Source organism: Dama dama, chromosome 7 (assembly GCF_033118175.1).
Source record: "Dama dama isolate Ldn47 chromosome 7, ASM3311817v1, whole genome shotgun sequence".
NCBI classification, from domain to species: Eukaryota; Metazoa; Chordata; class Mammalia; order Artiodactyla; family Cervidae; genus Dama; species Dama dama.
In genome coordinates this window covers 9,782,099-9,907,251 of record NC_083687.1, presented here as the reverse complement: position 1 = coordinate 9,907,251, position 125,153 = coordinate 9,782,099, and the positions used below count along the sequence as shown (strand labels likewise).

Below are 125,153 nucleotides of genomic sequence, written 5' to 3'. Positions count from 1 at the left end.
GCCAAGGAAAAGAAAGAAGAAACCACATACATCTAGAAGAGAAAAAAAAGCACATGGCTTCCTTATGTTTCCTTAAAAAAAACTTGGGGTGGTGGGTTGTGGATCTCTTACTGAGGAAAAGCCACCTACTGCAACTGTGTTCTGTGTCATGTACTTAAACCCGGCTGGGTTGTTCTCAGGTCCCTCCATGGAGACACTCTCCAGCTCAGCCTCATTTCTCACAAAGAATCACTCACTTGGAATCAGATGAATTTAGAGCACAACCAACTTAGGAAAATGAATACTGGAACGTATGCTGGAATTACAGTTGTTTTTCTACTCCAGTCATTTTCAACATGTGGTCTTCGGACTAGAAGCTTCAGCATCACCGAGAAATGTACTTAAAATGAAAATTGTTATGTCTGAACTCAAACCTTCTGAATCAGACATTCTGGATACAGGACCCAGGAATCTGCATTTTAACACACTTTACAGAGGGTTTCTATGCACTGAAGTTTGGGAATGCCTGCTTGGATTCAACTAGTATACTCACAGATAAGATTCCACCTGGACCCATACCTGTGACATCTGGCAGAAATCTTTAGACAAAAATCAACAATGAAAGAAAGTCCTGTAATTTTATTACTTTCTAATAGCTCTGGATTTTTGGTACAAATGAGTCTTGAGTGACAAAGTTTTGAGATATCTGGGGAAAGATCACAGAACCAGGCAGACTCCCACTGAGGCCCAAACAAAGATTTGTCTTACTTGATTTTTTAGGATTAAAAACTTTCCTTCTTACTATTACTGTGGGCTCATTTTTAGGCTCAGTTTAGAATCACTCACATTATGGTTCTACTTTCTTCTTGGTTCAGTCATTCAACAGTCTTTCATTCTTTGTTTAATAAAAAGTCGAGTAGAGTCATTTTGTTCTATGTGTATGAGAAGAGAAAAATGCCAGTTATTCTTTTTTCTCCTTTGACAGAAAAAATTCTCAAGTAATTTTAGCTTCCTACAAATGGAGATGTTAACAATATCACTAGGGCTCTCTACATTGTTAAGAAAGATGAGTGCTCAAACTTACAGATGTTTTACAGGTTAAGGGGTATTTTATCTGGTCTTGTCCAAAGTGTTTAAGGTCTAAGGGTTTGACAAATTATCTTTGTTAGATATAGCATTTACAAAGACAGATTTATGTTAAAAATGCTTTCATTGTTTTCCCCAGCTTCCTGAGCAGAAAAGAACATCCTTTTCTTACTCTCTTACAGAGAATTTTGTCACCTGCGTCTTAAGGCTAAGAACTGAAATCCTATCATTGGCATTGAGTTAAAAAGAGGTAGACCCTTCTAGAGATTCAAATGTTATACTGTGAAATGGAAAATGGCATAGTGGAGTTCCTTAGACAGAGAATTGGGGAGTTTTAACAACAGCCAAAAGGAAAGAAAGAAAGGAAGGAAAGAAGGAAAAATATAGTTAGAAGGATAGGAAAGGAAGAAAACAAGTGTTCATTATTCATACGTGATATGATTGTCTACAGAAAAAAATACCCCAATATCTAAGACATAAGGATAAATAACAGTTTAGCCACGTGGTGGGATAAATACACACAAAAATCAATTGCACTTTCAAAACAAACAAGTGGGACATGTGATAAAATGGTCTCATTTAATATCAAACTTGCAGGAACTAGAAATAAATTTTCAGAAAGAACAGACATACAAGATTTAAATGGGGGAAGCTAAAAATATTGAAAGTCCCATGGAAATGGAGAGATATACCATAATCATGGTTGCTGCTGCTGCTGCTGCTAAGTCACTTCAGTTGTGTCCGACTCTATGTGACCCCATAGACGGCAGCCCACCAGGTTAGGAAGCCTCAATATTAGAAAATGTCAGTTTTCTCCTGTGTGATCTACAACTTCAATGCAATTCCTCAAAAAACACTCTCTATTGGGTATTTCATGGGTTGTGGGTGCTAAGTGGCTTCCGTTGTGTCTGACTCTTTGGGACCCTATGGACTAGAGCCTGCCAGGCTCCTCTGTCCATGAGATTCTCCAGACAAGAATGCTGGAGTGGGTTGCTATGCCCTCCTCCAGGAGATCTTCTGGACCCAGGGATCGAACTTACATCTCTTGCGGCTCCTGCATGGCAGGCAGACTCTTTACTGTCTGAGCCGCCAAGGAAGCCCCATGGAATGTAGACAAACTGATTCTAAATAAAGTAGAAAAAGGTTAAGAAGAGGCAAGATACTGCTGAAGACAAAGAGGAAGTTGAGGGGATTTCTCAACCATATAACAAGGTATTACAATGCCACTGTAGTTAAGAGCATGCACTACCAATGATGGTATGTGTGTAGCCAGCTGGACCCATAAAATAGAATAGAAAGACAGCATCAGTGTCCCTTGTACCAATATATGAAGAGTGGGCATTCAAGTGGGTAAAAGATGTACTCTTAAATAAAAGACACTGAAACAATTGAATATACATTCATCACACATAAAAATACATTCCAAAAGAACTAAGGTTTAAAAGGGTTTCCCAGGTGGTGCTAGTGGTAAAGAACCTGCCTGCCAATGCAGGAGACATAAGAGACGTGGGTTTGATCCCTGGGTCGGGAAGATCCACTGGAGAAGGGCACAGCAACCCACTCCAGTATTTCCTGCCTGGAGAATCCCATGGATAGAGGAGCCTGGCGGGCTACAGTCCATAGGGTCACAAAGAGTCGGACACGACTGAATCAATTTAGCATGCATGCAAGGGATAAAATGTTAGAGACAAGACATTAAAACTTTCAGATAAAAATGTAAAAAAATTAACTGTATGACTTCAAGATGGGAAAACAGTTATCAAATAAGACACACACAAATACTTGAAAACAGAAAAATAAAGGAAAGGTTAATAAATCTGGCCATATTAAAATTAGAAACTTTCATCAGAATACACTTTAAAGAAAGAAAACCAAAAGCTACAAACTAGATTTTCTTGCATCACACATAATTCACATAGGATTATATTCAGAATAGTTAATAGCAATCCAAGAGAAAATGGTCAAAAGATGGGAATAGGAATTTCACAAAAGAAGGAAATATGAATGAGCAATAAATATACAAAATTATGTACATCCTCAATAGTTATCAGAGAATTATGAATTAGAACGGCTTTTAAAAATTATTTATTTTTAACTGAAGGATAATTGCTCTATAGTATTTTGGTTTCTGCCATACATCAACATGAGTCAGCCGAGATATACACAGGTTCTCTCCTGAACTTGCCTCCCACCTCCCACCCCATCCCACTCTTCTAGGCTGTCACAGAGCCCTGGCTTGAGCTCTCTGAGTCACAGCAAATTCCCACTGACTATTTTACATAAGGTTCAGTTCAGTTCAGTCGCTCAGTCGTGTCTGACTCTTTGCGACCCCATGGACTGCAGCTCTCCAGGTCTCCCTGTCCATCACCAACTCCCGGAGTTTACTCAAACCCATGTCCATTGAGTCGGTGATGCCATCCAGCCATCTCATCTTCTGTCGTCCCCTTCTCCTGCCCCCAATCCCTCCCAGCATCAGGGTCTCTTCATGTATGTTTCTAAGCTCCTCTCCATTCTTCCCTCCCTCTCCTCCCTCCCATGTGTCCACAAGCCTGTTCTCTATGTCTGCATCTCCATTGCTGCCCTGCGGTAGAAATGCACTTGGAATCACATTTTATTTTATTCTTTTATTGAGTTGTATTAACATACAATATTACATTAGTTTCAGTTTACAACATAGTAATCCAAATCTTTGTATGTGACATGATCACTGCAATAAGACCAGTTACTATTTGTCACCATACATAGTTGTTCCAATATTATTTACTGTATTCCCTATGTGTACATTACATTCGGGTGACTTATTTATCTTATATCTGGCAGTTTGTACCTGTTAACCTCCTTCACTGATTTCATCCCCCCTCCCAGCCCCTCGGCCTCTCGGAACGGCCAGTTTGTTCTGTGTCTTTGAGTCTATTTCTATTTTTTATAGCTGTCCATATTTCTTTTGTTACTGCCCACGTAGATCCCTAAGTAAACTCACATGGCATTTGTTTTTCTCTGACATTTCATTTAGTGTAATACCCTCCAGGTCCATTCATGTCACTGCAAGTGGCAAGATTTCATCTTTCTTATGGCTGAGGAGTATTCTGCTGTGTATTTACATGCCTCATCTTTTTTCTTCATCTATCTATTGATCCACATTTAGGTGGATTCCAATCTTGGCTATTGTAAACAGTACTTCAATGAACATAGAAGTGTGTGTATATATATATATATATATATTAAAATTAGTGTTTCATATTCTTCAGATAAATACTCAGAATTGCTGGATCCTATGATAGTTCACTTTTAGGTTTTTGAGGGACCTCCATATGTTTTCCACAATAATGACACCAATATTTCTGCCAACTGTCCACGTGGGTTCCCTGTGCTCCACACCCTCATGAATGCTTGTTATTTCTTGTCCTCTTGATGACCATTCTGACAGGTATGAAGAGGTATTTCATCAAGGTTTTGTTTGCTTTTTCGTAATGACTAGTGATGTTGCACATCTTTTCATGTGCTTGTTGGTCATCTGTGTGTCTTTGAGGGAAAAGTGTTGATTTAATTAGGATGTGTTTTTCCGTTTAGTTGCATGAGTTCTTTACATATTTTGGATATCAACCCATTATTGGGTATGTCACTGACAAATATTGTCTTCAGTTCAGTAGGTTGCCTTTTCATGATGTTGGTGATGTCCTTTGCTGTACTTTTTAGTTTGGTGTAATCCCATTTCTTTATTTTTTCTTTTCTTTTGCCTAAGGAGACATATCCAAAATATATAAGGAACTAAGTGTTGATTGTTTACCTTTTCAAAGAGTTAATTCTTAGTCTCTTAATCTTCTCTTTTTAAAAAGTCTGTATTTCATGTATTTCTGCTTTAATCTTTACTTTCTTTCCTCTATGAACTTTGGGCTTTATTTGTTCTTCTCTTTCTAATTCCTTTAGGTGTAAAAGTAGGTTATTTATTTGAGATTTCTCTTGTTTCTTGGGATTAGGCCTGTATTGCTTTGAACTTCCCCCTTAGGATTGCTTTTCTGTGTCTCATAGATGTTGGACAGATGTGTTTCTATTTTCACTTGTCTCAAGGTATTTTTGACTTATTCCTTGATTTCTTCCTTGACCCATTGGTTGTTTAGGAGCATGTAGTTTAGTCTCCATGTGTTCATGTTTTTTGCAGCTTTTTTCTTGTAGTTGATTTCTAGTTTTATACTGTTGTGATCCCAAAAGATGCTTGATATGATTTCAACCTTCTTAAATTTCTTGAGACTTATTTTGTGGCGAAACATGTGATCTATTTTGGAAGATGTTCCATGTGCACTTGAAAAGAACGTGTGTCCTGCTGCTTTTGGATGGAGGGGGCCCTGCAACTGGGCAGAGACATGAGGGTCATTGATGCGATGGGTCAAGCATGTTGGAGCTTAGGTAAGGATGCTGCAGACCACCTGTGGGATGCTCCTCCAGAATACACATCCTCCCTCTATCCAGGGAGACTTAAGGAGAGGAGTGTGTGCAGAATCAATGTATATTTCTGCAGTTTCACTTCGGCTAAGGAAAAAATGTATATATTTGTTATCAGTATGTATCTCTTCTCAAGATTCCATTATTCCATAATGCATCTCAATTATTCAATTTTCTTTTTTCCCCCAGAAGTCCTTTTTTAGAAAAAAATTATTTTTTAAGCCCTGAGAGAAAGGTTGAATTAACAGATTAAAAAACCCCGCGTCTCTGAACCTCTATAGTTTCTCTGTTAGATCTTCCATGAAGAGACAATCAACAATCTAATTCTTTCCTTCAGGATGCAAAGTTGCTACATCTGAATTCCTCAACTCCTTAGAGTGAAAGTCACAAGAAATAGTATCACATAGTATCATAACAGTGAAATGTCAATAATTATTTAATTTTAAGAAATCCTTTCAGACTTATGCAACCAAAGAAAGCAAGCGTTTTATACTTTTTTTTTTTAATTGAAGGATAATTGCTTTACAATGTTGTGGTGGTTTTAGCTGTACATCAACACTAATCAGTCGTAATTGCATATTTATATCCCCTCCTTCTTGAGCTCCGCCCGACATTCCACCCGTCTAGGTCGTCACAGAGCTCCTGACTGGGCTCCCGGTGTTAGGACTGTTCAATTTCAGTAGAAGCACATCTCAGGCCAGTTTTCAGACAGGCAGGTAATGGGAGAACATGACCAGAAAAGCGTCGCTCAAACGCATGAGTCTGTTATCTAGTGTTCATGAAGCAATGAAAGCTCAGACTGAACTTCTAAATAAACATTTGAAGTTACAAATGAGCTTTTATTCTCAGCTTAGTAAGTATTCCCTTCTGCCCTATAGCTTCAGACTAATATTAATTGTAATTCTCCACTACCACCTAGTGGAAAATCCACCCATTTCTTATTTTTAAAATTCCACAGTAAATACCTGATTTCTTGTTCTAAAGTATCTTGTTATAAAAAGTTCAAACCCTATAGAAGAGTGCAAAAAGGGTAAAAGGTCTCCTTTTTTTTTACTTCCCCCTCCCCATATCACTCTGCTTCCCACAGGTAATTGTGCCCTATGGCCTGTGTCCTGCAAGGACATTTCCTGTATTTTTTATATATTCAGATGTACAGGAGAAAAATTCTAAGACTTCAGCTGAAGGTTGTTTTGTCTTTCTATTATAGAGACAGATAAAGCATCACCCCTGCATGCCTTGAATGGCCACAGGCAGACAAAGATATCAACAGGTTAAACTCTTGGTGGGATAGATTAGGAGTTAGAGATTAACATAAACACATCACTATATAAAACAGTTAGCTAAGATCCACCGTATAACACTGGGAACTGTACTCAATATTTTATAACCTGTAAGGGGAAAGAATCTGGAAAAAATGTATAACTGAATCACTTTACACCTGAAGCTAACACAATGCTATAAATCAACTAGACTTCGGTTTTTTAAAAAAAGATTAAAAATGATGGAGCTTTTGAACTTAAAGTTTACTTTTGAAAACTATGGTAGAAGAAAGAAGAGTGAAAGGCCTAAATTAGTAAATATCTGGTCAGTAAACGGTAGATTTGGGAAGGACTCCTGATGAAGTTAGAACCATTTTTCTTGCCTGGAGTTGATACAGGATCTATGCGCTGAGGAAAGTGTCAGGGACTGGACCAGGGGTCTTACACTCCAATCCTTCTAAACTGTGTCACAGATGTTTCTGTTTTCGTTTAGTTTAAATAATTTGAGTTTAAACATCTGATCTACTAAATTCGGGAGCAAAAAAGGAAATAGTATATTTGATGTGCTCTTCTTGACCTATAACCTATTTGATTTTGCTATTCCAATAACCAGAGTGACAATAAAACATTTAAAAATAAATGTAGGAAGGTAACATGATGATTATAAGAAGCTTTAGGTCTCTCATGACTCAAAGAGTTTTGTTATTTGTTTTTAAAATGATTAAGAACATGAAAAACTTTATTGAAGTGTAATTTACATAAAACCAGTGGAAACCATTTAAAGTATTCAGCTTGATGAGTTTTGACAAATGAATACACATGTAACCACCACCTCAACTGATACACAGAACATTTTTCTTGTCTCAAAAAGTTCTCTCTCTCCTGACATTTTGAAGTCACTTCCCACTCTAGACACTTACTAATTTGGTTTCTATCACTTTAAATTGATTTTGGGGAAAAAAAAAAAAACTAAAGGACTTCTGTCCTCAGATTCATTTTGCTGTCTCAATTCCTGGGAAGCAAACCTAAATGTAAACGTACATATTTAATCTAATTAACACAGGATATGCTTTTTTTTTTTAAACTATTGATTCTTGTGAACTTTAGACAATGTTGCAAATCATTTGACAGTTTCTCCACTTACTTTCTCCCTAAAAATTAAAAATTTCACCTCTAAGTGAAAACTTCTAAGATCAATAGTGATTATGTTAACTTTGTAGTCTCACCTAAATGATTTTATAACTTCAGGCAAATTTAAATTGAGCTAATTAAGAAATAACTTTTGACTACCTGCAACATGCTTAAAAGAAATAATAATTCATAGAGACAAAGGAAAAAAAATACTGACTCACTGAAAAAGACTGAATCAGCTTTTATGTATATACTCTTATCCATATTTACTCTTTGCAAAACTCAAATTAAGATAGACAACTTAATATGAATGGATCAAAAAGATGTGACATATGTGTGTGTGTGTGTGTATATATGTACATATATATAATGGAATATTTCTCAGTCATAAAAAAGCATGAAATGATGCCATTTGCAGCAACCGAGATGGGCCTAGAGATGATCATATTAAGTGAAGTAAGTCAGACAATGAAAGACAAATACCATGTATAACCCAGGGATCGAACCCAGGTCTCCTGCGTTGCAGGCAGATTCTTTATCATCTGAGTCACCAAGGAAGCCTCATGTATAACTTATATGTGGTAATTAATAAAATGATATAAGTGAACTTGTTTATAAAACAGATTCACAGACACAGGAAACAAACTTTTGGTTACCACAGGGGAAATGTTGGCGGGAGGGATAAATTAGGAATTTGGAAGTAACACACACACACAGACTATTACATGTGAAACAGATAACCAACAAGGACTGGCTGTGTAGTACTGGGAGCTATATCAATATTGTGTCCCAGCAGCTGCAGTCCGCGGGGTCGTGGAATCGGACACGTCTGAGCCACCGAGCTGAACTGATACAGGAAAACAATCTGAAAAAGAATATATGTGCTCAATCACATCTGATTCTTGGAAACCTTATGGACCATAGATCACCAGGCTCCTCTTTCCAAGGAATTTTTCAGGCAAGAATACTGGAGTGGGTTGCCATTTCCCACTCCAGGGGATCTTTCCGACCCAGGGATTGAACCTGCATCTCTTGCGTCTCCTGCATTGGCAGGCAGATTATTTACTACTGTGCCACCTGGGAAGCCCCCATACTACACTTGATCATAGCCAGAAGGCCGAGAAATGAAAAAAAGAATATATATATACGTATATATTTGCATGTGTGCATGCTCAGTCACTCCAGTCGGGTCTGACTCTTTGCGACCCCATGGACTGTAGGCTCCTCTGTTTATGGGAATTCTCCAGGCAAGGATGCTGGAGTGGGTTGCCATGCCCTCCTCCAGGGGATCTTCCTGACCCAGGGATGGTACCCACGTCTCTGTCTCCTGCATTGGGAGGCAGCTTCTTTACCACTAGCGCCACCTGGGAAGCCCACATATATGTAAACCTATACACTTGAAAGTAACACAACACTGTAAATCAACTATACTTCAATAAAAAAAGATGGTAAGCTCCATGTCACACACACATTACTGTATTGTATTAATAAGATTACTTTACATTTAAAGCTGAAGTTGAAAGCTTTAAATAATATTGTCATCTAACTATATTTCTGTATATTTAAAACACATACATAATGATGAATTAAAATTAATAAGCAAAAAAAGAGAGGATTTGTTCAAATTTGCTCTTGGAATATTCACTGCACTGTTAAAAAGAAAAAAAAAGTTTTTTTCCCCTTGAGTGTAATAAGCCCAGCCAACAGTTATTTCTTTTCCGAAGACTCTCACTCACTCAGTATCCTGATAATTTGAATATTTTGCTGATACTTCCATGTTCTTATACTGTTTTAAAAACAAATAAAAAAAGCCCTTTGAATCATGAGAGACCAAAAGCTTCTTATAATTATTATGCTAACTTCTTTATTTTAAAATGTTTTATTTTCACTCTGGTTATTGGGATAGCAAAAAGCTTTAACAATTGCTCACTCTTAGGTACCTGTCCATTTATATTAGTTAAGTGACCAGTTTCGTGTGAAAATTCTTTTTTTGGTCCCCTTCCTGAAGCCTAAAATTTGAATTGAAAAATCTAAAATTGTCCAGCTATTTTTTACCCTTTTCCCCCCACTAGCTAGCGACTACTTGTTTGACCACTAGGTGGCGCCAAAGGCTGAATCTGTCTCCACGTGGGCTGCAGAAGGACGTTTTCTGGTGCACTTGGCAAGCTTTACACACTTCCACTAAGGGTAGACTTAGCACACACCGTGACGGACAGCACAGCACATTCACTCTGAAGTCATTCTGTTCTCTCAAAAGAGCTCCCTTGTGTATCAGCCCCACAATGTAGAAAAAGCTGACAAAACACGGGCTGCTCAATCTTTCCTTGATTAATCTTGTCCAGATAAAAATATTGCAGAGTGTGTGTGTGTGTGTGCATTAGTCGCTCAGTCATGTCTAACTCTGTGATCCCGTGGACTGTAGCCCACCAGGCTCCTCTGTCCATGGGATTCTCCAGGCAACAACACTGGAGTGGGTTACCATTTCCCACTCCAGAGGATCTTCCCCACCCAGGGATTGAACCTGGGTCTTCTGCATTGCAGGCAGATTCTTTACCATCTGAGCCACTAGGGAAGTCCCACTGCAGACTGTAGGTATTTATTATGACTGCAGCCCTGGGGAAGGGCACGGCAACCCACTCCAGTGTTCTTGCCTGGAGAACCCCATGGACAGAGGAGCCTGGCGGGCTACAGTCCATAGATTTGCAGAGTTGGACACGACAGGAGTGACTTCGTATGCACGCACGTAGATGTTTCAGGAAGGGTTAAGCACACTCCGGTTCATATTGCAAGTCTGGCAGGCTTATTTTAATACATTCATTTTAAAGAAGGTTTGTTTCTGGGTTTAAAATATATTTGTCAATCAGTAGAAACCCTAGGCTGCAATTTACAGGCTGGATGAGAAGACCGTGGAAAGTTGCCAAAGCCCCTCACTGTCCAGAATGTGTACTTACCTTTGGGTAATGACTGGTAAGTCTTTGTGAACCTGTGAGATTTCTAGATTCTATTCCTCTATTCTGATATTGTTGGTTACTGCAATTAATTAAACCCCGCCAACCGGACCAAAGAGATGTGTTCTGTTTCTCTCTCATAATTGCTGAAGCCCTTTGCTAGAAGCTGTCATCAAAAATTGGGTCTTCTGGGATTTCCATGGTGGTCCGATGGCTAAGACCCTATGCTCCCGATGCAGGGGCCCCAGTTCCATCCTGGTGGAAGAACCAGGTCCCTGAATGCCTCCACTAAGACCTAGCACAGCCAAGTAAATAATAAAGAAAAACAAATGTTAGAAAATCTGGTCTTCTGAGACAAACAACAGAAAAGGACAATCCCAGGGCTCATTGAAATGATGACCATGATTTCTTGATCCTTGCTCTTGCAGAGAACAGAATTATGAGAACAAACTTGCCAGTTTAAGCTGCCATTGCCACCTATTGATACTTGTCAAAACTGTACCAGGGACTTAAAATTGTAAGACTTGTAAGACTGCTTTAGTACAGAAGTAGAGGCAGTCATTAACACAGTCTTTTAGCTCTTGTTGTTGTTGTTATTCAGTCACTCAGTCATGTCTGACTCTTTGCGACCCCATGGACTGCAGCACACCAGGCCTCCCTGCCCATCACCAACTCCCGGAGCTTGCTCAAACTCATGTACATTGAGTCGGTGATGCCATCCAACCATCTCATCCTCTTTCATCCCCTTCTCCTCTTGCCTTCATTCTTTCTCAGCATCAGGGTCTTTTCCAATGAGTTGGCTCTTCACATCAGGTGGCCAAAGTATTGGAGCTTCAGCTTCAGCATCAGTCCTTCCTTCCAGTGAACACTCAGGACTGATTTCCTTTAGGATGAACTGGTTGGATCTCCTTGCAGTCCAAGGGACTCTCAAGAGTCTTCTCCAACACCACAGTTCAAGAGCATCAATTCTTTGGTGCTCAGTCTTCTTTATGGTCCAATTCTCACATCCATACATGACAACTGGAAAAACCATAGCTTTGACTAGATGGTCCTTTGTTGGCAAAGTAATGTCTCTGCTTTTTAATATGTTGTCTAGGTTTGTCAGCCATGAAATTAAAAACCACTTTGCTCCTTGGAAGAAAAGCTATAGCTTTTTTAGCTTTTATAGCTTTTTTAGCTATAGCTTTTCTTCCAAGAGCAAAGTGGTTTTTAATTTCATGGCTGCAGTCACCATCTGCAGTGATTTTGGAGCCCAAGAAAATAAAGTCTGTCACTGTTTCCATTGTTGCCCCATCTATTTGCTGTGAAGTGATTGGACCAGATGCCATGATCTTAGTTTTTTGAATGTTGAGTTTTAAGCCAACTTTTTCACTCTCCTCTTTCACTTTCATCAAGAGGCTCTTTAGTTCCTCTTTGCTTTCTGCCATAAGGGTGGTGTCATCTGCATATCTGAGGTTATTGATATTTCTCTCAGCACTCTTGATTCCAGCCTGTGCTTCATCCAGCCCAGCATTTTGCATGATGTGTTCTGCATGTGAGTTAAATAAGCAGGGTGACAATATACAGCCTTGATGTACTCCTTTCCCAATTTGGAACCAGTCCTGTTCTGACTGTTGCTTTTTGACTTGCATACAGGTTTCTCAGGAGGCAGGTAAGGTGATTTGGTATTCTCATCTCTTTAAGAATTTCCCACAGTTTGTTGTGATCCATGCAGTCAAAGGCTTTAGCATAGTCAATGAAGCAGAAGTATGTTTTCCTGGAACTCTCTTGCTTTTTCTATGATCTAATGGATGTTGGCAATTTGATCTCTGGTTCCTCTGCCTTTTCTAAATCCAGGTTGAACATCTGGAAGTTCTCCATTCACATTCTGCTGAAGCCTGGCTTGGAGAATTTTGAGCATTACTTTGCTAATGTGTGAAATGACTGCAATTGGGTGGTAGTTTGAATATTCTTTGGCATTAACATAGTCTGGTAGCCCTAGATCAATGGAATAGGGAATAAGACTGAATGAAACTGTTAACCAATATTTAATGATGGTGATTTGTTTTAGAATATGGTCTTAAATGTTCTGTTTTCTGATAAGCTTCCCTGGTGGCTCAGATGGTAAAGCATCTGCCTGCAATGTGGGAGACCCGGGTTCAATCCCTGGGTCGGGAAGATCCCCTGGAGAAGGAAATGGCAACCCACTCCAGTACTCTTGCTTGGAGAATCCCATGGACGGAGGAGCCTGGTAGGCTACAGTCCACGGGGTCGCAAAGAGTCGGACGCCACTGAGAGACTTCACTTGACTTGACTTGACTCTGATAAGCATGTGAATAAGCCATTTCATTTTCTTCTTGTCTATCTATAATCCTCAACTTTAGTCTATGCCTGTGGAAAAAGAAACTCAGTGTTCTTTGAACCATGTCTTTCTTGTTTCAGTGAAACTTCAGAACTCAGGAAAAGTATTCTATCATAAATCTTAATATAGACTGAAAACTGTAACTACTCAGGAAAAATGAAAGATAATGATGACCCTAATGACTGGAATTCTGACAAATGCTTTTACAATTTTTAAGCTTAGAAAAATCCCAACTCTTCTTGGTTAAAGGATAGTGAGTCAAATTTTGCTTTTTAGAGCTAACATACCTCTAGAGACAATAAAATATTTTTGTGGCTAGCCTCACTGGTGGAATATGTGATGATTCTATAGAAAATCTGGTATATGGTTCTTCTCTGCAAATACTATGCAAAGTGCTTTTATGGGTATGGCAATGTAGTGATATGCAGTGGTTCACATCCCCTAATTCGGAATCCTGAGCAGGCCAGAAATGTCACATGTTAAGGAAAATCTCATTTAATTGGGTGTGACCAGTCATTAATAAGAGAAAGGACTGAAGTTTATATGTGGAAACAAGGCCTACGAAATCCTCTGAGCAAGTCAGTTCCTAGTTTATTAAGTCCCTGCGTGACAGGTGGAAAGGATGTTTTTTATTTTATTTTATTTAATATTTATTTACTTATTTGACTGCACCAGGTTTTAGTTGTGGCATAAGGCATCTAGTTCCCTGAACAGGGATGGAACCCAGGACCCCTGCATTGTGAGCATGGAGTCTCAGCCACTGGACCACCCGGGAAGTCCCAGAAAGGAAGTTAATTTCTTGTGAGCCAGGATCACTGATGAACTTCGGGTGTCTCAGAGAAAATGAGAGTTCATCCACACTGAAAGGCCCTATCAGCAAAGCTCTGAGAAGGTGAGTTGGGGGAGGGTTCTTGGAATCAGTAAGTTGATACATGGCAATAAAATTATTTCTGGTTATCAAAGGAGTAAATAAAACTATGACCTTATGGGCAAAAGTCTTCTAGACAGACGACAACTCTCTGGCCTTAATATCACCGAGACCTCCATTTGTTAGCCACACAGCAAGGCGATCGTCACACCTTATTCTAAAAACAGACCTTTTATTCTATAAAAGAGCCTGTCAAATTAAGGACATGGAGTTAGAACATTTCTGGACGATCTTATTTGGTCAACTCATTACCTTAAGGGTAGGAATCATCGAGGGAAAAATATTCCAAAAATTGGAAATAAGGCAAAAATCAGCTTTCTTAATTAATATTGTATGTGAACATTTTCTCATAATCCTGCCTGACCAAAATCTGAGTGTTTTCAAGGATTGTAACTTGACTGAAAAACCCAGCTGGCCCTGTACCATGAGAGGTTGATCTGTAGAAAGCTGATAAGGTCTGATGACTTTGCCTTTTCTCTGGTGAGGAAGATAAGCCCATGGTTATGATTTTATTGCTTGTAGTACATTAACCATTTTGAATCTCTTAACAGCCATTTCCCCAGATTATGTACATCTTTGGTTTGCAAATACTCTTTGAATGTAGCCTCTTGTATCCTTCCTGATTCCGATTAATGTTTGGTAACACTTTAAAAAGTCTAACAAATACCTTTCTGCAACATCTGGGAGGCTCATTATAAACAGATAAAGCACCCCCTGCAACCGCCAGCCAGAGCAGGTCTGATAAAACACTTTACTTCTGCTTCTAGGTGGTGCTGTTTGCTACGTCGTCAGGCATGAGACTTTATGGCAACCACCACTGAAACCACTTCGAAGCCACTTCTGTGTCAAGAACTTCACCTTTTTTTACGCTGCTTCTCCAAAGCCAGTTGCTTTTCTTGTCACCTTTGCCAGTGAAATGAATGGAGGGGAGATTCCCATTTCCTCCTGTTGCTTAACTGTGGATTGAAGTCTCAGGTGCATGAATTTGATTTATTAAAAAAAATTTTATTTATTTATTTTTGGCGGTGCTGGGTCTTTGTTATGGCGAGCGGGGGCTGCTCCTCATTGTGGTGTGGGGGCTTCTCTTGTTGCGGAGCCTGGGCTCTAGGGCACGCCAGCTTCAGTAGCTGCAGCATGTGGCCTCAGTCGCTGGGGCTCCTGGGTTCTAAAGCACAGACTCAGTAGCTGGGGCTCATGGGCTTAGCTGCTCCGAGACATGTGGGATCTTCCCGGACCAGGGATCGAACTATGTCTCCTGCATTGGCAGGTGGACTCTTCACCACTGAGTGACCAGGGAAACCCAAATTTGATTTTTTTTGGAAGTAGGACTTAGATCCTCTGTTGGTGCCCTGACTTCCAAGAGGGCCAGCAGAAGTGGGCTTTATGAACTGTCCTATGGAAAGGCAGGAACCAGAAAGTCAGGGAAAATTTTACGGTATTTTAAGGTGTTCAAGTCTGATGGGACATATAACCAGCGTCCTTACATGAATTGTGAGGGGCTATGTGGAGTGGTTGCTGTGATGAATGCTTTGGTTCATGGGCTACATCACTAGTTCTTCAAGTTCAGTTAACCCCCAGACTCACAAGAAATCATAAAATGATTATTTTTGTTTTAAGCCTCAAAGTTTAGGGGTGGTTTGTTCCACAGCAATAGATACACTGTTTTTCTTTTTCTTTCTCTAATTTTATTGAAGTATACTTGATTTGCAATGTTGTGTTAATTTCTGCGGCACAGCAAAATGACTCAGCTATACACATTTTTTTTTCATATTCTTTTCCACTATGGTTTATTTCAAGATATTGAATATAGTTCCCTGTGCTATACAGTAGGACCCTGTTGTTTCAAAACATACTGTATTGTGTAGTTTTGTGTATGTGTGGCTTTTTTACTCAATATTATTTCTATGAAATTCATTTATCTTGTTGCATTATCAGTAGTTCACTAATATGCATTGCTTATGTAGCATTCTATTGTATTAATAAGCTACATTTTCTTTATCTGTTTACTGTTGAGGAACTATTTTTTTTAGGCCATTTGAGAAAATCTGTGGACATCATGACATTTTACCCTGAAATAGTTTGGCATGTGTATTTTAAGAATAAGGATATTTCTCCTACAAAAACAGAATAACATCATCACCTCCAAGATACTTACTTTGGATATAACATTATCTAATACTCAGTCCACATTTAAATTTCCCCTGGGATCCTAGTAATGCCCACTTGTAAATGATTGTTACCTTAAGCTGCTCAATTTCAGTCTCATTTGTCACACAGCAACAGGTAACTAATGCCTGCAATTCAGGAGACGCAGGTTCGATCCCTGGGTCTGGAAAATCCCTGGAGAAGGAACTGGAAACCCACTCCAGTATTCTTGCCTGGGGCGGGCTACAGTCCATGGGCTTGCAGAGAGTCAGACATGACTGAGTGACTAACACACAAGGCATGCAGTGGGTATGATACCACTAGAGAAAATTAATTTCCTTCCTTCTTCTTTCTTTAGGTTTGCTCAATTGTTATTTTTTCAAAGTTTTAGGAGAATTTTTATGTCACTTATTTTAAACATTTTTTTGTTCTACTAAATGTATTTGAAGTTATAAAATTCCAAGTACTCCTTTAATTGTATCTCACAGAATTCGATAGCTAATAGTTTTATCAAATGCTTCTGAATGAGTTTCTTTTATGACTATCTTTTAAATCTGCTGTTTATCAAAACTTTCTTAGTTTGCAAACCATGAGAATTTTAGGTGTCCTTTTGTTATCAAGTTCTAATTTAACAGAGTATGGCTGCTGAGTGTGGTTTCAAAGATATTAATACTTTGGAGTTTATTGGAGTTTATGGCATCGTGCATATTCTAATTCAGTAAATGTTCTATGTGACTTGAAAAATTACATATATAGTTGCTTTTGGATGATTTTCTTTCTTCATTATTACTTTTAAAATACTCTTAGAAATTTTATTAATTTTTTTAGTTAAAAAAATTAAGAAAATTCTTTTTTGCCTGCACTGGGTCTTCAATGTGGCATGTGGGCTTAGCTCCCCGACCAGGAATTGAACCTGCATCCCCTGCATTGGAAGATGGATTCTTAGCCACTGGACCACCAAGAAAGTCCCTATAGGGTTTTTTAAAAAGCTGTCCTCCTTATATTCATTTTATTTATTTAATCTTTTGGCCACACCAGGCGGCACTGGGCCCTTGACAGTGCAGAGTGTTAACCCCTGAACTTCCAGGGAGCTCCCTGCTTTTTAAATGAATCTTTTGAATCCTGTACCTGATTGCATTTCCTTCTTTGCTTTCACTACCCTGTAGCTTAGAACCAGCTAAGCTCGTGGATAGCTGGCTGGTCAATACATGGCCTGGTAAACTGGCTTTCTGGGGAAAAAAAAACAAAACCCAAAGTTCTGACATGTAGCATTTCTGGTTTCAGTAGTATAAATATTTCTGCCATGGTCAATGTCAAACTACCAGTGGTTAACAACTGCCTTTCAAAACTCCTGAGTGTTTTACAATCTGCTCTTGTTAAGCTGTTCAAGACAGCACCAGTGCATCGCTTCTCTTTTTTAAAGAGGGATATTCATGTTGTATTTTAGTTTTACCTCTTGGCTTCATTTATTTCTTAACTTTGTCTTTTCTCTAATCATTTTCTTCTTTACCTCCTCCTCCTTTTTACATGGGAAGTGCTACAAGCCCTTTGTGGAATGAGGGGCACAGCAATGCAGCTTTTTTGGCCAATAAAGAAGCAGCCAGACTTCCAGTTTTTAAAGGTTTGTGTCCCCATTACGTCGTTCTCGAGGCCTCTGCTGTGTGGGCTCGTTGTGTGGCACGCATGTGCACTTCAGGCTGTCACAAGGATTCATTCCTAGAGGCAGGGCGTCCCCATCTCCAGCTCTCTCATCTGGGAGATTCCCCTGCGCCCTCCGGTCCACAGGGGCCCACGTTCTCACTTCCTCTGGCCAGAACCACAGTGTTTTTCTCGGAGGTGCCTCTCAGCAGTGCAGCTCTGCAGTTGATGTCAGAATTCAGGGCAGAGCCGTGAGAGGAAAGAGGAAAGACTGAGCCCTCCTCCCCCCAGAACACTGCCTCCCCCAGTTTTGAGTCTCTCCACAATCCACCTGTTGTTTATTTTTCAGAGTGATTTAGTGCTTGCTTTTGTCTATGCTCCAGTGTTCTGAGTTGTGATCAGCAGAAAAAATATACTCCAACTATTACACTGAATTTCAAAATAAGTTAAATCTCGTGGCTAGAAAGAACTCAAGGCGATAGTAATTTTAGATTCATTTTCTCAAAACCAAATACACACTACGAAGAACATAGGGATGTCTTAGGGTGCTTTGTATGTTTCGCCTGAGATCTGGAAAGAAAAGCAGACAGAAGTTTCCTAGGTGGCCCACTAGGATTCTGTTAAGTATACCTCTTAACTGCTCACTTGTGTGTGAAAAGGCATTGACTGTAAAGCTATAAAGCATCTCAGAAGTCACTCAACACCCCATCTGACAGAAGAGAAAACAAGGGCTCAGAGAAGGGGAGTAGTTTGTCCTGTCACTCAGGAAATGCCTGGCAAAGATAGGTCCAGAGCTCAGCCTGTTGAATACAGTTATTCAAACATCCAACAACGTCCTAAGTGTTAAATGTTGGGTTGGGCTAATTATTACAGATTTCAGGGAGGAGATGGTATATGAGTCTTAAGGGAACAGGTTTCATGTCAGTAGTACAGGAAGGGCATTTGGTAAACAAAATCCCACATCTTCTCTTTTGAATTGCCATGACTTACTCTTACTAACCTTCCATCTATTCTTACATAGAATTGTCAATAGTTGTAGTTCATACCCAAGGTTTTTTGGTTTGGGTTCTAAGAGATAAAATGTTTATAGGCATGTAGCCAATGCTCAGTTCAATAAATTTCGCTTTTTGGGTTATTGTTACTATTCTTTGAAATCACAAGTCCCCCCCTCCCCAAATATTTAAGTATTTATCATGTTTTGGCCTCTAATGTGAATGAACACGTTATGAGAGGAATCCTTTTCCATGCGAGCTGGCTCCTAGCTAATTCTCAGGCGTGTAGCTGTCTTGGCTACCTGAGATCTGTCACATACACCTGACTCTCATCTGCTCCTCCACCCCTCCTCTGGGAAAGACGTTTTAGAGGTGGGGACAAAATAATACAAAAGATACACTAGCATTTGGGTGGGCAGCAGCCCCCTTCCCAAGCTTCACCTCTCTGAGTGCACATGGACCATACCAGCTTCTGGTTCCAGAAAGTTTATTACAAAATAAAGAAGGAGAGTCCGAGGAAGGAGATTCACTCGTCATGGAATTTCGGCAGCTCGTCACCCAGGATGACGCGATGGTCCACCCCAGCGCCTGTGATGGTGACCAGGTAGATGACGCCCCCGCTGGAGCCGTCTCGGTTCATGGCCAGGGCGATCGCTGCGGAGGGTGCCGGGTGGAGAGAAGGAGTGAGAGCGGCTTAGCTGCAGAAGTCGCGTCCCGTGGGACCTCCCTGGTGGTCTGGGGCCAAGACCCTGCGCGTCCACTACAGGGGGCCTGGGATCCAGTCCTGGTAAAGCAACTAGATCCCGCATGCTGCAACTAAGGCCCTGTGCAGCCAGATAAATAACTATTTTTAAAAAATGGTTTCCCTTCCCTTCTGTCCATATGCCTACTACTACATGCAGACTTCAGAACACATCTCCTAGAGATGCGTATTTAGGCGTGGTCAACCAACTTAAAAAAATACAAAGGTCTTCATGCAAGGTTCATGGTCTCAACACTCCCACCATGATTGATTTTGTAACAAGTAGATAGGCAAGCGCTCCCAAATCCTTGAATATGTAACAATCGGCTCTTATGGGCTGGCCCAAGCGCCCAACTGGTTTCCTGTGGTCACCCTAGATCTTCCTTTGGTGTGCACAGAACAGTCTTGGGTTATGCCTTTTGTCCTGAAGTCCATTAGTTCCTCAGTCGTGTCTGACTCTTTGAAACCCCATGGACTGTAGCCCGCCAGGCTTCTCTGTCCATGGAATTCTCCAGGCAAGAATACTGGAGTGGGTAGCCATTCCCTTCTCCAGGGGATCTTTCCAACCTAGGGATCGAACCCAAGTCGTCTGCATTGCAGGCGGACTCTTGACCGTCTGCGCTTTGTCCTGAAAGCCCATCTAGTTCAGCCTTTGCCCCATCACTCTCAAAGGCGTCCCATCTGGACATTTCATCAGATGGGCATCCACGTCTTTCTCGTCCTCACGCTCGACGTCCTCACCACGTGTAACCCCTGCCCCAGACGCCTCCCACCTGCATATTACCGTTCGTGGTGAAGCATCTGCACTCCTCTGGGGACATGCCTGGTTTATACGCCGCATCCACGTAACCGTAGATGTAGGTGCTGCCAGAGCCGCCAATGGCGAAGGGCTGTCGAATCAGCATCCCGCTCAAGGTCCCGTACACCTGCGGAGGCACCCTCCGCTCAGACTCCGGGAGCCTGCATCCTCTGCTCTGCCCTGAGACGGGCAGGTGGTCTCCACGCCCTGCAGCGAAGCCCCAGCACCTCATACCCTTCTCCTTTGAGACCTTCCTATGCTTTCAGGGGCAGTGTCTTTGGAACTCGAGGCTGGAATGCCATATGACCTCCATCTCCCTCTCTGGGGGAGAGAGGAACTCCGAGGAAGGGGGGGACACTGCGAGAGACTCACCTGGCCCCCTTCGCGTTGGTCCCAGCCAGCTACCATGAGATGTGCGGACAGGTCTTCTCGATATTTATAGGTGATGTTCCTCACCACGTTCGCAGCAGCCAGAACAAGCGGCGGTTCCTCCAGTTCCATCCTGAAGGAAGGGTTAGGAATAGATGGTGATATGCTTTCCTGGAGGTCCACCCTCCTAGACCATCACCCTCATCTCTGCCAGGTGACCCCTAAAAACTAGCTGCAAGGATTCAGACTCCAGCTCCCCTCCCACTGGTGCAGGGGAACCAGAGTCTCACATTACCCACCAGGAAGAAGCTTTCAATTCTTAATTGTTCTCCCTCCTTTATTCTGTCACCCCCAGCCCCCCGGTCCCCAGTGACAAAAGTCTCCTGGCTGCCAGAGCCTTGCCCATATGGGTTTAGCAGATAAGTGTCACTTCCGCCCCGTGACCTTAGCTCCCACATGGTCCCCACCTGATACCATGGTGGGCTGTGTCCTCATCTTCTTCCTCACTATTGATATTAGGAGAGTGATTTGCAGTGTTCAGATCACTTTTACTCATATTTTTTGGTTTTGGAAATAACTATCTGGTGAGGTAGGGGAGGTACTATTAGTTATCTCTGCTTTACAGATGCAGAAACCAGCTTTGAGGGATTCAAGTGCCAGTTCAAAGAGAAATGAAAGCTGAAGGCAAAGCAAGAAGTTATCCTATTCCACGGTAGCGCCCCTGGAATAGGACACGGTGTTGGCGTTCACTGAGTTGGGGTGCTCTAGGTGACCTGGACTGGGGACCCCACCGTTTCATACCCGTGCAGCTCCAGCTGGTAGGCGGCCATGTCCGCTATGGCCTGAGCATCAGCAGCTGAGCCGGAGAGAGCGCAGTAGATGCGCTGGTGCAGGGGGGAGAGCTTGTCAAACACTCGGTTCACCACCGCCTCTCTGTCAGCAAGGAGTGCAAAGTCATCAGCGTCAGAGTTGCCAATTTTTCAGAAAAAAAAAAATTTAAGTATAGCTGATTTGCAGTGTTGTGTTAATTTCTACTGTACGGCAAAGTGATTCAGTTATACGTATATACTCTTTTTTTTTTTCCCATATTCTTTTCCATTACGGTTTATCACAGGAGTTTGAATGAGTTCCCTGTGCTATATGGTAGGATCTTGTTTATCCCATCTGTATATAACTGCATCTGCCGATCCCCGACTCCCAACCCTTCTCCCTGCCCCCACCTCGCCCAGCACAGGTCATTCTCTGTCTGTGAGTCTGTTTCTGTCATGCAGCTATGTTCATTTGTCGTATTTTAGATTCCACATATAAGTGATATCATATGGTATCTGTCTTCCTATTTCTGACTATGCCTAATTTGATCATCTCCAGGTCCATCCACACTGCTGCAAATGGCATTATTTCATTCTTTTTTAGGACTGAGTAATAGCCCACTGTGATATATCTTTCTATATATACACACACATAATATACATATATATCACATCTTTAAAATTTTTTATTGGAGTATAGTTGATTTACACTGTTGTGTTACTTTCAGGTGTATGGCAAAGTGCATATATAAAGATGTCCACTCCTTTTTTTAAATTTAGTATAAAGACAATCCTCAGAGTGAGAGAAAATATTTGCAAATGAAGCAACCAACAAGGGATTAATTTCCAAAATATACAAACAGCTCATTCAGCGGAATATCAAAAAACAAATAATCCAATCAAAAATGGGTACAAGATCTAAATAGACATTTCTCCAAAGAAGACATACAGATGGCCAAAGAGCACAGGAAAAGATACTCAGCCACTAATTATTAGAGAAATGCTTTATCCATTCTGTATATAGCAGTTTGCACCTGCTAATCCCAGACTCCCAATCCTTCTCCTTTCCCCCATCTTTGCAACCACAGGTCTGTTCTCTATGTCTGTGAGTCTGTTTGTGTTTTTGTTCATAAAAATAAAACCTATAATGAAGTATCACCTCACACTGGTCAGAATGGCCATCATAAAAAAAAAATCTACAAACAATAAATGCTGGTGAAGCTATGGAGAGAAGGGAACCCTGCTATTGTTGATAAGAAGGTAAACTGGTGCAGTCATGATGGAGAACAGTATGGAGGTTCCTTAAAAATCTAAACATAGAACCACCATATCACCCAGAAATCCCACTCCTGGGCATACATCTGGAGAGAACCATAATTCAAAAAGATACATGCACCCAAGTGTTCACTGCAGCACTATTTACAATAGCCAGGACACAGAAGCAGCCTAAATGTCCACCAACAGAGCAATGGATAAAGAACATGTGCACTGCTACGAACAGAAGGGTGCAGGCATCTTTTTGAATTACAGTTTTGACTGGATAGATGCCCAGGAATGGGATTGCAGGATCCTACAGCGAGTTGCTAAAATTTCTGAGGTTCTTTTGACAATAGAATGGCTTCAGAGTACATGAAATTTAATGCCTGGATTAAAGCAGGAAGGAAAAAATTGTCTCAGACAAATGAAACACTGCAAGTAATGATCAAAATCAGACTTAGATTTTATAATAAAACAAAAATACTACATTAAATTAAGAATAATCTTCCCCTTACTAATCTTTCTGTTATTAACCATCTTGAGGAAGTTATGTGTTCTATGGCACATTAAGTAAGTGATGTTGATCTAAGCCTGTACACTTTTCTTGTATGTGGGGAAACTGGCCAAAAGGGAGAAAGACAAACTTAGTTCACACAATGGATCAGAAACCAGGATATCTGCTCAGCAGAACCATCTTTTCTATCTTTAAACCCAGATGGAAGGAAGGCCTCTGAAAACTATTTCTTAAACTCTTTTCAGACCCAATTCGATGACCCCCTGGGACAGGCCATGTTAGCATTCAGGCCCCAGATTTTCCCCTGGAGTTCAGAGACCACCCCCCCCCCCCCCAATATCTTATTATAGTGGCCTTTCTGAAAGGTTCACTCAGTTTCTCCAGAGCTTCAGTTTGCCAGTCTCTTTATGAATGACTAAAAATGTGCATTGGGCGCCATGAGCTTCCTTCCAGAAGTACCCAGGGTCACTGGCACTCACCCTGCAGACACCCGGGAATCCGATCCCACCACGACGCCCCCATCAAACTCCACTGCCATGATGGTTGTCTGCGGAGACACAGGATAGAACGTCAGAGCAGGAAGAGCCTTGACCCCTTCACGTTAGATAAGGAAACATTCTCAGAGAGGGGAGGCGACTGGCTCAAGGTTATCTGGTAATTTAGGCCAGAGTCGACTCCCAGGATGGGATTTTTTTGTTTGTTTCCATTTTGTCTATTGTCTTTCCTGGCTGCAAGGGAATGTCAGAGTCTAGCCGGGGATATCACACAGAAAGAATGGCATCCCTAAAATTCTTTCTGCTGTAAAGGGGGGGGGGTTGTGGTAGTGAAGCTCCCAGGGGCATAAATGCTCCCTCTGAGTGAAGGGCTCAGGGGGGCACTTCCAGGCCCTGGTGACGCAGCCCCACAAATGAATGACCTCTGCATGCGCTTGTTGTGTGCACAGATGCGCTGCAGATCTTGCCACAGAGCAAGTGACCGTGACCTTGGGAAACAAGCTCAAGCCTTTTTATTAGCCCAGAATCGTCCACCCCACTCTCCCCTTAATCAGTTTACTGAACAAGGGAAAACATCTCAGAGGTCAGTGGTTACCATGGCCACGTGTCAAGGAAGGAGGAAAGTATCAAGAAACACATGGGACAGTTTAAAATAAAGGTCTCATTTAAGGATTTCTGATCAAGAGGTAAACAGCCAGGGGACTTCCCTGGTGGTCCAGTAGTTAAGACTGCGCTTCCTTTGCAGGGGGCATGGGTTTGATCCCTGGTCAAGGAACTAAGATCCCACATGCCATGTGGCGTGGCTAAAAAATAATGTTTTTTTCTTTAAAAGAGTAAATAGCCAGGGGAAGAGATCTGTACCAAGAGAGGATTTGATTGGGGAGTTTCAGCTGCCTTTTCCAAGTCAAGAACAGAATTAAGGAAGAGTGAAGGAGAACAAAGCCGCAGTTTTTAACTTTAAAGATCCTACAAAGGAGGAAACTGCATCACACAGAAGGCAAGTGACTCGCCCAAGGTCACGCAGGACTAAACCCCCGTCCAGCTCCCAGGGTTTGGTCTGACTTGTACTTCGTACTTTCGGCTGTTCATCTGGTGGTGAGGGGAAGAGTTTCTACTTTATGAATGGTTTCACAGCTATATTCCTCAGGGCTTCATAAGTCGCTCTGGCCTCCGGGGCTATTGGCCGGAGTGCTCATTTTGACACATTGATTCATCGTGAAGAGCGGACCAGAGATCAGCGGTAACCCCACCCGAGAGGTTACTCCGTTATTACAGGCTGCCCGAAGCTGAGAGCAGTGGCGGTCACTTGAAAGCAGAAGCCAGCCAGCCAAGGGTTGCCACCAGCCCCCGGGGGCACAGCCTGGGCAAAAGTCCTCCAGCAGGTTGTGGAGGTGGGTGCGGAAGACACGGGGAGGGGAGCACGCTGCACCCGGGCCAAGTAGCTGCCTTCCTGGACCAGGCTGGCACTGGCAGCGCCAGTTCACAGGGAACCCGCGTTATCAGTGGCGGGACCGTGAGTTCCCCGGAGCGAGCCCATCAAAGGTCTGTGGGGCGCGTTCCTTCCCGGTCAGCGCCCACACGCTCCCAAGTGCCGTCCTGTCCACTCGGGGCACCGTGTCCTCATTTCTGCGCACCTTCCCCAGCTCCCCCGCTTCATTTAAGCAGCCCCTGTCTCTAGTTCAGAGTGAAAGCGAAAGCGCTCTAGAGCAGCTTCCCCTCAACGCTTCCAGCTCGGAGCCCAAGCACCCCTTCCCCGCCGGCCCCCCGCGCCCAGCCCCTTGGCGGACCCCCGAGCACTCCGCTTCTGTACGGAGACGCCCGTGTTCCTTTTGGGATGCGCGCCCTGGCCGCTGCAAGCGGTCTCCTCCCTCTTGAGAGTCTCCGAGTTCACCCTGTGGCGCTTCCAGGGTCCGCCCGTCCCTCCGTCCCTCCGCTGACACTCCAGACTCATTACCCCGGTGTGGACTTCTCCTGCCCGGGGCAAATCCCCGGTGGGGGCTCCGGACCGCAGCATCCCGGCTCCGCTAGGCTCGCCGCTCGGGGCTCTGGTTTCCGACCTGGGACCGCGCGCCGCACGCTGCCCGAGGCTCCGCCCCCGGGCTGCGCCCGCCAGGGGGCGCCCGACTCCGCGCCGCCGCGCGGGGCGGCCCGGCGCTAACCTGCGCGGGGAGGGTCTGCCCGGAGACACATGACGCAGGAGACCGGGGCCAGCGGATCTGCCCGGAGACAGATGACGCAGGAGCCCCGCCCGCAGACCCGGGGCTAGAAGTCCCGGGCAGCGCTGCCACAGCAGGAGGCGGCGGCACGCGAGGCGGGGCGCGGGTGGGCGATGGAGGAGGTCAGCCTCGGATCTGAGGTCAGCGCGCTCCTCCTGGGTGCTCTGGGCCGGCCGCCTCCTCAGGGGCCGGGCCTGGCAAGCCGGGCCGCTTTCGTTTTCTCTTTCCCCTAAACCGCCTGCTTCTGGGCAGCGCCGCGGGCTCGGCAGGCTCCCGGTACTTTCCGAGGCCCCGCCCCGGCCCGCCCCGGCCCGCCCCGGCCCCTCCCCGCGGCGGTCCCGGCTCCGGCCCGGGGCTCGGACTCCGACAGCACCCCGTCGGGGACAGCGAGAGCCGGGACCGCGCGCGCCCATGGCCTGCCCGGGGTCCCCCGCTCCCCGCGGCCGTCCGCGCCTCCCCCGCGCCGCCGTCGCGTGGCTGGGGACGGCGCTGCTGCTTCTCGCCGACTGGATGCTGCTCCGGCCGGCGCTGCCCCGAGTGGCGTCGCGGCTGGTGCCCCCTGCGCTGCCGCTGCTCCGGGTCTGGGTGGCCGGTCTGAGCCGCTGGGCGCTGCTGTGGCTGGGGGCCCGCGGCGTCGTCGGAGCCGCGCTGGGCTTCCGGAGGGAAAGCACGCGAGTCCCGGGGTGGCTGGCTGTTTTAGAGCCGCTGGCGGCGGCGCTGGGCTTGGCCCTGCCGGGACTCGCCTTGTTCCGAGAGCTGGTCTCCTGGGCAGCCCCCGGGGACGCGGACAGCGCCGGGCCCCTGAACTGGGGAAGTCGCCTGGACGCCTTCGCTCTCAGCTACGGGGCGGCACTGCCCGCGGCCACCCTGTGGTATAAGATCAGGAGCCTCTGGGTGCAAGGAACTCGCGGGGCTTTTGGCCTGGCGATGAGTCGGCTTCTAGTCTTCCTGGGTCCGGAGAAAAGCCACGTGCAGCTCATTCTGGCCCTGGTGTTTCTCTCCTGTTTGGGTAAGGGGGCTGCAACGGGAAGGGGGATGGAACTGGAGGACTGGGTAGGAATCGAGGGGCATGGCCAGTGAGATGGATTGGTGTGGGTTCTCGGGAATGTGGGTGAGGGGACGGGGACCCAGCTCAGGTCCTGATCACCCCAGTGGAGCGGGAAGGTCCTGACTGGGTAATTGTCAGGGGTCCTGGACTCTAGGGTGGTCCTGCGTGTTGTTGCTTCACTGGCCACTGAGGACAAGGGCTTTTCCCGGGCAGCCCATCCTATGACCGCTAGGCTTCCTCCTTAAACCTCTAAAGGTCTGGTGGGGCCCTGTGTAGGTGGAGATGGTATCTTTCTGCCACTGCTCTGCAGGAGAATGAATAAATGTGAAAGGCCAGTGGGCCAGGGTCTGGTGAGAGTTGACCTGCTTAGATTTGCTATTTCTTCCCCTCCCCAGGGGAGATGGCCATTCCGTTCTTCACTGGCCGGCTTACCGACTGGATTGTACAGGATGAGACAGGCACTGCCTTCACTCGGAACGTAACTCTGATGTCGGTCCTCGCCATAGCCAGGTCTGGGCACTGAAGTTGGAAGGTTGGGGGACAGGGGATTCGGAGAAAGTGGGAGTTGGAAGTTGGGGCAGCCGTCCAGGGTGGACTACTGGGGGACCTCCTGACCACAGCGGGCCCCCCTTCTCTTGTCTCCCTGTAGCGCAGTGCTGGAGTTCACAGCTGATGGAATCTACAACAGCACCATGGGCCGCATGCACAGCCACCTGCAGGGAGAGGTGTTTCAGGCTGTCCTGCGCCAGGAGACAGAGTTTTTTCAAAAGAACCAAACAGGTTTCTCATGAAACTCTTTTCACTATCCATTCACTTACTGTTTATATACCCATAAGGTATTAAATTATTAGTTTCTCAGTTATGTCCATCTCTTTGGGACCTCATGGACTGTGGTCCACCAGGCTCTCTGTCCATGGAATTCTCTAGGCTAGAATACTGGAGTGGGTAGCCATTCCCTTCTCCAGGGGATCTTCCCGACCCAGAGATCGTACCCAGGTCTCCTGCATTGCAGGGAGATTCTTTACCATCCGAGCCACCAGGGAAGCCCATACCTCCTCTTTTACTTATAATCTTGATTTGTCTCACACATAAACATTGTCATGTCTTATTCTCAACATGCCTCAAGAGCAAAACATACTCCTTTTATTTAAGAAAAGCCTAGTGTTTCCACCCAAGCCTCACAGACTTATCCCTCTGTGTGTGTTTAGATAGAAATGACTGGAATTTAAAACCGTGACATTTTGAGATCACAGAGTGCAACCACCTTGCTTTGCAGAGAAGGGAACTGAGGCCTGCCCCCAAACGCTGACACTCGCATAGATGCGTACGGATGGAGATGAACTCGGAGCAGAACCCCTCTCTTGATTCCCAGTCCAGTGCTTGCTACAGTTTCCTGGACTGCTGTCTAACAGAAGCTTTCTCTCCAGCTATGTTAGATGATCTGCTTAAGTTTTTCCTGCCCCTGTACCTGGGATATAAAAATTCTTAGAGAACAGAAATCTGTCAGAGAAAAGGAAATTCACAAGGGCATCATTGTTTTTTTTTTTTTAAACTGGAAGGTCTTTAGCCAGTCTTTTCCTCTGGAACACTTTCTCCTTGTGTTGAGGTTCCAGGTCCCAGGTCTCCCTAACCACTGACCTTGTCTTCTCAGCCTTCTTAGAACCCTTCCCCTGGCACCCTGGCTCACCTGTCCCTCCCATCACTCTGAGATCCTCATTCACACCACCCTCTTCTCCCCAACCCTTGACAGGTGAAATCACATCTCGGGTCACAGACGACACGTCCACTGTGAGTGAGTCTCTGAGCTCGGATCTCAGCCTGCTGCTGTGGTACTTCATGCGGGGCCTGTGTCTCCTGGGGCTTATGCTCTGGGCGTCCCCGCCCCTCACTGTGGTCACCCTGGTCACCCTGCCCCTGCTTTTCATTCTGCCTGAGAAGCTGGGGAAATGGCACAAGGTATGTCTGGGGAGTTGCCTCAACCTACGCTGACTCCTACCGCCCAGACGTGGTGGGCTCGCTTCCTGTCATGTTTCTTTCCTGGCCCCTTCACTGATTCTTCATCTCTGTGGGTCTGTTTGTCCACATTCTTGGGTTGCTCAGGGTCAGTTTTCATGTTCTCTGTGTCTGCTAACGTCTGCCCACAACCTGTCTTTAAGAGTACGATCACTGAGGTTAGGATTAACATATAGACACTACTATATATATATTAATAAAATAGATAATCAGTAACGACCGACTGGATAGCACAGGGAACTCTACTCAATACTCTGTAATGATATATAGGGAAAGAATCTGAAAAAGAACAGATATTGGGTTGCCATTTCCTTCTCCAGGGGATCTTCCCAACCCAGGGATGGAACCCAGATCTCTTGTATTGGCAGGCGGATTCTTTATCACTGAGCCACATGGGAAGTCATGTATATATATATGTATACATATACATACACTTTGCTGTACTATTGAAGCTAGTACAGTATTGTAAATCAGCTATATTGTTGTTTAGTTGCTAGAAAGAAAGAAAGTGAAGTCACTCAGTCATGTCCAACTCTTTGCAACCCCATGGACTGTAGCCTACCAGGCTCCTCCATCCACAGGATTTTCCAGGCAAGAGTAATGGAGTGGGTTGCCATTTCCTTCTCCATGTTTAGTTGCTAAGTCATGTCCAACTCTTTGCAACCCCCGCCCTGCACTGTAGCCCACCAGGCTCCTCTGTCCATGAGGTTTCCCAGGCAAAATACTGAAGTGGGTTGCCATTTCCTTCTCCTGAGGATTTTCCCGACCCAGGGATCAAACCCATATCTCTTGAATTGGCAGGTAGATTCTCTACCACTGAGCCACCACAGAAGCCCCCAAATAAACTGTACTCTAATATAAAAGAAAATAAAAGAATATGACACCGATCTCAGGAATATGACCCCCATGGCCCTTCTGAAGCATTTCCCTCTTTACTGTTTCTCTTTGGTATGGGGGGTGGTGGTGAGTGGTACAAGCTGTGTCTTTTTCTCTCTTGTCCCTCTGCTGCCTCTCAGCTGTAATCTCTGATTGGATAATTCAGGTCCTAGCAGCCCTCGTGGTTTGCCAACCGCGTATGGTATCTCTGGTTCATATCTCCACAGGCGCTGGCAGAGCAGATGCAAAAATCTCTGGCAAAGTCCAGCCAGGTGGCCATCGAGGTGCTGTCAGCCATGCCTACAGTTCGGAGCTTTGCCAACGAAGAGGGTGAGGCCCAGAAGTTCAGGCAGAAGCTGCATGAGATGATGGCGCTCAGCCGGAAGGAGGCCCTGGCCTACGCGGTCGACCACTGGACCAGCACTGTGAGTACCTGGGCGTGAATGCCTATCCCCTGGTCCTTGAAATGTTTCTTCACCATTCCCTTTCCCCTGACCCTGCTCCGCACTCTTCCTTCACTGGGCAGGGGTGGGTTCAGTGTCTGTATCCTAGCAACCAGAGGCTGGGTGACCTAGTGCTCCGAACCCCCTCCCTCTTTCTAGGCATGCTACACAGCTTCTTTTCCCCATGGTGCACAGACTCTCCATGACCCCCTTTGTAGGAAAGCACCATGTCTTCAGTCCCAGGACTTTTCCTTGCGTCATGGGGCAGCGTGGGGAATGGCAGGTAGCTTTTGTTGGGCTGTTTCATGCTGGGACTATGCAGATATACTCGTGAGAGAAAAGGGACTAGCAGAAGCCAAGGATGAGGGGCATCTTGTGATGTAATTGACAGAGAATTAGACCAGCAATCAGAAGTTTCTGCCTTGATGCTACCACTTATTAGCTCTGTAGCCATGGGCTACTAGTAATAACTTACCTTCTCTGAGACTATTTCCTTATTGTAAAAGATGAGAGTGATATAACCTTGTTTATAAGATTCTTGATATGAATATTAGATGACATTACATTCATGAAAGCCTCTTGTGAAGAGCAGAATGCTCCCCAAACAAGGCATTCCTGGTGATGGTGATGATGGTAGTTGACTTGTGCACCTGAGTGATCACACCACGGGATGCTGTGATTCATTCTTTAATCCCTGTTGAGCCCCATGTGTCACTTGGCGCAAATGGACTTTATCTCTCCTTGATAATAACCATTCTGGTTCTTGACTTTCCTGCTTCAGCTCCTTGTTCTCTGTGGTCCCTCCACAGTTCTCAGGGATGCTGCTGAAGGTGGGAATCCTGTATTTTGGTGGGCAACTGGTGACAAGTGGGTCTGTCAGCAGTGGGCGCCTGGTCACCTTTATTCTGTACGAGATCCAGTTCACCATAGCTGTTCAGGTGAGGTCCCTCCGTGGCCGCTTCCCAAGTGCTACCACCATCCAAGTCACTGCCCTCCCCTCCTTTGCCCTCCTCATATCCTGTAACCCTGGCAATAGACTGGGTTGCCCTCCCACATCCCACCTCACTATTCATACCTCCCCTCCAGGTGCTGCTGTCCAGCTATCCCAGGGTGCAGAAGGCTGTGGGCTCTTCAGAGAAAATATTTGAATACCTGGACCGGGTCCCTAACTGCCCAAAGAGTGGATCATTGGCTTCCTTAACGTTGCGTGGCCTCGTCCAGTTCCAGGGTGTCTCCTTTGCCTACCCAAACCATCCGGATGCCCCCGTGCTGCAGGTACAACCTACAGATCCCCCTGTTCCTCCAGCCTCCCTCTCAACTCGGTCATCCTAAATGGTTTTCCTGCCTTCAGCCTGCTTAGCACCAGGTATAGATAGAATCTCCCTCACCCTTCAGAGGCAAAGATGAGCAGCATTCTTCCCCTAAAACTGCCCCAGGGATTTCTTTGGGTGGTCCGCTGGTTAAGAATCCGTCTGCCAATGCTGGGGGCATGGGTTTGACCCCTGGTCCGGGAGGATCGCACACATCATGGGGCAACTAAGACCGTGTGCCCTAGAGCCTGTGCCCTGTAACGAGATGCCACTGCAATGAGAAGTCCACGCACCACAAATAGAGTAGCCCCTGCTTGTTGCGACTAGAGAAAGTCCGCACGTAGGAGTAAAGACACAGCATAGCCATACATAAACAGACAAATAAAAAGCTGCCCCAAGCTCAAGAATAGTCCGGATTTCCAAGGAGAATGTCTGTGGACGCTCTTAGGGAGAAGGTTCTCCTGTAAGGCATCACCGAAGCAGAGGCTGTGTCTCCAGTCTTCCATAGTTCCTTTTTCTTTCCAACTGTGCTTTTGAATATAATTTTTTCTTCTCCCCTCACAGTGTCTGAGATCCATCATGTGGCTCTTGGTGCTTAAGTTCTGCCTCTGTCTTTGTTTCATCTTTCATCTCTACTCCACGGGGAGGGGTCTGTGTGTGCAGGAGGGGAGGAGTTGCTGTATTTCCTCCCGTTTTTCTCCTTTCTTCTCTGGGGGAAGACATAGACGAGACAACATAATGAGTGGATGATACCTGGTCTTAAGGTTAGGGGCCTCTGGCTGTCTCTTAGTGTCTTGTTCTCCGGCTTGCAGGGGCTGACCTTCACCCTTCGTCCCGGGGAGGTGACGGCGCTGGTGGGGCCCAACGGGTCTGGGAAGAGCACGGTGGCCGCGCTGCTGCAGAACCTGTACCAGCCCACCGAGGGCCAGGTGCTGCTGGATGGGGCGCCCCTTCCCGAATACGAGCACCGCTACCTGCACAGACAGGTGAGCAAGAAGATGGCATGGGGGAGGGCAGGGAGCCTCAAGTCAGGAGAGCCTTCTCCGCGAGCACTCTGAGCGGAAGTCAGGAGGCCTTGGGTGGAGGTGGGCGTGTGGTCAGCAGAGAGGCCGTGTCACTGTGACAGGCTCTCAGTGGAGATGCTCAGTCTTCAGTCTCTAGATGACCACACTCCTGTGTTCCTCGTTCTATGACTCTGCATTGTATTTTGTCCTAGGTGGCTGCTGTGGGCCAAGAGCCTCTGCTGTTTGGAAGAAGCTTTAAAGAAAATATTGCCTATGGCCTGGTCCAGGAGCCGACCATGGAGGAAATCACAGCTGCTGCAGTGGAGTCCGGAGCCCACGGTTTTATCTCTGAGCTCCCTAAAGGTTACGACACAGGTGCTTGCTCCCATCGACCCCCAGACATCTTTACCTTCACTGAAACCTCGATTCTTGCCTCCATTCCTTAGCTCCTCCGTCAGTTTGAAGTCGTAAGGTCCTGTTCTGGTGTCTCTTCCATCCTCATATCCTCAGAACTCCTTTACCTTCCCAGAACCTTTCTTGCCCTGCTGCATCCATCAGTCCTTGTGTGTGCATGCAGGAATGCACACATGGGTGCACGTGTGCTTACCCAGCCCTTGCCTTGGCCCTTGTCTCTGCAGAGGTGGGTGAGGCTGGGAGCCAGCTGTCAGGGGGTCAGCGACAGGCAGTGGCCTTGGCTCGAGCCCTGATCCGAAAACCACGCGTACTCATTCTGGATGATGCTACCAGCGCCCTGGATGCAAACAGCCAATCCCTGGTGAGACAATCATCTTCTTACTGCCTATTTCCCACCCAAGGTGCCTTCCTTCACTCGTCCTTTGTCATTATACTAACGTGGACATTTCCCAAACCAGTCCTTGCAGTTCTCAGTTCCCACGAGCTTGTCTCCAAGGTGCCCTAGTGTCTAGGGCCATATGACTGAGCTCAGTCATGTCTGACTCTGCAACCCCCTGGACTGTAGCCCGCCAGGCTCCTCTGTCCATGGAATTTCCCAGGCAAGAATACTGGAGTGGATTGCCATTTCCTCCTCCAGAGGATCCTCCCGACCCAGGGATGGAATCTGAGTCTCCTGTGTCTCCTGCATTGTGGGTGGATTCTTTACCCACTGAGCCATCAGGGAAGCCCAAGATGCCTAAAATTGGTTAGAGGAGATGATCTACAATCCTGAATCAGTGAAGCCAAACATGAGCAAAAGGCCATCCTTGTAATGTTAATGTGAATTGAACTTTTACTATGTGCCAGCCATGCTGGATGGCCCTTCACATGTACTCTCTTGCTCACTCATCACGAGCCTTTGTGAGCTGGGTGTTGTCATCCTCATTCAGCAGATGAGCACATGGACACTAAGAGAGGTGGAATTACCTGCTCAGTGTTAAACCTGGACTCCAGTTAAAGTCTGCTTGACTTGAATGCTCATGCTCTTTACTCAGTTTTATTTCCTTAAAAGAATATAAAAATTAGGGTGGAGAGACTTTCCAGTACCCTCCCCTCTTTTGTTTTGGGTTTCACCCTAGGACTCTTTCCTTTTATTCTACTGTTGCCACCTCATGTAAACAGCCCTTCACGAATCATAAGTTTGACAGAGAAGCACTCAGAAGGAGACTCTTCACTCTCTTTGGGGTTACTGGCAGAGGTGGCATTGATTGAGGCAAGGTCTATCCCAGCTCTGGAAACACAGGTGTCTTCCTGAGCGAGGAGGAGTCCTCAGCTCTGACAGAGTCTGCCTCTTTCCTCAGGTGGAGCAGCTGCTCTATGAAAGCCCTGAGCGGGGTTCCCGGTCAGTGCTGTTCATCACCCAGCGCCTCAGTTCGGTGGAGCAGGCTGACCACATCCTCTTTCTGGAAGGAGGCACGATCATTGAGGCAGGAACCCACCGGCAGCTCATGACGAATAAAGGACGCTATTGGGCCATGGTGCAGGCTCCTGGTGGGCCAGGTGCTCCAGAATGAAACACTCCTCAGACCCGCAGACCCTGTCTCCCTCCCTCCCTCCTCTCTATAGTGGAGAGTTTGAGAACAGAGGTCTTACTGCATCATGGGTAGCTGCTTCTGAAATGTAACCCCCTAGGTGATGCCTGAAATTTTGCCATGAGTGTTACCTGCTCTCCAAGCGCCTCTTGGTGATGGAGATTTCAGGGTTGAAAACAGGGGTGCTAACTCCTTGTGTAACTGGGTTTGGAGCCAGGGTTGCTGTGGCTAGCACCCAGACAATGAAGAGAAATATTTAGAATACACAGAATACACAGAAAGGGAAGGTCGGCTTCTTTCCAGTCCGACCCCAGGCAGATGCTGGCCCATAGATACATTGTAGTTTCTTGATATTTATAATAAAATTGGTGTTTTGTACCCTGGTTTCTCATGTTTTCAATGGCCCAAGTGGCCCGCGAACTTTGCAGCGCCCTTTTCGGAAGCTGGGTCTTTCCCTCTTTCGGCATCTTCAGTGATCCCCAGCCCGAAGCGTGGCATCTTCTCCCTTAAGTTTTCCTGTTCCCACGGTGCTCTCTCCACCTCTCCAGCCCCCTGTGCCCGCCCCCCCAAGAGTGAGCCAGACAGGGATGCAGCGTCCTCCAAGGCGCCAGCAGCAGCAGTGCCTCAGAGCCTGGAGGAGGAGGCTGCAGGGTGAGCACGCCTGAAAGCAGCCCATCCCTCTCGCCAGCGCCGGCCCTTTGCAGCCGGGCTCACCGCGCTTTGCGGTGGAACCTGCGGGGGTCATCAGCGAAGTGGGCGGGGCGCTCTAGTACACCTCCTCCATTCAGAGCGCGCCGTGCTCTTGTGACGTCAACGGTTGCTGAGCAGATGAGGCCGAATCAGGTTGCAAGGCGAGGCGGGGTTTAAAAAGGCGAGCTCGGGAGTGCTCGGTCCAGCAAGAATTACGCGAGGAGCTGGGGGCGGAAAGCGCAGTTCTTGTGGGTGGCTACAGGTTGGGGAGACCGTTGAACTGGGAGAGGCCTTAGGAGGCACCAGGTGGAAGTCTGGGGCTGGGCCTTCCCCTAGGCTCTCCGTTCCCCCACTCGTGCAGGTATATTCGGCGGGCGGTCGCCCCGGGACCTGTCCTGGGTCTCAGGGCCGCCACGCACTCCTAGCCCTCCCCTACTTTTTATAAAACGAGGCTGCTAGGCGCCCCTCCCCCGTTTCCGCTGAAACTGCTCCCAGGTTTTCGCTGAGGTTGAGCCCGTTCGGGGGTGAGGCTGCACTTTTGATGCTGTGACCCCCATCCCGCCCCGTAACTGTCCCCGGAGGATGCCGCAGGCTGGCCGTGTCTTTCGCTGAAACCTCATCGCCGGCGGGGTGGGGGTGGGGGGTGGCTTTCGAAGCCGCTCTGTCTTTCTTCCTTTCTTCCAACGGCCCGGCACCGTCGTTTCCCCAATTTCCACGAAGGCGGAGCAGAGAAGCCTCTTCCCAACCTAACGCTCCCGGTGCCCGGACTCGCACGGGACGCCTCCTCGGAAAGGGCAGGGGGATGTGGAAAACATTCTGGTTCCCTCCCCTTAAGGCTTCGGGCTTTCGCTTTCACTTCCTCCTCCGCGAGCCGCCAGATCTCTGGGTGCTGGGCAGCGATGGCGCTGCTGGACGTGTGCGGAGCCCCCCGAGGGCAGCGGGGGGACTGGGCGGTGCCCTTCGCGGGAAGCCGGCAGCGCTCGGACCCCAGCCACTACGGCTTCTCCCTGCGATCTCCGGAGCTCGCCCTCCCCCGGGGCATGCAGGTCAGGGCTCTAACACAATCCCGTGGGAGGCGGGCGGGCTGGGGTGGGGGTGTGCGCAGAGTAACGGAGGGGCTGCATGGAGGCTGTTCCGAGGCGGGGAAACGCGCAGGGGGCATCCTTTAGGAGAGCTTCGTCTGGGGTCCAGGGCCGGAGCTGGGAAAGAGGCCACGTGGGACCTGGGGGCTGGCCGCTTGCGGGCTAGGAAGTGCAGATTAGGACAAAGAGTTGGGGGTGGGATCCCCGTTCTCCATCACACACAGATCACGGAGTCTTCCTTATTGGGTGACCCTATGATACAGGGGACTCTTGGGAAACCCATGACCTTGAGCGGTGGGCCTGGCCTCCGCCATTGTGTGCCTCCTCAAGTCCCCTAGGACTTGGTCTAGGTCTCCTGGGCCTCTCTTCTGTAAAATGGGATACGATTCATGAAACGTGTTTCCTGAGGATTAAATGACCTATGAATGGAAAATCATCATAGTTACCCTTAAAATGTTTAGTTATGGTAACTTAAAATTTTTTTATTTTCATTTCTGGTTGTGCTGGTAAATGGAAAAGGTCGGTGTCGTGGCCTCTTCTTTTTCTTCTCCCCAGTCATTTCCTTGTAGAACTGGGTTGTTAACTGCTTCATTTATTCATGGTATGGCTATCTTCACCTTCCCATGCCCTGTAAATTTGCTTTCCTGGAGCATCCAGCTTCAGAAGTTTGCAGTGGTCCTTTCTCTGCCTCTTCTGTCTGATTAGCCCACTGAATTCTTCCGGTCCCTGGGTGGGAATGGAGAAAGTAACGTGCAGATCGAGATGGCTCATGGCACGACCACGCTGGCCTTCAAGTTCCAGCATGGGGTGATTGTGGCTGTGGATTCTCGGGCCTCAGCTGGGAATTACATTGGTGAGTGTGTGGGTTCCGGCTGGCGGAATCTGGGGAGCTGGGCCCTCCTCTCAGCAGGAGTCCAGTAATCTGCACCAAAGTGGCACCAGGTGTTGACTCAGGACATTTAGGGAAACCTGTGTGCTCATTCCCCCTCTCCCCAAACTCCATCTTCTTCCAGCCACATTAAAGGTGAACAAGGTGATTGAGATTAACCCTTACCTGCTCGGCACCATGTCCGGCTGTGCGGCTGACTGCCAGTACTGGGAGCGCCTGCTGGCCAAGGAGTGCAGGTAGGCCAGGCCTCTTGCTCTCTTCTCAGCCCGGGTTCTGCATCTTGCAGATCCCTGCTCCTCCCCCAGTCTCCCTACACTCACAGAGCATCTTAGTGCTAATGTCCTATCTCACAAAGCTGCCTTTTGGTGATTAAAAAACCTTCTCTCTAATCTCAAGCCTGTGCTGCTGCCAAGAAGCCAGATTGAAAGTGAAAGTGTTAGTAGCTCAGTCCTGTCCTATTCTTTGCAACCTCATGAACTGTATAGTCCGCCAGGCTCCTCTGTCCATGGGATTCTCCAGGCAACAATACTGGAGTGGGTTGCCAGCCCCTTCTCCAGGGAGCGGATCTTCCCAACCCAGGGATCGAACCTGAGTCTCCTACATTGCGGGCAGATTCTTTACCATCTGAGCCACCGGGGAAGCCCAGGTTATTTGTCAATTATTTAGCAATGACCATCAACCCTGGGGGGATATCATTTACTGGGATTTCTCTAGGTGATTTTGATGACTTCCCTGGCAGTCCAGTGGTTAAGACTCTGCACACCAACATGGGGAGCATGGGTTTGATCCCTGGTTCAAGAACTAAATCCCACATGTTCCACCAAGAGCCCAAAGAATTAAAAAAAGAAAAGAATTCTATATAAGTTCCAGATCTTTGCCCATCCTTAGATCCTGCAGAACCATTCCTTTTAGATGCTTATCTCTTCAGCCATTTTCTGCCCATCAAGTAACCTGCCCAGAGGGCTGCCCTTCTGCCCCTTGTAAATTCTTTCCCTGGACTGTCCTGTCCTCACCCAGGCTGTACTATCTGCGGAATGGGGAGCGTATCTCTGTGTCGGCTGCCTCCAAGCTGCTCTCCAACATGATGTGCCAGTACCGGGGCATGGGCCTCTCCATGGGCAGCATGATCTGTGGCTGGGACAAGAAGGTGAGTCCCCTCCCTGCTCTGTATTCCAACATGTAGATGAGAGGTAAGTGCCCCCACCTCACACTCCCCGCCCCTCCCCTACAGGATGCAGGGCACAGAGAATGCTTAGTTTCAGAACTGTTACTCAACAGCAATTTCTGGGGCTGGATGTGTGGACCATTGTTTCATAAACTCATCCCTTTGGGTCAAATAGCTGATTTGAAGTTTGCTTTTCCTCCTCAAAGTTCTACGATTGTTTCCGAAGTGCTTTCCTAGTTCCCATGTTCCTGGGCTCATCTGTAGTCTTTGGTCCACTTCTTGTGGCTCACACTTGAATCTGGGTGTTACCAGCAACTTCCAACCTGGAACTTTCTTGCTTCCTCTAGGGTCCTGGACTCTACTATGTGGATGACGATGGGACTCGACTCTCAGGAAATATGTTTTCCACCGGTAGTGGGAACTCCCATGCCTATGGGGTCATGGATAGTGGCTATCGACCTGACCTTAGTATTGAAGAGGCCTATGACCTGGGCCGAAGGGCAATTGTTCATGCCACCCACCGAGACAGCCATTCTGGAGGCTTTGTCAATAGTAAGAGATCAAAGTGCCCCCCTCTGTCCCTGGGGTGGGGGGAAGGGGGTTGAGATCGGGAGATATGGGGGAGACAGGGTGGCAGAGAGCAGATTTCCGGAGCCGGAAGAGGGGCACTGAAGTCCCCGTCATAAGGGCTTCGAGAGTGTGTGTTGCTGTCATTGCCTTTGACGTAACAGCGTTAGCAGGACCTCGCTGAGGGGAGCCTGACTCCGTGTTCTTTCCCGTCTGCCTGCAGTGTACCACATGAAGGAGGACGGCTGGGTGAAAGTGGAAAGCACAGACGTCAGTGAACTGATGCACCAGTACCGGGAGGCCAGCCAGTAATGGTGGTGATGACCCGCAGGCCTCCTCGGGGGAAGCCTGGCTGACTCAGGGACCTGGCCGGATCCCACTCTGGGAGGAGGAGGCCTGACCTGGCCCAGAGACGGAGAACCAGGGGCCACTGGAAGGCAGCACAGAGTCCATCCCTTTGTGTATTCTCTGTCTCAACGAACGTCACCCCCACCCCAACCTAAGCACAATAAAGGAAAACGGTTATAAAAGCTGTGTGTTGTGGCTGTGGGCTCAGGGCTGGGGTGGCTGGGGGGAGGGGACAGGAAATGGAGGCAGATTTTTCCTGAGAAGAGAGAAACCCCTGCCTAAGAAACGGGGCCTCACCAAACATTTCTCCTGGGCTTCCGCTCTCACTTCTCCAGGACCTCTGGAAGGCTCCATGCTGTCTATGGACGCCTGCGTGCAGTGTAACCTAGGTTAGGGTCCTTTCTGCGGGCTCACAACCGGGAGGCTCCTGTGTGGTCTCTTGTTAATGGTTTGGATATGTTGGAGTAGGGCACTTGGAACACCTGTTTTTGACTTCGTTCGAATAGGAGGAACAAGTTTCCTCCTCACGCGTGTGTGGGAATTGTAAACATAGCCCCATTTACTTCAGATAGCCCCGAGGAGATGAAACCGTTCATCTCAGACTGGGACTCGAACCCACGTGGCCAGAGTGTGAATCCAGACAAAGCTCAGGATCTTCCAGCTGAGATCACACACCTGGTTTAAGGACTTCACGAAGCTCAGGTTCTTGATGTCTCATTGGAGAATGAATTCAGTGAGAGACAAAGTGATAGGTAAGAAGTGGATTTATTTAGAGAGAAACACTCCACAGACTGAGTGTGGGCCATCTCAGAAGGCAAGAATGGGCTTGAAATGTAGTATGGTTAGCTTTTATGGGCTAGGTAACTTCATAGGCTAATGAGTGGGAGGATTATTCCAACTATTTTGGGGAAGGGGTGGAGATTTCCAGGAACTGGGCTCCCGCCCACTTTGGGGTTTTTGATGGTTGATCTTAAAACTGTCATGGCACCTTGTGGGTGGGTCATTTAGCTCGTTGATGTGTTACAGTGAGCACACACCTACGATCAAGATCTAGGGTGAGTCGACTTGTCCACCATCTTGGACCTGTTTGGTTCAGCCAGTTTATGTTGTGTCCTTGGGCTCTGTCATTCTTTTAAAGGCTGGGCCCTGCCCTCTTCCCTCCTGTTTCAGAGTGGAGATTACACGGAAAGATGGACGTTAGCCATTCGGTTTCATGATGGGTCATGCTTATTCCAAGATGACAAGACTGTGATTGAAGTGGAAGAGGAGATAAGGAGGCTTCGCTGAAGTTGCGAAAAAATGAGGGAAAAGTAACCAGGTTAGAAAGATGAGACAGGCAGAGTGAGATTTTCTTTTTCTTTTGGCTGTGCTGCATGGTATGTGGGATCTTAGTCCCCTGACTTGTTAGGGAAATTAAAAAGGAGGAAGTCTTGTTCAGGCTTCAGAAGCAGGAGTGCGGGCCTCTGACCTGCTTCTGACCTGCCTGGACACTGCCCGATTCTGTGGCTGTCTGCAAGCAGAGCAAGCAGGTGGCACTTGAGATAAGAAAGATAGTGGTGGGCCTTCCCTGGTGGCTTAGTGGTGAAGAATCCACCTGCCAATGCAGGGGATATGGGTTTGATCCCCGATATAGGGAAGATCTCACATGTCTCGGAGCAACTAAGCCCAAGCGCTGCAGCCACTGAGCCTGGAGCTTAGAGCCCGGAGCCAAACTGCTGAGCCCGAGAGCCACAAATACCGAAGCCCTCCTGTCCTAGAGCCTGTGCCTGGCAACAAGAGAAGCCACTGCAACGAGAAGCCCACGCAAGCAACTAGAGAGTACCCCCACTCACCACAACTAGAGAGAAACCTGAGCAGCAACAAAGACCCAGCACAGCAACAAATAAACAAAAAATAAAATTATATTAAAAAAAGAGAAAGGGGTGGACCTTGGAACTCTTGAGCCCCTGGAGGTCTGGCCAACCCCCCAACATGTAATGACATTCTATGACTCGCAAGGTAAAAGAAATAGCATTATAAAAAGGTTAAAGTAAAACCAGAGCTGTATTTTTGCACACAAACTCATGTTGATATCAGTCTGTGGCTTGGAATTATAATCAGGAGCCCCTGAAACTGCAATTTGAAGTCTCACTCGTGGGGTGGATGCACCACTTGGGAACTTTTCCTAACTAGGACTCCAGATTTGCTGTTAACGAGGGACTTCCCAGCTGTTTAAGTTGGAATGTTGGTTAACCCAATTTGGTGATGTATGTGCTGTTCACTTTTCTCAATTGTTTCTATTTCTCTTCTTTTAATGACTATCTATTGAAATCAGGCCAGTTAATCCTCTATTAAATATTAAAATCATTTCACCAGGGATTGAACCATGTCTCCTGGATTAGAAGCATCCCACTTGACAGCTAGGGAGGTCCCCATTGTGAGATTCTCTGAATTATGTTGGGAGTCTCTTGAACTGCACAGTGTCACTTTCCCAGGAGAGTTAATCAAGAGAAAAGCCTGTAAGTAGAAAACAGCTGAGTGTGGAGTTTTTTTTGTTTGTTTTTTTTTTTTGTTTTTTTTTTTAGAGAGAGATCCTTAAAATTCCAGAGTGAACAGGGTTGGAGAAGTTTAAATAATTTCCTAACTTCAAATCTAAATTTGAAGTGACTCATGGTAATTGTGCCAATAACATTTCAAGAGGGTGGTTTGGAATTCAAGTGGTCCTCCCTTGGGGGACATTTTGAGTCTGGGAGGTAGTTTCAACCAGAAGAGTTATTTCTGGAATAAACCCAGCTGCATGTTCCACAGATGGGATCTGGGTCTGGTCAGACCTATAGAAACCTGATTACTGAAACTAATCAGTGTTAGAGTAGACCAAGAAACAAAGTCCACTTTCCTCATATGATGCAGGCGTTCCTCACATAACTGGAGCACAAATTTAAAGGTTTCTGAGCACGTGCTTGCTCAGGCGCTCTGCTGAGGGAGACATGAAGACGTGGGGTGAGCGCCTTCTCAGAGAAGAATCTGAGGTGGAAACTCACACAGGTCCTGGTGAGAGTGGAGGAGTCTCCTGTTTCGCAGAAGTCCTGCTTGTTTCTCACTTGGTCTCTGCTCTGCTGTTTTTTTTTAACCCCGAGATCCCACAACTGGAACTTGGATGTGGGAAAGAGGGCTGTTCTCAAAATAGGCTCAGTTCAGCTCAGTTCAGTTCAGTCACCCAGTCATGTCTGATTCTTTGCAACCCATGGACTGCAGCACGCCAGGCCTCCCTGTCCATCATCAACTCCCCGAGTTTACTCAAAACCATGTCCATTGAGTCAGTGATGCCATCCAATCATCTCATCCTCTGTCATCCCCTTCTCCTCCCGCCTTCAATCTTTCCCAACATCAGGGTCTTTTCTAATAAGTCAGCTCTTCACATCAGGTGGCCAAAGTATTGGAGTTTCAGCTTCAGCATCAGTCCTTCCAATGAACACCCAGGACTGATCTTCTTTAGGATGGACTGGTTGGATCTCCTTGCAGTCCAAGGGACTCTCAAGAGTCTTCTCCAACACCACAGTTCAAAAGCATCAATTCTTCTGCGCTCAGCTTTCTTTATAGTCCAACTCTCAGATTCATACATGACTACTGGAAAAACCATATTTTTGATTAGGCGGACCTTTGTTGGCAAAGTAATGTCTCTGTTTTTTAATATGCTGTTAGGTTGGTCATAGCTTTTCTTCCAAGGAGCAAGGGTCTTTTAATTTCATGGCTGCAGTCACCTCAGAGCGGAGGTAAGAAAATCCAGCGATTCTTCAATTGCGAAGCGGCCTAATCCTTGAAACAGCGTCATCTTATTTAATGGCAGTTTTAAGAAGTGCAGTAGTTTCCTACGACAGAGTACTTGTCGCTGAAGGTGGCAGACTCGCCCTGGCACGCGGAGCCGGCCTCGGGCACCGGTCCCGCGGCCCGCGGTGTCGCGCGCCCCCGGCCGGCCGCCAGGCGCGCAACCAGGCAGCTGCTGCCGAGGCGGAAGCGAAAGCAAAAGCGAAAGCCCAGGAGCCTGGCCGCCCCGGGCTGGCGGAGCCTCGCCCGCCGGCAGAGGCGAGACGGAGCGGAGGCCGCGCGAGGGGACCTCAGAGCTCAGCCCTCGGCACGCCAGCAAAGAGCCCGGGAGCCGCCACTGGTGAGCTCGTGCGCGTGGAAACCCGGAACGCTGACACTGGCACAGCCCGCCCGGCGCGCGCGCTGCGCCCCCGCCTCCCGCCCCTTTGGACCGGGGGCCTCGGGAGTGCGGCGGGCATCGTCTGGCCCCTGGGAACTCGGCGACGGCTGGTGGGGCCGGGGTGTGCGGAGGGGGTCTCGGGACGTGTTTTAGAGGACGAGATGGTCAGGTGCAGATGGTCAGGCTTCCCAGCTGCCTCTGTCAGGCCAAATGCCTTGGGTCCTAGGATGGGGGGTGCTCGTGAGACGGGGTACCCAGGGCATCTTTCAGGGCAGCACAGGGTTAAAAAAAAAAAAAAAAAGGAAGCCAGCGGATGCTTGGGCAGAGTGGGAGTGGGGACAGGGACTGGAAGCCACCTCTGTCCTTCTCTTCTACCCCTAGATCTCGCCATGTGGCGCCCGGACCTGAGACCCTGGGCCTCCCTGCTGCTGGCGGACTTGGCCTTGCTCTGGCTGCTGCAGGGGCCCCTGGGGGCCCTGCTTCCCCGCGGGCTTCCCGGCCTGTGGCTGGAGGGCGCCTTGCGGCTCAGTGGACTTTGGGGGCTGCTGAGGCTGGGGGCGCTGCTGGGGTGTGTGGAAGCGCTGCTGCCCGCCATCTGCCTGGTGATCCCCCTGTTTCTCTCCTTGCGGGCTCTGGTCCCCGGGGCCTTGAGCGCCCCTCCGGTCAGAGTGGCTGCAGCGCCCTGGGCCTGGCTGCTGCTGGGCTATGGGGCGGTGGGGCTGAGCAGCGCCCTGTGGGCCGTGCTGAGCCCTCCAGGAGCCAAGGCCGAGGGGCAGGGCCAGAACAGAGTCTTGATGTGGCGGCTGCTGAAGCTCTCCTGGCCTGACCTGCCTTTCCTGGTGGCCGCCTTCTCCTTCCTCTCTCTGGCGGTGTTGGGTGAGTGGGGAGAGGGCGTGGGGACTCGGGGGTTGGGAGGAGGCCCTTTAGCAGGTGCACTCTGACTGTGGTCCTCCTGCCTGTTGCAGGTGAGACCCTGATCCCTTACTATTCTGGCCGTGTGATTGACATCCTGGGGGGCGACTTTGATCCCGATGCCTTTGCCAGTGCCATCTTTTCCATGTGTCTCTTCTCTTTTGGGAGGTAGGTGATGAGCCATTTGTTAGCCCCCAGTTTTTACAGGGGACCTCACTTTCTTATTTTCAATCCCCTTTGTGCACAAAGCACAAAATTCTTAAAGGAAGAAAAGCCTGAATTTGTTCATTCACTGTTCTATGTCAAGCATCCATCCATTTACTCCTTCATTCGTCACCTGGCTCCGACATCTTCAAAGTTTATATTGCTTATTACAGTTCAGATACAAGTGAATGTAGTACAATAGGTGTTTTTGTGCTGAATGGAATGTCTCTCAGTTGCCTCTGAGCATTTTTATCTCCATGAAGTTCCATTTCTCTTTTCTGACTCTGATCTCTCAGCTTGTGTTTGTTTCCACAGTTAGCCTATTGTCAGGGGGGGCATGTTTGTTCATCCTGACCCTTCTTCCCTAACTCATCTTGTCAGTCTTGAAAGCTCTTACTCTGAGCCTTGTCATCTTTCTTTCCAGCATCTTTACTCTTTTCCACTGTATTTACTTTCCCTTTTGTTTTTCAACACAGCCAGGAATCTGCTGTCTACAAACGAACTAACTAACTACTTGGTAGGGTTGGGACTAGGATGAGGCTCACCGGGTCCTCTTTTTTCCTTCCTCTGTTGATTCCTGCCCCTCATGTCTCATATTTCTCTTCTGCTCTCTTGATATACTGCCCCCAACTTTGTACTTCTTTTCCTTCTGTGCTTTTTCTTCTCCTTCCCTCCCCCTTCCTCTTTGCATCTCTCTCCCCTTCATCCTCCAACCCTCTCTCCTCACAGCTCACTGTGTGCAGGCTGCCGAGGAAGCATCTTCCTCTTCACCATGTCCAGAATCAACCTGCGGATCCGGGAGATGCTTTTCTCCTCCCTCCTGCGCCAGGACCTCCCTTTCTTCCAAGAGACTAAGACAGGTAAGGCCTGGGGTGCAGGTCTGGGGTCCCCCTGCATGTTCCTTGCCCATCTGCTGCCGCCTACCTGCACCCAGCCGGTTCTGCCTGCATCCTTGGTGCCAGGTCTGGGAGCTGTTTTTCTCTCTTTGGGGACCTGTCTCTCTGCAAGGAGGGAGGGCTCTGTGAGATCGGGAGGTCAGGAGGGAGTTTCTGGGGGTTCTGCATTACAACACGTGGTTTCCTTTCCTGCTCTGTCCTGCCCAGGGGAGCTGAATTCCCGGCTGAGCTCAGATACCAAACTGATGAGTTCTTGGCTTCCTTTGAACGCCAATGTGATGTCTCGAAGCCTGGTGAAAGTGCTGGGACTTTACAGCTTCATGCTCAAGCTGTCACCTCGACTCACCTTCCTCTCTCTGTTCGAGGTGCCTCTCATGATAGTGGCTGAAAAGGTGTACAATGCCCGCCGTCAGGTATGTGCGGATGCTGGGGAATCCCCAGGGAAGATCACACCCCAGGGACTTTATGCGAACGTGTGTGTTTTTGGGAGAAGGAGAGATTTTCAGATGTTGAATGTGGTTCCCTGTGCTATACAGTAAATCCTTGTTGCTTATCTACTTTGTGTCAGTGATTTATATCTGTTAACTTCAAACTCCAAATGTATTCCCTCCTCCATGTTTGGTAACCATAAGATTTTTTTTTTTAATGTCTACGAGTCTGTTTCTGTTTTGTGTATAGATTCACTTGTATTTTTTTTAGATTGCACATAGAAACAATATCATATAATATTTGTTTTTCTCTGTCTTACTTCACTTAGCATGAAGGGACTGGAGTAGGGTGTGTGGGTTGGCTATCTTCTGCCAAATCAGCCCACTCCATCCTTGGCCCCACTGTTCCAGGCAGTCCTTTGGGAGATCCAGGATGCTATGGCGAAAGCTGGGCAGGTGGTACGGGAGTCTGTTGGAGGGCTGCAGACCGTGCGCAGTTTTGGAGCCGAGGAGCAAGAGGTCCGTCGCTATAAGGAGACCCTTGAACGATGCCGGCAGCTGTGGTGGCGACGGGACCTGGAACAGGCCCTCTATCTGCTCTTAAGGAGGGTGAGGAAGCTGAGGGCGGGAGGAAGGGTGCACGTGGGGGCTGGTCTTGGGGGTCCTTGGGGTTCCTGATGCCTTTGCCAGTGCCATCTTTTTCATATGTCTCTTCTCTGTTGGGAGGTAGGTGATGAGCCATTTGTTAGCCCCCAGTTTTTCCAGGGGACCTCACTCTCCTGTTTTCAATCCCCTTTGTGCACGAAGCACAAAATACTTAAACGAAGAAAAGTCTGCATTTGTTCCTTCACCATTCTGTGTCAAGCATCCATCCATTTACTCCTTCATTCGCCACCTGGCTCCAACATCTTCACAGTTTATATTACTTATTGTAGTTACAGAGTCGAGTGAATGTAGTGTAATAGGTGTTTTTGTGTCGGATGGAATGTCTCGTCGTAGGGGCAGGGAGGCCAAAGAGTGGAAGGTCCTCAGGCTCCCCTTTCTGCTCCCTCCAGATGCTGCACTTGGCGATGCAGGTGCTCTTGCTGAACTGTGCGCTGCAGCAGATCCTGGCCGGGGACCTCACCCGCGGCGGGCTCCTCTCCTTCCTGTTCTACCAGGAGGACGTGGGCAACTACATGCAAGTGAGTCAGGAGCTGTGCGTGCTCTCATTTTCCTCCTTTGGCTTCTATTTGTTCCCCTTAAAAAAACAAACGGAAATAACCCCAACTCATTGTCATTTAATATTTCAAACGTGGGTTAAAATGAGAGGAAAATGATAAATCTATAAACGTGAACCTCCTTGTACTCAGCATCTGTTTTTTCTTTTTTTTTTTTACTTTTTGTTTAACTTTTTAAAGACAACTTTTTACTTTATATTGGTATCTAGCTGATTAACAACGTTATGACAATTTCAGATGTCCAGCAAAGTGAATCAGTTATACATATATATATATATATATATATATCCCCTTTTTTTTAGATTCTTTTCGCATGTAGGTCATTACAGAGTTTTAAGTACAATTCCCTGTGCTCTACAGTAGGTCCTTATTAGTTATCTATTTTATATGTAATTGTGTGTGTATATCAGAGGATATAGACTATAGTTCTCTGTGCTGTACAATGGGACCTTGTTTTTTATCTCCCCGCATCTAACAGTTTTCAACTCATGGCCAATCTTATTTCATCTGTACCACTCACCGACTTCTCCCCACCCATATTACTTTGAATCAAAGCCAAGATATGGTTTCATCTGTAAATATGTATCTCTACATGTAAACATTACAAATACATAACTACAAAGCCATGATCATACCAAAAAAATTAACAATAACCTCACCAAATACAGAGGTCAAATTTCCACATGTTTCATAGAGGTATGTATTATATTGATGTCTTTTTTTCTCTCTCATATACACCTGTGGTGGCAACAATCAATAAAGCTTAGTGTCACGATCTATTAAATTATTCAGGGTTGCAAAAATGGTGACACTCTGCCATTCCTTCATTTATTAGCCAGGATGCATCTCTCGGGGGAGATCTTTTCTCATGTACTGATAAGCTGCTGGGTGGTATAGTTTGATTAGGAAAGGCAGAATGAGCGTTTAGTTCTTTCCCTATAGATGTGTGCTCAGTTGCTCAGTCCTATCTGATTCTTTGCAACCTCGTGGACTGTAGCCCACCAGGCTCCTCTGTCCATGGGATATTAAGGCAAGAATACTGGAGTGGGTTGCCTTGCCCTCCTCCAGGGATTCTTCCAGACCAGGAATTGAACCTTTGCCTCCTGCATTGGCAGGCAGATTCTTTATCACTGAGCCTCCTGGGACACCCTCCTTATATATACCAGTTTTGAAAAGTAATTAGTTACTGCATCTCGGGCTTTAGTTTATAATTTTTGTAAACATCTCTTACGTGTGGAGAGCTGTGTGAGGCAGTCTGGTGGCTGCAAAGATGAGGCGGGCACAGTGCTTGCATTTAAGGAGTCCCTGTCTCACCAGGCTAGACAGCTGTGTACAAGTAACAGCACAGTAGCTGGAAAGGTCTAGAGATGAAGGTGACGCTGGATGGGAGGAGTAAAGATGTCTCCATCCTTTACGTTACAAATTGGAATAATGGGGTATTGGTGCCCATTTTAAGTTTAGTCAAATTGCACATTTATTCCGGATTGTCCAGTGGTTAGGACTCTGTGCTTCTACTGCAGGGTGCATGGGTTTGATCCCTGGTGGGGCAACTAGCATCCCACTTGCCACCTGGGGCAGCCAAAATTTTTGTAAAAATCTTTTTTTTTTTTTTTAATACTCATACTAGTTATCTCATATGGAAGCCATCTGCCTCATTATTCAGGAAAGTGAAAGTGTTAGTTGCTCAGTTGCATCCCAGTCTTCAACCTCTTGGACTATAGCCTGCCAGGCTCCTCTGTCCATGGAATTCTCCAGGCAAGAATACTGGAGTGGGTTGCCATTCCTTTCTCCAGTAAAAAAATCTTTTCTAAGAAAGTTTTTTTTTTTAAATCCTTAAAAATTAAAGGTGGTGATCTTTTGGGGACAAGGGGAGAAGCCCAGCTGGGGTGGAGTGTGGCGGGCCTGTGTGACGAGCTGGGAAACTGGTTCGTGGTGCAGCTGCCTTTGCTTAGCTGAGCCCTGCCCTCCTGTTTTGCAGACCCTGGTGTTCATATTTGGGGACATGCTGAGCAACGTGGGGGCAGCCGAGAAGGTGTTCCGCTACCTGGACCGAAAGCCAGATCTGCCTCCACCGGGGACTCTGGCCCCATCGACTCTGCAGGGCTTGGTGAATTTCCAGAACGTCTCCTTTGTGTATCCCAGTCGCCCTGACCAGCCTGCGCTCCAGGTGCCCGATGGGGGGAGACTGGGCCCCTGACTCCCTGCTCGGATGATCGGCCTCGAGGAGAGGGGAAGCCAGGAGAAGGGGCAGGCCTCTGACTCTTCCCCGGCTGTTCTAGGATCTGACGTTCACCCTGAGTCCTGGGCAGATGACGGCGCTGGTGGGGCCCAACGGGTCTGGGAAGAGCACGGTGGCCGCGCTGCTGCAGAATCTGTACCAGCCCACCGAGGGCCAGGTGCTGCTGGACGGGGCGCCGGTCTCCGAGTATGAGCACCACTACCTGCACCGTCAGGTGGGGAGGACGGCCGGGGCGGGCAGAGGGCAGGGGAGGGGCGTGGGGCGGGGACCCAAGGGGAGAAGGAAGGGCGGGTCCCTGCCGCGGCGGTTTCCGCAAGCCCTCTGCTCCTGTCGCCTCCGCCCAGGTGGTCTTGGTCGGGCAGGAGCCCGTGCTGTTCTCCGGCTCGGTGAGGGACAACATCACCTACGGCCTGAAGGGCTGCAGCGACGAGAAGGTGCTGGCGGCGGCCCGCGCGGCCCGCGCGGAGGAGTTCATCCGCGAGCTGGAGCTCGGGCTCGATACAGGTACCCGCGGCCCCGGCGCTCGCCCCCGGCGCCCGCGAACTGGGCGCTGTGGCCGCCTGAGCCCCTCGGGAGCCCGTGTTCCCGGAGAACCGGCCGCCGCGGAGGTCCCCCACCCCGACCCTCGTCCACGGGCGCTCGTCCTCCGCAGCGGGGCCTGGGGAAGTCCCAGCCGCGCTTGTGAAGCGGCCGTTGTCTGGGCCCCTGTCTCTGAGGAGAGGGGGTTTCTCGGTCTCCTCAGAGGTGGGGGAGAAAGGCAGCCAGCTGGCGGTGGGGCAGAAGCAACGTCTGGCCATCGCCCGGGCCCTCGTGCGGGACCCCCGCGTCCTCATCCTGGATGAAGCCACCAGTGCCCTGGACGTGGAGTGTGAGCAGGCGGTAGGTGCGCGGCGGCGGGACCCCTCGTGGGGCCGGGGCGCGCGGGGACCTCCCCGATCCTCTGAGGCTGCCTGACCCCGCGGAGGGAGGAGGGCAGCGGACCTTGCCCTTCTGCCCTGTGCTACCTTCCCGTGGCTCGCGCCTCCTGCCCCTAAGCCGTGGGCCCCGGGCGTCCCGCCCCTTCTTATCTGGCGCCCGGGGCATCGCGATCCTCCCCCTTCAGCTGCAGGACTGGAGAGCGCACCGGGCCCGCACCGTGCTGGTGATCGCCCACAGGCTGCAGACGGTTCAGAGCGCCGACCAGGTCCTGGTGCTGAGGCAGGGCCGGCTGCAGGGCCCCGAGCAGCTCGTGGACGGGCAGGACCTCTACTCCTGGCTGGCGCAGCAGAACCAGAGCGTGGGGACCCCAGACACGCCCGGCCCTGCCCAGGGCCACCTCGGCGCCCCGGAGTAGCTCCTGCCTTGGGTTTTCCTGGCTGGTTGTTTTTGGAGCTGGATTTAGACCGTGGGTACTACTGCCGGGGCCGTGGGAGGGTGGGGGTTGGGAGATGTGGTATCTGTCTGCATCCACGAACCTTGTTAGTTACTTGACGAACAGAGCCTTGCCTGGTGCGGAGTACTGTATTGTGGCATCTTGAATATATTTAAAACTATTTTTTCTTACATAAATAGCATACATTTGTATAGTAAATTTAGACAAGAGCCAGGTAAGAAGGGGAAAAGTAAAATTATGCACTGTTCCATGTCCCAGAGATAATCACCATGACTATTTTGCTGGCTGTCTGATCAGTCTTTGGATTGTTCTTTGAGATACATAAATATTCATGAGTTTCCCCTTCCCTGTATTTTTCTCAGTTCCCACCAGGGTCTGATATTTTGGGGACCACTAGGATATGGAGGGGCAGAGCACTGTTCCCTAATTAACAATATTAATAAAACTTTGATAACAGCTACTGTGTACAGTGTTTTAATATGTGTAGGAAATATGTCAAATCTTTTCTGTGTATTATCATTTTTAATCCTTATCTAAAACCTTTTGAGGTTGTTTACCTTTATTCCCATTGTGTTATGAGAAAACTGAGTCTCAAAGAGATTAAAGGACTTTCCCAAGGTTGCACAGTGGTGGAATTGGACTCGGAATCCAGGTGTGACCCCAGAGTCCACACTCTCAACCAATTATATTGGTTGTATATATATTGGTTGTATAGATATATAACACAAGATATATTGTATCTTGTGTTATAGTCTACTGTATAATCAGATCTCATAAAGCTCTTTCACTTCTAGTTGTGAACAGTTCTGAATCCCTTATCTTCTCTCTAATCCCATTGTTACAACTTTCATTCATTGTGTTGTGAAAGTGAAAGTGTTAGTCATTCAGTCCTGACTGCATGGACTGTAGCCCACCAGGCTCATCTGTCCATGGGATTCTCCAGGCAAGAATACTGGAGTGGGTGGCCATTCCCTTCTCCAGGGGTTTTTCCTGATCCAGGGATTGAACCTGGGTCTCCTGCATCACAGGCAGATTTTTTGCCATCTGAGCCACCAGGGAATGAACTCATGTCCAAAGATGTTCCCCTACCATTGGTTCATCTCTTCCAGACATTGTTAATGAAGTCATTTTTCTTTCTAGGGGACAAGTAAAAGCAGTATCACTCTTTCCTGTGTCCCTTCTCTTTTCTGCGTTGATATTTCTTCCCCAGAAACACAGCTTATTTGGCCCATTTCTCTCTGCTTTTCCTTTTGGAAAGGATGTTCCATCCATGACAAACTTCCTGCCCTCCTGATACCTTTGTGCCTCTGTATATGGCGCGCCCTGCCATTCCCTAAAGGGCTCTCCCCGTTAGGCCCTAGTTCTTTAAGATTCACCCCAGGGTTTAAATCTCTCAGGAATCCTTCTCTTATCGTCTCAGTGCTCCTTTCCACGCGCTCCTGCTGCTCTGCTCCAGGGGCTCACCTCTCTCACTGTCCCTATTAAATTCTCCACCCCCACCATCAGTCTCTGTCCTGAAACTAGACCGTGAGCCCCTGCAGGGGAGGCCATCTGTCTTATTAAGCTTTATGTCTACTGTCTGGCAGAGGGCTCCATTCACACTGAATAATAAATAACTGTTTTGGGTAAGTGAATAAATCTCCTTCCTCTACTGTTTTCCATCTCAATATTCCTTAGACCCACAAATCACTGACATTCCAAAGCTGTACAGTCACTGGTTCCTGGAAGGTCTTACATTTGCTCTTTTTTAGAAAACTGAAACTTTCACTTTCCCAGAAGCAGCAGGTACTTCCCAGACTAGCACTGAACTCACCAGAACTTTTGTTGTTTTGGATTTGTTTCTGCCTGGCAACTGTTGGGATCAGGGTGAGGCCAGAGTAAATAACTTCCTATGCATGTGAACCTTTACCTCATCTGCGGTAGTCCTGCTGCTCCACACCTGTTTATTGTTCAAATTTCACTGGGGGCAAAACAAGCATTGGGAGAGAGAGAAAGTGAAAGTGAAAGTCGCTCAGTTGTATCTGAGACTCTCTGCGACCCCATGGACTGTATAGTCCATGAAATTCTCCAGGCCAGAATACTGGAGTGGGTAGCCTTTCAAATTTCACCGAAGGCAAAATAAGCATCCGGAGAGAGAGAAGCCTGGCCTGATTCTTTCCCCTCCCCACCAAAGTGTTCTTCCTCCATCTGTAAAATAGGAATAATAAGTTCTGTATCCTCTACCTTGTGGGAACTATAGTCTTCACGGAGAAAACGATCTATTAAAATTCTTTTGTAACCTCAGTATAATTACACCCATGGATTCATAATACCTAAAACTTGAAAGACATCTTAAAAATAGCATAGCTGTCAAATCTTTTATAGATAGGGAAAGGGGCCTGAAATCACAGAGCCCATCAGTCAGAGAGCTGGGAGGGAAACTCAGGCATCTGGATGGGCAGAACAGGAAGGTGCAGCAGACCCTAGGATCACAGGGGATCATGAAAATGTGTTATCCTTGAGGGACAGTCCTGGGTAAGACTTGTTTCAGAGGCACAGAAAAACACTCCCCAACAGTGTATTCAACAAACTCCTACAAGTGTGGTCTGCCTGGTAACCACAGGCATTAGTAATTCTGATTTGTCCAGAGTTCCAGTTATTATTTTGTTAAATTACTTATTTTTTGGCTGTGCTGGGTTTTGGTTGATGCTTGAGGGCTTCCTCTAGTTGTGGTGAGTCAGGACCACTCTAGTTGTGGTGCAAGGGCTTCTGATGCGGTGGTTTCTCTTGTTGCAGCACACAGCCTTTAGGGCACTTGGTTTCAGTAGCTGTGGTGTGCAGTTGCCCCACAGCATGCGGGAATCTTCCCAAACCAGGGATCGAACCCGCAACCCCGCAGTGGCAGGTGGATTCTTAACCACTGGACCACCAGGGCAGTCCAGTTCTAGTTCTTTTCATTTTCCCCTCCCACTGCCCATCACCGTTTGACTCCCACCCCTTAAATTCCCCATCTTCTCGTCACTTACCTTCAGAGTCTTTCCACTCAGCCATGTGCTGCTCTTTCCGAAGCAAGATATGAATGGCAAAGAGGAAACAGGAAACTCTCAGATTACTGTGGGCCCCCAAACAATCTCCCACCCTGCCTGCCCTGCCCAACGTGGGAACAACACTGACCTTCAAGTCTTTCACGCCCCAGCTGAGTGGGGCAGCCACTTGCCTCTGAATGGCAGTGGGGCCTCAGAAGGAAGTGTGGAACTGTCAGAATCTGCAGAGGAAGGACTAGGGGGAAGGGAAAACAAAGATCTTCCCTGTTTTGGGTGCTGAGTGAGAGGAGCATCCATTTACTTGAATCCAGTGCCATCTGTTGGTCCTGGGAAGTACTGAGTTTCAAAAACTTTTATGAATTACAATATTCAGTATCAATAATAAGCATTCATGGAGTGCTTTCTCTGTGCTCCTGCTGTGCTAAGAACCTGCTGTATCTTACTCCACCTTCAAGGTGATCTTCTGCAGCATGTGTTGCTTTCCCAATTGTAAGAATGAGAAATGGAGACTGAGAAACATTTGCTCACTTGCCTGGGACGCAGAGCTAGGTCAAGGTGGACTTTGCCCAACTTCACATGTTTAGAACATATTTAAGAATACAAAGGTATACACAAAGACAACTGAAGAGGAAGGGAGAGAATATAAGCTAGTTTTCGGATGTTTATAGTAGAAAACTAATAGGAAGGGAGAAACTAACTGCATTATATAAAGATAAAATCAAGATAATGCCAACATAAACAGCTTCCCCAAAATCTGAAAGACTGCAATTTAGAAAAACACTAAAAGATATAGTGAAAGATTTTAAAAATGCAATACTCATATAAACATATTTAATAGAAAATAATAATCTCCAAATTGTACTGAATCCATCTGCCATATTAATAATTATAAAAGGACTTAACTCATTAAAATATTAAAATATTTTCAGATTAGATTAAAAGAAAAACTCTGCTGTTTGCAATATACAAAAGATATGCTTAAAAATACAATGACTCAAAAAGATTCATTTTTTTTTCACTTTTAAATTTTAATTTTTTGGCCACTTCATGTAGCATGTGGTTCTTAGTTCCCTGGCCAGAGATCAAACCCACTCCTCTTGCAGTGAAAGCATGGAATCTTAACTACTGGATTGATAGGGAAGTCCTGAAAGATTCATTCATTTATTCAACAAATCAAATGATAGACAAAGGCATAAAAAAAGAGAATGTAAACCTAAAGAAAGCAGAGGTCAATCTTATTATTAAACAAGGTGACATTCAGATCCATCTCTCCAAATTGATTGAGATAAGAAGGCACTTTATAATGGAAAGTGTAAAATTAAAACTGGATATCTAAGAGATACGTAAGTTCCAAATAGCATATAAATAACCATCACGGAGCAGAAATTAAGGAAGATACTAGGGAACTATTCAGAAAGGTAGTAGTAGGTGATTTTAGTTCACTTTTCTTAGGACTAGAGAAATCAAGTAGATAAAAGTTATGAACACAGAAGATGCTACTAACTTAGTCAAAAGTTAGATCTGATGGATCTATATTGACATCTTCTCACTGAAAACTGGGAACACAAATTTTCAAGTTTCAACAAAGTATTAATGAAAAGGGACCACACATTCTGGCACAATAAACTTCAGTAATTTCCCCCCAAAAGTAGGAATGATATAGATACAATTCTCCGACTATAGTGGAACAAACTAGATAATAATAATAAGGTCAGAAAAGATAAATGCCCTTCCACATGGAAACTTAAAGAAACAGTCTTTCTCTTGGGCCAGAGAGTGAGAAAGCAACAACTGAAAAATTTCTAGAAAAATGACGATTGAAAATCACACATCAAAACTTTTAGGATATGGCTAAAGCAGTGTTCAGAGGAGAATTCATCACCTTAATTACTTACATCAATAAAAGGAAAGAATGAAACAAAGTGAATTAAGTGAAAAGGAAACAAATGGAAACAATCAAAGTGTCTACCAGTAGATGAATGGATCAAGGAGATGTGGTACATACATACGATGGAAAATTACTCAGTCATAAAAAAATAAAATCATGCCATTAGCAACAACATAGATTGGCCTAGTAGGTATCACACTAAGGCAAAATAAGTCAGAGAAAGACATACACTGTATGGTTTCACTTACATGTGGAATCTGAAAAACAAGTGAACAAGCAAAAAGCAGAAAGACAGGTAGTACAGAGTGGCTGCCACAGGGGACTGGACGGGGGAGAATGAATGAAATAGCTGAGTGAGATTCAGAGGCGTACACTTCCAGTTACAAAAGAAATGTGATGTGTCACAAGAATGAAATCCACAGGGTGGCTAAAACAGTGAATACTATGGTAATAACTTGGTATGATGACAAATGGCATCTAGATTTATCATGTTGATTACTTTGTAATGTATAGAGGTATCCAATCACTATGTTGTACACTTGGAACTAACATAGTGTTGTAACCTAATTATATCTCAATAAAAAATAATAAAGTCACCAAGATAGCAGTTGAAGAGATGTTTTTGCCAGGTAATAGAGAGAATGATTTTTTTTTTTAACACCCTCAACGAACAGCTGCATCTACCACGCCCAACTTCTCTCACTCCCTAGAGAACAGGGAGGGAAAGCGGAAGAGGGGTGCAAAATGAGGGGTGAGTTTTGGGGGAAAATCACAGAAAAGCCCGTATCTCTATGAAGTAGAGCTCTTGGTTGAAGTCAGGCAGGAAGGGAAAAATAAAAACCCCCCATCTTAGTTTTCAAACTCAAGTAGAACAAAAAACAAGAATGTGGGAGAAGGCAACCAGGCATGACCGCTCTCTTTATCAGCTGTCTCCCCGAAACCTCTGGTTTCTCTGAAGACCTCAGGAAACCCAGATCTCCCACTGGGGACACTGATGGGCAGCACAGAAAACTCAGCAAAACTTCTGATTGGACCACCCAGCGGCTTCGATTTACATAAGTTGCATCAGCGGCCACTGGCCAGGGAGATTGCCGGCTGGTATCGCCTTCTCTCTTTGGTTGACTTGCTACCTTTTCCCACAGATGTCATTCCTGTTCCCGATCCATGAGACCACTGCCTTCTTTTTAAGAGACGGGGATGGAGGTCTATCTTGGCACCAGAATTATAATACGATTCTTCAGTCATTTTGACCTTTTGTGCATCTTATTGCGGGGATGTTAAAGATGTAGAAATGAGGTCTTCCTGGGTTCCCAATAAGAAATACAGTGCAATGAAAACAGCATAGCCCGCGGACTAACTTCCTGTGAACTTTGGTTCATGCTCTCATTACTTCACCTGCAGAAGGGAAGTCATGATAGTATCACAGTGAAGGGTTGTTCTGCTGAGTCTCTCTCTCCCTCCTCCTGCCCCCCATATTCACACTGTGCCTAGAAAAATGATTCGTAACAAGCAGCTGACAGATTTAACTCTTGCTGTTATGATGCAGTCAAGTTAGATTTCAGAACGTACGCGCGGTGGACACATTCACACCGGAAGTAAGAAAGAACGGCGTTGCTAACTTCCGGTTCAGCATCCGTATCCTCCAGTCTTCCGGGTCTAAGGACGCCTTCTCCTCCCTGCAGATGCGCGCACAAGCCCCATTTACTGTGTGTTCTCTGGGCCCCACGGTCCTCTTCTCCCCGCGGGCTCTTGTTTGTCTCTGAGAGAAGGTGCAGGAGCCCGGCCAGGGGGCCGGCCGCGGAGGAGGGAAGACAGGCTGAGACCTTTGTGGCCTTCTCATCTCCGGCTCTTACTGCTTCTGGTGCCCCCAGGTCACGTCCTCAGTCACTCAGCCTCGAGCAAAACAGTTTTCTTCTTTTTCAGATGGGGTGAGATACATGGGAAAGATACATAGGTATCTGTGTGAAGAAAGAAGGAAATTAAAATTCAGCAGCTCGAGCTCCTTCGGATGGCTCCCCCCGCCCTTTTTTTTTTACTCAGCACCACACACCCCCTTCCAACTGGGAGCAACACCCCCACCCGGCTCTAGAGCACTCACAACCATAACACTCACACTCACAACGGGTGACACATCCCCACACTTGGTCAGTTTCTGGCCTGTAGTCAGGCTCCTAATTCATAAACATTCTAATCTACCTGAGGACTCTGGGCGACATTCTGGTTCCTGTCCTAGCAAGTTAAGTGAGGCTGTAGTAACAAGGACGCTGGTGCCTTTTTTTTTTTGGCCGCACTGCACGGCCTATGGGATTTTAGTTCCCTGACCGGGGACTGAACCCGAGTCCCTTGCGGTGGAGTCCCAATCACTGAACCTCCAGGGAGGACCATTATCAAATGCCTTAATTAAGCAAGTTATTTCTGATTCACATAGCATCTGTTGTAGGTTCAGGTGATTCTCCAGGGACCTTCTTTCCCCGATGACTCATCTAATTAGACTGCTTTTATATACTGATTCCAACATTTGGATACAAGCCTGTTTTGGTTGACTTGGTGATGTTGCCAAAATTGGACCTCTTTACATCGGTGCCAGATTACATCTTGGAGACAGAGTTTTGGTGAGGTATAAGGAAATAACTGTATTCCTTTGCCAGGCTGGGGAGGGGGGGGGGGGCATAGGAGAAGGAGGTAGTGAGGAGTCTCACAGTGTTCAAGGCGCAGGGAGTGGGGTGGTCAGCTCGTGGACATTCTTCTGATTGGTTGGTGATGAGGTTATCTGGAATTAGCATCATCTACCTTCTGGTTCCGGGGATCTGGGGTCTACATGCTTTTGGGCAGCCTACAGTTAATGACTTCCACCAGGGAGCGCTTTCAGTATCTGCAAAACAGCTCACAGGATATGACTCAGAATATTATCTATAGTCCTTGAGGAAGAACTAAAGGTGTTTGCCTTTGTATAACGGCTCAGCTATTATTGTTTTGTCTTGTTTCTTTCTTTCTTTCTTTTTTTTTTTTTTTTTTGTTGCATTTTCTCATTTCTTCGATTGAGCTTTTTCTACAGAGGAAAGGCAGGTGGAGGACATGGGTGTGGGGTCTATTCTGGGAAGACTTCATAGGGTCCTGGTCGTTTACAGTAGAGGAAGAGGAAAGTCCTCCAGAATTTAAGGATCAGTGCGGAGGATTCTTCTCTCGGGGCGTGGGGGGTGGGGGGGTGGTGCCAGAACTAGTCTCTAGCAGCTATAGGAGAGTAGGAGCTGCAGTTTTCTGCATGCTTAAGGAATAGAGAAAGTTGGTGAACACTAGTAATGTCTTCCATACTGCCCCATCTCTTTCTTTCTTTCTTTTAAATTTTTTATTTTATTTTTGTTTCCTATGGCTTGTGGAATCTAAGCTCCCCAACCAGGGATCAAACCCAGGCCCATGGTAGTGAGAGCACAGTCTTAACCACTGGACCACCAGAGAACTACCCCCATCTTTCTCTTATTCTTCCTGTCATGACCTTTCAGGGGAAGAAATATTTATTCTGACACCTCAGATCCCTGGGCAGGGCATGTTTACTAACAGTAAAGGGGGAGGGATGTCACAGGACACTAAAGATTACAAAGTTGCGTTTTACCTCCCCCGCCTTCATACTTATTTAATCTATAAATCTGAGGTTGAGCTGCCTCTCCTATTTTGTGTGTGTGCATGCTTAACCGTGTCTCTTTGTGATCCTCATGGATTGTAGCCGCCAGGCTCTTCTGTCTATGGGATTTTTCAGGCAAGAATACTGGACTGGGTTGCCATTTCTTACTCCAGGGGATCTTCCCAACCCAGGGATGGACCCCATGTTTCTTTTGTCTCCTGTACTGACAGGCAGATTCTTTACCACTAGTGCCCCCCTGAGAAGAATAAATCTTTAAAAAGATAATTTACCTCTTGTTACACTTTTCCAGTATTTGAACTGAATTGTATTTAAAAGTTTATGCTCTTTGCAGTCAGTTCATTATTTATTCAAAATTTTTGCTATAGGCTTTATCTTGAATGTGCAAAACCGTTCGCCCTGCATAGAAGTCCCTATATTCCTCTGGCAATTCTGCAAGGGTTTTTAAGACTCTGTCCAAAATTTGTGCAGCTCTTGATGCTGCTGTAGGATCTTTGTCTCCATAGGTATCCATTTTAGCATAGCATTCAGAGGGAAGGTGCTTCCAAAAGACATTCACTCCCACTCCAAACTCTTCAGAAATTATATTATGGAATCATAAAGCAGGAATGAATAATACATATCCAGCTTTAAGGGAACATTCATACCATCTAGCCTTGGAAAACAGTAGATATTTAGATAAGTCTGGGTTATCTATGTTCAGCACTTCTGATTTAATACCCAATAATTATAAATATTGGGCATCTTGAGGACTGAATAGTATAATGCATTTTTTTTCCTGTCACTTGTATTGAGAAGTTATCTGTTATATTATAGTGGATCCAAAGTTGTAACTTTGGTGAGCTTAATTTGAAAAACACTGGAAAAGAACCATTCTTTGAAGAATTTTGGAAACTTGATATCTCCTTCCGATAAAGGAAACTGCTTTCTGATATTTGCAAGATCCTTTCTAGGCTCTTCCCCAAGTGATTCTAGGTCATCCTTCTCAGTCTTTCCTATTAATGCTCTCCGGTGGCCTTAGGAAGAAATGTCTCTATATATCCTTGTAGTAAAAACTGGATCCACAAAGCATGAAGTACAGTAGATCTTCTGCTATAAAGAATTCCTTATGGTTTTCTTCAGTTGTGCTCTGTACCAACTTGTTAAAAGTTTAAGGAAGTCCATGGGGCAACTGCAGCAACGTGAATCTTCACTTCTTTCCTCCTTCTGATTTGGCTTAGGTGATCCACTGTCCATCTGCTTGTGAAAGTGAAGTCGCTCAGTTGTGTCTGACTCTTTGTGACCCCATGGACTGCAGCCCCCCAGGCTCCTCCATCCATGGTATTCTCCAGGCAAGAATACTGGAGTGGGTTGCCATTCCCTTCTCGAGGGGGTCGTCCTGACCCAGTGATAGAACCTGGGTCTCCCACACTGTAGGCAGACACTTTACCGTCTGAGCCACCAGGGAATTCCTCTGTCCATTTGCTTGTACCTGCTCCCAAGTCAATTCCTTTCAACACCAGAGGTTTTCTCTGCGGATCCAGGTGTCCTATGAACGGCTCCTGCGAATCACCCTCGAGCTGGGGTACTGGGACGCACTGCCCATTCTCTTTCAACTCTGGGGAACCTCTGCGTTTTGCCTTTCTTTTCCAGAATTTATTTCTGCCATCTTCAACAGAGTTCCTTTGTGACCCGTCATCTGTCTTCCTCCTACACTTCATGTGCTTGGAAGTCCCAGGCCTTCAGGATTTACAGCTGGTTAGCGGTAAACGTGGAAACATGAGGACCTTGCCTGGGGTGTCATGCTTCATAGAAGCTTCACCGTAAAACCCTCTATTAGAGCATCAGGGATTTGACTGGCCTTTTATTTACAATTTGCTATTACATTTATGAATAAGAGTATTACATTTATTACATTATGGACAGAGTATTGCATTTGTGGGTAGCTGAGGGCATCTCTCGGAGAAGGCAATGGCACCCCACTCCAGTACTCTTGCCTGGAAAATCCCATGGATGGAGGAGCCTGGTGGGCTGCAGTCCATGGGGTCGCTAAGAGTCGGACACCACTGAGCGACTTCACTTTCACTTTTCACTTTTATGCATTGGAGAAGGAAATGGCAACCCACTCCAGTGTTCTTGCCTGGAGAATCTCAGGGATGGGGTTGCACAGAGTCGGACACGACTGAAGTGACTTAGCAGTAGCAGCAGAGGGCATCTCGGCATGTTCGGTAAGACATAGCTCAAGTATTCCAGACTCTCTGGGTCTACTACCATTACAGTCCCACCTTACACACCCATCAAAACGTGTGTTCTCTTAGGGAAGTGAAGAAGAAAAAAATTTACTGTATTCTTCTCCCATGCAGTGAAGTAGTGTGCATACATGTATTTATTGTGGCCAAACACTAACTTGTAAGGAATTCCTGACACATTTTTTGTTTCACTGTTTATTCCTTCTCTCTTGTCCCCATGTACTGGGTAGTCCGAATTATAACATTTCCTGTTAGCCACTTGTGTCAAATATCAACTTTATCAGCTTCATCAACTCTTTCTAGATGGCTTGAATTTTCTCTTGTGTGCCCAAGCTTTAAAGATGATTTGATTCTTCCTGACACTACAGTGGATTGTTCCTCTGTCACTCCACCCAAATTTTACATTTCTTCTGGACCAGAAACATGTCTGTTTCATCTTGTAGGATTCACAATATTGGGCCATGGATCAAGAGGCAAATTGAATAATAATACACTTATAGATTACTTTGGAGAAAAAGAAGTCTTGCTCTCCTTACTTATCAAATATTTTTTCCAGTTTCTTTTCAGCAGAAGACCTCCCCTTGTTCTAAAATAAGTTTGTTGAAGCCCCACACAGCTTGAACTCCCTCATACCCCTGTTTTTCAAATCTTCCTATTTTAATCATGTGTCTGAAAAAGGGTTTTTTCTTTTTTTTTTTTTTGAAGCAATGCATTTTATTCTTTTTGCCTTCCATTTATATGTACAAATCTAGCTTGAAATTACACTCAGATTCATACATTCCTGATACATATCAAATTAGCCAATTTCACAGAAAAAAATAATTGTAAACCACTGTCACTCACTGCTCACTTTCATCACCGCAGAAGGTAGCTATAAAAACAAGTACTAACATTATAGGTGACTGACCCTCAGCATAGAGACATATCACTTTTAAGCCCCCAGAAAGTATTAGGTTGGTCCAAAATACATTTGGATCAATAGAATTTTTCGGCCAACCCAATAATATCATTAACTGAGAAGGTTATGGGGTTTCTCTGGTGGCTCAGAAGGTAAAGAATCTTCTTACAATGTGGCAGATTCTTGAGAGTCCCTTGGACTGCACGGAGACCAAACCAGTCAATCTTAAAGGAAATCAGTCTTTAATATTCATTGGAAAGACTGATGCTGAAGCTGAAGCTCCAATAATTTGGCCACCTGATGCAAAGGGCCAACTCATTGAAAGCTCCAATAATTTGGCCACCTGATGCAAAGGGCCAACTCATTGAAAAAGACCCTAATGCTGGGAAAGATTGAAGGCAGGAGGAGAAGGGGACGAGAGAGGATGAGATGGTTGGATGGCATCACCGACTCAATGGACATGAGTTTGAGCAAGCTCCAGGAGATGGTGAAGGACAGGGAGGCCTGGCGTGCTGCAGTCCATGGGGTCGCAAAGAATCGGACATAACTGAGTGACTGAACAAACAACAAAACAGTGCACAAAGGTCAGCTTCCAAAATTCCCGAAGGACTGGTACGTCTACTACCGTCATTTTCTCATTTAATTCACTCTTTACCTTTTTGAAATATTGCCTCTTCTTTTAATACTCTGTTCCATTGAAGGCTACTGGTGCCCCATTAATTATAAAACATAATGCTTTTTTTCTCTTTTATCCTCTTTAAACATTGTTTCAAATCTACCTTTATTAGCTTAAGAAGTTTAACATTTAGATTCACTATCCATGCTTATGTGTTATTTTCATCAAGTTATTATAAATGTAAATCCATGAGAGCTATTGTCTCCCGGATATACACCAAACTCTTTTCATATTTTAAAATTTTTATTGGAGCATAGTTGATTTACAGTGTTGTGTTAGTTACTGTTGTACAGCAAAGTGAATCATATACACATATCCACACTCTCTCTTTTTATCCTTTTAAACATTTTTTTTTTTTGCAGCATTTTATTTTTTCAAGAAGCTTCTCTCCAAGTTTGTTTTTTCTTCGCTCTCTTGGTTTATAGGAAATCCTCCTCTCCAGATAATTCTCAGTCTCTTCCATTTTTTCTCTAATAACCCTTTCCCTGAGTCCCCATAAGGCCCAGGCCTTGGAATGTGTCCGCTGTTGTCTTCATTTACATGCTCTCTGTTGGCAGTGTCAGTCACTGCATCATCATGGAGATCTTCTGGCCACAGCAGGCCAGGGACCATGCTGGATAATGATACAAAGATCCGTGGAAGACGATCTGCCTAGTCCTTCTGAGACCACATACTCTGTAGAGCAGTTTTTCTTTTTTCTCCTAGTCCAGTTTCCAAGTACCTGAACTGCAGTCCGTGATTCTGCAGGTGATCAGTTATTGAGTGGTATCACATGACTTTATGAAGGCATCCTACCCAGCACCTAATGACTCTAAGCTCCTCTAGCTTGATTGGTTATCTGGATGAGGAGTTTCCAATCCCGGGGTAGACAGAAAGACGTCTCTGCTCTGCATGAATATTTGACTGAGTGTGTGTGGCCAAGCCCCGTTCTAAAGAGGTGAAGATGTTCCTGTCTCGTTTGTTTTCTTCCAGAATGAGTCCCAGCTGGGTTCCCTGGGTGGTGGCCTTCTTATCCACGGTTCTCAGGCTGGATGCTTCTGTGACTCAGGACAGAGATACTCCAGGTAAGAACACGGTGATTTCTTTCAGGTATACACACTGACATGGGGAGAGAGGCCTTCCCCTTACAGGTGCAGCCTCCAGTCCAGACAGGAAGCAGCTCTGGCTTCAGTGAGTCTTCTTTCTCACAGAAAAGCTTTCCCTCCCGCTTTACCACATGAAATGGACCGGCGGGGAAAGGACTTCCTGTCCCAGAGCCACTGATTCAGCGAAAGGGAAACAGATTGCTTGCTCAGGGTCCTTATGGTATTGATGGCCATCTGGAGAACTGTGAAAAATTGAGGCAGGCTGAAAATAGCCACTGTCTTTCAGCCAGGATTTTGATGATTGTGACTGCTTCTATTTGTGACCATTTCTTTATGCATATAAGGACTTGACTGCTTCATTTGACATTTTTAAGCCTCTGTAACATGGTCAGATTTTACCAAGTGATTTGACAAACAGGAGAAATTGAATGTGTGATGCCCGTCCTCAGGTTACCAGGTACATATGCTTACTGGTATTTGTCTAGCTGAGAAGTTAAGCTTTGCAAACATGAAGTGACAGTACATTCCAAAAACATATTTATCAGAAGAAAACAGGATACAACATTCTAAAAACAGAACCTCTTTGAACGTCAGTCTCGTTAAACACAAAAGAGGAACAAAACCTAGGGGTGGGGAGGGTGGGCATGAGGAGATCATTGTTCTTGGAGAACAGAAACCTCTCTGAACTTATAATTTCTATTAAACAACAACAACAACAACACACACACACACACACACATGATCAGTAAGATCTAAACTCTGACACAGATCTGACTGAAAAATAATTTTTTTTCTAATTTAGACTGTAAGATGAAAGAGGCAATTGGAGATTAGAGACTCATCTGAGCTTGAGATCAGTCTGGCTGACCCAGGAAGGATGTTGCCCTCCTAATCACTACCAGCAGTTGCCCTCCTAATCACTACCAGCAGTTCCTCTGCACTTAGACATGAAAGCAGATCTGCATCTGAGATCAGGAACGGTCACCCGTCACATCTCAGCCGAAGTGCCATTTCTTCAGGAAGATCGTTCCTGGTTGATTGGCACTATGAACCCATTTGAATGTCCTTTTACGTTGTTCTCAAGTGCGCAGAGTGGGCTTCCCTCTCCCAACGAGCTCACAGCGCTTGTCATCACTCGCTTCTCTCTATCCTCTCCCCCTCCCTTCCATTCCAACGTGTCTTCTGTGGCTTTCAGTATCAGGGTGGCTTTAGAAAAGATGGAGCTGTTTTCTGTGTGTATTTAAAATATTAGTAAATGTCATCATGTGATGAATTACATTACTTTTTTAAAACGTTTAATTTTTAATTTTTTTAAAATTAATTTTTGTTGGCGTATAGTTGCTTTTCAACGTTGTGTCAGTTTCTCCTGTAGAGCACGGTGGGTCAGCTGTGCACACACATGTACCCCCTCTTTTTTGGATTTCCTCCCCATGTAGGTCCCCGCAGAGCTCTGGGTACAGTTCCCTGTGCTCCACACTAGGTTCTCATTAGTCATCTGTTTTATACATTGTCTCAGTGGTGTAGATCCATCAGTCCCAAGCTCCCAGTTTCATCCCCCCACCTCCCATTCCCCACTTGGTGTCCATACGTTTCTTCTCTACGTCTGTGTCTTTATTTCCGTTTTGCAAATAAGGTCATTTATACCACTTTTTCTAGATTCCACATACATGCATCAATATTTGATATTTGTTTTTCTCTTTCGAACTTGCTTCACAGTATGACAGTCTCTAGGTCCAGCCGCATCTCTACAAACGACCCCATATTGTTCCTTTCTGTGGCTGAGTAGTATTCCATTGTACGTGTGTACCACGTCTGCTTTCTCACATTCTGCTTCTTTTCTTACCTGACCCAAATGCTTTTGAGTTCTACCTTGGTGGTGGTGTGTGTGAACTGAAGCCCTGTCCTTACTGATGGGGAAGCAGGTCAGGAGGGGAAGTGTCTGTTTCTACGTGAAACCAGTAGATGCAGAACTAAAACTCCAGTCAACTGAGACCTAGCCCACGGCCATTTACCAGTTTCTCTCTTAAAATTGTCCATATCTTCAAATTTAAGACAACTATCATTATCCTAGTCTGTTTAGACTGCTATGACAAATACCACAGATTGGGTGGCTTATAAACAACACACATTTATTTCTCAAAGTTCTGGAGGCTGAGGCGTCCAGGACAAGTCTCCAGCCTGGTTGTGTCCTGGGAAGGACTGTCATCCTGCTTCAGAGCTGGTGGTGCCTTCTATCTGTGTCCTGACGTGGTGGAAGGGGCTGGGGCGCTCTCTGGAGCCTCTTCTCTAGGGGTGCCAATTCCATTCATCAGGAGCCCACGCTCCCAACACCACCAACTAATACCATCACCCTTGGGATTTGAGATGTCAACATATGAATTTACCATAGTAAACAATCACACTTTTTCTCACCTATGAAGATTGATTAAATAACTTTGGAAAATTAAAACTGTTTTGGAGAACCTGAACCATCTAGAAATGAGGTACAGTGTATGAAAGTTAATATAGAGCTCAAACTAATCACTACCAATACTAGCAAGGTACTTTGAAAGTAGAAAATCCAAAAGTCTACAAGCAATAAATGCTGGAGAGAGTGTGGAGAAAAGGGAACCCTCATACACTGTTGGTGGGAATGCAAACTAGTACAGCCGCTATGGAGAACAGTGTGGAGATTCCTTAAAAATCTGGAAATAGAACTGCCACATGACCCAGCAATCCCACTCCTGGGCATACACAACGAGGAAACCAGATCTGAAAGAGACACGTGCACCCCAGTGTTCATCGCAGCACTGTTTATAATAGCCAGGACATGGAAGCAACCTAGATGCCCATCAGCAGACGAATGGATAAGGAAGCTATGGTACATATACACAATGGAATATTGCTCAGCCATTAAAAAGAATTCATTTGAACCAGTCCTAATGAGATGGATGAAACTGGAGCCCATTATACAGAGTGAAGTAAGCCAGAAAGATAAAGACCAATATAGTATACTAACGCATATATATGGAATTTAAAAAGATGGTAATGATAACCCCATATGCAAAATAGTAAAAGAGACAGAGATGTACAGAATAGACTTTTGGACTCTGTGGGAGAAGGCGAGGGTGGGATGTTCTGAGAGAATAGCAGTGAAACAAGTATACCATCAAGGGTGAAACAGATCGCCAGCCCAGGTTGGATGCATGAGACAAGTGCTTGGGGCTGGTGCACTGGGAAGACCCAGAGGGATGGGATGGGGAGGGAGGCGGGAGGGGAGATCAGGATGGGGAACACATGTAAATCCATGGCTGATTCATGTTAATGTATGGCAAAAACCACCACAATATTGTAAAGTAATTAGCCTCCAACTAATAAAAATAAATGAAAAAAAAAAGAAAGTAGAAAATCATAATGGAGAATGGGTGTGATTTTTATTTATTTACTTATTTACTTTAAATTTATTTTTATTGAAGTATGGTTGAATTACATGTTGTGTTAATTACCGCTCTATGGCAAAGGGACTCAGTTATACATGTATATATGTATATATATAAATATATACATTCTGTTTCATATTCTTTTCCATTGTGGTTTATCACAGAATATTGAAGGATTTGGATTTTGTTTTTGATTTGGAGTTTTAAAAATAATTTAAAAAAATGTATTTCATTACTTTAAAGTGCTTGGTCTTCCTTGCTGCCTGGGCTCTTCTCTAGCTGGGACAAGCAGGGGGCTTCTCTCTGGTTGCGGTGCATGGGCTTCTCTCTCGGCGCCGGCTTCTTTTACCGCAGAGCGCGGGCTCTGGGGCGTGCAGGCTGCCGTAGTTGTGGCTCCGGGGCGCTAGAGCACAGGCTCAGTGGGTGTGGCCCATGGACTTAGTTGCTCTGTGGCAGGTGGGATCTTCCTGTATGCAGGTGTCCCCCGCCTTGGCAGGAGGATTTTTTTTTTTAAAAAACCACTGAACCACTAGGGAATCCCTGGATTTGGATTTTAAAAAATTTACTCTTCAGTGGAAGTGTTTACTTTTAAAGGCTCCAGAGAAGGTTTAAGTTAAGCTTATATTCCTTATCACCATGTTATTACAACCACTAGAACTGTACATATAGGGCCAATGATGGTGATGATGATGATAAAGGCATATTCAAACTAGGAGTTAATATTATTTTGCTCAAAGTTGATAGAGGGGGTGAGGTCTCTGAGTAATCGCGCACAGGAAAATATACAGGAGAAAATTCTTGAGAAAACCCAGATGAGTTGGGGAGTAGAGGGGAAATTTACTCCACATTACTGTGAGTCTCCTCTGCATCTTTTTTTTTTTTTTTTTACCCCACCTCCATCTTCCTTTCATTTTGCTCCAGAAGGAATATATAAAATGAACCTGCTGATGGCAAGAAAATTGAACTATTCCATTCAGGGTTGGTTGGTTTTGACTTTGATAATAAGGAGAATTAAAAGTCTGGGCTTCTGAAAGCCTGGGTTGGAGACACTTAGCACATAGTCTGGCAGAACACAAACAGTCTATAAATATTGGTCAAATAAATGTATATTTGTTGAATGAATGTTCATGTCTCTGGACTCATTTTGAGTTGCTTCTTTGGGTGACATGTCTCCTATTTGGCTGGCCTGATAGGCTGGACCTCAGGCTTCTTTCAAAGAAGAAAGGGTGTTCTTTTTTAAAAAAATTTATTGGAGTATAGTTAATTTATAATGTTATGTTAGTTTCAGGCATACAGCAAAGTGAATAAGTTATACATATACATACATCCACTCTTTTCATTATTTTTTCCCCCATATAGGCCATTACAGAGTATTGAGTAGAGTTCTGTATGCTATACAGTAGGTCCTTCTGTTAGCTATTTTATATACAGTGGTATGTATATGTCATTCCTGATCTCCCAGTTTATTCCTCCTCTTCTTACCCCTGGTGGCCATAAGTTTGTTTTCTATATCTGTACTCTATTTCTGTTTTGTAGGTAAGTTCATTTGTACCCTTTTTATTTTCTGATTCCACATTTAAACAATACCATATGATATTTGCCTTTAACTTACTTCACTTAATATGATAATCTCTAGGTCCATCCATGTTGCTGCAAATGGCATTATTTTGTTCTTTTTTATGACTAAGTAATCTTCCAGATGTTCAAGCTGGTTTTAGAAAAGGCAGAGGAACCAGAGATCAAATTACCAACATCCGCTGGATCACTGAAAAAGCAAGAGAGTTCCAGAAAAACATATATTTCTACTTTATTGACTATGCCAAAGCCTTTGACTGTGTGGATCACAATAAATTGTGGAAAATTCTGAAGGAGATGGGAATACCAGACCACCTGACCTGCTTCTTGAGAAACCTGTATGCAGGTCAGGAAGCAACAGTTAGAACTGGACATGGAACAACAGCCTGGTTCCAAATAGGAAAAGGAGTACGTCAAGGCTGTATATTGTCACCCTGCTTATTTAACTTATATGCAGAGTACATCATGCAAAATGCTGGGCTGAATGAAGCACAAGCTGGAATCAAGATTGCCAAGAGAAATATCAATAACCTCAGATATGAAGATGACACCACCCTTATGGCAGAAAGTGAAGAAGAACTAAAGAGCCTCTTGATGAAAGTGAAAGAGGAGAGTGAAAAAGTTGGCTTAAATCTCAACATTCAGAAAACTAAGATCATGGCATTTGGTCCCATTACTTCATGGCAAATAGATGAGGAAACAGTGGAAACAGTGGCTGACTTTATTTTTGGGGGCTCCAAAATCACTGCAGATGGTGATTGCAGCCATGAAATTAAAAGATGCTTACTCCTTCAAAGGAAAGTTATGACCAACCTAGATAGCATATTAAAAAGCAGAGACATTACTTTGTCACAAAGGTCTGTCTAGTCAAGGCTATGGTTTTTCCAGTGGTCACGTATGGATGTGAGAGTTGAACTATAAAGAAAGCTGAGTGCCGAAGAATTGATGCTTTTGAACTGTGGTGTTGGAGAAGACTCTTGAGAGTCCTTTGGACAGCAAGGAGATCCAACCAGTCCATCCTAAAGGAGATCAGTCCTGGGTGTTCATTGGCAGGACTGATGTTGAAGCTGAAACCCCAATACTTTGGCCACCTGATACAAAGAGCTGACTCATTTGAAAAGACCCTGATGCTGGGAAAGGTTGAAGACAGGAGGAGAAGGGGATGACAGAGGATGAGATGGTTGGATGGCATCACCGACTCAATGGACATGGGTTTGGGTGGACTCCGGGAGTTGGTGATGGACAGGGAGGCCTGGCATGCTGCGGTTCATGGGGTCACAAAGAGTCGGACACGACTGAGCTGAACTGAACTGAATATTCCATTGTATATGTGTACCACTTCTTTTTTAAAGAATGGATGTCTCTTTGCTAAGAGGAACCAGGGTGGGGCCCAGAGGAGCAGAGGCTACTTCGTCAGATTTACTGAGGTCAAAGCCCTCCTCTCCAATCCACATGGTCCATTGTAATATGTGTTCTAAAGATGGGGGCTGGTTCATAGTCTTTTTTTGGTTTTCCAGAAGATTTTGTGACCCAGGCAAAGGCTGACTGTTACTTCACCAATGGGACAGAGAAGGTGCGGTTTGTGGTCAGATTCATCTTTAACCTGGAGGAGTATGCACGTTTTGACAGCGACTTGGGGATGTTTGTGGCCTTGACGGAGCTGGGGAAGCCTGACGCTGAGCTGTGGAACAGTCGGCCGGATATACTGGCGAGGAGCAGAGCCTCTGTGGACATGCTGTGCAGACGCAACTACAAGCTAGGCGCACCCTTCACCGTGGGGAGGAGAGGTGAGGCGGAAGTTGGGGTCTCCTTGGTGGGAGCCTGGGCGTGGCTCTTCTTCCTTGTCCTGGGCAGTTTCCTGCTTCAGGATATCTATCCATCAGGGTCAGGTGCAGGGGAGACTTTATATGATCTGTCCCCGGTTATGACTCACTTACTGTCCTCAGGGGTCAGGTCACTGTGGTCTTGGTCCCAGATACCAGGGCTAGTGTCTTCCCGAACACAAGGAAAATTGTGGGTGTGGCTGATAAAGCCTGCATCCTCCTTGGGGACACTGACATTTCCACTGTCTGAGTCCTGGGGGTGAGCTTTCCCCACATTTCCGGTTGCCACATGGGTGATCTGGGAAAGAGATTCAGGGCAGAGACAGCCCCTGAAGGCACTGTGGTGTTGGCCCTGTGGACTCCCTTCACCGCCTCTCGTTTTTTCTCTCCGCTCCTAGTACAGCCAGAGGTAGCAGTGTATCCGGAGAAGGCCCCAGCCCTGCGGCACCACAATCTGCTGCTTTGCTTGGTGACGGGTTTCTACCCAGGGGACATCGAGGTCACCTGGTTCCGGAATGGGCAGGAACAGAGAGAGGGGGTCATGTCCACTGGCCTCATCAGGAATGGAGACTGGACCTTTCAGACGACGGTGATGCTGGCCATGACGCCTGAGCTTGGGGAGGTCTACACCTGCCGTGTTGACCATCCCAGCTTGCCGAGCCCTGTTTCTGTGGAGTGGAGTGAGAACCAGCTTGTACTTTCTGGACCCAACTCGAGTCTATCTGACTCGGAATGGGGCGTGTGTTACCTCTGCATTCATCTCGGCCACAGCACTAGTTCCTTGCTCTGACCTGAAGGAGTCCTAGAGATTGGGGTCGTTGGGTGGGGTTGTTGGGTGGGGAAAAACCATGGCAGATAGCTATCCTTGGATCTTCCAGTAAATAAGGAGGTCTAATCACCTTGTCACTCACTTCCGGTTTTGGGAACTTGCATCCTTTGGTACTTTGACCTTGGCATTTAGGGGGGCATTCTTCTTGGCCATCAGAATCATTAACAGAAACTCCATGAGTACAAACCTTGGACCCAAAGATGTATTCTTTCTCTGGACAGCACTTATTGCCGTCCAGCACAGGCCCTGGGATTTCAGGAGAAAATGTTAGTCGCTCAGTCATGTTCTACTCTTTGGGACCCCAAGGACTGTAGAAGCCAGGCTCCTCCGTCCATGGGATTTCCCAGGCAAGATTACTGGAGTGGGTCACCATGCTCTCCTCCAGTGGATTTTCCTGACTCAGGGATTGAACTGGGGTCTTCTGCATTGCAGGCGGATGGAGTTTCAGGAGGGAGCACCAAATATTGGGAGCTTTTGGCCAACTTTGAGACCTGTTTCTCTTAGGAGCTCAGTCTGAATATTCTTGGAGAAGGATACTGGGTGGAGCTGCAGCCTTCCTGGTCGGGCTAGTCTTCTTTCTGGTGGGAATTGTCATCCACATCAGAGCCCGGAAAGGTAATAAGTTTTGAGGAGCACCCTGCCACCTATCCCCCAGCTTCCCCCACTTTCCACTTTTCCTGACGTCTAAGATGTGTGACAGAGGAAGGCTGACCATACTTCTCAGGGATCACTGGGATAGTCATTTATGAAGCCAGAAACATTCTCCAGGGGGTAATTAGAGATGGAGTTCTGATATTGTTGGTCATCTCCTACCACTCAGTATAATCACTTTTGATCCTAATTGATGCATTCTATTTCTTCCTTCTTTTTTTTTTTTTTATTCCAGGACGTGTGGTGACTCCGTTGCTTGGCAATGAGGTAATGTCTCCTTCCTTATCTTTGGGTCCCAGATCAGTCACCCAGCCTTTGGCAGAGGAAGGGATAAGATATAAGTGTCTCTGGCTGGGTGCGCTGTCGGCTGAGTCCTTGCCCAGGAGGGTGGGGACCTCACGAGACTTTATCGCTGTCCCTGCAGGTCCCAAGAGCAGTGCTTCCACCACAGCCGCACTAGGTTCTAATTGATGCTTCTCCCCCGAGGGCCTGAAGAGCGATAAGGTGGCCCTGGACCAAGTGAGGGACGCTGTGAGGTCAATGTTTGGGGTGACTCATTCTGTGAGACCTTGGAGGAGTCCTTAACTAACTCTGGAGGGCTGCCTTCTGAGATCACGCATCTCTCACCCTCCTGCCCTTCGTCCTCCTCCTTGTCTACACGAGTCCTTATTTCCAAGGACTGTGCCCAGAAATTCCCCCAAGACCTAGCTCCTTCCAGCCCTAGATGGTCCAGCCCTAACCATCCGAGTCGTGGTCTTCAACTTTCTCTCCTCCAAACGCAGCCCCGCAATCTTCAGAACTCAAGTGTTCAGATAGTCACTGCTCCCTTTTCACTGTTTTTTGTTTGTTTTTGGCCGCACTGTGAGGCCTGCAGGATCTCAAGCGCTGTGACCAGAGATCAAACCTGTGCCCCCTGCAGTGGGAGTGAAGAATCATAACCCTGGACCACCAGAGAAGTCCCATTTTCATTGATTTTTAAAGTCTTTTTTTTTCCTTTAAAATAAAACCGAGATACCAACAACCACATAAAATGTGTAATTTAATACATGACTTAAGACAAAACTCTTGTAATCAACACCCAGTTCAAGAACTAGACCTTTTCCAGCTGCTGCAGAAGTCTCTCTGCTGTGGGCCCATCAAAGCTCCCCCTCCTTCCTCTCAAAAGGAATTACATGTTTGCCAACTATTGTACACAGGATGGAGGAACAAAAAGGTCTTACTCTTTAGCACAGGGAACTATATTCAGTATCCTGGGATAAACGATGATGGAAAAGAATACGAAAAAGTGTGTGACACACACATACAGGTTAATCACTTGGCTGTGTGGTAGAAATTAACACAACGTTATACATCAACTATAACTCAATAAAATTTGGAAAAGTAATCATGGGACTTCCCTGCTGGTCCAGTCTCTAAGACTCGTGTGCTCCCAGTGCAGGGGCCTGGATTCAAGCCCTGGTCAGGGAACTGGATCCCACATGCCGCAACTAAGAGTTTGCATGCCACAGCTGAACAAGATCCTGTGAACCACAGCTAAGACCCATTGCAGTCAAATGAATAAATATTTTAAAAGAGCAAATTAAATCTTTTTTAAAAAATAAAAAGTAATCATATCTGGACCATTATATCAACTATTTTAAAAAATTTCTTTGTGGTCTATTTACTCAAGTGTAAATTATTGGACACTCTAGCTTAGGAGTCTTTTAAAAAATTTAAATGTCTTTATTTTTAACTGGATAATTGCTTTATAATATTGTGTTGGTTTCTGCCATATGTCAGCATGAATCAGCCATGAGTATAGGTATGTCCCCTCCCTCATGAACCTCCCTCCCAGCCCCCACTCCATCCCACCTCCCTAGGTCATCACAGAGCCCTGATTTGAGCTCCCGGGTCAAACAGCAAATTCCCCCGGCTCTCTGATTTTCCACATGGTGATGCACATATTTCAGTGGTCTCAGCTCATCCCACCCTCTCCTTCCCCTGTTGTGTCTGTGTCTGCATTGCTGCCCTGCAAATAGGCTTCATCAGTACATGAGAACCGATGGTTCTGGATTCCATATATGTACGTTAATATATGATATTTGTCTTTCTCTTTCTGACTTACTTCATTTTGTATAATAAGCTCTAGGTTCATCCACCTTATTAGAACTGAGTCAAATGTATTCCTTTTTATTTGGTTGTCATTTATGTTTATTCACATTTACAGTTTTGTCCTCCATCCCTTTTTGTTCCTTATGATTAGTACAGTGACATTCCTGAGCTATTGGCCTGCACAGTTCTCTGCAGTCCGGATTTACTGACTGAATCATCCGGTGTGGATTGCCATGTTCCTCTGTCCTCTGCAGGTCTCGCAAATAGACAGCTGCTTGAAGCGATTGGATTAGACTTAGATGTCATTCCTATGAAACGTCCATAGGTGGCGCTGTGATCTCACCATGAGACACACACACTGCTTGTCTCTCGGTAATGTTAGGAACCATTGCCTGGGTCAGTTAAATCCCTGGGAAATGTAGAAATGAGCAAGCTCCTGGAGTTGGTGATGGACAGGGAGGCCTGGCGTGCTCCAGTCCATGGGGTCGCAAAGAGTCAGACACAACTGAGCGACTGAACTGACTGAACTGATTGTAGATAGGGAATGCACTAATTCTATCATCCCTTCTTCATTTACATGCACTGTTGCTTCTGTAAAGAGATCCTTCCCTTCACTGAGGAGTGTTTTGCCACATGGTACTGGTGGAAAGAAAATATCAAAGTTGAATAATTTCCCTTGATTTACTAGTGTCCAAGTTAAAGTATTTTTTGTAGTCTCATAAACTCGAGGATTTTAATGGTGACCTGTTAGGATTGGGCTCCAGAGTGTGCTTGGGAGGGGAAGGTAAGGTGAGAGAGGCAGTCACAGGTCTTATGTGGCTGGGCTTTTGGGGACAGAACAATCTCAACTGTAGCATCCTTGGCAAGCCAGGGATGAGCTGAAAGAAGCCTAGGTTTCACGTCCAGGTGAGGGAAATGGTCACAATGCTAGATTAGCCATCAGATAAAATTTCTGTTGAGAAAAGTTCAGAAATGTAATCATCTTAAACCCGAGTTGTCTTTGCTTAGGCAACCATGGGTCACTGCTCTGAAATGTGATGTGGTATAGCCAGATGGTGATCGCGGTGGACTTTAAGTTGGTTTTCTCCAAGTTCAAGAAATGCAAAAAGGTAAAATGGTTGTCTGAGGAGGCCTTACAAATAGCTGTGAATAGAAGAGAAGAGAAAGGCAAAGGAGAAAAGGAAAGATATACCCATCTGAATGCAGAGTTCCAAAGAAGAGCAAGGAGAGAAAGCAAGAAGAAAGCCTTCCTCAGTGATCAATGCAAAGAAATAGAGGAGAATGGGAAAGACTAGAGGTCTTTTCAAGGAAATTAGAGATACCAAGGGAACATTTTATGCAAAGATGGGCAATAAAGGACAGAAATGGTATGAACCTAACAGAAGCAAAAGATATTAAGAGGAGGTGGCAAGAATATACAGAAGAACTATACAAAAAAGATCTTCGTGACCCAGATAATCATGATGGTGTGATCACTAACCTAGAGCCAGACATTTTGCAACAAGAATTCAAGTGGGCCTTAGGAAGCATCACTATGAACAAAGCTAGTGGAGGCGATGGAATTCCAGTTGCGCTATTTCAAATCCAAAAGATGATGGTGTGAAAGTGCTGCACTCAATATGCCAACAAATTTGGAAAACTCAGCAGTGACCACAGGACTGGAAAAGGTCAGTTTTCATTCCAATCCCAAGGAAAGGCAGTGCCAAGGAATGCTCAAACTACCACACAATTGCACTCACCTCACACGTTAGTAAAGTAATACTCAAAATTCTCCAAGACAGGCTTCAACAGTACACGAACCGTGAACTTCCAGATGTTCAAACTGGATTGAGAAAAGGCAGAGGGACCAGAGATCAAATTACCAACATCCACTGGATCATCGAAAAAGCAACAGAGTTCCAGAAAAACATCTACTTCTGCTTTATTGACTATGCCAAAGCCTTTGTCTGTGTGGATCACAATAAACTGTGGAAAATTCTGAAAGAGATGGGAATACCAGACCACCTGACCTGCTTCTTGAGAAACCTGTATGCAGGTCAGGAAGCAACAGTTAGAACTGGACATGGAACAGCAGACTAGTTCCAGATAGGAAAAGGAGTACATCAAGGCTGTATATTGTCACCCTGCTTATTTAACTTATATGCAGAGTACATCATGAGAAACGCTGGGCTGAATGAAGCACAAACTGGAATCAAGATTACCAAGAGAAATATCAACAACCTCAGATATGCAGATGGCAGAAAATAGCAGAAGAACTAAAAAGCCTCTTGATGAAAGTGAAAGAGGAGAGTGAAAAAGTCGGCTTAAAGCTCAACATTCAGAAAACTAAGATCATGGCATCCGGTCCCATCACTTCATGGCAGATAGATGGGGAAACAGTGGAAACAGTGGCTGACTTTATTTTTCTGTGCTCCAAAATCACTGCAGATGGTGACTGCAGCCAAGAAATTAAAAGACACTTGCTCCTTGGAAGAAAAGTTATGGCCAAGCTAGACAGTATATTAAAAAGCAGAGCCATTACTTTGCCAACAAAGGTCTGTCTAGTCAAGGCTGTGGTTTTTCCAGTAGTCATGTATGGATGTGAGAGTTGGACTATAAAGAAAGCTGAGCACTGAAGAATTGATGCTTTTGAACTGTGGTGTTGGAGAAGACTCTTGAGAGTCCTTTGGACTGCAAGGAGATCCAACCAGTCCATCCTAAAGGAAATCAGTCTTACATATTCATTGGAAGGACTGATGCTGAAGCTGAAGCTCCAATACTTTGGCCACCTGATATGAAGAACTGACTCATTGGAAAAGACCCTGATGCTGGGAAAGATTAAAGGCAGGAGGAGAAGGGGATGACAGAGGATGAGATGTTTGGATGGCATCACCAACTCGATGGACATGAGTTTGAGCAAGCTCTGGCAGTTGGTGATGGACAGGGAGGCCTGATGTGCTGCAGTCCATGGGGTCACAAAGAGTCAGACACAACTGAGTGACTGAACTGAACTGAACTCTCCAAGTTCTTGGAGGGAATCCCCGTGGAAATCTGACATTTTCTAAGGGGATTTCCACACTAGCCTCCACATCTCCTTTTTCTCATATTACCTCGGTCTGCAAGGCTCTGAACGAAGCAATGGGGGACATGGAAACTCAGGGGAGGGAGCAGAGGTGATGAGGCGCTTTCCAGTCCAGCCAGAGAAGCCCTGTGCTTCTGTCCCCTCACTGCCTGTATCCGTCCTTCCCTCCTTAGGCCTCTGTTCTTAGTTATTGCTGTCACCGACCTTACAGAGGAAGTCTGCAGCTCTATCGATACAGATCTGGGTGAAAGACACATTGAATTTAATATTCTATAAAAGGATCATGTAGATACAAACCCAAATCTGATTTATTATAACTTGAGTCAACAAAAGCAAGTCCATTTGGCAAACTGACTGTTCTGTGGCCTCAGGGCACTGACCAGCTCCCCAGTCACCACAAGATGTCACCTCATCACAGGCTCTAAGGCCTAGAAGAGACAGTAGAGATGATCTAGTTCAATCCACGCATTTTTCAGAGTATAATGCACGCAGTCCTGCTAGAACTGAGCTTCAGGAGACTAGGAATTCTTTCTTCTTCCCCACCACTGATGGATTCCCAGTGCCTAGAACAGAGCAACTCAATAAATGTTGATTCAGTGAAAGTAGGAAGTCAAAAAATTCAGGCACACAGACGAGATTAGAAAAAGAAACACATTTCTCTTTTTGATAGTCATATAAAAAATAGAAACCATATCTATTCTAGTAGAAGTAACACATGCAGTTCTCTAGTACATAGCCTGTCCATTGCTATTCATAACAACTGGCCTCTAGGGCATATATCAATTTTTACAAATTTGGAAACATCACACATATACTGATTCAGTTTCTTCATTAGTTTCTGCAAAGTGAAAAAGAGAATACCCCATTTTACTTTCACTTTACAATTTGAAAGAGAGAATGTATGACAGAAGAGTTCTTTAGATGTCACTAGAAAATTAATGCAACTGGTTGCCCAAAGATGGTGAGAAATGTGCAAAAAATATTGATTCAAAAAATTAATCAAAAATTGATTAATTAGTTACTAATGAAGGAGATCATGACTTAATGACTAAATCACCAATAAAGGAGATAGTGCATTGGAGAATATTTAAGATTGCTGAGGTTGGCATAAATAAAATCACAGAACAATTTCATCATAATTCTTGGTTTCCAGATTAGATACAAAATAAGAAATTGGGTTCTCTGATAGGAGAAGATTCTGATGTTGACACTGTAAGTCTATCCATAGAGCAAAGATTCTGAGATGCTGGCAAAAGAAGTTAGTGTTTGTCCTCAACAAACTTCTGAAACCGAGAGAACTGGCCTTTCACAGATGTGCTCACCAGAGAAATCTCTGTTGACTGTTCTCCAGTCCTCCAGTCCAGATCCACTGCTTTTCCTTCTCAGTCTTTATTTCCAGGTCTACATCTGTCTATGAAAGTGTGTTAGTCGCTCAGTCGTGTCCGACTCTTTGCAACCCCATGGACTGTGGCCCACCAGGCTCCTCTGTCCATGGAACTCGCCAGACAAGAGCACTGGAGTGGGTAGCCAATCCCTCCTCCAGGGGATCTTCCTGACCTGGGTCTCCCGAATGGTAGATTCTTTATCATCTGAATCATCAGGAAAGCCCCTCTGTCTATACTTGTTGCCCAACAGGATCATTACAAGGACTTCACCCAGAATCAAAATATTTTCTTGCTCCAAAGAGGACATAAGGATGGCCAAAAAGCACATGACAAGATGCTCAGCATCGCTAATTATTAGAGAATTGCAAATCGAGACTACAATGAAGTATCGCCTCACACTGATCAGTGTGGCCATCATCAAAAAGTGTACGAACAAAGGCTGGGGATGTCCCTGGTGATGCAGTGAGCGAGACTCTGCCTCCAGTGTAGAGGGGACCATACAGGTCCCCAAGGACACGCAGCGTTCGGGTGTCTCTGCCTCCTCAGTGGGCTGTGCGGTGAGTGGTGCTGGGTCTGTGGGTGGGGTTTAGGCGAGAACTTACATAATGCTAGCAACCAATATTACTTCAAAAAAAATCTCCACTAGAGATTATGTAATTTGTTGAAGGCCACAGAGTATTTTTTGTAAAATGATTTCTTTTACTCTACAGCATGTCAAATAACTCTACATTATAATTTCCAGTGGTGGCACAATGCTTCTTGTATGAAATTATGTTATAATTCACTTGCAAGTCCTTATTAGATAGTTTGTCTCCTTTTTGGTTTTTAAAAATGTAATTTAATTTATGTTTAGATCACCACAGAGCGTCGAGTAAAATTTCCCTGAGCCATGTGGTTACAGAGTTCATCAGTTCCTTCTGACACAAGTACATTTTCCTCAAAATCTGTTGTTTTACATCATATCTCATGGTGTCTCATAAGTCAAGGAAGGTAGTGAACAGCTTTTGGACAATTATCTTCTTTCCCAAGGAATATCATTTCATTTCTTTCTACCTCCGTACAGTCAAACCCTGAATATGAGAACCAGAAAAACTGAAAAATATCCCAAGGAGAAATACGCCAATTCACTTTCCTTTTCTGGTTCCTGAACTCTCCAAACACGTTATCAGCGACTCAGTTCAGTAGGTTTTGGTGATGACCTAGTGATGGGTGCCTATCAATGGTCCATGGGTAATTTTTGAATGGAGAACTTTCTTTGAAGGTGTTTACCCAGAGACAAATGAGATCCCAAGTCATCGGATTGATTGGCCTTTCCCCTAGGTACTGTCCAATCCTAAAGTTCACAGGTTTCCTCATTTTCCTGCTCTGCACAGTGAAGCGTTGTGTCCCTTGGTGGCAGCTGCGGTGACTGCCAGAGCTTCTCTTCCACCATTCCTGTTTCAAGGCTGCAAAGATGAGGGTGACCGTCCCCAGGAACCCCAGGACTGTGGCTGGAGTGGCGATGGCTGTGTTCCTGGCGCTGAGGATCCCTGGGGCTCACTGCAGAGATGCTCCGAGTAAGTGCTCGACGGCTGCTTTTCAGAGCTCTCCAATCTGGGAATTAACCTCCGACGTCTCTTTGGTTTAGGGTTGGATGCAGTGTGCTCTGGCCAAATCACAGGGAGAATTTAGAAGGGCTTCTATCATGGTCCAGGTTTTTCCTCTTCAGAAAGAAGAATGTTGCTAGATTCCTTTTTTTCCACCTCTGCATTTGGAGGGAAGGCTAGTGTCTCTCGGGGAAAAGACTTTGGGATCGCAGCGTTCTGGCAGAAAAAGAGAAAGTCCATTTCTACCCCAGAGGCCAGGCAAAATGAGAAGTGTTAAGACTGCTCAGAGAGTCAGTGGCAAGGATTTACTGTTCTAGGCACTCTTCGGGGCGAGGGGTATTTATGTCTGCTTGGACTGAAGGTTGGAGTAATTCAAGACAGCTTTAGTCTCCACAGCTTCACTCTCTGAGGAGGATGAGCTCCTTAAGCGTGAGTTGCAGGTCCGCAGGCCCTTTGTCGGGTCTGAGAGGAGAAATGGGATGGGTCCAGGCAACAATTGTCACTAATTCTGAGTTTATGCACAACCCTGAATCCATATCGCTGCGGAATAGGGCTGTGAGACTAGTGAAAAAAGAAGAGAATTAATATTTACTGTGCACGCACAAATTTCCAAATCCTGTAGTAATACCTTATACACATCTTTCCAAAACACAAGCACATGCACACAGATGACTCTAGGGTAGGTGTTATTAGCTGCCGTTTATTTTTAAAAACATCAGTTATTTTGGAATACAACATTATTTGTATAACGCAGGCATTATGCAAAACGTATATGGAAAGTTTAATAAAAGTGATACAGAAATATCCAAAAAACCAATAACCAGATCTGAAATGACTGTGCCCAGCACCCCAAAAGACCCCCATGTCCGTCTTCCTAATCACACCCACTTCTAATTTCCAGAAGTCAGCTCTATTATGACTCTTATAATCTTAATATTACTGCTTTTCTTCACGGTTTGGACATATATGAACATATCCTTAAACAACATAGAGTAGTCATTTCCCTCTTTAAATGTTCTGCACATGTATTTTGTTACCAAACTGTTTTTTATTGAAGAATAGTTGGCTTACAGCGTTGTGCCGATTTCCTCTGTACAGCAAAGTGACTCCTTTGCTGAGTCACATTTACACACATTCTTTTTTTGTTCTTTTCCATTATAGTTTATCACAGGATATTGAATAGAGTTCCATGTGCTCTACAGTAGGACCCTGTTTATCCATTCTAAATGTAGTAGTTTACATCCCCAAACTCCCAGTCCATTCCTCTCCTTCCCCGTAAGCTGCTAGAAACCACAAACCTGTTCTCCATGTCCGTGATTCTGTTTCTGTTTTGGAGATAGGCTTGTTTGTGCCATATTTTAGATTTCACATTTAAGGGATATCATATGATATTTGTCTTTCTCTTTTGGACTCACTTCACTTAGTATGCTAAGCTCTAGTTGCATCTGTTCTATGAATGTATTGTCTCACTTCTGCTCAAAATAATGTTTGAAATCTGTCGTAGATCTTTCATGTAACAATCATCAATCCATTTTCATTGTTGTGTAGGAGATTCCATGTTATGAGTGTGCTACAATGTACTTACCCATTCTTTTTTTTTCTTTTATAAGAGTTTCAAAGGTAGCACACATTCATTGTAACAATTTCAAACCTTATTAATATTCAGTTCAGTTCAGTTCAGTCGCTCAGTGGTGTCCGACTCTTTTCGACCCCATGAATCACAGCATGCCAGGCCTCCCTGTCCATCACCAACTCCCGGAGTTTACTCAAACTTATGTCCATCGAGTCGGTGATGCCATCCGGCCATCTCATCCTCTGTTGTCCCCTTCTCCTCCTGCCCCCAATCCTTCCCAGCATCAGGGTCTTTTCCAATGAGTCAACTGTTCGCATGAGGTAGCCAAAATATTGAAATTTCAGCTTCAGCATCAGTCCTGCCAATGAACACCCACGACTAATCGCCTTTAGGATGGACTGGTTGGATCTCCTTGCAGTCCAAGGGACTCTCAAGAGTCTTCTCCAACACCACAGTTCAAAAGCATCAATTTTTTGGTGCTCAGCTTTCTTCACAGTCCAACTCTCACAACCATACATGACCACTGGAAAAACCATGGCCTTGACTAGACAGACCTTTGTTGGCAAAGTAATGGCTCTGCTTTTTAATATGTTATCTAGGTTGGTCATAACTTTCCTTTGAAGGAGTAAGCGTCTTTTAATTTCATGGCTGCAATCACCATCTGCAGGGATTTTGGAGCCCCCCAAAATAAAGTCTGACACTGTTTCCACTGTCTCCCCATCTATTTCCCTTGAAGTGATGGGACCAGATGCCATGATCTTAGTTTTCTGAATGTTGAGCTTTAAGCCAACTTTTTCACTCTCCTCTTTCACTTTCATCAAGAGGCTTTTTAGTTCCTCTTCACTTTCTGCCATAAGGGTGGTGTCATCTGCATATCTGAGGTTATTGATATTTCTCCCGGCAATCTTGATTCCAGCTTATGCTTCTTCCAGCCCAGCGTTTCTCATGATGCACTCTGCATTCAAGTTAAATAAGCAGGGTGACAATATACAGCCTTGATGTACTCCTTTTCCTATTTGGAACCAGGCTGTTGTTCCATGTCCAGTTCTAACTGTTGTTTCCTGACCTGCATACAGGTTTCTCAAGAGGCAGGTCAGGTGGTCTGGTAATCCCATCTCTTTCAGCATTTTCCAGAGTTTATTGTGATCCACACAGTGAAAGCCTTTGGCATAGTCAATAAAGCAGAAGTAGATGTTTTTCTGGAACTCTGTTGCTTTTTCGATGATCCAGTGGATGTTGGCAATTTGATCTCTGGTTCCTCTGCCTTTTCTCAATCCAGCTTGAACATCTGGAAGTTCACAGTTCTTGTATTGCTGAAGCCTGGCTTGGAGAATTTTGAGCATTACTTTACTAGTGTGTGAGATGAGTACAATTGTGCAGTAGTTTGAGCATTCTTTGGGATTGCCTTTCTTTGGGATTGGAATGAAAACTGACCTTTTCCAGTCCTGTGGCCACTGCTGAGTTTTCCAAATGTGCTGGCATATTGAGTGCAGCACTTTCACAGCATCATCTTTCAGGATTTGAAATAGCTCAACTGCAATTCCATCACCTCTGCTAGCTTTGTTCATAGTGATGCTTCCTAAGGCCCACTTGACTTCACTTTCCAGGATGTCTGGCTCTAGGTGAGTGATCACACCATCGTGATTATCTGGGTCATGAAGATCTTTTTTGTACAGTTCTTCTGTGTATTCTTGCCACCTCTTCTTAATATCTTCTGCTTCTGTTAGGTCCATACCATCTCTGTCCTAAATGAAGTCAAAAGTAGAAGTAACTTCTTTCCCCCTCGTCTCCCCTTACCCCACCCCCAATTCCACTTCCTGGGGAGAATCCCTTTATCAGTTAGGTGATAACCGTCCAGATTTTTCTCTGTGTAATGGCAAATATATATGTTAACTGACAAGTTTATCTCTGCTTGCTGTCTCATAGGACACGCAAGCTTAACAAGGACAAATGGACTGTGGACTTTCTCCACTAAACTTCTTTCTCTCCCAGATTTTCTCCTCTTTGTAAATACCACCACCGTCCCACCCAGACATTCTGGCCCTGAGGCTGGGAGACATTCTTGAGTCTTTCTTCACTGTAGGATCCCAAGCCCAATGTGCTAGCTCTACCTCCAAAATGTGGCCCTGTCCAGACACTTGTCACACCCTCCACTGCCAACAACCTGGTCTAAGCCTTCATGTACTGACCCATTTTGATATGCACTTTTGGATTGCTTCCACTTTTCCCCCTATGTATCCTGAAGCATATGAGCCTGCTTTTTCTTCGACAATATATTTAGAATGGAATTGGAGGTTCAAAATGGAATATGTATCTTTACAACAGAATATCCAAGAATTATTCAAATTGATTGCTTCTTATAAGAAGAACCCAGTTCTTGGCACCTTTGATATTTTAGATGTTATGTTTTCTTATCTGGTGGATATAGAGTGGTATTTCACTGTATTTTTCTTTTGAAGTATAGTTGATTTACAATGTTGTCTTAATTTCTGCTGTATAGCAAAATGATTTAGTTATGCACTTACATACATTCTTTTAAAAAATTACTCTGTTCCACTGTGGTTTATCACAGGATATTGAATGCAGTTCCCTGAGCAGTACAGTAGGAACTTACTGTCTGTCCATTCTTATCTAAGAGTTTGCATCTGCTCATCCCAAACTCCCACTCCATTCATCCCCTCCCACAAGCCTGTTCTCTGTGTCTATATTTCACTGTATTTTAAACTTGAATTTCTTTGATTTTAATGAGGATGGGCAACTCTGCCTATGTTTATTGTCTACTTGTGTTTAGTCTTTTTTGTAGTACCTATTTTGACATTTCTCCCCTTTTTTTTCTATTATAGTATCTGTCTTATTTATTTTTAGAAATAAAAAAATACTCCAAACCAAGCACATGGTCACCACCTGCTTTGCCAATATTTGTTGGTACTTCCTGCCTTGTCTTTTTATTCTCTTATGATATCTTGATGAGCGTAAGCTGTTATCCTAATGAAGTTGATCAATCATTTCTCCTTTATGGCTTGTCATTTTCATGATTTGCTTAAGAAATCCTTTATGCTTCCAGAGTCATGAAGATGTTCTCAGATTTCATCTCTAATGTAATAGTAGGATTGCATTTCATACTCAGAGCTTTAATTCATCCAGGTTTAGTTTGTACAGGGTGTGAAGAATGGTCTAGCTTCATCTAAATTTTTCCCGGGTATACAACTCTAAGGGTTGAGAGCAGATTTTATTTAATCCTTTGGTATTTTCCTTCTGTCGTCCATGCCTCCCTAAGACAAGTGGTTGGTTGGTTGGGATGCAAGGCTGAACTAAATCTCACTTGATGGGCTCTCCCACAGAGAATTTCGTGTACCAGTTTAAAGGCATGTGCTACTTCACCAATGGGACGGAGCGTGTGAGGCTTGTAGCCAGACAGATCTATAACAAGGAAGAAATTCTGCACTTTGACAGTGACCTGGGCAAGTTTGTGGCTGTTACAGAGCTGGGCCGGGTGTGTGCTGAGACCTGGAACACCCAGAAGGACCTCCTGGCAGAGTTTCGGGCCTATGTGGAGACGCTGTGTAGACACAACTACAAGGAGACGGCCAGCTTCACCGTCCAGCGGAGAGGTGGGTTTAGGATGGGCCAAGATGCCTTCACACAGAGCCTCGTGGGGAAGGACGCAGGAAAGTGATCTTTTGTGGTTTCCCAGCATCTTAGGGGGACCAGGAGGGGTGTCAATCTCTAAGCGGAAAAAATGTTGGAAGATCTGGCAGGGCAGAGCTGGGAGGGTGTGAAAATCACTGGGGGCTTCCTTGGTGGCGCTAGTGGTATAGAACCTGCCGATGCAGGAGATGTGAGATGCTTTGAGAACAGTGACTGGCAACTCCAGTCCTTCGAATGTCCCGAGCCCTGGCCGTATCTGCTGCGGTTTCTGAGTCCCTGTCATCTCCTAGACCCCACACCTTCCTACAACATCTGACTCTTCTGTACTTCCTTCATCCTTACCCTTGCAGAAGCAATTCTTCCTCCTTAAAATGCTCTCTTCCCTTTCTTTTTCTATTGAAATCTCTCATCCTTTTAGTCCCAACCTCAAGAGCAGTGCTTCTGTCAGCTTCACTGGGGCAGCTTGGTGGAGCTGGCTTTGGTCCTCCAACTGCGTGCCCAGCACACTTGGCATATATGTACACATGCACATATATGGGTGTGTAAATATAGCTTAAAAGTTACCCCGTCTATTAGTAGATGCAAGCTATTATATATCGGATGGATAAACAACAAAGTCCTTCTGTAGAGCACAGGGAACTATGTTCAATATCCTGTGATAAAGCATAATGGAAAAGAATATGGAAAAGAATATATATGCATATACATATATAATTGAGTCACTTAGCTGCACAGCAGAAATGAACACACTGTAAATCAACTATGTCGTGGTTTAGTTGCTAAATTGTGTCTGACTCTTGCGACCCTATGGACTGTAGCCCGCCAGGCTCCTCTGTCCACGGAAATCTCCAAGCAAAAATACTGGAGTTGGAATATTGGCAAAAACACTGGAAGTGGTTTCCACTTCCTTCTCCAAAAAATCAACTATATGTCAATTAAAAAAATCACCTAAACATCAGTAAAATTAACCATACTTCAGCAAAAAATTATCCAGTCTGTGTCACAAAGGGCTTTCACATAAATGATCTTGTTCAAGAAAACAGTGATTGCTAAATAAAGGTCTTCTCTTACAAAGTAGGCTAGCATATAAACTAAATAAACCCAGAGCTAGAATTCTAATAGATGACAAATGTTTGTTATCTTTGTGTGTGTGTGTGTGTGTGTGTGTGTGCACGCATGCAAGCATGTTAAGAGAGCATTATTTATAACAAAGCCTGAAAACAACCCAACTTTTCATCAAGAAACAAATTGAGGCATAACTATATAATAGACTACTACTCAGCAATAAAAAGAAATAAACAGGGACTTGCCCAGTGGTCCAGCGGTCCAGTTATCCATGCCTTCCAATGCAGGGGTAGTGGGGTTCTTGGCCAGAGAACTAAAATTCCACATGCTGTGTAGCAAGTAAGCCCGTGTGCCACAACAAAATATCCGTGCTGTAATGAAGACTCTCCTGCCACAGCTAAGACTCAACGCAGCCAAATACACAAATAAAATGTTAAAAAGAGAAACAAGCAAATGGACAAATGAATTGAGTTATAACCATACAACAGAATACTATATAGCAATGAAAGGAACAGGAAACCATTACATGAATGCATCTCAGAGAGATTATGTTGAGATACAGAAGCCAGAAACAAAATAGCACATATGGTAACATTGCATTTACATGAAAATTACAAACATGTAAGATCAATCTATGGTGTTAGAAATTAGAATAGTAATTGCCTCTGGTTAGAGGTGGCGGTAATACCTGTTATCTGGTCTACTTTAGTTTCTAAGGACAGACTGCAGCCCCTGGTAAGAATTTCTTTGCTGCCTCATTCTCTAATTTTGTCTCTTTTCCTCCTAGTGGAGCCTACAGTGACTGTCTCTCCAGCCAGTACAGAAGCCCTGAACCACCATAATCTGCTGGTCTGTTCAGTGACAAATTTCTATCCTCGCCAAGTTAAAGTCAAATGGTTCCGGAATCAACAGGAGGAGACAGCGGGAGTTGGGTTCACACCTCTTACTCAGAATGGGGATTGGACCTACCAGATTCACGTGATGCTAGAGACAATACCGCAGCTTGGAGATGTCTACGTGTGCCTCGTGGACCACCCCAGCCTCCAGAGCCCCATCACAGTAGAATGGCGTAAGGGCCGTTTCATTGACCCTATGGACTCGACAGGAAAGGAAAAGTTCAGGGAGTGTGCTGCGTCTGGTGGGGTGGGGTCCGTCTTCATCCCTCGTGTCCTACATAACTCCCTGACACAGATTCTGGGCTAGAAGTGACCGAGGACTAGATCCCAGCATCTCAAGTTGAAAGGCATCTGTTGAGTCCTTACCTCATTTCCCCCCCAAGATGTGATGGTGGTCCCTTCACACGACCGACCCCTCTCCCCTCTCTTCCAGGCTGCAGTTCAGCCTGAGTAATGTGCCTTCTGAAGTGCTCAGGCTCTGGGCTTTGACGTAGAGGCTGGTATCCGAAGGTGACCCGTGGAGGACGGACAAACAGATGGACATGCCTCCTTGGGGCCACCATCCTGCCCCCGTCATCCATCAGAGCCCCCTGGGGTCTTTGCCTGCCCTCCCCTCTTCTGTCTGGTTTCTGAGCCCCTCTGTCTCTCATACATACGACCAGACCCCAGGCTTCCAGACAAGGATGCTGTGGGCCGTGGGGATGCTGACGTGAGGGCTTTGACTTCCAGGGGCACAGTCTGAATCTGCCCAGAGCAAGATGCGGAGCGGAATTGGAGGTTTTGTGCTGGGGCTGATCTTCCTTGGTGTGGGCCTTTTTGTCCACTTTTGGGATAAGAGAGGTAAGGCACGTTGGGAGAAAAAGGGGAAGGCAGGTGCTGGGCTGAAAAGCCTCTGTTGATCCTTCTCTAGCGACTGTCTCAGTGAAGTTGGGGTGATCTTCTTTTGTGGCAGTTGAATCTTTATTGTATGTGGGTGGGAGAAGAGAAAAGAACGTTCTGGAACTGCCCCTTCCTTTCCTTTCGGAGGCTGAGATAAAGAGAGATGCCATTTTCTCACTTCACAGGTGAATGAGTTTTTGTTTCCCTTCCTTTTCATTCTTCTGATGCCAGCCGATCCTGAGGCTCCATCCACAGGTAAGACCCCTCTCCTTCTGGTCTGGAACAATGACACTCACAAGACAGACAGAGCTGTGGAGTGGGCTGGTCTGGACTCTCTCACCTGCCTCTGTTATTCCGTTCTTGGTTCACACCACATTCACTCATGTGAGTTGGGGTCAGGGAAAAGTCTGGAACCTTCTATGCAGTCTCTGCAGGAAACCTCAGAGGTGGTTTCTCTAGAAGAGGACCCAGCCTTTGCTATCAGCCATTCAGGAGTGTCTGAATGGTGCCCCAGACTCCACCGTGACAGGAAGTGCTCCTGAACTTGCTGGTAGGAGAAAGGGCAGGACCCACAGTTCTCACCCATCCAGTTAGTCCATGACCTGGGCTCAGAAGCTGGCCACGCGGCCCTTCAAGCTGAAGATGTGTGTTCACTTTCGTGGAGTATGGTCCTTCCTTAGTTCCAGGAGACGTAGTGAAGAGCAGGTGTTAGACGAGAATAATCTCAGTGTCCCCAAGGGACCCAGAGCGGGTAGAGCTGAATCTGCTTCAGGGGTGGGTGTGACTTATGAGTCCTGCGTCTCTCCTCCAGGGTTCCTGCACTGACCCCAGCGTTCTTCTTCCTGGGATCTGTCATGACCCTTTCCTGATCTTGTCCTGCTGTTCCTCTCCGTGGTTCCTGCCTCCCTTCTCTCAGGAACTGTGAATAAGCCAGCTCTGCCCGCATCATCCATCAGAACCTGACTCCCGGTGACCCAGAAGCAGTTGTCACATCCTCTTTTTGTTTCGATTTTTTCCTGAATTTCTGCCCATGACTCAGCTTTCCTCATTGGCTCTCTGAGCCGCCCGCTGAGTCTGTTTGAACCATAAATGCCCTCAACAGGCATTTCTGATCTCGTTCTCTTTTGAAGACTGCCCGTGAATTCAGTGTCAAACTCTTTTATGTTTCCATTAAATAGTTTTCAAAATTAAATAGATTTGTGAATCCCTTGTGTTCCTAATTCTTATTGAGTGTGATGGTGGTGGTCCTGGGGAAACACTAACAAAGAAAAGGTCAGATTCTCAAGTTCAGTTATGTCCCAAAGAAGGTCAGATCCAGGCTAGGCGACTAGAAGGTCTTGGGTCCCCGTCCTTGGTATAATTCAGGTATCATGTAACAACATGAAGTGAGGTGTGAAGTAAATTCAATTTTCCATTGTCTGTGGGTCCTGGAAGCTGGGACTGTGTGCAGCAGACTTTTCTGGCTTCTACTACAGTCTGATGAGTTTTTATATATTTGTGCAAGTGAAATGATTTGGTCCCTTCATGGACCCAATGCCTGATGTGATGAATGAAATGGATAGCACAAATATCTTCTGTCAAATGCCCTGTCTCACTGGGGCAAAATATCAATAAAATTATTGCTCATTGAATCCAAACTACCGGAATGTATAATTAACAGTGGAAGCTTTTATTAGCAAGTATTTTTTCCAGTGCATATGATGAAAACTTTCCTAAAATCAGCCTAAAGGAAAACATTCATTTGGAGGTTTCACGTAATTGGAAAGTTCGTGTTCGGATTTGACTTCAGAAAAATGCCTAGATCCCAGGACATCAGTGAGACCGTCTCCCCTCTCTCTTAGCCCCTTCTCTGGGCCTTCTCCCCTCCTGCCTCATTCTCTCCTCTCAATGTACTTCTCTCTGTATCTCTCTCCATCTATATCTCTGTTTTCTTCTTTTTGTCTCTCTCTCCCTTTCTCTTTTGTTGTCTCTGTCTGAAGGACCCTTTCTCTCTCTGTTAATCTCTTCATTGGTTTTCCTGTCTTTCTGTCTCTGACTGTGCTTTCCTTTCTATATCCATGTTCAGCTTGTGAGTGCTTCTCTTTCTCTGTATTTTGCCACCTCTTCTCCCTCTATGCCTCTCCCGTGCATTCCTGCACTTACTCAGCCTGCCTCTCAGAGTGTCTCCCGTCCACCTCTTCACGCCTCCGTCTACTGGCTCACGTGCCTGTCACTGCTGCGCTTTCTGTCATTCTCTCTGCCCGTTATCTCTCTGTGTACATTCTCTCTTGATATTGTTCGTCTCGCTGCTTCTCTCTGTCTCCACTTCTCTTTTGGGATACAGGTTTCCGGCTTTCTCTGGCTCGTGCTCTGTGTATGTCTCTTGACTTCTGTTCATCCCTGTTTCTGTCTCTTATTTTCTCCTTTGGGAATCAAGCATTTTCCACATGGCTAGTAATATGGCCATCTCAAATTCTCAGCCCATCACCCAAATGACAAAAGACCATTATGTTGAGTTCAATTTACTAATCTAGATGAAGTCTGATTGAGTTACACTCCAGGCTTTCACTTGGACAGTCACAGGACAGTCACTTTATCCGTAGGAATGAGGGACTCTGATTGACCAGGGTTTGGGCTTGAACACAATTCTCTGTCATAGATGGGGACTTTTTTCCTTTCCCAAAACAAGGGTGGAAAAGAGTAAGACTGGATGGATAATCAACATTGTCACCACCATCATCCATTATGCAAAACTTTGATACCTGAAGTTTCTCTGTCTCTGCTTTTCTGTTTGAAAAAAAATTCAGATGTTTCCTCTATGTAGAATTTATGTAGTCTATATATAACCAATGCTTCACTCTCCTATTCTAAAGGGATAAATACTAGATCACATTGACCTCCAAATCTAGGACTTCTGATGATGTAAATTTCTTTTTTTACCATGGATATGGCTCTTAGTGGTCCAAAAATTATGGTGAAATGATAAGTTCACCCCCCATTAATACAGGAGGAAATGATAGCATAACCACAACAAAACTATAATCATCAAATGAGTGAAAGGTTCAGAGTGCGTCCAACTTACTGAGCTGGCAGAGGAGCGTCATAGGTCACAGAATCTGGCTGAACCTTGGCTCTGCTCCCGAGGAGGGTCTACACTGCCCTGGTCTTACCTGACCCCTCTGTGAGATGGCCCAGGACGGGGCTCTCCTGTGTCACACAATTTAGAAGTCCTCTTCATTTTGGTGGGTTTCAAGGGGCACGTGGCTTTGTGTGGGCACTCTGGATGCTGAGGAATATCTTAGGCATGTAAAATTCTTTTTTTTTTGTTTAAATTTACCCAAGGCATTTTTTAAAAAAATGATTTGGAAATAAATTAAGGATACCACCTCAGTCTACCATTCTGAAGAATTATTCTTCTACACTACATAGTAATCTTTCATTGACATTCTTCTGCTATGAAATGAACAATCTTTAGACAAATTTGACATAACATTTAGAAAATTTTAACTTTTAAGTTTATGTGTGTGTTTTTAATAGTGCATTAGAAAAGATGCAGAATTTCATAGAAGACAACTTCATATTCAAACCTATGCAGTTATTCCACTCAGTGCTGAATGTAAAATCCTTAATTCTTTTTTTTCCTGGAATTTTTTTTCTCTTACTTCTTTCTTGTTTTTTCATAACCTTTCTTTATTTTTTAAAAAATATGAATTTATCTATTTTAATTGGAGGCTAATTACTTTACAATATTGTATTGGTTTTGCCATACATTGACATGAATCTGCCACGGGTGTACATGTGTTCCCCATCCTGATCTCCCCTCCCACCTCCCTCCTCATCCCATCCCTCAGGGTCATCCCAGTGCACCAGGCCTGAGCACCCTGTTCCATTCATTGAGCCTGGACTGGCAATTCATTTCACATATGACAATATACATGTTACAATGCCATTCTCCCAAATCATCCCACCCTCTCCCTCTCCCACAGAGTCCAAAAGTCTGTTCTATACATCTCTGTCTCTTTTGCTGTCTCGCATATAGGGTTATCATTATCATCTTTCTAAATTCCATATATATGCGTTAATATACTGTATTGGTATTTTTCTTTCTGGCTTACTTCACTCTGTATAATAGGCTCCAGTTTCATCCACCTCATTAGAACTGATTCAAATGAATTCTTTTTAATGGCTGAGTAATATTCCATGGTGTATATGTACCACAGCTTTCTTATCCATTCGTCTGCTGATGGGCATCTAGGTTGCTTCCATGTCCCGGCTATTATAAACAGTGCTGCGATGAACACTGGGGTACACGTGTCTCTTTCAATTCTGGTTTTCTTGGTGTGTATGCCCAGGAGTGGGATTGCTGGGTCATGTGGCAGTTCTATTTCCAGTTTTTTAAGGAATCTCCACACTGTTCTCCATAGTGGCTGTACTAGTTTGCATTCCCACCAACAGTGTAAGAGGGTTCCCTTTTCTCTACACCCTCTCCAGCATTTATTGCTTGTAGACTTTTGGATAGCAGCCATCCTGACTGGCGTGTAATGGTACCTCATTGTGGTTTTGATTTGCATTTCTCTGATAATGAGTGATGTTGAGCATCTTTTCATGTGTTTGTTAGCCATTGTATGTCTTCTTTGGAGTAATGTCTGTTTAGTTCTTTGGCCCATTTTTTGATTGGGTCATTTATTTTTCTGGAATTGAGCTGCAGGAGTTGCTTGTAAATTTTTGAGATTAATTCTTTGTCAGTTGCTTAATTTGCTATTATTTTCTCCCATTCTGAAGGCTGTCTTTTCACCTTGCTTATAGTTTCCTTCATTGTGCAAAAGCTCTTAAGTTTAATCAGGTCCCATTTGTTTACTTTTGCTTTTATTTCCATTACTCTGGGAGGTGGGTCATAGAGGATCCTGCTGTGATTTACATCAGAGAGTGTTTTGCCTATGTTTTCCTCTAGGAGTTCTATACTTTCTGGTCTTACTTTTAGATCTTTAATCCATTTTGAGTTTATTTTTGTGTAACATTTAGATCTTTAATCCATTTTGAGTTTATTTTTGTGTATGGTGTTAGAAAGTGTTCTAATTTCATTCTTTTACAAGTGGTTGCCCAGTTTTCTGAGCAGCACTTATTAAAGAGATTGTCTTTTCTCCATTGTATATTTTTGCCTCCTTTTTCAAAGATAAGGTGTCCATAGGTATGTGGATTTATCTCTGGGCTTTCTATTTTGTTCCATTGATCTATATTTCTGTCTTTGTGCCAGTATCATACTGTCTTGATGGCTGTGGCTTTGTAGTTTTTCTGGGAATTTTTGCAATAATTCATAATTTTGTGTGGTATATTATGAAACCCTAATGGGGGAATCTGTTAGGCAGTAACAACTGATAAAACTAAATTCTTGATGAATTGAGATCCTGAAATGCAGGCTCAATTACTGTAGCTTCTCTCTCTTTTTGCTATGACTTGAAGTATTTCAACTGCAGCCCCAGGTCCTCAGCTTTTCTATTCTTTTCTCCTGTGAATGAGCAGGAAAGGATGACAAAGAGACAGATTCCTCTGATCCATCTTCTCAGGTTACATTCTAGTGAAAAACTTTTCAAATGAGAGGCATTTAGACCTTTATTAGGAAAGAATTGCATCACATTTGTAAGGTTCCTAAATGGTCATTCTACCCCCTCACACAGATTTTTCCTGGCCCCTCCTAGGTAGCAGACACCTACCCTAAGTGTTTCCTTTTTGTCTAACTTTACTTCTAACAATGTATTTACGGAGCAGATATCTTAATTTTTATACTATTTGAGTCAGTTATGTTGGATTTTTGGCCATGAGCAGAAAGTATGCCTCTTAAACATGATTTATATTTATGCTTTTGATGGACTGGATTGAAGAGATTTGATTCTTTCCTGTTGTTTAAGACACTGCCATTTCTTTTCTGAATTATTGAAGCAGCCTCTCACTCATTTCTCTACTCCTTTCTCAATTCCTACACTTTACTTTCCACAGAGCAATAAGAAGTATTCTGAAAACCTAAATCACATCACATCTATATAAGGCTTAAATATCTTAAGTGTTTTCCTACAGTACTTAAAATTAAATCTAGATTCTTCAGTTGGCTAACAAAATCTTCTGTGACTTGGTCTTTGTTCATATTTCTGAGTTCATCATATGCCTTTCTACTGTTCCACTTCATCTGTTTGGGTTATACTGGGTGCTCTAAGAAATCAATCTTAAAAATTCAGAAGACTAGCAAGGCTGCTGAAGAAAGTGAAATTCCCAACTTTTAGTCTGTGCATACTTTCCCGTCAACACCAGTATAGTCCCTGATATAGAATAGGAACTTGGTACATATTTGTGGTTGGCTTCATGGAGATCTCTGCTTCAGGGCTTCATCTGTCTGGAATCTTTTCTGTTTTGGTGCATATTTGTACTCTTGTGCCAATACCACACTTCCAATGATTATAATTTTATCATGTGCTCTGATATCTGGAGTGTCTTCCCTCTTCCACTCTAGATTTTCTTTCCAGAATTGTCTTGGCTACTTTTGCACACCGACACACATAGAGGCCTTCATACACCAGGATTACATCATTATCATCCCGTGTTAATTTTGGTGTTTCCCATATTTCTCTTTGGTGAATAGGAAATGGTACTATTTGAGTGGGATTTAAAAGTTGTCTCCATACTGTGCTCTCTACAGGAACAGAATTGCTTCATCATATAAGATCTTAAAGTCAGCAATCTTGCTAAATTCTTATAAACCTCAAAAGTGATTTTTTTTTTTTTGATTCCCTAGCAGCATGCAGAACTTCCCCAACCAGGGGCTGAACCCACGCCCTTTACTGTGAAAGCCCCTAGACCACTGGTCCACTGTACTGCTCTGGGGGGGCCCTCTCGTAAGTGATCTTGAAAAATTTTTTGATCGCCCCCAAACACAGTTTCTGTACACATGTATAATGTATTAAAAATAATAGGTTTGCTTCTCCCTTTCTGACCTTTTTAGCTTCTTTCTTTCTCTACTTCTTTGAAAGAGATATCCAGTAAACTAGTGAATAGACGTCATAACAAGCTGCTATACTTGTTTTGTTCCGGAACCCATATCATCCATCTGTTTTGAAGTTCTCATTCAAAGTATCTCTTTTGGGGCTGTTAGTACCTGCGACAAGAGGCAATGGTGTTTATCTAATTTCTGTTAACCGCAGAAAACATGTTAAAAAGTGATGGCTTCTCCAAGAGAAACTTTTCAGTACTCAAAAGTTGACATTTTTATATGATTCAGACTACATCTAACTCTTCAGTGTTCTGGCTTTCTATAAATGAATAAGCAGTCAATATGTCATCCATTGGGACTTGGTACCCTGAAAGAAAATGCCCATGAAGATGATAAATTGGTGGAAAGACTTAGAAGCAGGGTCTTGGCCCTTGGGTGGAGATGCCAAGGTCTACTTCTGATGGAGGTAATAAATTAGCAGTGACACAGACAGCAATTGTGAATACACATTCCTAAACGTAAGGCTCCACTATAGTAGGCATTCAGCACTATTATTTATTTATGGCAGAAGAGGGCATTGATTTGGCCTAAGGAGTTTCCCTCCCCACACCCCCGGCTGTTCAAGTGGTAAACATGGCCTGTTTATATAAGAGCCAGAAGAACAAAATTTACTTTAAATGCTTTTAAGCAGAAAGGAGTTTACTGGACGGCTTACTATGGCTTAGAGAATCAGCAGGTCACGGGGTGGAACCAAATCAGGCAATCCGGGAAGCTAGCCTGAGTCAGAAGCATCACATTACAGAAGGTCCTGACGACAGGAAGCCACTGTTACACCTGTCTCTTTACACCACAAAGTGACAATATCTCCTAATTCTGTGGCCAAAAAACAAAGCGCATCCACACTGGTGTCTTCTCAGGAAAGAAAACCATCAGCATGTCCAAGCTTCTCTAGAATGCCTCTGATCAGCCAAAGCCAGATGACACATAAGATTATCCAGGAATGTGGACCTGGGTATGATTATACTAAGTGAGGTAAGTCAGACAGAGAAAGACAAATATCATATGATATCACTTGTGTTATATGATGCAAACAAGAGACATCACTTTGTTGACAAAGGTCCATATAGTCAAAGGTATGGTTTTTCCAATAGTCATTTATGGATGTGAGAGTTGGACTATAAAGAAAGTTGAGTGCCAAAGAACTGATGCATTCAAACTGTGGATGAGTCTCTTGGACTGCAAGGAGATCCAACCAGTCAATCCAAAAGGAGATCAAGCCTGACTATTCATTAGAAGGACTGATGCTGAATCTGAAGCTCCAATACTTTGGCCACCTGATGTGAAGAGCCAACTCACTGGAAGACACTGATGCTGGGAAAGACTGAGGGCAGGAGGAGAAGGGGACGACAGAGGATGAGATGGTTGGAAGGCAGCATCAACTCAATGGACATGAGTTTGAAAAAACTCTGGGAGATAGTGAAGGACAGGGAAGCCTGGTGTGCTGCAGTCCATGGGGTTGCAAAGAGTCAGACACGGCTTAGTGACTGAGCAACAAGTCACTTGCACATGGAATCTAGGAAAGTGGTACAAATGAACTTACTCATAAAACAGAAAGAGACTCACAGATGTAGAAAACAAACTGTGGTCACCAGGGGGAGGCGTGCGGGAGGGATGAGCTGACAGGTGTAGACTGACGCATACGCACAGCTGTATGTAGAATAGGTAACTAGGAAGGACCTGTTGTGCGGCACAGGAACCCTGCTCTGGGCTCTGTAATGGCCCATACGGGAAAGAACCTCAAAAAGAACGGATGTGTGTGTGTGTGTACCTGGATCACTTTGCTCTGTAGCAGAAACTAACACGATATTGTAAATCAACTATACTCCAAAAAGATTTTAAAAATCATATGATATGATTGGAGGTGGAATCTCAGAAAAAAATGATACAAATGAACTTATTTACAAAACAGAAAAAGACTCACACAGAAAACAAATTTATGGTTATCAAAGGGGAAAGGTGGGTGGGAGTGATAAATTAGGAGTTTGAAGTTAACATATACTCACTATTATATATAAAATAGATAACTAATAAGGACCTACTGTGTAGCACAGGGAATTCTACACAATATTTTGTAGTAACATGAATGGGAAAAGAATTTGAAAAAGAATAGATATGTGTATGTTTATAACTGAATCAATTTGCTATACACCTGAAACTAACAGAACATTGTAAATCAACTATAGTCTAACACAAAATAAATTAAAAAAAAAAAAAAATGAAGAAAAAAAAGATTATCCGTGAATGTGCTCTCTGTCTATAGCACAGCTCAGAAGCATTAGAAGAAGTCAAGAGGTACATTGTTTGAAAACCCACTACACAGGGGACAGGGAATCCTTAAAAATACTTTATTTCTCTTAGTAATATCAGTTATTTCCAGATAGAACCCTCTACAATAAAAAATAAGGGGGGATGATATTGTTACTCAATAGGTGACGTGCAGATCAACCACTTTTGGGTTCAATAGAGATTTTCTACTTAGAACAACAACAATGTCTAGTCAATCTTGTGTCTCAAACTCACAACCAGTTCATTTAGGTGCGATTCTCACTGAGAAATCACTGATTTGCCTGTCTCTTTATGCACTATTTTAAGCTATTTTTATGGCTTCCTTCTTTTAGCGACTGACGACTGGCCTGAGAAAGGCCTTATCTTGCAAACACAGGCTCTGGTTTCACTGAGGAGAAGCCAGCATTACCGCATGTTCCCTTTCAGTCTGCTGTGGGCAGGGAGTTTCCAGAAAAGCAGAGTAATCTGGGCAACTCTTCCACAGGGTGTCTGTCCTTCCCTCTGCTTTCACTCACTTTTCTGTCTGTCCTCTCACTCCAGAAAAACCACATTCTTTGTCTCTTTATGGCTGTAAAACATTTTACTTGAAGTGGTAAAATAGAACTCTATATAGAAAAGCAAGGTAAATCCATTGATATCACTACACATACACAAACGGCTAAATTAAAAAAAACAACGACAGAGACTATCTAATGTCAAGATGTCTTGTAACCCAAATGCTCACCTTTTGTGTTTGGTTGTGTAAAATAGTACAACCAGTGCTTTAAAAGGCTGGCTATTTCTTGGAAAGATAGACTTATCCTATGACAGAACAATGTGGCTTGTAAATCCTTACCTAAAGAAATGTAGACATATGTCCATAAAATGACTTGTTAAAAATGTTCAGAGCCACTATTTATTATTTATATTAGCCCCAAACAGAAAATAACTAAAAAGTCTCTCAGCAAAATAAGAAATCAACAAATTTCCTTTCTTCAGGGAATAACAAGGAGCAGATTATTCATACAGGCAACATGGATGAAACTCACAGGCAACAACAAGCATTGTGTTGGATGAAAGAAGCCAGACAAAAGAGCACAGACTGTACCATTTCTTGTTTGTGAAGTTTTGGAAGTCTACCTTGATGCCCAGGGAGCTGTGACTGTAATAACTCTAGCACAGTGCTCCTTCAGATGAGATACGTGGGGGGTGACTAGGGATTTACCACATGTGTGTCCCAGAGAAGGGCTTCCCAGCAGGCTCAGCAGTAAAGAACCTGCTTGCCAGTGCAGGAGATGCAGGTTTAATCGCTGGATGGGGACGATCCCCTGGATGAGAAAATGGCAACCCACTCCAGTATTCTTGTCTGAGTAATCCCATGGACAGAAATTACGATGAACCTAGACAGTGTATTAAAAAGCAGAGACATCACTTTGCCGATAAACATCCATGTAGTCAAAGTTATGGTTTTTCCAGTAGTCATGTATGGATGTGATAGATGGACCATACAGATGGCTGAGCACCAAAGAACTGATGCTTTCAAACTGTGGTGTTGGAGAAGACTCTTGAGAGTCCCTTGGACAACAAACCAGTCAATCCTAAAGGAAGTCAACCCTAAATATTAGTTTGAAGGACTGATGCTGAAGCTTCAATACTTTAGCCACCCGATGTGAACAGCCAACTCCTTGGAAAAGACCCTGCTACTGAGAAAGATTGAGGGCAGGAGGAGAAGGGAGTGACAGAAGATGAGATGTTTGGATATCATCACTGACTCAATGGACATGAGCTTGAGCAAATACCAGGGGATAGTGAAGGACAGGGGAGCCTGGTGTGCTGCAGTCCATGGGGTTGCAAAGAGTTGGACACCACTGAGCAATGGAACATGCATGCATGCATCAGCAAAAAGTGAAGAGATTGTGAACAAGTGGCTACGATCAGTCAGCACACTGAAACATTACAAGGTACCCAAGCCCTTGTCTTAGACTCCTTCTAGGAGAAATAGATTTAAGACAAATGCTTTGTGCAATTATTGTCAAGAGCCAGGTTAAATGTAAATTTGTTGCTATTTTTTAGTCATTAAGTCATGTCTGACTTTTTGTGACCCCATGGACTGTAGCTCGCCAGGCTCCTCTATCCATGGGATTTTCCAGGCAAGAATACTGGAGTTAGTTGCCATTTCTTTCTTCAGGGGGTCTTTCTGACCCATGAATGAAACCAGTGTCTCCTGCTTGGCAGGAGGAGTCTTTACCACTTAGCCATCAGGGAAACCCAAATGCAAATATATATATATATACACGCTTAGTCTTTCAGTTGTTTCTGACTCTGCGATACCATGGACTATAACTTGCCAGGCTCCTCTGTCTATGGGGATTCTCCAGGCAAGAATACTGGAGTGGGTTGCCATGCCCTCCTTCAGGGGATCTTCCCAACCCAGGGATCGAACCTAGGACTCCTGCATTACATGCAGATTATTTACCATCTGAGCTACCAGGGAAACCCAAGAATACTGGAGTGGGTAGCCTATCCATTCCCCAGGGGATCTTCCTGACCCATGAATTGACCCAGAGTCTCCTGCATTGCAGGTGGATTCTTTACCAGCTGAGCTACCAGGGAAGCCCAATATAGCTGTGTTTTTCGTGTTTCATCAAGAATGAGGCCCTAGAGAATCCCCTGGTGGGCTAGTGCTTAGGGCTCAGTGCTTTCACAGGTCAGAGCCCAGGTTCCACCTCAGACAGGGAAATGGGAACTAAGATTCCACAAGCCTTTGTGGCATGGCCAAAAAAAAAAAAAAAGCAGACTTATAATTGTTTACCTTGAAGCACACTTTGTTGCTTTCTAATTACAATTTCTTATCTCAAAATCAGTAACAGATTTCCAGTAAGATTTATTTCCCTGTAAATTTAAAGAGACAATATATTAATCTACTAATTTTTGATTATAAGGTTCTTCAAATCACTGCTATACCTTACTAACCCAACAGCCATTAGGTTCAGTTTTGTTGTTAACAGAACTCCCAAACTGAGTTTAAGAGTATAGGAGTAATTATCAGCTCGTTCTGTGTGCCTCTATCAGTAAATACTTGCCTTTACAATCTTACAACACATTAAAAAAGTAATTTGTTGAGATCCAGGCAATTCTTTTCCTTTTTTTTTTTTTTTGACAATGTAAAATTCAAGAGAAAATGGTTCTGATGAAGTACCCCTAATTACATGTCAGCATTCACTTTTTTCCAGTGCATATCTACAAGAGTGAAATCCCAATCAAAGGGCTTCTGCAGGGCACACAAGCCTCACTCATTATATTAAAACAATTTACATAATGTTTTGATTGGGTCAGGTCTTAGTTCCTCCATGTGGGATCTCTAGTTCCCTGACAAAGGATGGAACCTGGGCCCCCTACATTGGGAGCACCAAGACTTAGCCACTGGACCACAAGGGAAGTCCCTCATCCATTATTTTTAATTCCCTGTTTTGCCACTTCTGTTAGGAAACCATTGACCAGAACCACCCGCCTTGGCCAGGCACAATGATAACCACATGCACGAGTTGTCTCACAAAAGGATGTCCCAATAAGGAACAAGGTGTGGCCAGGAAAACCAGCTGGGAGAATTTGGGGCCCAGGAGGGAGGAGACACCCGCCCACGGTTTGTCCTACTGACTTCCCAGAACCCTTTGCTCTGGAATTCATCCCGGCCGAGTGACGTGTGAGCCACCGGGAAGGACCCTGAGTCCAAACGATGGGCCAGAGACAACCAGGAAACTAACCCATCACCGTAAACCCAGCACCGCGAACCAGGGGGCGGAGCAGTCCTCCAGGGCTCCCGACCCTCCTGCTCTCCGCCCGGCGCCCCTTTATAGCGTCTCTTGCTCTGTCAGCACGTGAGTCTCCTGGGACAGCTCATTTCCGAGTGTAGACAAGCGTCCAGTCTCGGCCCTGGAGGGGGCTGGGTCTCCCTTCCTGCAGCTCTTCCGGTATCTGGCTGTACCAGTGATTCACTCCCCGACCCTCTGTTTTTATTTTTATTCTTTGGGTTTTTACTTTTCCCTGAAGTGCTTCCCTGTTCCTCCTTGTCTTGCTTTCTGAGGTACCTGTGAAGCGACCACTTCCAGTTTCAGGTCTTTCCTGAGCCTGCATCTATCGCTTGCCCTAAAACATCACTGGTGATGTTCTTTTTGAGGCTTTGCCACTAGAACTTTCCGAAGAAGGAGTCCCATCATCCAACAGAAAATGTTGACTACTTTCCTCTATCATGTCCAACAGTATATGCTTCATGTAATCTTTTTACCTTGAACTGAGCCTGGGGGTCCTTTAATGAGGATAGGATGGGTAAGAGTCCTCACAATCCTTCCAATTATTTTCCTTATTGAGCCACATCCTTGGGCATTGGATCTTAAATTTCTATTAGTTTAAAAGGTCTTCGTGTCTCTTAAGTGTAAACACATCATTTTCCTTAAAGAGCACATTTCCTGAAGTAAACTGGATTTATATTTCCTGAACTGGATTTATATCTAGGAAAGCTATATACACAATTCTTCAGCTCATGACTTGAGAATAATATTTTTATAATAGGAGATATAATAATACTAACATTTCTTTTAGAGTGACATGTTACTTCTGTAGAGAGAGTTTCATAACCTGTGTGCAGGGTTTCATCAAGAACAAACCATGCAGTTTATAAAACAAAATACAGCCAGCTTCACAGGAGCATCTTGTGTGCACTTTCTGATTACTATCTTTTACTTTAAGAGGAAAATATTACTCTGAATTTTGTGAAAATTATCTAATTTTTCTTATGCATGCATGGCTTTGAATTTAATATAAATATAAAATAACTTTACTTATTGGTTCTGTTTGTTTCTTTTGATAAATATTTTGTTTATGAGAATCACCATTTTCTTGTGTGTAGTTATATGCACATCCATTAGGATGGCTATTACCAAAAACTCAGAAAATAACAAGTGTTGGCATGAATGTGGAGCAATAGGAACCCATGTGCATTGCTGATAGGAATGTAGATGGTGCAGCCATTGTGGAAATCAGTATGGTGGGTTCTCAAAAAATTAAACATACAGTTACCATTTCATCTAGCAATTGGAACTCTCTATTATATCTCCAAAGAATGGAAAGCAGGGACTAAATAAGCAATGTCCACAAAAGCATTATTCACAGTAGCCAAAGGTGGAAACAACTCAAACGTTTGTTGATGGCTGACTGGATAAACAAAATGGAGTATACGGACATAACGGAATACTGTGTGTGCTCAGTTGCTCAGCCGTGTCCAACTCTTTGCAACGCCGTGGACTGTAGCCCTCCAGGCTCCTCTGTCCATGGAATTTTCCAGGCAAGAATACTGGAGCGGGTTGCCATTTCCTTTTCCAGGGGATCTTCCCGACCCAGGGATCAAACCTGTGTCTTCTGTCTCCTGTGTTGCCAAGTGTATTCTTTACCACTGAGCTGCCTGGAAAGCTCAGTGGAATATTATTTAACCTTAACAAGGGAGGAAAAGCGGACAAAGGCTACAACATGGCTGAGCCTTGAAAATATTATGCTAAATTAAAATGAGCCAGTCACAAAAGGACAAATATTGTATGATTACATTTATGTGAAGTGTCTTGAATAGTCAAATTTATAGAGATAAAAAGTAGAATGGGGATATCCCTGGTGGTTCAGTGACTAAGAATCTGCCTACCAATGCAAGGGACAGGTCTGCTCTCTGGTCAGGGAAGATCCCACACATCGCGGGGCAACTAAGCCGATGAGCCAGAACCACTGAGCCTGGTCACCTAGAGCCCGGGCGCAGAGACAAGAGAAGCCACCGCAGTGAGAAGCCCGTGCACAACTAAAGAGCAGACCCCACTTGCCACAACTAGGGAAAGCCCTTGCACAGCAATGGAGACCCAGCACGGCCACACACACACAAAAAAAAATTAATAAAAAAAAGTAGAATGGTGGTTATCAGGGCCTGAAGGGAGGGTGGAAGTAGAGGTGTCATTTAGTAGTTGCAGAGTTTCAGTTTAGGAAGATGAAAAAGTAATGGTTGATGGTAATGGTTGCACAACACAATATACATGTATTTAACACTCCTGAACCACACCCTCAAAATGGTTAAAATGGTAAATTTTAGTTATGCCTCTTCTGCCATAATGAAATAGAAAAGGAAAGAAAGGGCAAGGAACAAGAAAGTTAAGAACGCCTCATGCCTGGAATTGGTGTAAAGATGTATATAAAATTAAGTAGTTTAAGCAAAAAGAATGCTCAGCAAGGACTAAATGTGACCCTTGGAGTTTGGACATTGAGATTGGAGTTTTGGTTCCAGATAATATGAATTACAGTCAGAGGTAACATAATGGGTGCTTTCCATGTGACACCCATTAGGTTAAGTGTTTTATATGTATTACCTCATGGATCCTCTCAACAGTTCGTTTTATGTTGCTAAAGTGATGCAGATGACACCATCCTTATGGCAGAAAGTGAAGATGAACTAAAAAGCATCTTGATGAAAGTGAAAGAGGAGAGTGAAAAAGTTGGCTTAAAGCTCAACATTCACCAAACTAAGATCACGGCATCTGATCCCATCACTTCATGGGAAATAGATGGGGAGACAGCGGAAACAGTGGCTGACTTTATTTTTTGGGGCTCCAAAATCACTGCAGATGGTGATTGCAGCCATGAAATTAAAAGATGCTTACTCCTTGGAAGGAAAGTTATGACCAACCTAGATAGCATATTAAAAAGCAGAGACATTACTTTGCCAACAAAGTCCGTCTGGTCAAGCCTATGGTTTTTCCAGTGGTCATGTATGGTTGTGAGAGTTGGACTGTGAAGAAAGCTGAACGCCAAAAAATTGATGCTTTTGAACTGTGGTGTTGGAGAAGACTCTTGAGAGTCCCTTGGACTGCAAGGAAATCCAACCAGTCCATCCTAAAGGCGATCAGTCCTGGGTGTTCATTGGAAGGACTGATGTTGAAGTTGAAACTCCAATACTTTGGCCACCTCATGCGAAGAGCTGACTCATTGGAAAAGACCCTGATGCTGGGAGGGATTGAAGGCAGGAGGAGAAGGGGACGACAGAGGATGAGATAGCTGGATGGCATCACCGACTCGATGGGCATGAGTTTGAGTCAACTCCGGGAGTTGGTGATGGACAGGGAGGCCTGGCGTGCTGCGATTCCTGGGGTCGCAAAGAGTTGGACACGACTGAGCAACCAAACTGAACTGAACTGGAAGGATTATATTGTATAAAAATTTGAAATAGGGTGGTCTTAATACTCATACAATAGAATGACACCAATTAAAGATAGTATGTTAATAAACCTAATTTTGGAACTTTCCTGGGCATCCAATGTTTAAGACTCTCACTTCCACTGTAAGGGTCATCAGTTCAATCCTTGGTCAGAGAACTTAGATCTCCCATGCCGTGCAGCACAGTTGAAAATAAAATAAATTAAAAATAAAAAAACACATAATTTATGAACTTAAGGGTAGAGTGCATTTACATTGTACTTATAGTATTGCTACGGGGCAGTGAGGTTGCCCCTGCTCTGCACCCTGTCAGCCAGTCCCTCCTTTCTCCTTGATATTAACCCAGATAAGAGAAAGTGCGGGGCATTTTCTGAGATACAGACAGCATTATCTTACTCTATCGTTCTCACTTCTACGCTCTTTCTCATCCCACCTGGAGACTTTCTGTCTCATCAGGATGAAAATGGGGAGGAGAGCTCTTACATCATTCTGCCTCCTTCACAGATTCATGTTTCTGACTTTGCACTCTCAAAATCCAGTTTTGATGTTTAAAAGGTTTTATTTTGATGTCTGGTCTCTTGCACAGACTTAGACTTCTCTTTTAAAATTAAACACTTGAACATTGGCACCCCCCACCACACACACTTTTTTGCATGTTAGATATAAACACTTTTCCCTGAGGGGAGAAATTTTGCTTTATATTCACTGATACCTAAATGCAAGAAGAGAGAGAGAGCGAAGAGGAAGTTTAGGGAGGAAACAAGGTCCCCATTTAAGGATATCATTTTCACACTTTGGCTGTGTGGTATTAATGTGACCCGAGAAGCAGTTTCCACGGAGCTGAGCTTTCCGTGAGCCTTCCAACACAGGGGCTTCCATGCTTAGGTAGGAGTTATGTAGCCCTAGAAACAGACAGAGCAAATGGCCACCCTGAGCAAAAGTACCCCAGAAAAAGATTTGTCTTTTTTTAAAAGTTTCTTTTTATTGAAGTATAGTTGAATTACAATGTTGTGTTAATTACTGCTGTACCTCAAAATGACTCAGTTATACATACATACATCTGTATATATTATTGTGGTCATTTTCCATTATGGTTTATCACAGGGTACTGAATGTAGTTCCTTGTACTGCACACTAGGACCCTGTGTATCCATTCTACATGTACCAGTTTGCATCTGCTAATCCCAAACTCCCAATCCAACTTTCTCCCATCCCCCTCTTCCCTTGGCAACCACCAGTCCATTCTCTGTTCCTGATCCTGCTTCTGTTTCATAGATAGGTTCACTTGTGTCATATTTTAGATTCCACACATAAGTGATATCACATAATATTTGTCTTTCTCTTTCTGACTTACTTCACTTAGTAAGACAATCTCTTGGTGCAAGATTTATTTATCTGTTCGGAACAGATGCTGGGTTAGGGTGACCGAGAACTAGAAGGCTGGCTGGAACAATCCAGGTCTCTCTCTGACAGGCAGGCAATGAACCAAAGACTAAGTTGGGAGAATTCCTAAGGGTCAGTGACCTTCGAAGGAAGATTCCTCCATAAAGTCCACCCCAGCAGGGAGGGCAGGAGGGCATGGAAGGAGCTCTGTGATGAAGTGGAACAAGGAGCACGTCTCAGTCAAGGTCAAGACGGGGAACTGGAGTCAGAACCATGCCTTTTTTTTCTTGTAAAGACTGATCACCTAAAACAGCAAACAGCATGAGGCTGACGGGCCCTGTGCCCCTGCTGTTGCAGCGAGAACAGAAATGAAGACTTTCCTCTCCTGAGAACAAGTAAAAGGAACAGTGAACAGATGAGAGAAGCATAAACGGGCCTGAAAGAGTTAATCACTCCTAGCTTTCCTTTCAATGTTACTAAACTGTGGCCGGTATCTAGCAGAAGGAACCTCACACTATGTAAATTATATCCGCTACCTACCGCACCCGAACCCCATGCAAATTACATCCTGCACCTGGTGCTTACCTTCCCAGCGCTCCCTTTGCAGACCGCCCCTTGTAGCATTTTGCGTTGCAGAAAGAGGGCTGCAATATTATAAATCAGAGACAAACTGACCCAATTATCTGGCTTCCTGAAGCCAGTTCTGACTGTTTTGAAACAATAAAGAAGAAGAATGCAAGACTCTCACTATTTTGTTCCTGATCACAGACCTCGGACTGTGAGCCCCAGCTGTATGATCCCCTCCAAGTCCCCACAGCGCAGGGCACTAGCCTGCTATGTTCTTCCTTCAGCCGACTAAAGCCGTCTTTCTATTCCTCCAAACTCTATCTCTCTATTTTTTATTCAGCATCGGTGGGCAGAGAAAAACAAGATTTTGGCGGTAACTCTGTCCCAACGTCAACCCATCTCCAGTTTGCCCACAGGTGTTCAAACACATGTAGGTGTCCTGGATGCCAGTTTTGCTCCCTTGCCTGCAGTGCCATCCTTCCAGATCTGATCCTTACCTTCCCATCTTTCAGGCCATGACTCACATGGCCCTTCGACGTCTGGAGGCAGCACCCAAGCACCGGACTCGGAGGATGAGGACAGTGCCCGCCACGATGCCCACGAGGCCCATGGCCAGCCCCAGGGCACAGACCACAGTCTCTGTCAGCTCTGATGTAGGGGTCGGAATCTTGGGCTCTGAAAACAAAAGACTTACAGGGTCAAAGTGATACCGAGCAGGGTCCTGTGATGCTCCTATGCGCTAAAGCCTTTCTGTGTCTCCCCGTCTCTTGTTTGCAGGAAACGTGTGCTTCATTCAACCTCCATGACCTCTCTGAGTTCAAGAGGCAGGCTGAAACAGATATTATTCTGGGAAGGGAGGGGATGTGGAGACTAGGGAGGAGCAGTTAAGAAACAATAGTGCAGCCTTGGGGCAGGGTCCTGGTTCCCCCTCAGGGGATACACACAGCACTGTCTTTGAGCTGTTTGGCAAATGTTGAAATCTCCAACCAGTGGAGAAATTAACTATATGCTGCCCACAACACACTGACCCCAGACTGGCTGTCAACAGAAGGTTAATGATGCTGACTCCCACTTGACTCACCACCAGCCAATCAGAAGAATGTTCAGGAGCTGATCACACCGTCTTTATCACACCAATACTATACAACTCCTCACTACTCCCTCCAGGTGGGGACACACAGTTCTGAGAGTGGTAGCCCACTGTGGCCCCCTTTGGCAAAGAAATAATGCTGTTTTTTCTACTTCACCCAAAACCCCGTCTCCAAGGTTTGATTCAGTCTCAGAGTACAGAGGCTGGATTCAAAAGGACACTGTATGCAGATGGATTGGATGTGGAGAAGGGAGTGTGTTTTGGAATGCACAAAACTCCTAAACTTTGGGAGAAGAGTAAAGTCAATTATTAGAAAACCCTGCAATTGTGGGAAGTGGAGTCATGGCCCTGGGGGTTCAGGGCTATAAGACAGGTATAAGATCCAGACAGAATTGGAGGGTACACAATGATGCGACTTAGGCATACCCCAGTGCTTGATGAGGGGCTCTTCCAAGCCCCAATGCTCCACTCTGCAGTCATAGAAGTCATTACCGGAGGGAAGAAAGGTGAGATAACTGAACTTGAGGAAGGAGTGGTCACTCTTGGGGTAGAAGGTGGTCTCAGCGATACCTTCTGCAACAAAGTGTCCATTGTAAAACCAAGTGATGTTGATCACAGGAGGAAATATGTTGTCCACTTGACAGATGAGGGTATTGGGAATCCCCAGGACCACGGAGGATTTGGGAAACACAGCCACTTCAGGGATTTCTACAAGGAAGACCAAAGATGGATTGGATTTTCTGACAATCGTGCCTTATGCTCCTTAATCAGCTTAGGGGAGGCTCCCCCACCCCATGCACAATCTCCCCAACTGTTAGTGTGCTATTTCCTATGTCCTTTCAAACTCACTTTTACAGTCAGCCACAACTTCCTTTTATGTTTACCTGTTTCTTAGATTATATATTGATTATTATTATTATTATTTTACTGGCAGGACTATCCAAAACTTTGACCTTGGCTTTTCCATCTTCTGAATGAGGAAGATTAATGCTATCTATGGTGACTTCAGAACTGGTGCTGGCATCTTTATCTACAGATTCCGAACGGTCCTCTGAACTGTGCTGTGAATTGTCATCTGAACTGTCCTCTTCTTTAGGGTCACTATGCAGCTTACAGCACTTCTCGCTGGGAATCCAGAGGGCAGAGTGGGTTGGTGTGTGTGAGCTAGGAGACAGATGGGCCCCAGGCTGAGCAGTTGCGACTGGTCTCCTGCTGACGCTTCAAGACAGGATACCAGCAGGAGCATGGGGCCTTGATTAGGTGAAAGACAAAGTGACCACAACTTCCTCGTTCTTGTGGTCAAGGGGATTTCCCAGCCTGATGCATGTGCAGAAGACGTCTTCAGTCTAGGGAGGGGCAAAGGAGGAAGGAGACGCCAGCCCAGAAGGTGTTCTGCCAACCCCCCAGAAACCTTTGCACTGGAATCCACCTTGGCTGAGAGATGCCAGCCCATCAGGAAGAACCCTGAGTCAGCTGAAGAATGGGCACAAGCGAGCTGACTGGCCAGAGACAAGACAGAAAACTGCCCCCATAAAAGCAACCTAAATCATCCCTATTGTGTGCAACTCAGTCCATTTGGAGTGATTCACCATTTATGTTTAATTGTAAAAGACTAGTTAATGATAACAATGCACTGTAAAAACTTCAGAAGGAAAGGAGAATGTTTTATGGACCATTTGTTTTGTGGGTGGCAGTTTTCAGTTATTAGTTTTTAAAATCAGTACTTTCTAATGGAAACAGCCTGAAAAAAATCTGTCACAGGATTTTGAGACCCATTAAAAAATGTTTAATTAAAAAACAAAAAACAAATTCCAAACTCTGAGTTCTCTTGTGTGCTCTCCCACATGTACTTTATTTTTAATAAATGCTGTTTCGATTCCACAAACTTGGTCTCTTTGCTGAATTCTTTCCTGAAAGGAGACAAGGGCTGAGGTACTACTTGGCTACTTAGGCCAAGAGCTTGGGAATATCCTCTTTTAGAACTACAAGGAGTGGCTCATGGAACTTAAGGGAGGGATATTTCAAGATTAAATCTGTAGCTGAGCACTGAGTATTTGCCAGGAAATGAAATAGAAAGGTGGAACAATTTAGAGTGTGGGGGGAAGAGTAGCTCTCCGGGGGAAGAAAAAGAGACCAGAAACATGAGGTAGGTGCCGTGAAGAGAGGCCACACTTACCGTTGGTGGCAGGTGTAAAGTTGGAATTTTTTATCAAGATGTCCAAATTTCTTTTTGACATAATAATGTTTCTCAGGGCACTCTGAATTTCAAACGTGGTAATATTGTTAAACTCGGGCAGCCTCCAGACAGTTTCCTTTTTTCCCAGGTCCACGTAGAAAAGCTCATCTCCATCAAATTCAAATGTGAACTGGCCAGAGGCGCCGTACGTCTGGTAGACATTTGTGCCGTAAGTGCCCACGTGGTCAGCTGGTGGCCATTCCAAAGCAGGAAGGTAAGAACAGGGAGGCAGGATACAGGAGAAGGGAAAGAATTTGATTAAACAAAAACACATGAGAAATGGTCTGTGTAGGAGTGTAGGTTCATATTTGGCCTGGTCCGATACCACTTCCTATTTCTGTCTTGGGGTTAGGGAGGTGTTGAGACGCTGTCTTATTCACTCTGTACCTTCAGTAACTTGAAGGGCTCATGGCACACAGTAAGATTTCAGTTAAATAAGTTAATAATGAATGCTTGTGTGTGCTAAGTCACTTCAGTCATGTCCGATTGTTTGTGACCCTCTGGACTATAGCTCACCAGGCTCCTCTCTCCATGGGATTCTCCAGGCAAGAATACTGGAGTGGGTTGCCATGCTCTCCTCCAGGGGACCTTCCTGACCCAGGGGTTGAACCTGTGTTTCCTGCATTGCAGGTGGATTCTTTACCCCCGAGCCACTGGGGAAGCCCTAGATAATGATTACATAATTTTAATTCTTAAATTTATTTCTAATCCCCTAATCTCTTACTTCTCATAGCACTTCTCTTATTCTTGCCGCACTATGGAATTTATTTACTTATGAGATGTGTTTTTTTAAAAAGTTCTCTGTCTGATTGTAAGAACATGAGTTTCCTGTGGATAGAAATCTTGATTTGTTGTTGTTTGTGTGTGTCACATAGCATGAGGGATCTCAGTTCCCTGACCAGGGATTGAACCTGTGTCCCCCAGCAGTAGAAGTGTGGAGACCTGACCCCTGGACCACCAGGGCATTCCCAGAAATCTTGTTTTGTGCCAACCACCCAGAGGAGTGCTTGATACTTCGCTAAATATGTGTTGATTTAATGAATCACAATAAGGTTTTGAAGATTCCATTGCATTCCTCTTCTCTTTCCCTTGACTTTTTTCCCCCCCTTTGGGTTTCAATAACTGTTGTCAATGCCCATGACACAGTAGGATAAAGTTTTGGACAAGGGACTGAAATTTAGTGGAATCAGCCACCTTCAAGGTGTTGCGAATATGGAATGGAGGAGCCGAGGGGGCTTATGCACCAAGATTAATCTCTGTTTATCCTCTTTTTAGAGCTTTGCTGGCTGGAGATGACAGGACTGGTAGTTTGGGTTGACAAGCTGAGACTGACCTATTTTAAGTTCCTAGGTTTTCCACCAACATTACCCAAATTTCTGAAACAATCAAACATGAAGTTATACTTATAATAATCATGCTAAACTTTGGCATTATATTGCTTTTTAGTCCATGGGGTCACAGAGAGTTTGACATGACTGAGCAACTTTTACACACACACACACACACACACACACACACACACACACACAACTCTTTGTTATTTAGAATACACATCTGAAAATAGAGTTGCCATATGATCCAGCAATCCCACTCCTGGGCATATATCCAGAAAGAACTATAATGCAAAAAGATAAATGTACTTTTATTTCATAGCAATGCTACTTATAAGAGCCAAGACATGGAAAAAATCTAAATGTCCATTGACAGATGAATGGATAAAGAAGATATATATACAGTTTTTAGTTGCTAAGCCATGTCTGACTTTTTGTGACCCCAGGGACTGTAGCCTGCCAGGCTCTTCTGCCCATGGGATTCTTTAGGCAAGAATACTGAAGTGGGCAGCCATTCCCTTCTCCAGGGGATCTTCCCAATCTAGACATTGAACCTGGGTCTCCTGCATTGCAAGCAGATTCTTTACCACCTGAGCCACCATACTCCAATATAAAATAAAAATTTAAAAAATTCTCCTTCACAATTGTAAACCCACACCCTCAACTGTACACTCACCCACGATGTCTTCACCTCCACAGGGGCTCATCACGGTGGCCAGAGCGAGAGCCCTCAGAATCAGAGCTTTCTTCATCCTCCTCCTCCTCCAAGGGTATCCTCAGGAGTGGCTGTTCTGAGTGGTGCCTCGCCAAGAAGGTGGTCTAAAGAGAACCGCTGGAAGAAGCCATGTAGGAGCAGCCCACGCCTCACCCTGCTCTATCATATTTCAGCCCATCAGAGAAATTCCCTGAGCTGACACCTCAGTTGCCAGCTGAAGCATTTTTAGGGAGAGACCTGTAAGAAGCCTGGGAACTCCCTTGTTTTGAATCATCTGAGGGCATAGATTCAAAAGGGAGCAGAAGGATATCATATATATCAGGAATCATCAAAGAGTAAAGCTTGTAGCAAGAAAATTTGAAAGATTTTGAGAGATCCTAAAGAAAGAAGCTTGGGGCTTCCCCGGTTGCTCAGCTGGTAAAGAATCTGCCTGCAATGCAGGAGACCTGGGTTTAATCCCTGGGTTGGGAAGATCCCCTGGAGAAGGGAACTGCTACCCACTCCAGTATTCTGGCCTGGGGAATTCCATAGACTGTGTAGTCCATGGAGTTGCAAAGAGTCGGACACGACTGAGCGACTTGCACACAAGGGCATAGATTCAAAAGGGAGCAGAAGGAACTTCCATTGTATAAATGAAAGGAGAAAAACTCTGACAGAAAATTCCAGTTTCATGGAGCTTACCTCCTACACTTTGGATTAAACTTGTCCTCAAAAAGATGTCTACTAGTAGAAGTCAATAAATGTCCTTTTTTTTTTTTCCTATCCTGATATTTTTGTGCTTGGTGTGCACTTTATGATCTGTGTTTGTTGTTGTCTGTTTTAAACTGAAATTTGTGAACAAGGTAAACATCAAAGAGACTTGTCCCAGTCAGTTCTAAGCCATGAGGTCCAGTGTGGGCTCCACATCTGTAAAGAGCTAACCCTAGAATTACTGGTGTGTATTTGAAGCCACCGGTGGTTTCGTGAGCCACTGGCTCCTTTAACATGTGCCTTTATGGACCTGGAGATAGTTCTGGGTCTGCTCAGAATCTACTCCGTTTACCAGGAAGCCTCCCACTTCCTGTGCGAAAAACCGGTTTTTCATCATATCATTCTAACCTACTTTCTATTTTGCAGAAATCTCTTGAGATGCTAGCAGCAGACAGAATACTGTTTTTTTTTTTTTTTTTTTCAGTAATACTAGGTTTCACATATTGTTACTTTCATTTTTTATTTTTTTCATTCATTTAAGAGGCTGAAGTTTTATACATAAGATCAGAACACCATCAAACAAGTAAGAGACCACAGAAACAGCATGGGAAATCCAGGCAAAATCCTGCTACAAGGTAATAGACAATAGGGGTGTGTGTGTGTGTGTGTGTGTGTGTGTGTGTGTGTGTGCGTGTGTGTGTGTGTATGCAGTTGTCAAGGAAGGTTGTAGAAAGACCTGTTACTCTGACTTTCTGCCTGCCCCTCTGTCTCATGCACACATTTAACCTCTTTCTAGATGTTTTTGTGCCTGGGATGGTAGTTTTTCATTTTGACACTGACTAAAATGAAATTTTTTTTCTCAAAGGGTAGTCTCTAGTTTTTAAAATTTATTAATTTCACGTGTACGAGGTAAGGATTCAGTATCTGTATATGTTGTAAAATGATCACCGAGATGAGCAGTTAAATTCCCTCACCATACATGATCACAACATTATTTTCCTTGTGATGAGAACTGTTAAGACCTATTCTCTCAGCAACTTTCTGATATACAATACAGTATTATTAACTATAGTTGCCATGCTGTACATTACATCTCCATGACTTTTTAACTTTATAGCTGAAGGTTTGTATCTTTTGACCCTCTGCTCCTACTTGGCCCACCACATCTTGTCTTTGGCAACAAGAAATGTGTTCTTTGTATCTATGAACTCATTTTTGTTTGTTTTTCTAGATTCCACATATAAGTGAAATCACATGACATTTGTTTTTCTTTGTTTGACCTGTTTTACTTAGCGTAATATTTTCAAGGACCATTCTTGTTGTCTCAAATGGAAAGATTTCTTTTCCTTCTTCTTTTTTTTGGTGGCTGAGTAATATTTTCTTGTGTGTGTATCTATCTCTGTCTTATCTTTCTATACTCAGTTCAGATCAGTCACTCAGTCGTGTCTGACTCTTTGAGACCTCAAGGACTGTAGCACGTCAGGCTTCCCTGTCCATCACCAACTCCTGTAGCTTACTCAAACTCATGTCCATCGACCTAACCATCTCATCCTCTATTGTCCCCTTCTCCTCCCACCTTCAATCTTTCCCAGCATCAGGGTCTTTTCCAAGAAGTCAGTTCTTCGCATCAGGTGGCCAAAGTATTGGAGTTTCAGATTCAGCATCAGTCCTTCCAATGAATATTCAGGACTGATTTCCTTTAGGATGGACTGGTTGGATCTCCTTGCAGTCCAAGGGACTCTCAAGAGTCTTCTCTAACACCACAGTTCAAGAGCATCAATTCTTCGGCACTCAGCTTACTTTATGGTCCAACTCTCACATCCATACATGACTACTAGAAAAACCTTAGCTTTGATGATACGGACCTTTGTTGGCAAAGTAACTTCTCTGCTTTTTAATATGCTATCTAGGTTGGTCCTATCTTTTCTTCCAAGTAGCAAGCGTCTTTTAATTTCATGGCTGCAGTCACCATCTGCAGTGATTTTGGAGCCCCCCCAAAATAAAGTCTGCCACTATTTCCATTGTTTCCCCATCTATTTGCCATGAAGTGATGGGACTGGATGCCATGATCTTCGTTTTCTGAATGTTGAGTTTTAAGCCAACTTTTTCACTCTCCTCTTTCACTTTCATCAAGAGGCTCTTTAGTTCTTCTTCACTGTCTGCCATAAGGGTGGTGTCATCTGCATACCTGAGGTTATTGATATTTCTCCCGGCAATCTTGATTCCAGCTTGTGATTCATCCAGCCCAGCATTTCTCATGATGTACTCTGCATATAAGTTAAATAAGCAGGATTACAATATACAGCCTTGACATACTCGTTTCCCAATTTGGAACCAGTCTGTTGTTCTATGTCCAGTTCTACCTGTTGCTTCTTGACCTGCATACAGATTTCTCAGGAGGTAGGTCAGGTGGTAATCCCATCTCTTTAAGAATTTTCCACAGTTTCTTGTGATCCACACAGTCAAAGGCTTTGGTGTAGTCAATAAAGCAGATGTTTCTATATTACATTTTCTTTATCCATTCATCCATCAAGAGGCACTTAGGTTGCGTCCATATCTTGGCTGTTATAAATAGTACTGCAATGAACATGGGGGTGTGTATATCTTTTGAATTTAGTTTTTTCATTTTCTTTAGACAAATACCAAGAAGTGGAATTGTGGGATCATAAGGTAGTTCTCTTTTTAATTTTTTCAGCAAACTCAATAGGGTTTTTCATAGTGGTTGCACAAATTTGCACTCCCACCAACAGTGCACCTTCTTCTCCACAATTCCCTCTTCTTCACATTCTTGCCAACTATTGTTATTTCTTGTCTTTTTGATAAAAGCCATTCTAATAGGTGTGAGGTGATATGATATCATATTATGGCTTGATTTCAATTCATTTGATAATTAGTGATGTTGAGTACCTTTTCATGTATCTGTTGGTACATGTTGGTCTTCTCTGTAAAAATATTTATTCAGATCCTCTGACCCATTTTTAATGAAATTTTAAAAATTAAGCTGTAAAGGCTCTTTATATATTTTGGATATTAACTTCTCATCAGACATATAATTTGTAGATATTTTCCTCTATTCAGGAGGTTGTGTTTCCTTTTGTTGATGATTTCCTTAGCTGTGCAGAGAATTTTTAGTTTGAAATAGTTCCACTTGTTTATTTTTAGACTTTTTGCCTTTGCCTTTGGTTCAAATCATAAAAATCAACCCCAAGACAGGTATCAATAGCATCCCCTCTAGTTTTATTCCAGTAATTTTATACTGAATCAGATTGATTATGTTTTTTGCAGCTGAAGATGGAGAAGCTCTATACAGTCAGCAAAAACAAGACCAGGAGCTGACTGTGGCTCAGATCATGAGCTCCTTATTGCAAAATTCAGGCTTAAATTGAAGAAAGTAGGGAAAACCCCTAGGCCATTTGGGTAAGACCTAAATCAAATCCCTTGTGATTGTACAGTAGAGGTGATAAATAGATTCAAGGGATTAGGTCTAGTAGACAGAGTGCCTGAAGAACTATGGATGGAAGTTCATAGCATTGTACAGGAGGCAGTGACCAAAACCATCCCAAAGAAAAAGAAATGCAAGAAGGCAAAGAGGTTGTCTGAGGAGGCTTTATGAATAGCTGAGGAAAGAAGAGAAGTGAAAGGCAAGGGAGAAAGGGGAAAATATATCCAACTGGATGCAGAGTTCCAGAAAATAGCAAGGAGAGATAAGGTCTTTAAATTTTTTTTAAAATTTATATTTAATTGAAGGATAATTGCTTTACAACATTGTGTTGGTTTCTGCCATACATCAAATTGTTGAGAAGGCCTTCTTAAGTGAACAAAGCAAAGAAATAGAGGAAAACAATAGAATGGGAAAAACTAGAGATCTCTTCAAGAAAATTGGAGATATCACGGGAATATTTCATGCAAGGATGAGTATGAGGACAGAAATGGTAAGGACCTAAAAGAAGCAGAAAAGATTAAGAAGAACCAGCAAGAATACATGGAAGAACTATACAAAAAAAGGTTTAATGACCTGGATAACCATGATGGTATGGTCACTCACCTTGAACCAGACATCTTGCAGTATGAAGTCAAGTGGGCCTTAGGAAGCACTACTATGAACAAAGCTAGTGGAGGTGATGGAATTCCAGCTGAGCTCTTTAAAATCCTAAGTGGTGATGCTGTTAAAGTGCTACATTCAATATGTCAGCAAATTTGGAAGACTCAGCAGTGGCCACAGGACTGGAAAATGTCAGTTTTCACTCCAAACCCAAATAAGAGCAATGACAGAATGTTCAAGCTATCATACAATTGCACTCATTTCACAAGGTTATGCTCAAAATCCTTCAAGCTAGGCTTCAGTAGTACATGAATCAAGAACTTCCAGATGTACAAGCAGGATTTAGGAAAGGCAGAGGAACCAGAGATCAAATTGCCAATGTTCATTGGATCATGGAAAAAGCAAGGGAATTCCAGAAAAACATCTACTTCTGCTTCATTGACTGCTAAAGCCTTTAACTGTGTGGATCACAATGCCCTGTGGAAAATTCTTCAAGAGATGGGAATACCAGACCACCTTACATGTCTCCTGAGAAAACTGAATGCAGGTCAAGAAACAACAGTTAGAACCAGACATGGAACAATGCCACTGGTTCAAAACTGGGAAAGGAAAACAAGGTTGTACATTGTCAATCTACTCATTTAACTTCTATGCAGAGTACATCATGTGAAATGCTGTACTGGATGAATCACAAGCTGGAATCAAGATTGCCAGGAGAAATATCAACAGCCTCAGATATGCAGATGATACTACTTTAATGGCAGAAAGTGAAGAAGAACTAAGGAGCTTCTTGATGACGGTGAAAGAGGAGAGGGGAAAGCTGACTTGAAACTCAACTTTCAAAACAACTAAGATCATGGCATCTGGTCCCATCACTTCATGGCAAATAGAAGGAGAAAAAGAGACAGATTTTCTTTTCTTGGACTCCAAAATCACTGTGGCTTCAAAGTCTCTCCAAAATGACTGCAGTCATGAAATGAAAACATACTTGCTACTTGAAAGGAAAGCTATGACAAACATAGACAGTGTTTTAAAAAGCAGAGATATCATTTTGCCAACAAAGGTCCGTATAGTCAAAGCTATGGTTTTTACAGTAGTCATGTATGGGTGTGAGAGTTGGACCATAAAGAAGGCTGAGAGCCTAAGAATTGATGTTTTCAAACTGTGGTGTTGGAGAAGACTCTTGAGAGTCCCTTGGACTACAAGGAGATCAAACCAGTCAACCATAAAGATGATCAACCCTGAATATCCACTGGAAGGGCTGACAGTGAAGCTGATGCTCCAATATTTTTGCCACCCGATGAAAAGAGCTGACTCATTGGAAAAGACCCTGATGCTGGGAAAGATTGAAGGCAGAAGGAGAAGAGGGTAGCAGAGAATGAGATGGTTAGATAGCATCACCAACTCAGTAGACAAGAATTTGAGCAAACTCCAGGAGATAGTGAAGGACACAAGATCCTGGTGTGCTGCAGTCCATGGGGTCATAAAGAGCTGGAAAAGACTTAGTGACTGAACAACAACTAGGAGTTTTATGACTTCAGATCTTTAATCAAGTATTTAACCCATTTTGAGTTAATTTTTGTGTATGGTCCAAGTTAGTGATCAACTTTTATTGCTTTGCATGCAACTTTCAAATTTCCCCAATATCCCAATAATTTATTAGAGTCTGTCCTTTCCCCATGGTATAGTCTTGACTTTTTAAAAAATTAAAAAAAAAAAAAAAAAAAAGAACTCATTGACTATATATGCATGGGTTTATTTCTGCTCTGTTGTTCCATATGTATATTTTTATGCCAATAGCATACTGTTGGGATCACTACAGCTTTGCAATATAGTTTGAAATTAGGGTGCATGATGCCCCTAATTGTTATTCTTTCTCAAGTCTGCTTTGGCTAATCAGCATCTTTTGTACTTCCTTCCAAATTTTAGGAATGTTTGTTCTAGTTATGTGGAAAATGCTATTGAAATTTTGATAGGGATTGCATTGAATCTGTTGATTGCTTTAGTACTCTAGACATTTAAATGATATTAATTCTTCCAATTTCATCAGTATGGCATATCTTTTCATTTATTTACTGAACCTCTTACAGTTTTCAGAGATTTTTCACCTCCCTTGTCAGAAGTGAGCTGCTATAGATCTATTCCTGGATTTTTTATATTGTTTCGTTGATCTAAGTACCCATAATTCCAAAATAGCCTTTAGTTTTGATCACTCTAGCTATAAAATAGTTTTAAATTTGGTTAGAGTGATCCCACATGTTTTTCTTCATTCAATTTGTTTTATCTATCTTAATTCATAAGCTTTTTCATAAATCTTTCAGAATAACTTTTATACAATTATTAAAGATTTTGCTGGGATTTGGACTAAAATTGCATTAAACCAGGATGTCAACTTGGGAAAGAATTGACATCTTAATTATGTTCAGGTTTTCAGCTGATAGATATGGTTATACTTTCCATTTATTTATATCTTTGATTTCTTTCATCCGTCTTTCAGTGTACAAGCTCTTTACATGTTCTGTTAGCTATACTTAAGTCTCTCTTTCTGTTCTTATTGTAAATATTATATTTTTAACTTTAATGTCTTCATTGCCATATATAGACATACATGCTGATTTTTAAAATTGATTTTGAAATCTGCACTTTTGATAAAATCCATTATTAGTTATATAGAATTTTTTATGAAGGGGAGGGCATTCCTTGGGAATTTTTGTGTGGACCATTATATCAAATGAGGGCAGGTATAATTTTATTTAGGGGTTTCCCTGGTGGCTCAGACAGTAAAGAATCTGCCTGGAGTGCAGGAGACGTGGGTTTGATCTCTGGGTTGGGAAGATCCCCTGGAGAAGGGCATGGCAATCTACTCCAGTATTCCTGCCTGTAGATTTTTCATGGACAGAGGAGCCTGGAAAGCTATAGTCTGCAGGGTTGCAAACAGCTGGACACAGTTGAGCGACTAACATGCACAGACACACTCACAGACACACACATACACACACAATTTATTTTCGATATGTATGTGTTCTGACCACTTCCTCTTCATTCTGTAGATGAAGGAGGGTCCCCTACCTTTAATAGTATGAGATGGCTGAACATGCAACATCCAAATGGACAGATGAATTTGATAGCAGCTTATTATGTAGACTCACAGCCTGAGGATACAACTCCCTCCGTAGGGGCACATGGAGGCTGCACTCAGGAACATAGTGAATAAGTAGGGGCTATGGAAGACAACCTTTGTAGTAACAAGATAATGGGGTCCCCCTGGATTTTACGGAAGGGTGTTTTTGGTTTGTCAGAATAGTTTCATTAGCTTATCGGGATGTGAAAGCTTAGACTGAGAATCAAGGGCAGTTCAGCTGTTCAGGTTGACGGGAAGGAGCTGGGCAGAGAAACAAACCTGGTGAAAGCAGAGAAGGAACTTACTATCTGGGGCCCTTGAGGCTTGACGAGGTCTTGGCTGCAATTCAAATTTCAGATCTCACAATATAGCACACCACTGATTTCTTTTTCTTGTTTTATTACTCAGACTAGGACTTCCATTAATGTGTTAACTAAAGGAGGAGAAAGGCATGCGACCATGTGGATAGAATTATAAAATAGTTTTTAGAGATAGAATTATAAAATAGTTTTTATAGATAGAATTATAAAACTGAATTCAATCTCTGTTCTTCATTTTTAAAAATTTTAAACCTCTTATTAAAGAATGAGTATTCAAGAGGAATTTTCTCCATCTAAAAAGACTACTTTGCTGCACATATCAGACTCAATGGCAAAATATTTAAAATTTTCTTCTTGATATCTGGAATACTGGAGATGGTAGACAATCAAAAATGGAGAGAAAAAATAAAGCTATAAGTGTTGCAATGGAGGTAAAATTGTCATTATTTACTCTTAATTTAATCCTACACTTTGAAAATAAAAATAGTAGACAAATTAACAGATTTAATAGTATTGTTGGATAAAAGGCCAATATATAGAAAACCAACTCTATTATGCTCTACCTGAAATGAAGAAAGATCAAAACTGAGAAAATGCTACCATTCAGAGTAGCAATCCCAAATATAAAATATCTAGGAATAAACCTAACAAGATATGAGTAAGACTTCTATACTGAAAACTACAAAACATCATTGGGAGAAGTCAGTGAACCCACGTAACTGATGACAACAAAGATCAGAGACGGTAAGGGTAAGTATTTTAAATGCTGCTGCTAAGATGACACCACCCTTACGGCAGAAAGTGAAGAGGAACTTGAAAAGCCTCTTGATGAAAGTGAAAGAGGAGAGTGAAAAAGTTGGCTTAAAGCTCAACATTCAGAAAACTAAGATCATGGCACATGGTCCCATCACTTCATGGCAAATAGATGGAGAAACAGTGGAAGTAGTGGCTGACTTTATTTTTCTGGGCTCCAAAATCACTGCAGATGGTGATTGCAGCCCTGAAATTAAAAGACGCTTACTCCTTGGAAGGAAAGTTATGACCAACCTAGATAGCATATTAAAAAGCAGAGATATTACTTTGCCAACAAAGGTCCGTCTGGTCAAGGCTATGGTTTTTCCAGTGGTCATGTATGGTTGTGAGAGTTGGACTGTGAAGAAAGCTAAGCACTGAAAAATTGATGCTTTTGAACTGTGGTGTTGGAGAAGACTCTTGAGAGTCCCTTGGACTTCGAGGAGATCCAACCAGTCCATCCTGAAGGAGATCAGTCCTAGGTGTTCATTGGAAGGACTGATGCTGAAGCTGAAGCTCCAATACTTTGGCCACCTGATGTGAAGAGTTGACTTGTTGGAAAAGAACTTGATGCTGGGAGGGATTGGGGGCAGGAGGAGAAGGGGACAACAGAGGATGAGATGGCTGGATGGCATCACCGACTCGATGGGCATGAGTTTGAGTAAACTCCAGGAGTTGGTGATGGACAGGGAGGCCTGGCGTGCTGCGATTCATGGGGTCGCAAAGAGTCGGACACTACTGAGCGACTGAACTGAACTGAACTGAACTGAAGTCACTTCAGTCGTGTCTGACTCTGTGTGACCCCATCCCTGGGATTCTCCAGGCAAGAACACTGGAGTGGGTTGCCATTTCCTTCTCCAATGCATAAAAGTGAAAAGTGAAAGTGAAGTCGCTCAGCCATGTCCGACTCTTCGCGACCCCATGGACTGCAGCCTACCAGACTTACCTCTAAATTAACCTATATTCAATTAAATTTTCATTGAAAATCAAGGTAAAGATTTTGTTTGCTTGATCGTTTCTTCTGCTTTTTTCTTAGGTCTGTGTGGGTGAAGGTGTGTTTATGTGCCGCTGTTGTTGTTCAGACGCTCACTCGTGTCCGACTCTTTGCGACCCCATGGACTGCAGCACTCCAGGCTTCCCTGTCCTTCACCATGTCCTGGAGCTTGCTCACACTCATGTCCATTGAGTCGGTGATGCCATCCAACCATCTCGTCCTCTGTTGTCCACTTCTCCTCCTGCCTTCAATCTTTCCCAGCATCAGTATCTTTTCTAATGAATCAGCTCTTCACATCAGGTGGCCAAAGTATTGGAGTTTCAGCTTTAGCATCAGTCCTTCCAAAGAATATTCAGGCTTGATTTCCTTTAGGATTGACTGGTTTCATCTCCTAGCAGTTCAGCAGACTCGCAAGAGTCTTCTCCAACACCACAGTTCAAAAGCATCAATTCTTCAGCACTCAGCCTTCTTTATAGACCAGCTCTCACATCTGTACATGACTGCTGGGAAAACCGTAGCTTTGACTATACAGACCTTTGTTGGCAAAGTAATGTCTCTGCTTTTTAATATGCCATCTAGGTTTGTCATAGCTTTTCTTCCAAGGAGCAAGTCGCTTTTCATTTCATGGCTGCAGTCACCATCTGCAATGATTTTGGAGCCCAAGACAATAAAGTCTGTCACTGTTTCCATTGCCTCCCCATCTATTTGCCATGAAGTGATGGAACTGGATGTGTATGTGTGAAGATTGTAAAACTAAATTTAAAATTTCAACATAAATTTCATAGCCTAGAATCACCTAGGAAATGTTCAAAAGTAAGAACAAACCTGGGAGAAAATTAGTAAAACATAACAAAAGCCTTGTTAGATTATGTATTGGCTATGCTAATTGACACATTGTGGTTTATTAACCAACATAGTGTGATATTTGCTTGGGTGAAGAGGAATAGGAAAACAGAAAAAAATAGAAATTCTAGAACCAGATCCTCTCTCAAATAAAATGCTCTCGTCTATGCTGGCACTGCAGAGCAATGGGACGAAGATTGTCTTTTCAATAAACATAACTGGGTCATTTGAACGTCTCTTTGAGAAAACTTACCATGTCACTTACTCTAATCACTGGGCTTCCCCCATGGCGCTAGTGGTAAAGAACCCACCTACCAACGTAGGAGATGCAAGAGATGTGGGTTTGATCCCTGGGTAGGGAAGATTCCCTGGAGAAGAAAATGGCAAACCACTCCAGGATTCTTGCCTGGAGAATTCCACGGACAGAGGAGCCTTGGTGGGCTACAGTGCATAGGGTCGCAAAGAGTCAGACATGACTGAAGAGACTTATGCACACTCTAACCATTAATAAAATAAGTTCCAGACAGATTGAAACTGTTTTTGAAAAGGAAGGGGGTCCTCGTCCCCTCCTCTCTATGTCCTCAGCCTGCCATCTGCCTGTGGAAAAACTTTAGCCAAAGAATAAGTGTAGTCAGAGAAGTGAGAACATGCAGAAACAAAGGGAAGCAGCCACCTCCCCTGACATCTGGACCGGCGCTGAACTCAGACCGTGAGAATGTGGTGGACAGGACACCACACGTCTTCTGAGATTGCATCTGAAGAAGTCCTGGGGCTTTCATTTTCCTCTCAGAAGGGCTGAGCTACCAGGTGAGAACTCGTCTTTACTGCTGGTGGGACCACATTAGAGGCGCTGGATCTGCTGAGAGAGAGGCTGTCTCCACACCCCAGGGGAGCCTCAGGAGACCACCCGCCCCAGCGGCCATCTGACTGCAGCCACATGACGGACCTTCCGTGAGAACCACCTACTATGTTCAGTCAACTCTCAGGACTGTAAAAAAATCACTAAATGGCTGTAGTTTTAAAATAACTAATCAATTAATTTTTGGTTGCTCAGTCTTTGTCACTGTGTGCAGGCTTTCTCCAACTGCACGGAGCTGGGGCCACCCCCTAGCTGTGCGCGCAGGCTTCTCATTGCCCCGGCTTCTATTTCTATAAAGCTCAGTCTCTAGAGCGCCGGCTCAGTACTTGTGGCACTGAGGCTTGGTTGCTCTGAGGCATGTCAAATATTTCTGAAGCAGGGATTGAACCCATGTGCTCTGCCATTGACAGACAGATTCTTATTCACTGTACCATCAGGGAAGTCCAATGGCTGTAGAAGTTTTGGGGTAATTTTTTTGGAAGCAGCTGTGGAAATTTTATTTTTATTTATTAAAATTTTTTTATTATGGAAATTTTCAAACATAACTGAAAATGGAAGGAGTAGTGTAAGGACTTTTACACAGAAGTAGGTCATGAAATATTGTGGTTTTCGATTTCCTCTAAAACGTCAAATCTACTGGCACAAAATTCTTTATATTCTGTTAGCATCTTTTTAATGTTTGTAGAATCTGTAGGAATGGCATCTTTTCATTATAGATGCTAATAATTTGCGAGTTGGATTTTTCTTCCTTGTCAGTCTTGCAGGTGG

At 44.5% G+C, this 125,153-nt stretch overlaps 7 protein-coding genes, 2 long non-coding RNA genes and 1 pseudogene across 19 annotated transcripts; 6 read left to right on the top strand and 4 right to left on the bottom strand.

Moving 5' to 3' along the window:
* The first annotated feature begins 12,371 nt into the window (after nt 1-12,371).
* Nucleotides 12,372-15,087, top strand: LOC133059009 (uncharacterized). Its single transcript, XR_009693470.1, has 3 exons — nt 12,372-12,494; nt 13,860-14,076; nt 14,880-15,087. It is a non-coding gene; the product is annotated as an uncharacterized LOC133059009 (long non-coding RNA).
* A 4,270-nt stretch (nt 15,088-19,357) lies between these two features.
* On the bottom strand, nt 19,358-25,983 carry PSMB9 (proteasome 20S subunit beta 9). Its single transcript, XM_061146396.1, has 6 exons — nt 25,826-25,983; nt 23,857-23,924; nt 21,599-21,730; nt 20,801-20,930; nt 20,414-20,555; nt 19,358-19,541 (listed from the first exon to the last, which is right to left on the bottom strand). The coding sequence occupies exons 1-6, from the start codon at nt 25,883-25,885 to the stop codon at nt 19,414-19,416; spliced, it is 660 nt and encodes a 219-aa protein (XP_061002379.1). The 5' UTR covers nt 25,886-25,983; the 3' UTR covers nt 19,358-19,413.
* Nucleotides 25,984-26,106: 123 nt separating this feature from the next.
* On the top strand, nt 26,107-35,144 carry TAP1 (transporter 1, ATP binding cassette subfamily B member). The gene is made up of 11 exons (XM_061146395.1): nt 26,107-27,096; nt 27,531-27,645; nt 27,785-27,915; nt 28,886-29,091; nt 30,252-30,449; nt 31,277-31,405; nt 31,554-31,742; nt 32,590-32,763; nt 32,994-33,156; nt 33,420-33,556; nt 34,536-35,144. Exons 1-11 carry the CDS (start codon nt 26,499-26,501, stop codon nt 34,746-34,748), a joined length of 2,253 nt encoding a protein of 750 aa, XP_061002378.1. The 5' UTR covers nt 26,107-26,498; the 3' UTR covers nt 34,749-35,144.
* A 567-nt stretch (nt 35,145-35,711) lies between these two features.
* On the top strand, nt 35,712-39,689 carry PSMB8 (proteasome 20S subunit beta 8). Of its 2 annotated transcripts, XM_061146394.1 has the most exons (7): nt 35,712-35,817; nt 36,292-36,502; nt 37,244-37,391; nt 37,552-37,663; nt 38,445-38,574; nt 38,940-39,144; nt 39,383-39,689. In XM_061146394.1, the coding sequence occupies exons 2-7, from the start codon at nt 36,356-36,358 to the stop codon at nt 39,469-39,471; spliced, it is 831 nt and encodes a 276-aa protein (XP_061002377.1). In that variant the 5' UTR covers nt 35,712-35,817; nt 36,292-36,355; the 3' UTR covers nt 39,472-39,689. The 2 variants fall into 2 exon arrangements, with proteins under 2 accessions (XP_061002377.1, XP_061002375.1); XM_061146392.1 differs by lacking the exon at nt 35,712-35,817 and having other exon boundaries at nt 35,920-36,502.
* A 3,811-nt stretch (nt 39,690-43,500) lies between these two features.
* TAP2 (transporter 2, ATP binding cassette subfamily B member) lies at nt 43,501-51,417 on the top strand. Of its 2 annotated transcripts, none has more exons than XM_061146390.1 (12): nt 43,501-43,651; nt 44,072-44,566; nt 44,656-44,770; nt 45,536-45,666; nt 45,910-46,115; nt 46,542-46,739; nt 47,186-47,314; nt 49,329-49,517; nt 49,630-49,803; nt 49,934-50,093; nt 50,332-50,472; nt 50,692-51,417. In XM_061146390.1, exons 2-12 carry the CDS (start codon nt 44,080-44,082, stop codon nt 51,057-51,059), a joined length of 2,298 nt encoding a protein of 765 aa, XP_061002373.1. In that variant the 5' UTR covers nt 43,501-43,651; nt 44,072-44,079; the 3' UTR covers nt 51,060-51,417. The 2 variants fall into 2 exon arrangements, with proteins under 2 accessions (XP_061002373.1, XP_061002374.1); XM_061146391.1 differs by having other exon boundaries at nt 50,332-50,468; nt 50,692-51,041.
* A 446-nt stretch (nt 51,418-51,863) lies between these two features.
* Nucleotides 51,864-54,200, bottom strand: LOC133059374 (uncharacterized). Its single transcript, XR_009693546.1, has 3 exons — nt 54,115-54,200; nt 53,967-53,994; nt 51,864-53,423 (listed from the first exon to the last, which is right to left on the bottom strand). It is a non-coding gene; the product is annotated as an uncharacterized LOC133059374 (long non-coding RNA).
* Nucleotides 54,201-59,855: 5,655 nt separating this feature from the next.
* On the bottom strand, nt 59,856-61,209 carry LOC133059992 (tRNA wybutosine-synthesizing protein 5-like; annotated as a pseudogene).
* Nucleotides 61,210-64,195: 2,986 nt separating this feature from the next.
* Nucleotides 64,196-73,714, top strand: LOC133059371 (HLA class II histocompatibility antigen, DO beta chain). Of its 5 annotated transcripts, none has more exons than XR_009693545.1 (7): nt 64,201-64,375; nt 70,908-71,177; nt 71,612-71,893; nt 72,547-72,657; nt 72,929-72,960; nt 73,118-73,212; nt 73,568-73,714. XR_009693545.1 is itself a non-coding variant. In XM_061146388.1 (6 exons), the coding sequence occupies exons 1-6, from the start codon at nt 64,255-64,257 to the stop codon at nt 73,619-73,621; spliced, it is 867 nt and encodes a 288-aa protein (XP_061002371.1). In that variant the 5' UTR covers nt 64,196-64,254; the 3' UTR covers nt 73,622-73,714. The 5 variants fall into 5 exon arrangements, 3 of the variants coding, with proteins under 3 accessions (XP_061002371.1, XP_061002370.1, XP_061002372.1); XR_009693544.1 differs by having other exon boundaries at nt 73,118-73,229; XM_061146388.1 differs by lacking the exon at nt 73,118-73,212 and having other exon boundaries at nt 64,196-64,375; nt 70,911-71,177.
* A 5,901-nt stretch (nt 73,715-79,615) lies between these two features.
* Nucleotides 79,616-90,018, top strand: LOC133059370 (boLa class II histocompatibility antigen, DQB*0101 beta chain-like). Of its 2 annotated transcripts, XM_061146385.1 has the most exons (7): nt 79,616-79,787; nt 80,604-80,786; nt 85,731-86,000; nt 87,890-88,171; nt 88,728-88,838; nt 89,063-89,132; nt 89,689-90,018. In XM_061146385.1, exons 2-6 carry the CDS (start codon nt 80,684-80,686, stop codon nt 89,068-89,070), a joined length of 774 nt encoding a protein of 257 aa, XP_061002368.1. In that variant the 5' UTR covers nt 79,616-79,787; nt 80,604-80,683; the 3' UTR covers nt 89,071-89,132; nt 89,689-90,018. The 2 variants fall into 2 exon arrangements, with proteins under 2 accessions (XP_061002368.1, XP_061002369.1); XM_061146386.1 differs by lacking the exons at nt 89,063-89,132; nt 89,689-90,018 and having other exon boundaries at nt 88,432-88,799.
* Nucleotides 90,019-105,978: 15,960 nt separating this feature from the next.
* LOC133059369 (SLA class II histocompatibility antigen, DQ haplotype D alpha chain-like) lies at nt 105,979-113,112 on the bottom strand. Of its 4 annotated transcripts, none has more exons than XM_061146382.1 (5): nt 112,686-113,109; nt 110,619-110,867; nt 108,869-109,150; nt 107,850-108,027; nt 105,979-106,304 (listed from the first exon to the last, which is right to left on the bottom strand). In XM_061146382.1, exons 1-4 carry the CDS (start codon nt 112,759-112,761, stop codon nt 107,873-107,875), a joined length of 762 nt encoding a protein of 253 aa, XP_061002365.1. In that variant the 5' UTR covers nt 112,762-113,109; the 3' UTR covers nt 105,979-106,304; nt 107,850-107,872. The 4 variants fall into 4 exon arrangements, with proteins under 4 accessions (XP_061002365.1, XP_061002367.1, XP_061002366.1 ...); XM_061146384.1 differs by lacking the exon at nt 105,979-106,304 and adding an exon at nt 106,382-107,170 and having other exon boundaries at nt 109,013-109,150; nt 112,686-113,112; XM_061146383.1 differs by lacking the exon at nt 105,979-106,304 and adding an exon at nt 106,382-107,089.
* Between the last annotated feature and the right edge of the window lie 12,041 nt (nt 113,113-125,153).

What these genes read in the sequence shown, in the direction of transcription:
- TAP2 (XM_061146390.1), top strand. Translation starts at nt 44,080, where the DNA reads ATGTGGCGCCCGGACCTGAGACCCTGGGCCTCCCTGCTGCTGGCGGAC. An exon ending in CTTCCAAGAGACTAAGACAG is followed by an intron (nt 45,667 to 45,909) that starts GTAAGGCCTGGG and finishes TGTCCTGCCCAG; the next exon opens with GGGAGCTGAATTCCCGGCTG. An exon ending in GGAGTGTGAGCAGGCGGTAG is followed by an intron (nt 50,473 to 50,691) that starts GTGCGCGGCGGC and finishes CTCCCCCTTCAG; the next exon opens with CTGCAGGACTGGAGAGCGCA.
- LOC133059370 (XM_061146385.1), top strand. Translation starts at nt 80,684, where the DNA reads ATGAGGGTGACCGTCCCCAGGAACCCCAGGACTGTGGCTGGAGTGGCG. An exon ending in CTTCACCGTCCAGCGGAGAG is followed by an intron (nt 86,001 to 87,889) that starts GTGGGTTTAGGA and finishes TTTTCCTCCTAG; the next exon opens with TGGAGCCTACAGTGACTGTC. An exon ending in CCCCATCACAGTAGAATGGC is followed by an intron (nt 88,172 to 88,727) that starts GTAAGGGCCGTT and finishes TTTGACTTCCAG; the next exon opens with GGGCACAGTCTGAATCTGCC.
- LOC133059371 (XM_061146387.1), top strand. Translation starts at nt 64,255, where the DNA reads ATGTTCCTGTCTCGTTTGTTTTCTTCCAGAATGAGTCCCAGCTGGGTT. An exon ending in CTTCACCGTGGGGAGGAGAG is followed by an intron (nt 71,178 to 71,611) that starts GTGAGGCGGAAG and finishes CTCCGCTCCTAG; the next exon opens with TACAGCCAGAGGTAGCAGTG. An exon ending in CCCTGTTTCTGTGGAGTGGA is followed by an intron (nt 71,894 to 72,546) that starts GTGAGAACCAGC and finishes TGTTTCTCTTAG; the next exon opens with GAGCTCAGTCTGAATATTCT.
- PSMB8 (XM_061146394.1), top strand. Translation starts at nt 36,356, where the DNA reads ATGGCGCTGCTGGACGTGTGCGGAGCCCCCCGAGGGCAGCGGGGGGAC. An exon ending in CTCAGCTGGGAATTACATTG is followed by an intron (nt 37,392 to 37,551) that starts GTGAGTGTGTGG and finishes ATCTTCTTCCAG; the next exon opens with CCACATTAAAGGTGAACAAG. An exon ending in CTGCTGGCCAAGGAGTGCAG is followed by an intron (nt 37,664 to 38,444) that starts GTAGGCCAGGCC and finishes GTCCTCACCCAG; the next exon opens with GCTGTACTATCTGCGGAATG.
- PSMB9 (XM_061146396.1), bottom strand. Translation starts at nt 25,885, where the DNA reads ATGCTGCGGTCCGGAGCCCCCACCGGGGATTTGCCCCGGGCAGGAGAA. An exon ending in GATTCCCGGGTGTCTGCAGG is followed by an intron (nt 21,731 to 23,856) that starts GTGAGTGCCAGT and finishes CCTTGCTGACAG; the next exon opens with AGAGGCGGTGGTGAACCGAG. An exon ending in CAGATGCTTCACCACGAACG is followed by an intron (nt 19,542 to 20,413) that starts GTAATATGCAGG and finishes CACCCTCCGCAG; the next exon opens with CGATCGCCCTGGCCATGAAC.
- LOC133059369 (XM_061146382.1), bottom strand. Translation starts at nt 112,761, where the DNA reads ATGAAGAAAGCTCTGATTCTGAGGGCTCTCGCTCTGGCCACCGTGATG. An exon ending in CTTTACACCTGCCACCAACG is followed by an intron (nt 109,151 to 110,618) that starts GTAAGTGTGGCC and finishes TCTTCCTTGTAG; the next exon opens with AAATCCCTGAAGTGGCTGTG. An exon ending in GCCCCTCATCAAGCACTGGG is followed by an intron (nt 108,028 to 108,868) that starts GTATGCCTAAGT and finishes TTTTGTTTTCAG; the next exon opens with AGCCCAAGATTCCGACCCCT.
- TAP1 (XM_061146395.1), top strand. Translation starts at nt 26,499, where the DNA reads ATGGCCTGCCCGGGGTCCCCCGCTCCCCGCGGCCGTCCGCGCCTCCCC. An exon ending in TTTTCAAAAGAACCAAACAG is followed by an intron (nt 27,916 to 28,885) that starts GTTTCTCATGAA and finishes AACCCTTGACAG; the next exon opens with GTGAAATCACATCTCGGGTC. An exon ending in AGTTCACCATAGCTGTTCAG is followed by an intron (nt 31,406 to 31,553) that starts GTGAGGTCCCTC and finishes CCTCCCCTCCAG; the next exon opens with GTGCTGCTGTCCAGCTATCC.